Source organism: Perognathus longimembris, chromosome 11 (assembly GCF_023159225.1).
Source record: "Perognathus longimembris pacificus isolate PPM17 chromosome 11, ASM2315922v1, whole genome shotgun sequence".
Classification (NCBI taxonomy): Eukaryota; Metazoa; Chordata; class Mammalia; order Rodentia; family Heteromyidae; genus Perognathus; species Perognathus longimembris.
In genome coordinates, this window is record NC_063171.1 from 6982199 (window position 1) to 7126377 (window position 144179).

General features: G+C 41.5%; 2 protein-coding genes, 1 non-coding gene and 6 pseudogenes across 5 annotated transcripts; 3 read left to right on the forward strand and 6 right to left on the reverse strand.

Moving 5' to 3' along the window:
- The first annotated feature begins 21003 nt into the window (after window positions 1–21003).
- Nlrp3 (NLR family pyrin domain containing 3) lies at window positions 21004–61683 on the forward strand. 3 transcript variants are annotated; one of them, XM_048357613.1, is made up of 11 exons: window positions 21004–21054; window positions 23214–23515; window positions 23995–24356; window positions 29323–29436; window positions 31930–33685; window positions 38908–39078; window positions 45017–45187; window positions 47827–47997; window positions 57004–57174; window positions 57633–57803; window positions 61086–61683. In XM_048357613.1, the coding sequence occupies exons 3-11, from the start codon at window positions 24074–24076 to the stop codon at window positions 61183–61185; spliced, it is 3108 nt and encodes a 1035-aa protein (XP_048213570.1). In that variant the 5' UTR covers window positions 21004–21054; window positions 23214–23515; window positions 23995–24073; the 3' UTR covers window positions 61186–61683. The 3 variants fall into 3 exon arrangements, with proteins under 3 accessions (XP_048213570.1, XP_048213571.1, XP_048213572.1); XM_048357614.1 differs by having other exon boundaries at window positions 24036–24356; XM_048357615.1 differs by lacking the exons at window positions 21004–21054; window positions 23214–23515 and having other exon boundaries at window positions 23898–24356.
- A 5188-nt stretch (window positions 61684–66871) lies between these two features.
- LOC125360315 lies at window positions 66872–66978 on the forward strand. Its single transcript, XR_007212705.1, has one exon. It is a non-coding gene; the product is annotated as a U6 spliceosomal RNA (small nuclear RNA).
- Window positions 66979–67692: 714 nt separating this feature from the next.
- On the reverse strand, window positions 67693–118115 carry LOC125359901 (olfactory receptor 2B11). The gene is made up of 2 exons (XM_048357765.1): window positions 117999–118115; window positions 67693–68666 (listed from the first exon to the last, which is right to left on the reverse strand). Exon 2 carries the CDS (start codon window positions 68644–68646, stop codon window positions 67693–67695), a length of 954 nt encoding a protein of 317 aa, XP_048213722.1. The 5' UTR covers window positions 68647–68666; window positions 117999–118115.
- Window positions 74258–74820, reverse strand: LOC125359902 (annotated as a pseudogene).
- LOC125359798 lies at window positions 91520–92459 on the reverse strand (annotated as a pseudogene).
- LOC125359799 lies at window positions 106281–106940 on the forward strand (annotated as a pseudogene).
- Window positions 107477–107814, reverse strand: LOC125359803 (annotated as a pseudogene).
- On the reverse strand, window positions 116992–117876 carry LOC125359804 (annotated as a pseudogene).
- A 14899-nt stretch (window positions 118116–133014) lies between the features above and the next one.
- LOC125359805 lies at window positions 133015–133794 on the reverse strand (annotated as a pseudogene).
- Window positions 133795–144179: the final 10385 nt, after the last annotated feature.

Genomic DNA, 144179 nt, shown 5'->3' on the forward strand with positions numbered 1-144179 from the left:
CTGGATGCTCTATCACTTTTGTCCCAGGAGGACTGACTTTCCACTGGACTTGGACTCAGGGCCTGAGCGCTGTCCCCCAGCTCTTCAGCTCAAGGCTAGCACCCTACCACTTTGAGCTCCACACAACTCCGTTCCCAGCACTCTGCTGGCTGATTAGAGACAAGTCTCTCACAGGGACCTTTCTCTGCCCGGGCTGGCTTCAAACTGCAGATTTCAGATCAGTGAGTCTTACAAGAGGCCACTTTACTCCAATTAAAGCAACAAGGTGGTCCACACAGAAGTAGTTTTTAAGCTTGCTCTTACCTGGAACTTATTAAGAGCCAGTGTTAGATCTTGACAAACTTGTAGGAATCACCTGTGCTTCTTTGTGGGCCTGCTGGAAACTGTTACAAAAAACCTACAAAGAAGCTGGAATGGCAATTAAACATTTTGGTAGCCATAATTCTCCTTTTCTCACTTTGCAATAATTATTTAGGACAATTTTACTTCCAAATTTCTTATCTAGAAATGTATTCTTGATTTCCAAAGCCTTTTTACTAACCCAACACTTTAGCTTTTATCTGCATTGGAAAAACTGAAGCTCACAGGCATTCTGAAACCAGGTGCCGCCCTTTGCCTATGGGCTGCTTGTTTCAAAAGAGCCTCTTTTTTTTTTTTTTTTCTTCAGTCCCAGTTACTGCATGGCATGAAGACCTTTGAACTCAAATGACAATTTTTTAAAATTTAATTTATTTATTAATTGAACACAAATTTTTTGGACAGGGTGTTGTGCAAAAAGGGTACAGTTACATAGTAGAGGAGTGTGTACATTTCTTGTGATATCTTACGCCCTGCAAATGACAATTTTTCCTTAATGCAAGAATTACAATTAGAAATACTTATCTATTCAGCTTTCCAATATATTAGTGAGAAACATTGGCCCATTTTGCCATTTCTTCCTCCATACATAGAGTTAATGAGACTTTACTTCTATCCCCATTAGTTTAATATATATATATCCTTTTAAATCCAAATTTCTGACATTTAGCTCTGATTTTTTTAATTAAACATTTTTTAACTATAGTTCCTCTTTAAAACAATGCAATAATCTTTTAAAGCATTTGGTAATGCCCAAACTTGATGACCATTTGAATTTAAACTTAAACTCACTCAATTTTACATCATACTAATAGTCTTGAACATGTTCACACTCACACATGCACACACACATACATATTCAAAAGATCTTAAAGCGCGCAAAATAGGCATCGGCCGTACATTTTCCAGTGGCAAGAGATATTTTTGCCAATCTTACTCCTGCAACATGCAAATTTTAAGGCAAAACCTTTAATATATGATTTTAGCATTCTCCAGCCTCATTTTTCAGGGCTTGATAGTCTTAGTAAAACATTTTTAGTCTTAGTAAAACATCTTAGCACACCATCTTAGCACATCTTAGCACTTCTGCTTAAGAAGGCTGTGTGGGGGTCCCCCCAGAGTTCTTTTTGCAGACACTCACACTGATTGTGAACTGTCACCTGTACGTCTCATGCAGGTTTGACACAAAAGAGACTGTCAGACTTATAAACACAGAGATGACAGCGCTGCATGGTGTGGTCACTCTCTGCCACCTGCGGATGGCTTGGGCTGGCCCGGTGTCTGCCCCTGTTGGTGGCAGTTGCAGGTCAGGACTCAGGGCCGACGCCTCCGTGCCCTGGGCTGCCGGCGCCAGGACTGGTCGGGACCCTCCGGAGCGGAGGGCACAGCTGAAACATTTTAAGAAAGGCCAAACCCAAGCTGGAGTGTCCCTGTCAACTAGTTCTCTCCAGGTGTCTGAGCTATCTCCTTGACCTCCCTCCAGTGAGCTAGGGTCAAATCTCAGGGGCTAGATGGACGTCCCCAAGATAGAACATTACCCATAGCTCTGGTCAGATGTTTAGTTCAAAAGGCTACAAAAACCCCCCCCAAAAACAATACAACACACAGGCTTGAGAATAAGAAAAGTTATGAGTTGGAGATCTCCTAGATTGGCCCGCAAGCCTCTTCCTGCTAAGCAGCAGGAGCAGACCTAAGTTGGCCCAACCTCCCGCAAGGGTGCAGGAGGAGTGGACCCAGGTGGACTCAGGTAAGAGTGGAGAGTCTCCTAGGTTGGCCCACAAGCCTCCTCCTGCTAAGCAGCAGGAGCAGACCTAAGTTGGCCCAACCTCCTGCAAGGGTGCAGGAGGAGTGGACCCAAGTGGACTCAGAGTCTGGGGCGTCCCCCAGTCTCCCCGGGATTACCGAGTAAGCACGTCCGCTTCGACAACCCCTTAAAGAACCCCTTTAAGCAAAAGCAAAACAGACAGACAAACAGACAAATTACAGGACAAGACAAACAAATGAACAGTGTCGTTTCCTTACCTTCAAAGTCTGAGGTCTTGGGGGTCTCTGGGGTGATCCTTGATGAGCCCCCAAATGTTGTGCCAAGTCGCCAGATGACCACCAAGAAGGCCACCGAGACTCAGACATTCCAAAATGCAAAAGCAAGGCAAGGCTTTATTCAAGCGAGCTGCAACTCGGGCCACATCCTACCCACCGACACAGTGGAGGTTAGGAGGAAGCCTCGAGCTGTGATTACACAGGGCTTATAAAGGCAAAAAACAAAGTTACAACAATCAGGTGTTCAAGCAAGCAAGATTAGGACACAGGTACAAATCTGATTGGCTCAGGGCTCGAGGCACTCTGGGGGCAGTCAGAGTTAAGCATTCCCAGTGGTTGGAGTTCTAGACCGACTGGGCCCTAATGGGCTTGTCCTGGGTTTGCTCACTGGGCTTGCTTATCTCAGGTTCGTGTGGTAAAGTGGGGTTCGTGTGGTAAAGTGGGGCCTGACTTCAAAGTCTGGCACTTTACTATCTTTGCATAACTTTAAAGTCAGATCCCCTACCATTATCATACAAATACCCCTAACAGCCAAGGAGCTATGTGTGTGTCTCTCTCCCTTTGAGAGTGCCCACACACTTAAGAGTGTGCCCGTGTGTGTGTGTGTGTGTGTGTGTGTGTGTATGTATTTTGTTTTCTTGTCTTGGAGGTTCTGGGCACTGAAACAAGTCTTGGAGCAGACCTGGCCCAGCTCATAGAGTCACACACCCAGCCTACCTGAATGACGAGTTTTATTAAGGTCTGTGCCCTGATGCTGGTCAGAAGTGGAGCTGCCTGTGCAATATTGAAGGGAGTGGCTGGGGCAAATGGTAGAAACTACATGATCATAGGACTTGGGTCATTCTCCCGTAGCCCCTTGGTGCAATCGTTGGGCTGAAGCTTTCTTGGCCATCTTCTGACTGTAAGACTGGAGATTGCCCGTGAAATGCTCGAGTTCGGATCCCCAGAGACACCACCGGAGACACCACAAGAGACCAAGACCAACGCAAGCAGCAAAAAGGGCATTTATTTCGGGCTAGCTTGGTCCTCTGTGCACTCAGTAAGCTGGTTACTTAAGAGGCCCTGAACCTAGGGCTTCTAGCTGTTTTATACATTCTTTGGGGAAGGCAGGGACTTAGCATACATCATAGCATCTTTTAACAAATCAACACACACCACGGGAAAATTATAAAATATTTCGAAAGCATGTTTTGGGCATTTGGTGGTGGGAAGGAATCTGGAAAGGGTCCTTGGTTAGATCAAGGGACCCATGCATTTAAAATTGATTAGTTAAGCCATAGGGGTGTAGCAAGGGGGATATGTGCACAGCTGCAGGGTTTTAATTAGATACTGGAAACTACACCTGGGTGGGGGAGTTCTGGAGTAACTCCAAAACTTGTTTTTCTTTTCTGCTGTTCACTCTTATGGGTATTTATGGTTTTTCTGAGAGCTCTCTGTCCTAGGGCGTTTTATGGTCTTTACTGGAAAGCGAGGGGTGGGGGGTAGGGCTTACAGTAAGGTCAGTCAAGTACAGAATGGGGTCTTAGTACAATATGGAGTTACTCGAGCCCTTCACTCTGGCTCTTCAGTCCGGAGAACCCCAGGCGTGATGCATGGCCCCTGCCCCATAGCGCAGGGTATGCTCCAGCTCTGCAGGGGCTGTGGGCACCGCATCCATCATCGGGACATTGGGTGCAAGGGTGACTGTAGGGCCGACCTTTTCCTCCCAGAGGGGATAAATGGACCCCTGGTGCCAAGGATGGAGACTTTCCTATCAGTTTTACTCAGCTGTGACCAGCAGAGGGCAGCGAAGGCAAAGCCAAGCGGCTGAGGTTTCCAAGCCAGGCCCAGGGTCCAGCTAGAGCAGGGATTGGGGGGTGGGGGTGGGGGTTATGGCTGGGAGCAAGCGCATTCGATGGAGCTGAGGAGCTGCAGCCGATGGAGGGACTCAATGCACTTGCTCCAGTGTGAGGGTTATTCTTCCTGGAGATGCTCGTCCTGCACTCCAGAGCCCCTCACCCCGCAGCTCTGCCCTGGGCCATCTTTGCTTCCCCACTCGGTATCTTCCAGAGCTGGGTGGATGGAGACGCCAGGTGTGCGGAGCTGCACGCAGGCCTGTTTAAGTGGGCCAGACGGCCCTGAGCTCCTACACAGACGTCTGGACCCGAAAGCGCTGGGCCCACACCAGACTGCCTTCCTTCCTTTTTAAACTTAGCGCTATAGGGTTGGTTTCAGCCCAGCAAGATGGAGACATCTCTCCTGCGCCCAGAGCCCTCTTGTGGACTGTGTTCACTTTTACAGGTACTAAGGTGAAAGTGATTCAACTGTGAGCCTTCTTGAAGAGCAATGGAATGAGGAAGCCTCCTCCACTATGTTTCCTCGTTCCTTCTTTTTTCCTTCCTTCCCTTTGCCCTCCTTCCCTCCCCCACCCCATCTTGCACCTCTCCTTCCTTTCTTGTCTGGCATCTAAGAAGATATATTGACGGGTTACAGTTACATAAGGTAATTATGCCAGGTAAATAGTACTTTCTTTTTGGACACTCACCCCTTCCCTGCTCTCTCCCAGTATTTCCCTTCTGTCCCCACCCACAACCTCTTGCTTTCATTTTGCAAAAAATTTTATCCACCTTTTTTTATTTTTTTAATTTATTTTTATTTTTTGGCCAGTCCTGGGCCTTGGACTCAGGGCCTGAGCACCGTCCCTGGCTTCTTCCCGCTCAAGGCTAGCACTCTGCCACTTGAGCCACAGCGCCGCTTCTGGCCGTTTTCTGTATATGTGGTGCTGGGGAATCGAACCTAGGGCCTCGTGTATCCGAGGCAGGCACTCTTGCCACTAGGCTATATCCCCAGCCCCCCACCTTTATTTTTGTGTGTATGTGTGTGCTGGTCTTGGAGCTTGAACTAAGGGGTGGACGCTATCCCCGAACTTTTTTGCTTAAGACTAGAATACTACAACTTGAGCCACAGTTCCACTTCTGCTTTTTGGGTGACTTTAAATCTTGACCCTCAGATCTCATGTGAGCCACTAGCACCCGGCTTCAGTATTTCATTATGTTAGACTACTTAGGAGCAAATACATTTTCTTTTTTTTTTTTTTTTTTTGCCAGTCCTGCGGCTTAACTCAGGGCCTGAGCACTGTCCCTGGCTTCTTTTTTGCTCAAGGCTATCACTCTACCATTTGAGCCACAGCACCACTTCCAGCTTTTTCTGTGTATGTGGTGTTGAAGAATTGAACCCAAGGCTTCATGTATACAAGATGAGCACTTTACCACTAGGCCATATTCCCAGCCCTTCTTTTTTTATGTGTGCTGGTTCTGAGGCTTGAACCTGGGGCCTAGGTACAGTATTTGGGCTCTTTTTTGCTCAAGGTTAGTGCCCTACCACTTGAGCCATTGCTTTACTTCCAGCTTTTTGCTAGTTAATTGGAGAGAGGAGTCTCCTAGACTTTCCTACCTGGGCTGCCTTTGAACTGTGATCCTCAGATCTTTGGTACTCCTCTATAGCACTCCTCTGCAATCTTCTCTGGTCTTTGCCTTTCGGTTACTCTATCTGCTGTTGCTGGTGTAGGGCAGACCGCGATAACATCTTTGTACAGTAAAGGGCAGCAGAGAGCATCAAAAGTCACGACCAAAGTGGTAGGATCTCTGCTCAGTTCTGCAATGAGATCAGCACTTGGGGCAGCGAATCCTGTCAATCAGGTTGGGTTATGCTTAGAATCCTGGGAAAGGGGTATGGGGAGAGGAAAGAGAATTGGAGAGGAGAGACCTAAGAGTTGTTTGGATACCCAGATCTACATGTGATTAGAATAGCAGCAGCTGAAGCTGACTTAGGTTCCTGGAAGGAGAAGTGACAATAATACAGTCAGGAAAAACATTGTGACAGCAGATTCAAGCTACTTCCATTTTTTTTTTTTTTTGCAGGGGGTTGGGGGTGGGGGCTGAGGATCTTAGTGCATTAAAAAAAAAGAAGAAATGACAAAGCAGTGTTATAAAACTGAAGTTGAATCAATCTCCTTTTACTGAAAACTCAAAATCTAGTTTAGTAACACATTATATATATATATATATATATATATTTTCAAATCTTGGGGCTTGAACTCAGGGCCTGGGCATTGTTTCTGAGCTTCTTTTGCTCAAAGCTAGCACTGTACCACTTGAGCCAGAGTACAACTTGCAGGTTTTTCTGTGTATGTGGTACTGAGGAATCAAATCCAGGGCTTCATGCATACTAGGGAAGCACTCTACCACTAAGCCACATTCCCAGCCAGGAACACATTAATTTTTGTGCACACAGGAAAGGCAGTAATGGAGTTAGCTGAATGATACTGAAAAAACAATCTCAATTTGAGACTTTTGCTATTATTAGTGGAAGCTCACTAGTAGACTGAGTGCCAGCAGCTATTAAAGACCCTCATTGAGAAAGCAAAGATGACTTATTGCAGGAAAATTGCTGTGGAGGGTAGTGTAGTAGGGGAGAGGTAATGGGCTCATTGTGAATACAAATGAAGATTTATAGCCAATGGAGCAGATAGAAAATTCCACAGACAGAAAATTATTAAGAGGGAAACTAGGGGTGTTGCTCAACACACATAAAGACCTTGGTTCAGTTCTCAGTGTCTTTCTTCCAAATGATTTAGAGGAGACATCAAAGATTACAAAAATTCTTTGCTTAGCCAAACTTTATTTTAAAGTTTTTCTCTTTTTCCTTCACTTGTCTTTTTCTTTCTCCATTTCCTCCTTCCCCTCTTTACTCCCCTCCTTAATTTTTTTCTTCGTTGTTTTTTGATAGGATCAGTCTCCTTTTGTAGCCCAGGCTGGCCTCAAATTCATGATCTTCCTCCCTTGTCTTCCCAAGTGTTGAGATTATAAATGTGTGCCATCACTGCTCTCTTCTCCTTATGAAGTCACTAAGTGCAGCAGTGTCCTCACCTTCATAATCTTTTTATTGAAGTTTTTTTGTAATTTATTGATTAATTAAACAAATTTTTTTGACAAGGTGTTGGGCAAAAAGGGTACAGTTACATAGTAGGGCAGTGTGTACATTTCTTTTTTAATTTTTTAATTTAATTTATTTATTAATTGAACACAATTTTTTTTGACAAGGTGTTGTGCAAAAAGGGTACAGTTACATAGTAGGGCAGTGTGTAGCCACATGGCCTACGCCCAAGAAAATTCACCTAGGACTTTAAATGTAATGTCGACATTAGACAACATGTCGACAGTAGTCTTATATGAACGTACATACATAGCTTTTGAGCTATTGTATTCCACTGAGAGGTCAATTTTTGACCTTCATATGTTGAGTGGTTGTTTGGTTTTAGTTACATAATGTTGGGTTGCTGACCCAATCATGTGGGAAATACCATTTGACAAGCAGTTTTTGGTTTCACAGACCTGGTCTCTACTGTCTCTCCGTCACCCCTTCTTAACAGTCAGGGAGATCATGCCCCTTTGTTTTCTGTGTTCTAGGCTTGTCTCGCTCAACATTATTTGTTCAAGTTCTGACCATTTCCCTGTGAATAACAATATTTCACCATTCCTAATCGCTATGTAGTATTCCATTGTGTATAGGTACCATATTTTTTGGATCCATTCATCTGTGGAGGGGCATCTGGGTTGTTTCCATATTTTGGCTATTGTGAATTGTGCAGCGATAAACATGGAAGTACAAATGTCTTTTTGATATCTTGGGGCCTGCTGTTCTGGGTAGATGCCTAGGAGTGGAATGGCTGGGTCATAGGGTAGGTCTATATTGAGCTTTTTGAGAAACCTCCATACTGATCTCCAAAGTGGTTGTACTAATTTGCACTCTCACCAACAATGGAGAAGGGTTCCTCTTTCCCCGCACCCCCTCCAGCATTTGTTGTTGCCTGAGTCCAGGGTATAGGCCATTCTAACTGGAGTGAGGTGGTATCTCAAGGTTGTTTTTATTTGCATTTCCTTTACTACCAGGGATGTTGAACATTTCCTCATATGTTTCTTTGCCATTTTTATTTCTTCTCTTTTGAAGTCTCTCTTTAGCTCCTTTGCCCATTTCCTAATTGGTTTATTGGGCTTGGAGGGGCTTAGTTTTTTGAGTTCTCTGTAGATGACAGATATTAGGCCTTTGTCTGTTGCTGTGCTGGTAAAGATCCTTTCCCATATGGTTGGCTGTCTTTCTATTTTGGTGGCTATGTCCTTAGCTGTGCAGAAACTTTTTAATTTGTAGTAGTTCCATTTGTCGCGTCTCTCCCCTATTTGTTGTGCCCCTGGGACTATATTCAGGAAGTTCCTTCCTGTGCCTATAAGTTCTAGCATCTTTCCTACTCTGTCCTTCAGTAGTTTCAAGGATTCAGGTTTTTTTTAAAATTTAATTAATTTATTAATTGAACACAAATTTTTTTTGACAAGGTGTTATGCAAAAAGGGTACAGTTACATAGTAGGGCAGTGTATACATTTCTTGTAATATCTTATGCCCTGTTTTTCTTTCCCTTCTCTAGGTCAGGTAGACATATACACAATACACAATATATCAAGAACATATACAGTAGCTTGCTGTTTAGGATAGATGCCTAGGAGTGGTATGGTTGGGTCATAGGGTAGGTCTATATTGACTTTTTTGAGAAACCTCCATACTGTTCTACAAAGTGGTTGTACTAATTTGCACTCCCACCAACAATGGAGAAGGGCTCCTCTTTCCCCGCACCCCCTCCAGCATTTGTTGTTGCCTGAGTTCAGGGTATAGGCCATTCTAACTGGAGTGAGGTGATATATCAGGGTTGTTTTTATTTGCATTTCCTTTACTACCAGGGATGTTGAACATTTCCTCATATGTTTCTTTGCCATTTTTTTTTTTTTTTTTTGCCAGTCCTCGGCCTTGGACTCAGGGCCTGAGCACTGTCCCTGGCTTCTTTTTGCTCAAGGCTAGCACTCTGCCACTTGGGCCACAGTGCCGCTTCTGGCCGTTTTCTGTATATGTGGTGCTGGAGAATCAAACCTAGGGCCTCGTGTATCCGAGGCAGGCACTCTTGCCACTAGGCTATATCCCCAGCCTTCTTTGCCATTTTTATTTCTTCTCTTTTGAAGTCTCTCTTTAGCTCCTTTGCCCATTTCCTAATTGGTTTATTGGGCTTGGAGGGGCTTAGCTTTTTGAGTTCTTTGTAGATGACAGATATTAGGCCTTTGTCTGTTGCTGTGCTGGTAAAGATCCTTTCCCATATGGTTGGCTGTCTTTCTAGTTTGGTGGCTATGTCCTTAGCTGTGCAGAAACTTTTTAATTTGTAGTAGTCCCATTCGTCGAGTCTCTCCCCTATCTGCTGTGCCCCTGGGACTCTATTCAGGAAGTTCCTACCTGTGCATATAAGTTCTAGCGTCTCTCCTACTCTGTCCTTCAGTAGATTCAAGGATTCAAGTTTGATATTGAGGTCTTTGATCCATTTTGAGTTGATCTTGATGCATGGTGATAGGCTTGGGTCTACTTTGAGTTTTCTGCATATGGCTGCCCAGTTCTCCCAGCACCAGTAATCGAAGAGGCTATGTTTATTCCATTGTATGTCTTTAGCTCCTTTGTCGAATACCAGCTGACTGTAAGAGTGCGGTTTTATTTCTGGATCTTCAATTCTGATCCATTGGTCTTTCAGTCTGTTTTTATACCAATACCAGGCTGTTTTTGTTATGATGGCCCTATAGTAGAGCTTGAAGTCTGGTATTGTGATACCTCATACACTGCTGTTTTTGCCTAGAATTGCTTTGGCTATTCTAGGTCTTTTGCTGTTCCATATGAATTTATGGATTATTGCTTTCTCTATTTCAGTGAAGAATGTAACTGGGATTTTGATAGGGATTGCATTGAATTTGTATAACATTTTGGGCAATATGGCCATTTTCACTATATTGATTCTGCCTACCCATGAGCATGGGAGGTCTTTCCATCTCCTTGTGTCCTATTTGATTTCCCTTATTAGATTTTTATAGTTCTCATTAAATAGGTCAGTCACATCCTTGGTTAGGTTGATCCCTAGGTACTTTATTCTTTTTTTGGCTACTGTAAATGGAATTGTTTCCATAATTTCCTTTTCTGTTTGTCTATTGCTGGTGTACAGAAAAGCTGCTGACTTTTGTGGATTGATTTTTGTATCCTGCTACTTTGCCAAATTGGTTTATTAGGTGTAGGAGTTTGGGGACTGAGTTTTTTTTTTTTTTTTTGGCCAGTCCTGGGCCTTGGACTCAGGGCCTGAGCACTGTCCCTGGCTTCTTCCTGCTCAAGGCTAGCACTCCGCCACCTGAGCCACAGCGCCGCTTCTGGCCGTTTTCTGTATATGTGGTGCTGGGGAATCGAACCTAGGGCCTCGTGTATCCGAGGCAGGCACTCTTGCCACTAGGCTATATCCCCAGCCCGGGGACTGAGTTTTTTGGGTCCTTCAGATATAAGATCATGTCATCTGAGAATAGGGATAGTTTGATTTCTTCCTTGCCAATGTGGATTCCTTTGATGTCCTCCTCTTGCCTTATTGCTATGGCTAGGGATTCCAGCACTATGTTGAAAAGAAGTGGGGAGAATGGGCATCCTTGTCTTGTTCCTGAGTTTAGGGGTAATGATTTAAGTTTCTCTCCATTTAATATGATGTTAGCAGTTGGTCTGCTGTATATGGCTTTTATTTTTTTGAGGAATGTTCCATCTATTCCTGTTCTCTCCAGAGCTTTTAATAAGTATGGATGTTGTATTTTGTCAAAGGCTTTTTGGGCATCGACTGAGATAACCATGTAATTCTTGATTTTAGTTCTGTTTATGTGGTGAATTACATTGATTGATTTATGGAGGTTGAACCATCCTTGTGACTGTGGGATGAAGTCTACTTGGTCATGTTGTATAATTTTCTTGATCAGTTTCTGGATCCTGTTAACTAATATTTTATTGAGGAGCTTTGCGTTTGTGTTCATTAGTGATATTGGTCTGTAGTTCTCTTTTTTTGTTGGGTCTTTGCCTGGTTTGGGAATGAGTATGATATTAGCTTCATAGAACGAGTTTGGGATTTCTCCCTCTGTTTCTATTTCACGGAAGAGTTTGAGGAGTATTGGTATTAGTTCCTCACTAAAGGTTTTATAGAATTCGTTGGTGAATCCATCTGGTCCTGGGCTTTTCTTTGTTGGGAGATTCTTGATTAGCCCCTGTATCTCGCTGTAAGTTGTTGGTTTATTTAGTTGACTTATTTCTTCTTGGTTCAGTTTGGGCAGTTTGTACTTCTCTAAGAATTGATCCATTTCTGTAAAATTATTGTTTTTTAGGGAGTAGAGGTTCTGGAAATAGTTCCTTATGATTGTTTGAATATCGTGTGTACTTGTTGTAATTTTTCCGGTGGTGTCCTGATTTTACGTATATGAGTCTCTTCTCTTCTTTTTTTTTGTAAATCTTGCGAGGGGTCTGTCAATTTTATTTATTTTCTCAAAGAACCAGCTGTTAGTCTTATTTATTTGTTGAATGGTCTTTCTATTTTCAATCAGATTTATCTCTTCTTTAATCTTTGTGATCTCCTCCTAGTCATTTTAGGTTCGATCATTTTTTTGTTTCTCCAGTTGTTTTAGTTTCATCATGAGGTTATTCACCTGCTCTGCTTCCATTCTTTTAATGTAAGTTCTGAGGGCGATGATCTTGCCCCTCAGTACTGCCTTAGCTTTGTCCCATAGGTTTCTTTGTGATGTATTTTCATTGTTATTGTGGCTTATGAATTCCTTGATTTCATCTTTGATTTGGTCTGTGGCCCAAGTGTTGGATAACAGTGTGGGGTTTAGCCTCCAAGAATGTGTATAGCCTCTGTGGTAACCATTGTTATTGAGGGTTACCTTTAGTTCACTGTGGTCAGATATAATGCATGGGATGACGTCAATACTTTTGTATTTGCTGAGGTTCTTTTTGTGGGCTATGACATGGTCTTTTTTGGAGTATGATCCATGTGCTGCTGAGAAGAAGGTGTATTGGGTCTCTGTAGGGTGGAAGATTCTGTATAGATATGTCAGATCCATTAGGGATATGGTGTTACTTACGTCCTCAGCTCCCTTGGTAATCCTCTGGGTGTTGGATCTGTCTCTTGGAGAGAGTGGGGTATTAAAGTCACCCACTATGATTGTGTTTGGGTCTATCTTGTTCTGTAGTTCTGTGAGAATTTTCTTGACATATGTAGGGCCTCTTTTGTTCGGTGAGTATACATTTATCACCGTGATGTCTTGATCCTGGATTTTTCCTGGTATTAAAATGTAGTGACCTTCTTTGTCTTTTTGAGTTGATTTTATTGAGAAGTCCAGCTTGTCTGATATCAGGATGGCTACTCCTGCTGTTTTGGTAGGTGCATTTGCTTGGAAGATCTTGCTCCATCCTTTCATTCGGAGCCTGTTTTTATGCCTTGCTGTAAGGTGGGCCTCTTGTAGACAACAGATGGCAACTTTTTGTTTGCGGATCCATTCTGCCGGTCTGCTCCTCTTTATCGGAGAGTTTATACTGTTTATATTAAAGAAGATCAAGGATAAGAATGTTTTTTCTCCTTCCATTTTCTTGTTGGGCTGTTATTCCTCTTTTTTTTTTTTTTCTTGTCTTTAGTGAGCTGCTCTTTCTGTGGGGCTTTGGCTATTGTAGTTTCTTTCTGTTTCTGTCTGTGTGTCCTGTACGATTTCTGTTGGGTGGGATTCCCCTCTTAGAATTCGATGTAGGGCTGGTTTTTATTCATATCTTCCTTTAGATCCTCTTTGCTATGGAAAGATCTGGTTTTCCCCTCGAATATGAACTCCAGCTTCACTGGATGTTTTATTCTAGGTTGGCACTTGTTGGCCTGTAGAACTTGGATGGTGTTCTTCCATTTTCTTCGCGCATGGAAGATTTGGGTGGAGAGGTCTGCTGTTATTCAGATCCTCTTCCCATTGTAATAGATTTCTTTCTTCGCTTTGGCTGCATTCAAAATTTGTTCTTCGGGGGCTGGGAATATGGCCTAGTGGCAAAGAGCGCTTGTCTCTTACACATGAAGCTCTCGGTTCGATTCCCCAGCACCACATATATGGAAAACGGCCAGAAGGGGTGCTGTGACTCAGGTGGCAGAGTGCTAGCCTTGAGCAGGAAGAAGCCAGGGACAGTGCTCAGGCCCTGAGTCCAAGGCCCAGGACTGGCCAAAAAAAAAATTTGTTCTTCATTCCTGAGATCTGAAGTCTTGAATATTATGTGTCTTGGCGTGGCTTTTCTGAGGTTTGGTCTGCCAGGTGTTCTATAGGCTTCAGTTTCCTGGATGGGGTCCCTGGTGAGATTGGCGAAGTTTTCTGCAATAACTTTATTGAAAATATGTTGAAGCCCTCTGCTCTGGTATTCGGCTCCTTCTTCTATTCCAATTATGCACAGATTATATCTCTTGTCTTTGTCCACCAGCTCCTGGATTGGTCTGCGCTGGAGCTTTACCGTTTCTTGGAGTGTGGTAATTTTCTGGTTCTTATCGGCTGCATCATCGTCCAAGAGAGAGATTCTGGATTCAATATGGTCAATTTTTTGTGCTGTGGATTCAAGTGCGGAGTTTATAGATGTCAGAGAGCTATTTATGGTTACCAGATCAGCTCTGATTGTGGAAATTTCTTCCTTTAAAGAGTTGTATTTTAAATCTATTTTTTCATGCATTTCACTTCTCAGGATGTTAAGGTCTTCTTTAATGGAGGTTTGCACTGTATCCATTTTTGCTTCCATTTCTTTCTTGGCTTCCTGGATGTCCTTCGAGACTTCCACTCTAAACTCCTGGAATTGTTTTCTGATTTTGTTTCTGAGACTTTCCATCATTTCTGCTAACATGGCCTCAGTTGATTTTTTATTCTCCATCTTCCCTTCAGTCATCCTGCTTTTTGGAGCTGGCGAGTTCACTTGCCCTTTGATGAACTGTGTTATATTTCTTTGTGATTTGCGCATCTGGAAATTTATGGGTGGCTTTCCTGGTTTGGCTTTGTGCTGGTTCCTGCTGGTCTGTCAGTGGGAGATTTGTGTCCTGGCTCTGGGTTTGAGTTTGGTTGTTGAACCTTACTGCCCAATGGGTGAGCGTGACCTTCTCAGTTGTTGCTGGGGTGGTCACCCTCCCTGAACTTGGGGGTGGGTAGGTTCTGTGTCTTTCTCTGCAGGATAGTGTCCCACCGCTGTGTTGTGCTGTCCCTAGCATGCCCCTCGTGGGAGTTTCCTGGTCACTGATTCAGTATGGCGTGGAGGCTTTTCTCTTCTTTGGTTCTTTTTTCCCCACTCTGTATCTTGGTCAGAGGAGCTCACCTCTCAGGCAGTTCGTCCTCCTCCTGTGTGGATTGCTCTGGGGCCAGTGTTGTTGAGGGGCGGCCCACCCACTTATGCGAAATGCGCCAAACTGAGTGGGCGCTACCACTGGGGAGCTCTGCCCTCTGGTGCAGGTGTGCCTATCAGAGTGGGCCCCGGGTTGTTGGGATGTGCTTGTGCCCTCCTGCGAGTTTGCTGTGGGGGGCGGTATGTGTGAGCCCCAGTGGGATCAAGTGTCCGGGCATCGGTTAGCACCCACAGAATGCGCCTCTGCTGTGAGGGGGGCACGTGATCAGGCCCAGGTGTCCCTGCTGGGCTGGTATTGCCCACCCGCATGCCTGTGACTTTTGTTGAAAGAGCCCGAGAGGCCCAGGCACCTCAGGTGGGGCTTCCAATGCCTACTGGTCCCCGGGCCCCTGTTGGGAAGGGGGGCGGGGCTGGTGCGACCAGTTCAGACTCCTCTGCTGCCTTGGCGCTGCTCTGCCCCTCCCCTGCTAGCTCCTGTGTCTTCCCAGAGTCTGACGGGACCTTTTGCGGCCTGATTTGGGGGTTCTTTGTTCCCTCGGGGTGGGGAGGGGGAGGGAGGGAGTTCTAGCTTCTTTTTAGGGTTTAGGTCTCTGATAGCTGGTCTCCCTTTGGGGGAGGGGGTATTGGGGAACTTACTGGTCCTGGATTTTGTGTGTGTGTGTCCCGCACTGCTGTTGGCCTTTCAGTGGTGGGGTCCTGGGTGGTCGTTTGGTGGTAGCGGCCCGGCTCCCGCTCGATTTTCCCACCGCTCATGTCTGATCCTGGCCATGCGGTCCTGAACTTCCCGTCGCTGCTGCTGCCTGTCTTGATTGGTTCATGCTCCCCTGGGTTCCGTGGAGTCCTGCTGTTTGGACTCTGGGCTCCTGGCGTGACTATTTGGCAGTTGGTTTGCCGGTGCCGGGTCCCCTTTCCCAGCCTGGCCCTGTTTGGGCCAGGGTCGGTGGGTGAGGGGAGGGTACCCCGGGGATTTTCCGGCTCTGTGCAGGTTATAGGCTCTTCTTTTTTTTGTTCTTTTTCATTTCCTGCATTTCTCTATTGCTTCTGGCTGCTGGTTTTGCTGGGTTCTTGATGGGGTGTTGGGTGCTGGAGTTCCCAGCTCGCTATTCAATTGGAGCAAGTTGGGGTGCCTCCCTATTGTGGCAGCGCCATCTTCCTCCTCTCATAATCTTTTTTTTTCAGTTGATAGGTCATGGGTTCTGAACTCAGGGATTAGGTGTTGTTTCTGATCTTTTTTGCTCAAGGCTAGTGCTTCCCCACTTTGAGCCACAGCTCCACTTCTGGTTTTCTGGTAGTTAATTGGAGATAAGAGTCTAGGATACAGACATGAACTACCAGTGCCCTACTACTTTCTACAACTTTAAAAATATCTGACTGACAATTCGTCATTGCTAAAATATGGGACCAACCCAGATGCCCCTCAGTAGATGAGTGGATCAGAAAAATATGGTATGTATACACAATGGAATTCTATGCCTCTATCAGAAAGAATGACATTGCCCCATTCGTTAGGAAATGGAAGGACTTGGAAAAAATTATACTAAGTGAAGTGAGCCAGACCCAAAGAAACAAGGACTCTATGGTTTTCCTCCTAGGGAATAATTAGTACATGTTTAGGCTAGTCATAGCAGAAGATCACAATAGCCCTTATGAGCACATAAGATGATGCTAAGTGGAATGAACTCCATGTTATGGAACAAGTGTTATGTCATTGTAATTACTTTCTTTCTTTTTTTGCCAGTCCTGGGCCTTGGACTCAGGACCTGAGCACTGTCCCTGGCTTCCTTTTTGCTCAAGGCTAGCACTCTGCCACTTGAGCCACAGCGCCACTTCTGGCCGTTTTCTGTATATGTGGTGCTGGGGAAATCGAACCCAGGGCCTCATGTATACGAGGCAAGCTCTCTTGCCACTAGGCCATATCCCCAGCCCCATTGTAATTATTTTCAACATGCCATGTGAAACCGTACCTTTTTTTTTTTTTTTCTATTGTATTCCCTTCCCGTGGTATCACCCCCACTATCACTATATCTGATCTTAGTATCCTGGATACTGTATATACGTGTATTAGAACTAGGGAAGCTAAAGGGAATAACAGAATGGAGAGACAAAAGATATAAAGACAAACAATTCCAAAAGCAATACTTAAAAAATTGTTTGGTGTAAACCAACTGTACAACTCACGGGGGAGGGGAAAGGGAAAGGGGGAGGAGGAGGGGGAAAATGAGGGAGGAGGTAACAAGTTGAGCAATAAATGTACTCACTGCCTTACATATGAAACTGTAACCCTTCTGTAATTCACTTTGCCAATAAAGGGAAAAAATCTGACTGAACAATATTGTATTCTTTCAGGTGATAAGAGTGATCAGATCAGGAATGATTGCTGGGTTATTTTCCTGGTTATCCTCATGGCTCTAGCTATTTCCTACTTATGGGTAGTTCATCCTTAAAGTGTTCTGCATAAAACCGGAACTATTAGTTTAAATCAGTGAAATTTGAATCCCACATGTGGTGAGTGGCTCCCAATCTGGACAGGGTAGTGAAAAACAATGCTAATCTCTCAGGCCAAGGAAAGTTGTAGAGACAGAGGGAAGCCTCCTTCCCACAGCCCTGGATGGGAGTGATGAAGATATCACACTGTCCCAGGGGTCAGATATAGGAAGAGGGAGTGGGCCATGATTAGTGGTGCACTGCAGGGTCACTAGAACTCTCGACTGTTGACTAGACTGTCTCATGGTTCTAGTTCAGTTCCACTATATTTCATGGCTTGTGTCTATATTTTGGGGTTAGGGAAACTCAAGTGGCTTCACCCCACCCTGCCCTAACTGTGGAAATGGCTTCTCCCTCCCCTCATATGTCAACCCATTGCTATCATTGTAGCTTAGTCACTGGTTCTTCAGTGTGGACTTACTGTTCTTATTTGTCTGTTTCCTTTAGTTTATTCAAATAAAAATGTGGTAATTTAGGTTTGGAACTCAGCATTCAGGATTTCAGCTTGCTGTGTTCTACGGAAGTGAGTATTGGATGTCTTTGTGTGTGTGTGTGTGTGTGTGTGTGTGTGTGTGTGTGTGTGTTTGTGTATGTGTGAATACTGGGGCTTGAACTCAGGGCCTTGAGGTTTCCCCTTGCTCTTTCACTTAAGGCTGGAATTCTTCCTCTTGAGCCAAGCTCTGCCACTCCACTTTTGGCTTTTTTCTGGTTAATTGGAGATAAGAATCTCAGGGATTTTTATACCTGGGCTAGCTTTGGACCACAGATCTCAGACTCCTAAGAAATTAGGATTACTAGTGTAAGCCATCTGAAATTTCATTTAGTTTCACTGAAATGAAACTCTTGTCTTTTTTCCTTGGGAATTACCCCTGAATTGTTTCTTTGCTCAAGTCTAGCTTTCTACCACTTGAGCCACAGCTCCACTTTTGGATATATATATATATATTCACACACTTACACACTTACATACACACACACACAAACACACACATATATTTGCCAATCCTGGGGCTTGAACTCAGGGCCTGAGCACTGTCCCTGGCTTCTTTTTGCTCATGGCTAGCACTCTACCACTTGAGCCACAGTGCCTTTTCTGGCTTTTTCTATGAGGAATTGAACCCAGGGCTTCATGTATATGAGGCAAGTTCTCTACCACTAGGCCATATTCCCAGCCTTTGGCTATATTTTTGGTGGCTAATTGGAGACAAGAGTCTCAGGGATTTCCTGTCTAGCTGTCTTTGAATTTCAACCCTCAGATCTCAGCCTCCTTGGTAGCTTCAATTACAGGTGTTAGCCACTTGTTCCCAGCCCTTGTTCCACCACTGAGTTATGCTTTGGACTCATGTCCATATTTTTTTTGGTCAGTCATGGGGCTTGAACTCTGGGCCTGGGTGCTGTCCCTGAGCTTTTCAGCTCAAGGCTAGGGTTCTACCACTTTAAGCCACAGTGCTACTTCTGGTTTTCTGGTGGTTAATTGGAGATAAGAGTCCTGTGGACTTTCCTGCCTGGGCTGGCTTTGAACCTTGATCCTCAGATCTCAGCCTCCTGAGTAGTTAGGATTACAGGTGTGTGGGCTCTCTCTCTCTCTCTCTCTCTCTCTCTCTCTCTCTCTCTCGACTTCCCCTCGCTTGGGGGGGAAGGGGCTTGTCCGCCCCTTCCTGGGTGGCCCTTTATTGCTCTCACGTGGGAGCGATGGCCACAGGTAGCCTCGTCTCTCTCTCTCTCTCTCTCTCTCTCCTTCCCCTAGCTTGGGGGGGGGAAGGGGCTTGTCCGCCCCTTCCTGGGTGGTCCATTATCGCTCATGCGGGAGCGATGGCCATGGGTAGCCTCGGTGGTGTGTGGTCACAGGGTGCCCCAAAGCTGCCAAGAATGACACGGACGCGTGGGTCCCTGGAGAAAACCTCTAGGGCTTCTGTCTATTCAAATGAGGAGCCTCCCAGATATACCCCAAAGGCGGGCACAAAAGAGGGGCCCCTGATTGGTCCCAAGGGGCTGTCCCTCAAGTGATGTCAGACTTCCTTCTCTTCCGGTTAAAGACAGGAAGGGGAGGGACAGGCTGAGGTCAGCTGTGGCCCCTTAAAGGTGCAGCTGATCCCAACACCGGTGTGAGCCAGTAGTGCCTAGCTCTTGCTTGTGCTTTGTATACATCATCATCATTATCATCATCATATTAGCACATATTACTGTATAAGGAGGGGTTCCACGGTAACATTTTCACACATGTCTATGATGTAAATTATACCTCAGTTAACCTGATTTACAAAGTAGTTCTGAGGTCTGACTAGTGGGCTCCCATCTTTCTTACTGACCTGCTTTCTGTCTTGCTTCAGTATCTGAGGTCTGCACTGTTCCTGCCTTTGCCCCTAACATGCAATCATGATTCACTGAGCCTTTACTACAGGATAAGTAGGCATCTCTCTGTCAGAATATTCTGTATGTAATTCGATAACCATGGTAGCAGGAACAGGAATCAACGACCAATGCCAACAGCTTGGTGCCAGGTTATGTTCTATGGGCCTTCACATTACCTATTCTATCAGTGCTTCTGATAATTTGTTACGATAGTTACCATTATTGCTACCATTTTGAGATAAGAAAACTAAAGCCCAGAGACGATAATTTGCCAACTTTTCTTTGCTGAGCCACACTCATTCTTTTCCCTCTAGGCACCCTCATCTCACTTAAGATGCTGAGTGTGAGCCTCTAGCTCTGTGCCCTATGGAACTCCCACATTTGTCAGTCTGTGGCCCTTCAGCTACAGAGAGGAGAGGGAAACAGGTCTCCGTGTCTCTCTCTTCTCTAGCTCTGTGGGATAAGGCAGAATGCTTTCCAATATTGAGTTCTTGCCTGGGGTATAACAGGTACTTTGTGAATATTAGTCCAATAGATGAGTTAAAAAATCAGGAAGTATGCCAGGTGCTGCTGGCTTATTCATGTCATCCTAGGTACCCAAAAGACTGAGATCTGAGGATTATGGTTGGAAGCCAGCCCAGGCAGAAAAGCCTGTAAGCCTCTTATTTCCAATTAACCACCAAAAAAGCCAGAAGTGGCTGTGTCTCAAGTGGTAAAGCCTTGAGCAAAGAAGCTCAGGGATAGCACTCAGGCATGAGTTCAAGCTCCAGGACTGGCGTGTGTGTGCACACACATACACACACATACACGAATCAGGAGAGCTGGGAATGTAGCTTAGTGGTAGAGTGCTTGCCTAGCTTGCATGAAGCCCTGGGTTCGATTCCTCAGTACCACATAAACAGAAAAAGCAAAAAGTGGCACGGTGGCTCAAGTGGTAGAGTGCTAGCCTTGAGCAAAAAGAAGCTCTGGGACAGTGCCCAGGCCATCATAAGTTCAAGACCAAGGACTGGCAAAAAAATATCAGGAGTTTGGGCCTTCATAATAATATCTGATGTACTCAGATTCTGATGGAGACTCAGACTATAGTCATCCATTTGAAGAAAGGACATGGGATACAGGGTTGTACAGCCAGGTCCTGTTCTCAGCTCTCTACTGAGCAGCCCTGACCTTCTGCTTGGCCTCACTTCCCCCACAGTAGAGGTCATCCCAGCTCTCTCTAGCTGCTCAGTGTGGGAGGCCAGGTTGAACACTGTTTTTTCACTTTCTTGTTGCTTCTTAGGGCAGACTTAAAAGATAGAAAAAGAAAAGCTAGAAGAGCACCTCTAAGGTGCTTCTTAGAGCATGGATCTTACTGCCTAGCCTGGTCTCAAGCTGAGTAGTAAGAGTGATTCATTTTGGAAAATCCAGTCATGTGGGGGAACTATTAGCTTCTGCCTTTGCTTGTGATGCAAACTTGTTCGCTTCAGGCTGAGACCACATCCTTCCTGCCGCTGTTGGGGCTGTGACCACTATAAATTCATGCCATTTCCTCTCTGCCTGTCTCCAAAGCTGGCATCTAGGTGAGTTCAGCTCCGTGGTGCAGGGTAGACAAAATGCCTAGGGGAGGAATGGAGGGCAGCATTGATGGGGGGAAGGCTTTGTCCTGGTTAATGAATTAGCAATTTCTTCTTCTCGCCTTCAGTGGCAGACATTAGGATATTTTGGAATGTGCTATTCTGTTTATCATTACTTGGACTCCATGTGTACAGGTGCATATGTGTCTGGGGGAGGGAGGAGAGCAGGGACAGCAAACACAGCTTGCATGCAGGACTTCAGCAGATTTTCCTAGCATCTCCTCAGGGGGACAGAGGATGAATGTAGAAAAATGAACCTTACTTGAGGAAGCAAATCATAAAAAAATCCTGGGGAAGTTAACTAGAGGACAGAACTGTGTGATTGACTTGAAAGTCCTGGTGATGGGAGACTGAGGGGAAGTGTAGGAAGATCTGTAGAGCTGGGGAGAGCTGTCTGGAAAGCCCCTTAAGATGCATAAAGGAATAGACTTGGGGCTGGGGAATGAGGCAAGAGTTGGGAGATGAGAATGGAGATGGACTAGGAATGGAGGATGAGGTTGAGGTACCTTGAACATCAAATGGGGCATGTAGGTTCTGATTTTAAGTATCACTCCTTCCCATGCTCTCTCCTTCCCCTTAGTGTTATTTATCACTTTGAATTGATGTTATTTTTGTTTTTATTTATTTATATATTTTTGTTGGTCATGAGGCTTGAGACTGGTGAGTTGATGTTATCTTTTGCTGCATACAGTAAAATGAAGGGATCAATTCTAAATTGAACCAACTTGATCATCCATTCAAATGCTAGAAGATAAGGAAGATGCAAAGATATAAGATAAAGATAAAGATACAAGAGGATGATTCTTAGCTCTGTAGAATTTATAGTAATGTCAGGAAGACAACATCAGTATGGATTGAAATGAGAATCTTATGATAAATGCTGGAGGTGTGTTTGCCTTTAAACCACCCATTTTGTTTTATTGTTGTAGGCTTCTTCTTCTTTTTTTTTTTTGGCTCTGATGGGAACACCCAAATAAATGGGGGTGAAAGACCTGGTCCATATTACTGATCCTAATCTTGGCTGTGAACCACTGAGCAAGATGTTTATCCTTCCTTCCTTCCTTCCTTCCTTCCTTCCTTCCTCTCTCTCTCTCTCTCTCTGTCTTTCTTTCCTTCTTTTTATTTTATTTTCCAGTCGTGGGGCTTGGACTCAGGGCCTGAGCACTGTCCCCGGCTCCTTTTTTTTTTTTTCCCCTCAAGGCAAGCACTCTACCACTTGAGCCACAGCACCACTTCTGGCCATTTAATCCTACCTACTCAGTTTTTTTTTTGTCTTTCTTTCTCTTTTTTCTTTCTTTTAACCAGTCCTGGTGCTTGAACTCAGGGCCTGAACACTGTCCCTGGCTTCTTTTTGCTCAACGCTAGCTCTCTACCACTTGAGCCACAGCACCCCATCTGGCTTTTTCTATATACATGTGGTGCTGAGAAATCGAACCCAGGGTTTCATGTATATGAGGCAAGCATTCTACCACTAGGCCATATTCCCAGCCCAAGATGTTTAATCTTTCTAACAGCTGCTTCATAAGATAGTAGAAGGAGCCAGGCACAAATGGCTCAGATTAGCCACTCAAGAGGCTGAGGCTGGAGGACTGAGGTTCAAAGCCAACCCAGTCAGAAAAGTTCAGAGAATCTATCTCTAACCAGCAAAATGTCAGACTGGAGGCATGGCTCAAAGGATAGAATATCAGCTGTGAGCAAAAAGGCCAAGAGAGAGCCTGAGGTCCTGAGTTCAAGCCCCAATTACTAGCACACACATGTACAAAAGATGGCAGGAGGAATATACATACTGCATAGGATGTTGTGTGGTCTAGTTGAGAATAATTATCGCAGTACCCACCCTACAAGAAACTAAATGAGTCATATTTTTCATATTTGTACACTCTGCAGTGAGATGTTAATGTGATGCACATGTTTATTAAGCACTTACATGTACCCAAATTCTCTTACTTTACTTTTAGTTAATGACAGAGAGAGGGACAATTGGGAACCGACCTTTCTTCTGTGCATCCCCTGCAGCTCTCTTCTTGGTTCCTCCACCAACTGCTCTCCTATTAAGTAGTCACACATTTTTGAGCCTTCTCTTTCCTTTCTTCCTTTTCTTTCAGGTCAAAGTAGAAGCAAGAAACCATAACCTTTAGTGAGAAGGAACTGGAAGACAATCCCTTCTGCTTTCTGTTCATAAATGAGGAAGCCACAGTTGAGACATAGTGACTAGTTGTCCACCAAAGCCCCATCACCCAAAGTTCTCTTAGTGATATGTGAAGGAACTGTGTGTGCACTGTGATATAATTGTATTTACAGGTTTATTACTTATTTCTACAGGGAAACTTTTCATTCATGGCTCAGGACCTACTCATGGATCATGCCAACGGAGTACTTTCTGGTATACTTTTGAAAATTAAAGATGGTAATTCATTTTAGTCAAATGAAAATTTTTTGGTTTTCTTTTGCGTGTGTGTGTGTGTGTGTGTGTGTGTGTGTGTGTGTGTGTGTGTGTGTGTGTGTGTCGGTACTGGGGCTTGCACAGACTCTTAGCTTTTTCATCCAAGGCTGGAACTCTACCACTTGAGCCATACTTCTACTTGTGGCTTATTGGTGGTTAATTGGAGATGAGAGTCTTATAGTCTTTCCTGCCTGGGCTGGCTTAACCATGTTCCTTAAATCCCAGCCTCCTCAATAGCTAGGATTACCAGTGCCAAACTCTTAAAAAAAATTGATACATCAAATTGGCATGTACTTAGGGGTGTCTTGTGATGTCTTGAGCTCTTAAAAAAATGGATACATCAAACTTGCATGTACTTGGGGGGTGTCATGTGATGTTTTGATAAGTACATAATGTTTTCTGAGTTCCTGATACTTTGTTGTCTTTAACTGGGACTTTGAAAGACTCTCAGTAAAACATACTGTTTTACTGCCTGGCCTGCTAGTGTGGACCTGAGCCTAAGGACTCTAAAAAGGGCAGCCAATGAGGATGACGAGCACCCGCTGCAAGCTGGCTCACTATCTGGAAGACCTGGAGGATGCAGACCTTAAGAAATTCAAAATGCATTTAGAAGATTACCCTGTAGAGAAGGGCTGCATTGCACTCCCTAGGGGCCAGACAGAGAAGGCAGACCATGTGGATCTGGCCACACTCATGATCGACTTCAATGGGGAAGAGAAAGCCTGGGCCATGGCCGTGAGGATTTTTGCTGAAATCAACAGGAGAGACCTCCACGAGAAAGCTAAGCAAGATCAACTAGAGTGGGGTGAGTAAAAGGAAGATTATTTAACAAAACAAAAGCAAAAAAAAGCACAAAACCCAGCAAATGAGGTAAATATCATATAACATAAATGTAGGATATACTAGTAATTTTAAGTATATAATTCAGTAGTGAGTAAATTCAAATTATTGTGTAATTAATCTTTTTTTTTTTTTTTTTTTTTGCAAGTCCTGGGGCTTGAAATCAGGGCCTGAGCACTGTCCCTGGCTTTTTTTTGCTCCAGGCTAGCACTCTACCACTTGAGCCACAGCACCATTTCTGGCCTTTTTGTATATATGTGGTGCTGAGGAATCCAACCCAGGGCTTCATGTATGTGAGGCAAGCACTCTTGCCACTAGGCCATATTCCCAGCCCCAATGTAACTAGCTCTTTATCTTGCAAAACTGAAACTCCTTACCCATTAAACACAGCTAGCTGTCCATTACCCCACGCTCCCATGTTGTCTTCTGTTCACCCTCAATGGACTCCATTGTTCTGAGTTTCTTGTATGGCTGAAATCATAACACATTTGTCTTTTTGTGAATGGCTTATCTCACTTAGCATGTTGTTCCAAGTTTCCTCTGTATTATACCATGCCAGAACTACTTCCTTCCTTATTATTTTTTTTTAACTGATCCTGGGGCTTGAACTCAGGGCCTGGGTGCTATTCCTGACCTTTTGTTCTCAAGGTTAGTGCTCTACCACTTGAGCCACATCTTAATTTCCAGCTTTTTGGTAGTTAATTAGAAGTAAGTATCCTTACTTTCCTGCCCAGGTTGGCTTCAAACTACAGTCCTCAGATCTCAGCTTTCAGAGTAGCTAGAATTACAGGCATGAGTCCCCAGCCATCTGGCTTGGGTTTGCCTTTTTACCATCTATTTTATTTCATGGTCTTTGATTTTTCCCTTTGTCAGTCATGGTGTCTTGAACTCAGGGCATAGGCACTGCTCCAAGCTTTTTCACTCAAGGCTACTACTGCTCTACCACTTTGAGCCACAGTGCCATTTCCAGTTTTCTGGTGGTTAATTGGAGATGAGAGTCTCACCAACTGGGCTGTTTTCAAGCTGTGATTCTCAGATCTCAGCCTCCTGAGTAGCTAGGATTACAGTCATGAGCCACCAGTGTCCAGCCTTTGATTGTTTTTATTTCTGACTGAAACATCTAGTGGTGAAAGATGATACCAATGGTTTAATTCTTGACTGTGAGGCAAGGAGCCATGCTCAGTGTTTGTTGTGTGCCCTCACAAATGTGTTTGCTGTGTACCCAAATTTCACCTCATTTGAATTCTTTCATCTTTCCCAACACTAACCATTTCTTTAAGGTTACTAGTTCCATTTTTATATATGAACATTGAGTATTATGACCAATTTTTGAGTTAACATACATTTGTAGTTTGAGAGGTTTCCTTGTGATATTTCCATACATGCACATAGTGTTCTTTGCACAAATCTACCCCTTCCAACCATATTCCCATTGCTCCCCTTCTTCCTGTCTGTAGTTTTCAAAGTGTTTGGTGAGTTTCATTATTCTCTGAATATGTATAAATATAAATGTACATATATGTATATATATATATATATATAGACACACATATATACATACACACACACACACATATTCCTTGACCCTTTTTACTCCTCGGTATCTCCTCTTTATCCTTTCCACACTTGTTATTTTTGAGGTCTTGCCCCCTGCTCAAGTCCCTGCCCGGTTTCAAGGACTTCAGGTTGCCTGTTGTTGCTAGAATAACAAGCATTTACCTCCATGTCCAGCTTTTGGTTGAGAAGGATTCTCCTGAACTTTTCTGACTGGGCTGGCCTGGAACTACAATCTTCCCAATCCCAGCATCCCAATTAGCTAGGATTATAGGTGTGAGCTACCAGTGCTTAACTTTTTTCTTGTTTCTTGAGACAGGGTCTTGCTTTACAGCTTAGACTGGCCTCAAACTTGCTTTGTGGTCCAGGCTGACATCGAAGTTATGATTCCTTTACCTCAGTCTCCTGAATTTCTGGGATTATAGATATGTCACCAGCTAGAGTCAGTATGTTTAATGGAATCTGTTTTGTTTCCCCAGTTCTGGGCCTTGAACTCTGGGCCTGGGCACTGTCCCTGAGCTTCTTTTTGCTCAAGGCTAGAACTCTACAACTTGAGCCACAGTGCCACTTACAGCTTTTTCTGTTTATGTGGTACTGAGGAATCACATCCAGGGCTTCATGCATGCTAGGCAAGCACTCTACCTCCAAGCCACATTCCCAGCTCTAAGAAATCATTTCTTGTACCATCTTTCCACCATCTTCTTTCATGATAATGCAATGAGAAGATGGAGAAAAGCAGTTTGCTTTTTGTAACCACTTAAAAACCCAGGTTTATTTATGGTTGGAACCTGCGTTGATTAGGGATACTCTATCTGATTCTCTCAAGTGTCCAGACCTGCTTCTAGTTCTCTACCTAGCTCCTCATGATTTTGCTTCTCCAGTGTCTGCTTGCATGGCTCATAAGCCTGAGTTTGTCCTTGCGATGGCTCAAGAGAGAATCCCTGTTCTTTCAGAATCATGTAACTCGTAAAGTCTTTTTGGGGTGAGAAAACTGCGATGTCGGAGGGAGCTCAGCTAGTGCTCTGCAGCTCCTCTGCTGTATGCCTGGAAGTCCCTCTTGTAAAGTCTTTTTGATGGCCATGACTTTGGCAATTGGAATGATAAAAGAAATTCATTCTCTCTGTCTTTGTATTTCTCTATCTCTCTTCTCCTTTTGTTTCTCTTTGAGACAGGGTCTTGCTATGTATCCAAGGCTGGTGCGAGCTTATTATCCTCTGCTTCAGTCTCCAGAGTTCTGAGATTACAAGTGTGTGCTGTTATGCTCAGTCAATGAAATTCTCTTGTTGGTAGAGTAGTGGTAGAGTGCTTGCCTAGCATGCACAAAGCCCTGGATTTGATTCCTTAGCACCACATAAATAGAAAAAGCCAGAAGTGGCACTGTGGCTCAAGTGGTAGAGTGCTAGCCTTGAACAAAAGAAGCTCAGGGACAGTGCCCAGGCCCCAGTTCAAGCTCTAGGCCCTGGCAAAAAAAGTTCTCTTAATCCCTATGTACATGTTGGGGGAGAGCCTTGCTCTTTTTGCTTGATGTTCTCTAACAGGGATATATGCTAGGAAGGGCTCAGAACAATCCAGAATATCACAGGTGATGATGTTTAGCTGGTATGATGGAAAGGGAGAATAAAGATGCATCAAAGATAATGAGATACTTGGTAAGGTGGGGAAACAGGAAATGTGTGGGAGAAACACCAAGGTGATGTGGGTTTGAAGAGACAGAAGTATGAAGCAGGGGATGTTCTACAATGATTGCACATAATCATACAATTATAACAGTGCTTTCATACTCAGATTAAGGTATAACTATCCTAAACTGTATCACCAGCGCTTCATTTTGTTCATTCAGCAAATCCATGAAGTACTTACTGTGTCTTTCCTTCTTTCAAATGGGTGAATGTAACCTAGAAAAGGTACTGATTGCTCATATCTCGTTCTAGTCCAGCTGGACAAAATGCTAAGTGGACTTAACTGCTGGGCCAAGTTGACTTTTGTATCTGCATTTTGAGTAGAAAGAAACTTTAGTAGAAATTCTATTTTTCTGAGTTAGGAGACATTTTAGGTAAGAATTGATTCAGGTTTTGATTTGAGTTAATATTTAGATTTTGCTTTGTGACCAGATTGCTGGTAGTATTTGCTCCCAGAATAAGCTCTCACCTACTAGAAGTCATATTACTGTTTGACTCCTGCCTGCCAGGTTTTTGTGTTTTCCCAGTGATTAGCTTTTATTCTATCATGTCTAAATTTTTTCTATCAAACACTTTTTTTGGATATGTTATTAGTGGGTATTTAGATTGGTGATCCTCAACTATGGTTACATTTTGGAATTACCTGGAAACTTTTAATATGTCATAGTGCCTGGGCTTTCTTCTCAGATTGATCAGAAAAAATTTCTTGACTTGGGGGCAAAGTTGTGTAGTTAGCCATTTATTTATTTATTGCCAGTTATGGGGCTTGAAATCAGGGTTTGGACACTGTCCCTGAGCTTCTTTTGCTCAAGGCTAGCACTCTACCACTTGAGCCACAATGCCACTTCTGTTTTTTTCTGTTTATGTGGTACCGAGGAATCCAATCCAGGGATTCATGCATGCTAGGCAAGCAACATACCATTAAGTCACTTTCCCAGCTTCTTAGTTGAATCTAAAGTCAGTCAGGATTCTGAATTACTGAACTATACATAAATCTAATTGGTAGTTTATCTTATTATATTTATTTTATTTTTTAATGAGTACACCATTTAAATTTTTCTTACCTTTACTTGTAGAAAGGGTTTCAAACATGTCAGTTTACAAATACATCTTAAAAATTTTAAGTTGTTGTTATAAAGATGATGTACAGAGGGGTCACAGTTACGAAACAGTTGGTGATTTTGACCTAGAAATCTAGATGAGAGAGCACAAGATGTGAGTAGAAAGGGTTATAGTTAAGTGAAATCAGGGAAGGGGTTCACTTTTTGGTCCATGGCCAGCTTGAGGACACTGGAGATTTTTGGGAATGGTCTCAACATCAGGGGGCCAGGTACTGTCAGAGTAATAGATTAGATAGGTAGAATAGATTAGTAATAAGTTAGAGTAATAGAAACATTGCCTGCTGTACACGTTTGGTGACTTCTCAGCCTGGAAACAAAGTTTGAGATTGAATATTGTGAGTACAGAACACAAGGCGGGTAGCTGACCACCATTCTTTCAAGGTGAGGTATGCCAGAACACCCCCAAGTGTACTTCTGATACCACACCTATCCTGGGCAACCCTGGACTGTTTTACTAGGAGGTATCTAGGACATGAACATCTGACACAGGCCAAGTGCCAGACTGGGTCTCAATTACGTTCTTTATGTTAGGGGTTCTGAACTTTGACACTTCATATTTTTTCTTTTTTATGTTCAGATAATACACATGCTTCCAGTCTCAATGTGGTGTGCCAGGAAGACAGCATTGAAGAGGAGTGGATGGGTTTATTGGGGTTCCTTTCCAGAATCTCAGCTTGCAAGAAAAAGAAAGGTAAGTAACTGGGTTGCTGCTTCTAATTGTTTTCAGACCTATACCAGGAGGCACTGTGCAGGGGAGTTGCAGGGTGACTTGGTCCTTCTGCATGCTGCTGCTACTGGGGGTGTGAAGCAAGGCTAGTATTAGGAAACCCATGGGTAGCTGAAGCAAACTCATTTCCATTGCTACTTATAGTCCCAGAACTAAGGAGAAGTTTTTTTTTAAACATAATTTAATTGTTATTATTAATGTGTTGTAAGAGGAGTTATCATTTCATAAGTCAGGTAATGAGTACACTTCTCCTTTTTTTTTTTTTATTAATCTGTCGGCTTTGGAGTTTAAAATCAAGGCCTGGGCACTGTCCCTGAGCCTCTTTGTGCTCGAGGCTAGTGCTCTACTACTTGAGCCACAGTGCCACTTCTGGCTTTTTCTGTGCAGTTTACTGGAGATAAGAGTCTTACAGACTTTCCTGTCTGAGCTGGCTTCAAAGGGTGATCTAGATCTGAGCCTCCTGAGTAGCTAGGATTACAGGTATGAGCCACCAGCACCCTGGTAAAATGAGTACAGTTCTTTTTAGATAATGCTACCACTTCTTTTATTTTTCTCCATTTCCCCCCTCCTGCTCTTGCCTACAAGCTGCATAGTTCATTTTCCACATAGTGTATACCACAATTGCATTTGTTCACCCTTCCTCTATCCCTTTCTGCACTCCCCTGTCCTCCTCCCAAAGGGAGGGTTTTATGATTTTAAAGCCATGGGATTGATGGAGAGAAAGGGGAATGATAGAAAGAGTGACCCAATTAAGATATATTATACACAAAAATTTAAAGATAATAGAGTGGTTGGCAAAGGATGACTTCCAAGTATTCATATTCTATTAAAAAAATCAACCCAGAAAACAAAAATCAAAAAGATGGGGACCAATGGCTCACACTTGTAATCCTTGCTACTGAGGAAGTTGAGATCTGAGGATTGATGTTTGAAGCCAGCCTGGATGGGAAAGTCCATGAGATTCTTATCTCCTATAAACTACCAAAAAAGCAGAAAGTAGAATTATTGCTCAAGTGGTAGAGCACTAGTCTTGAGCAAAAGAAGCTCAGGAACAGCTTCTAGGCCCCAAGTTCAAGCCCCTGGGCCAGAACACATACACAAAAAGACAGGAGCTTCAGATTTGGCTGGGAATGTGGCTTAGTGGTAGAGTACTTGCCTAGCATGCATAAGGCCCTGGGTTAGATTCCTCAGTACCACATAAACAAACAAACAAACAAACAAAATACATGAGCTTCAGACTAAAAGTATAAGATTCAAACAAAGGGTTTCCTGGCTGATGGCTGCATGTACACTGGTCTTTTGGTCAGTTGTGTATATGAAACATTGAGCTTTAGTGTTTTGGGTGCCTTTCAGAGCCAAGAGGGTAGAAAACTTACACTTTCGGTTTCTCCCCCTAACTGCTATTTTCTCTTGGCTGCAAATCTGCTTCTTTCTTTTCTTTCTTTTCTTTTCTTTCTCCTTCCTTCCTTCCTTCCTTCCTTCCTTCCTTCCTTCCTTCCTTCCTTCCTTCCTTCCCTCTCTCTTTATCTCTCTTTCTTTTTTGTCTGAGACTGGTACTAGAACTCAGTATGTGACGCTTTTTTTTCATTGGCTGGTGCTCTACTGCCCTAGCCACATCTCCAACCCCTTATTTCCCTTCTTAAGAATAAAAATTTGGGGCTGGGATGTAGCTCAGTGGCAAATCACTTGCCTAGAAAGTGCAATGTCCTGGGTTTGATCCCCAGTGCTAAAAAAGAAAAGACAAAAAAAAAAAAAAAAAAGAACACAAATTTGCTTTATTTCTCTTCTCTTTTTTTCTTTGTTTTGTGCCAGTCCCGAGGCTTGAACTCTGGGCTTGAGCACTGTCCCTGGCTTCTTTTTGCTCAAGGCTAGCACTAAACCATTTTGAGTCATAGCACCACTTCAAGCTTTTTCTGTGTATATGGTATGGAAGAATGGAACCCAGGGCTTCATGTATGCTAGGCAAACACTCTACCATTAAGCCACATTTCCAGCCCTGCAAATTTTCTTTGGGTGTGTATCTAATGTTGGATCTATGCACATTTGCAAAACAGGAGTAACATATGTCTGCTTCTCTAGTTCAGTCAATGTTCATGTCAGTACTGGGCCTTGAACTCAGGGCCTTGCACTCTGGTATGGTGTTTTTGCTCAAGGCTGGTGCTCTACCACTTGAACTACCTTCACTTCCAGCTTTTGGAGATCACTTGGAGATAAGAGTCTTATGGACTTTTCTGCCTAACTTGGCTTCAAATCAGAATGCTCAGTTCTCAGCCTCCCAAATATAGCTAGCATTACAGGCATGAGCTACCAAAGCCTGGCTTTCAACACTCCTTCTCAGGGCACAGGATTATTAGTTATTATTTTTTTGAATATGTATTTTTTTCAGGCTTATTTGTTGCTCCTCTCAGGTATGTGTGTAGGCTACTTCTGGAGTTTAACTTTCTGTCTCTGTCATAGATTACTGTAAGAAGTACAGAAAACACGTGAGAAGCAGATTCCACTGTATTGAAGATAGGAATGCACGTCTAGGTGAGAGCGTGAATCTCAATAAACGGTACACACGGCTGCAGCTGGTCAAGGAGCATCCGAGCCAGCAGGAGAGGGAGCATGAGCTGCTGGCCATAGGCAGGAACAAGACATGGGACAGCGCCATGAGTCCCATTAAGCTGGAGTCACTGTTTGATCCTGATGACGAACACTCTGAGCCTGTTCATACTGTGGTGTTTCAGGGAGCAGCTGGCATTGGGAAGACAATATTGGCCAGGAAGATTATGCTGGACTGGGCATCAGGGAACCTCTTCCAAGATAAGTTTGATTATTTATTCTATATCCACTGTCGTGAGGTGAGCCTTGTGATGTCAAGGAGCCTGGGGGACCTGATGGTCAGCTGTTGCCCTGACCCAAACCCACCCATGCACAAGATTGTGCAGAAGCCCTCCAGGATCCTCTTCCTCATGGATGGTTTTGATGAGCTGCAAGGTGCTTTTGATGAGCACATAGGAGCACTCTGCACAGACTGGCAGAAGGCTGAGAGGGGAGACATTCTCCTGAGCAGCCTCATCAGAAAGAAGCTGCTGCCTGAGGCCTCTCTGCTCATCACTACCAGACCAGTGGCCCTGGAGAAGCTGCAGCACCTGCTGGACCACCCTCGTCACATAGAGATCCTGGGTTTCTCTGAAGCCAAAAGGAAGGAGTACTTTTTCAAGTATTTCTCAGATGAGGTACAGGCCGGTGAAGCCTTTAGGCTGATCCAGGAGAATGAAGTCCTCTTCACCATGTGCTTCATCCCCTTGGTTTGCTGGATTGTGTGTACAGGGATGAAGCAGCAGATGCAGAGTGGCAAGGGCCTTGCTCAGACCTCTAAGACCACCACCGCCGTCTATGTCTTTTTCCTGTCCAGTCTCTTGCAGTCCCGAGGAATGGGCCAAGAATCCCACCTCCATGCCAATCTCCGGGGGCTCTGCTCCTTGGCTGCTGATGGAATCTGGAACCAGAAAATCTTATTTGAGGAATGTGACCTCAGGAATCATGGTCTGCAGAAGGTAGATGTGTCCGCTTTCTTGAGGATGAACGTGTTCCAGAAGGAGGTAGACTGTGAGCAATTCTACAGCTTCATCCACATGACTTTCCAGGAGTTCTTTGCTGCTATGTACTATTTGCTGGAAGAGGAGGAAGACGAGGTGATGACAAGTAGCAGGTCCAGGAGTGGCTCAGAGCTTCCGGATCGAGATGTGGCGGTGCTCCTGGAGAACTATGGTAAATTCGAAAAGGGATATCTGATCTTTGTGGTCCGCTTCCTCTTTGGCCTTGTAAATCAGGAGAGGGCCTCTTACTTGGAGAAGAAATTAAGTTGTAAGATTTCTCAGCAAATCAGACTGGAGCTGCTGAAATGGATCGAAGAAAAAGCCAAGGCAAAGAAGCTGCAGATACAGCCCAGCCAGCTGGAGCTGTTTTACTGCCTCTATGAGATGCAGGAGGAGGACTTTGTGAGAAGGGCTATGGACCACTTCCCCAAAATTGAGGTCAATCTCTCCACCAGAATGGACCACATGGTTTCTTCATTTTGCATTGAGAACTGTCGCAGAGTCGAAACACTTTCCCTGGGCTTTCTCCGTAACTCCCCCAAGGAAGAAGAAGAGGAGGAGGAAGACAGGTCACACCTGGGCACAGACCACTGTGTTCTCTCAGGTCCTCATGCTGCCTGCTCTCACATGTAAGGAGCATTGACCTCAAGAAGGTGGTAGAACATAGCAGCTGCTTTCTGGCTACTTTTCTTGTTGCTTTCTTTTTTCTTTCTTTTCAACATTTTCTGACTATAACTGCCATCAGACTCCTTCATTGGTGGAGACTAAATTAGCTAGGTGAATAGACGGGATGTGCAAAATACTCCCAGAATATAACAAATGCACATTTGGGGAGAAATGCTAGTTCAGCACAATGAATGAGGATGTGGAATAGTGTGCAAATGTTTACTCTAGTTCATTCTTTTAGTTCATTTTGTATCGGTAAAACAGAATACTAGAGACTAGATAACTTCTAAGGAACATAGATCAATTTATTACAAGCTGGAAGCTGAGAAGGCCACAGTTGAGGAGCCAGACCTCCATGCTATGTCCTGGAGCAAGAAGTTCTTTTAAGTTCCCTTTTTATAAGGGCACTAATCTCACTTATGGAGCTCCATGACTTGATCACCCTCCAAAGACCCTGTTCCCTAATGCTATCACACAAGGGATGAGGATATCAATATGCATTTGTTTATTTATTTAGGCAGAGGAAAGATGAACATTCAGGTTACAGTAATGTGAGAGGATAACAAGAGAGGAAGACAGGAAAGAAAGAAGACATGCTCCTAAGAGAAAAGAGGAGAGAACAAGAGGCATGACCACGATCACCCACCTTTGAGGAAAATAGTGGCTTGCAGAGACTGGCTCAAGCTTCTGGTCAGAAGTGGGGTGTGCACACATCTTTCTAGGTGATAGTCACAGAAAAGGTAGATTGCCTTGGATTCTAAAACCATCTACCAGTGATGTGGTGATACTAGGTGCCCATTGTATTTGTAGAGTTGAAGACTTATGCAGTCAGACTCCACATTTAACATTTTTTTTGGCAATATGGGATTTGAACTCAGGACCTTGTACTAATAGGCAGGCACTCCATCATTTATGTCACAGCCCCAGCCCCCACTTTTGCACTATTTGTTTTTTTTATAGTATTCTACCATTTGGAGCCATAGCTCCATTTGCAGCTTTTTGTAGTTCATTGGAGATAAATGTCTCACAAATTTTCCCACCTGGCCTAGATTTGTATAGAGATACTCAGATCTCAGCCTTCTGAGTAGCTAGGGTTACAGGCACTAGCCACTGGCACCTGGCTTTGCACTGATTATTTTTGAGTTAAGGTCTTCCTTCCTCCGTTCCTTCCTTCCTAAGTTTGTACCTGGACCATGACCCACTCCCTATTTTTGACTTCCTGCAGTAGCTGAGATGACAGGCACATGCCACCACATCTGCATCTGCACTGAGAGGAGCTTCACAGACTTTTCTGTCCAGACTAGCCTAGAACAGTGATCCTTCCAAACTCAGTCTCCTAAGTAGCTGAGTCTGCTGGTGTGAGCCACCAGTTCCCAGCTCAAACCTCATTTTAACAAGAGCTTCAGGTGATTCAAATGTGAATTTCTGGAGATGGCTTAAAAATTAATATAGACTGCTCTCATCTTAGAGATTTTATTTCTATGAGCATAACCTGGTCTCAGGAGTTTTGAGAAGGTACTCTGCTGCTTTGCAGCTGGTGTGACAGACTCTTTGTTCTTTAAAAATAATTATTTTATTATCTTTGAGTAGTTGTACAAAGGAGTTACCATTAAAAAAGCAGTCTACAAATATAATGCACCTTGGTCAATGTCATCCCTTTCAACAAGTGAGAGCATGTTTCTAGAGCAGTTATTCCAGAGGGTTCAAGCTAGGACAGGTCAGCTGACTGCTGAGGGAGTGGTGGAGGATGCTTAGGGCTGGCCAAAGGTTCACAATTTTTTTTTTCATAAGGTAGAGAGAAATGTTCTTCAAAAGGCTCACTTGGCCCTTTCACATGAATATCCTTTGGATTTTTGATTCACTTTTTTTTCATAAATGAAATTTGAGGCATCAAGGTAATATATTAAAATTTTCACCAACAAAGTTGTGTTTAAAAATTTCAAGTTCTGGGCTGGGGATATAGCCTAGTGGCAAGAGTGCCTGCCTCAGATACACGAGGCCCTAGGTTCGATTCCCCAGCACCACATATACAGAAAACGGCCAGAAGTGGCGCTGTGGCTCAAGTGGCAGAGTGCTAGCCTTGAGCGGGAAGAAGCCAGGGACAGTGCTCAGGCCCTGAATCCAAGGCCCAGGACTGGCCAAAAAAAAAAATTAAAAAAAAAATTTCAAGTTCTGTCATTCAAGTTCATTAAGGGCACACTTATTACTTTTTTTCTTCAAGCTTGCAAAGAATACAATTTCTAGGAAAGAGGCATAAGACATTTCTGTAGGATTTCCTTTTTGTTTTCCTCCTCGTGTGATACTCATTCATCCCCTGATTCAATGGCTTGGCTTTATTCCCCCCATCCCCCCACCGTGAAAGTATGTAGACAGGGTTTTTTTTTTTTTTTAAGAATTACTAATTTATTGTCAAAGTGATGTACAGAGGGGTTACAGTGTCATACATTAGGCCATATAAAATGGAATGGGAGAATGAGGTGGATGTGGATTCTGACTGAGGGCAGTCCAGTATGCCCCCAGCACCCCACAGCAAAGAAGGCGGCACATTTCTTGTACTATTTGTTACCTCCTCCCTCCCTCCTCCCCCTTTCCCTCTCTCCCCATGAGTTGTTCAGTTGGTTTACACCAAACGGTTTTGCAAATATTGCTTTTGGAGCCATTTGTCTTTTTATCCTTTGTATCTCGATTTTGATATTCCCTTTCACTTCCCTAGTTCTAATACCAGTATATACAGTATCCAGGGTACTCAGATGAGATACAGTGATAGCACAGGTACAACCACAGGAAGGGATAGAAGAGGGTCATCAACAAAAGAAGCTATGGTTTCACATGGCATGTTGAAAGTAATTACAACAGTGATATAACACTCATTTCTATAACATGGAGTTCATTTCATTTAGCATCATCTTCTGTGTTTATAAGGGCATAGCTAGTGGGCTCTTGTGATCCTCTGCTGTGACTAGCCTAAACCTGTGCTAATTATTCCCTATGAGGGAAACCATAGAGTCCATGTTTCTTTGGGTCTGGCTCACTTCACTTAGTTATTTTTTCCAAGTTCTTCCATTTCCTTATGAATGGGGCGATGTCATTCTTTCTGATAGAGGCATAAAATTCCATTGTGTATATGTACCACATTTTCCTGATCCATTCTAGACAGGTTTTAAGCAGAGTTCATGATGGCATCAGGTTCTAAAGTGCCCAAGCACAGTGGCACTGTGTCAATAACCCCAAATCTACTTTGGCCTTTTCCATCAAGGCTTCTCATCCCCGAATTGGCCTTTCCAGTTTCCAGGCTCTGACGCCCTCCAGACCAGCCTGAGTGGGGGCTTGGGTGGGACGTCTTCAGTCTAACTATCTTCCCTCCCCTGGTGGCCAAAGCGTCTTTGGAGAGAAGGGACTCCTGCAGGACCCCCAGTGTCTGTGTGCCACCTTCTTTGCTGTGGGGTGCTGGGGGCATACTGGACTGCCCTCGGTCAGAATCCACATCCACCTCATTCTCCCATTCCATTTTATATGGTGGGGAGCTTTCTTGGAGAACTGTTCTGGCAAAAAGCGCCTGCCTCGAGGTTGTAAATTGAGCACAGTGGTCCTGGGGTCTGGGTTTGAGTCACTGCTGTTTCCATCTGCATTGGAAATAATATTTTTCTTTTGTAGCTTTTCTGGAAGCTTTGTGTTTTTAGGTAAAAATAAGTATCAGGATGTTGAAGTAGAAGCCCTGTGATTGTGATTCGAGCTGTTCTCTTTCCTAATGCTTTCTTGCAAGCCATGCTGGCGTCAGATGAGAATCTCCTTGGCTTGCCGCTCACATGTGTCAGTGGGCAGGTTGTGTCTGTTGTGTGACAAAGTACTCTGGAAGATTTGATATAGATTCCTTGATAAGATTTCTCAAATTTCATCCATTTCATGAGGTGTGAGCTTCCTTATTTTTTCTTCCTGGCAATCTTTTAGAGATACAAAGGAAGGGACAGTACTTATCCTGCGCATCTCTGCCATCTGGATGACATGCTTTATTTCAAACTTCTTATACAAAGACACAATGCTTGACTTAGGTTGGTTTTCCCTAAGATATTTGTCATCAAATTTCTTAAACTGCATTGTTTATTGCTGGTCCTAGGTTTTGAACTCATGACCTGGGCACTGCCTCTGTGCTGCTTTTTTCCTCAAAGCTGGTCCTCTACCACTTGAGCTGTAATAGGGGTTCGAGGTGTGGGGGGGGGATCCCGCATCCCTGCAGGAGTCTACCACTCAGAGACAACCTCAAGTAAAAAGATGGATTTATTGGGGAAGTTCCAGATGGACTGGTCCCAGGTTTCAGAAAAACATATAACACAAAACAGGTCAGCAGCACAGAGACTTCTGGAAGATTTCTAAGTACCAACAAACCAATTCAGCTCCAATGGTGAGCTGAATTGGGATGTCATTGGGATGAGATACACCAGACTGTAACATGGAGACATGTGGCATGGCATAATCTTGATTCACTTTTTTTTTTTTTTTTTGGCCAGTCCTGGGGCTTGGACTCAGGACCTGAGCACTGTCCCTTGCTTCTTTTTGTTCAAGGCTAGCACTCTGCCACTTGAGCCACAGCGCTACTTCTGGCCGTTTTCTGTATATGTGGTGCTGGGGAATTGAACCCAGGACCTCATGTATATGAGGCAAGCACTCTTGCCACTAGGCCATATCCCCAACCCCCTTGATTCACTTCTTAAGCCCCATGAGGCCTCCCCTATCCCTTCCTCCTCCTCCTCCTCCTCCTTCTCTTCCGCCTTTTTTTTTTTTTTTGCCAGTCCTGGGTCTTGAACTCAGGGCCTGAGCATTGTCCTTGGCTTCCTTTTTTTGCTCAAGGCTAGTACTCTGCCACTTGAGCCACAATGCCACTTCTGGCCGTTTTCTACATATGTGGTGCTGAGGACTTGAACCTAGGACTTCATGTATACGAGGCAAGCACTCTTGCCACTAGGCCATATTCCCAGCCAACCTCCTTCTTTTTTTGAGACAAGACTTGCTGTACAGCCCAGTTGGCTTTGACTTAGCCTCCTGATGATGAGATTGAAGGTGGGTGCCACCATGCCCTTCTCCTGGGAATCATTTGCATGAACTGATGCCAGCACCCTTGGCTGTCACTGTAATTTGTTCTTGTTAGAGATCAGTGTTCTTATCTGTTCTTCTGCCTTCTCATTTCTAGATTAGTGAACTGCTTTCTAACATCCAGCTTTTGTCGGGGCCTCTTCTCTGTTCTAAGCACCAACACGAATCTCACTGAGCTAGACCTCAGTGACAATGTGCTGGGGGACCCATGGATGAAGGTGTTGTGTGAAACTCTCCGGAATCCTGGCTGTAACATTCGGAGGCTGTGGTAAGTCTGTGTGTGTGTGTGTGTGTGTGTGTGTGTGTGAGAGAGAGAGAGAGAGAGAGAGAGAGAGAGAGAGAGAGAGAGACTGTTAGAGACATAGAGACAGAGACAAAGACAGAGCTACAGAACGAGACAGAGAGATGGGATGAAACCTTAGGGGCTGGGTCAGTGTTCTCTGAGCTGCTGTATCAATAGGCTGAACTGCTTCAGTGACATAAGTTTATCATCTTATGGTCCTGGAAGCTAGACCAAGGACCTAGCATCTAGTAGGGCTTCTCCTCCCCCACCCCCTCTCCCCTCCCCTCCCCCTCCCCCCTCCTCCTTTGTCAATTGTGGGGCTTTGTCAGGGCCTAGGTACTATTCCTGAGCTCTTTTGTTCAAGGCTAGTGCTCTACTACTTTGAGCCACAGCACCCCTTCTGGTTGTCTGGTGGTTAATTGGAGATAAGAGTCTCATACACTTTCCTGTCTGGGCTGGCTTTGAACTGTGATCTTTAGATCTCAGACTCCTGAATAGCTAGGATTAAGGGTGTAAGCCACCAGTGCCTGGCAGCAGGGTTGGTTTTTAGGAAGGACTCTTCTTTTGGCTTGCAGATAACCCTTTTCCTCTAATATCTTTACATAACCTTCTGGCAAGATGTGCTTTAGCTGCCTCTGCTTCTGCTTCTTCCCCTTCTCCTCCTTCTCCTTCCTCCCTTCTCCCTCCTCCTCCTCCTCTTCCTCGTATTGAGGCTTGAACATAAGAGACTTGAACCCTTTCTAGGCTTTTCTGTTCAAGTCTCATGACTATAGCTACAGCTACAGTTTCAGCTTATTTAATAGCTAATGGGAGATAAGAGTCTTATGGGCTTTCCTGCCCTGTTTGTTTCAAACTCTGATCCTCAGTTCTCAGCCTTCCCAGCAGCTAGGATTAAAAGTATGATGAGCTACCTGCATCTGGCTCTAATTTCTTACAAGGACAACAGTCACATACTAATAGCTCTTTATTTTATTTATTTATTTATTTATTTTTTTGCCAGTCCTGGGCCTTTGACTTGGGGCCTGAGCACTGTCCCTGGCTTTTTTTTTTTGCTCAAGGCTAGCACTCTACTACCTGAGCCATAGCGCCACTTCTGGCTTTTTCTGTTTATGTGGTACTGAGGAATCAAACCCGGGGTTTCATGCATGCAAGTCAAGCACTCTACCCCTAAGCTGTATTCCCAGACCTAATAGCTCATTTTAAATACAAGTTAAGTTTGAGGATTGTAGTTGTTATCTGTGGCCTTATGGGATAGGATTTCCACATAAGAACTTTCTTTTGTCAGTCCTGGGGCTTGAACTCAGGGCTTGGGAACTGTCCTTATGCTCTTTTTGCTCAAGACTACTACTTGAGCCACAGTGCCACTTCTGACTTTTTCTATGTGTTTGGTACTGGGGAATCAAGCCCAGGGCTTAATGCATGTTAGGCAAGTACTCTATCACTAGGCCAAACTCCTGGCCTTCCACATAAGAACTTTTGAGGGGCAAATTCTAGTCACTATAAGTGGGGAGACAGAATGTAGTGGAAGCCAGTCTGGGAAGTTTTTGTTTTTGTTTTGGTCAGTCGTGGGGCTTGAACTCTGGGCCTGGGCACTGTCCCTGAGTGCTTCAGCTCAAGGCTAGAGCTTTACCACTTGAGCCACAGTGCCACTTCCAGTTTTCTGTTGGTTAATTGGAGATAAGAGTCTCATGGACTTTCCTGCCATGGCTGGCTTTGAACTGAGATCCTCAGATCTCAGCCTCCTGAGTAGCTAGGATTATAGGCATAAGCCACCAGTGTCTCTGGCCAGTTTGGGATGTTTTGATGGGAAAGAATGAAGAGGAAGTGGAAAGAGTCATTTCTCAGTAGTTAAAGAAAAGGCTATGACTCTGAGTGCCTTTCATTTCCTCATGGTGTCTGCTCCTGCATGATAATTGGAGAGTTTCATCAGAGACCATCATGGGGTCCTGGGTTAGCCCACAGCACAATGCTTGTGTAGGTTGAAATATCACTCTCCTGTGGCGTGTGTGTGTGTGTGTGTGTGTGTGTGTGTGTGTGTGTGTGCTGGTATTGGGGTTTGAGCTACCATTTTAGCCACAGTACCACTTCCATTTTTTTCTGAGCAGTTTATTGGCAATAAAAGTCTCATGGACTTTCTTGCTTGGTTTGAACCATGATTCTTAGATCTCAGCCTCCTGAGTAGCTAGGATTACAGGTTTAAGCAGTGGCTGGCCACTTGTGGCTTTATTAATGCCCTCCTTACTCAACTGTTTTTTTTTTGCCAATCCTGGGTCTTGAACTCAAGGTCTGAGCACCGTCCCTGAGCCTCTCTGTGCTTTGGGCTAAAGCTTTTCCACTTAAGCCACACAGCACCACTTCTGTCTTTTTTTTTTTTTTTGTTGTTGAGGCACTGAGAATTGAACCCAGGGCTTCATGTACGCTAGGCAAGCACTCTACTACTAAGCCACATTCCCAGCCCACCACTCAACTTTTTTTTTCTTTCTAGTCCTGGGGCGTGAACTCAAAGCCTGAGCACATCCCTGGCTTCTTTTTGCTCAAGGCTAGCACTCTACCACTTGAGCTACAGCGCCACTTCTGATTTTTTCTATATATTTGGTGATGAGGAATTAAACCCAGGGCTTCATGTATATAAGGAAATCACTTTACCACCAGGCCATAGTCCCAGCCTCCATCACTCAACTTTTGTGAGTCAGATTCACATGCTGTGGAAGGAGCACACAGGGCCTGGGATGTGCCTCTGGTTCTGTTGTATTTTTGACAAGCTACACTGTAAATTATATATACATATATTTGTTAATTTACTTTAATATTATTATAAAAGTGATGTATGGAGGGATTTCAATTACAAGCAATGAGTACCTGTCCTTCATGCAGTGTCTTCTGTTCCCTCCTCTCACAGTCCCTCCTTATCTCTGCCCATGAGTTGTATAGTTCACTTTTACGATTGTCCGGTGCAATCCACTGCTACACTTTTTTACCCTTTCTCCTCGAGTTTTGTACCCTCCCTGCCTCCTGAAGATGTACACTTGAATACCATACATAAAGAAAAGAAGACAGAATCATCAAAAAATAAAAAAAGAGGTCTCTATTTTCTATATCTTGGAGTTCATTTTGGCATATATCTATCTATATATTATATAAATTATGAAGAAGCATGTAGGCATTGTGCCTTTGTGTTTCTCTTTGAAGAGTATCTCCTTTTGGTATCAATGCATGTGAGTATCTACAATCCTAAACAGCCAATATTAAAGCCTCTCACTGTGATGGCCAGGCTGTTCTCAAATTCCTGGGCTCAAGAGGCCCCCCAATCTTAGCTCCTGGGTGATACTACAGGTTCTAAGAGCTACCTCTAAAGAGCATCTTCATATCTTCTCTTACTCATCATATCCACTCATGACCAAGCTTCTCATTTCAACAAAGGCATCATCTACTGTTCTTATGCCCATTGGGACAGCTGAGGGACAGCACCTACTTACTATTACCTGCCTGGACACTGCTGTGGCCTTCTAGACCATCAACTTCTGAAGACGTGGTTCCTGTTTATTTGTCTTGACTTTTTCTTTGTGACATCTGACAGATATTTTGGTATTTATTTATTTATTTTGCCAGTCCTGGGCCTTGGACTCAGGACCTGAGCACTGTCCCTGGCTTCTTTTTGCTCAATGCCTGCACTCTGCCACTTGAGCCACAGCGCCGCTTCTGGCCTTTTCTATATATGTGGTACTGAGGAAGCGAACCCAGGGCTTCATGTATGGGAGGCAAGCACTCTTGCCACTAGGCCATATTCCCAGCCCCATATTTTGGTATTTAAAATAACACAATGAGTGATAATTGGCTGTTGGGATCCTGAGTCCTTCTTTGTCTCTCTTCTTTAGTCCATTCTCCACATAAAAGATAAAGGAATAGTTACAACATTCTATTTTATTATTATTATTATTATTATTATTATTATTCCTGGGCCTTGAACACTTGGGCTGGGCTTTTGTGCTCAAGGCTAGCATTCTACCACTTAAGTCATAGCTCCACTTCTGGCTTTTTGTAGTTGCCTGGAAATAAGAGTCGTACAGACTTTTAGAACCATGATCCTCAGATCTCAGCCTCCTGAGTAACTAGGATTATAGGAGTGAGCCACATGCCCAGCTTATTATTTTGGAAACTAGGTTTCTTTATATAGCCTAGTCTAGCCTGGAACTTAAGACCTGCCTTCTGAAGGCTGAGATGATAGGGGTATTCTTCCATGCAAAGGTAGAAAATTTTAATTTGTTTGTGTTGTTTAAGTGCTTTCTCTTCACTCTTCTGAATTACAAATGTTCCTCTTACCTTCAGACCTCGATTTTTGGTTTTGGCACTGAGCCTTGTGTCTCCCTGTAATATTATCACTCCTGTGTGCGCCACATGAGGTTGGAGAGTGAGACAAGGAGGCACAGAAGATAATGACATTCTTTACAGATGAGGAGAGATCCAGCATCCGTTTGCTGGTAGTTGGTATGAAGATGGGGACATAAAGGAAGTGGTCCAAAAGGCTCTAGGATGAACCATTGGCCTGGAAAGGAGTTAGAAAGTTTTTGCTTCCATGCCTGGTAGAAATTGCTAGTGCTAATGGTGTGTGGTATGTGTGTAGTTATAAAATATGTTAATCAGTTTTCTACTGCTGAGGTAAAATGCTTAAGGCTGTGTGCTTTAAAAAGTAAAGAGATTTCTTTAGCTTACAGTTTTAGAGTCCGAAAGTCCAGAGTGGTGGGAGCTCTGATGAGGGAATATGGTGGATTACTCACAAAGAAAAAGACAGTGGGGAGAGGTCAGTCTTGCTCTTCATATAATTAGTTGTTTATAGGAACTAATGGGATTCCATAAGAACTATTTTAATCTTCCTGCCCCAACCCCCCCTTTTTTTGCCAGTCCTGGAGCTTGAACTCAGGGCCTGAGCACTGTCTCTGGCTTTTAGTCAAAGCTAGCACTCTACTACTTGAGCCACAGTACCACTCTGGCCTTTTCTGTTTATATGGTACTGAGGAATCAAATTCAGGGCTTCATGTGTGTTAGGCAAGTACTCTACTGCTAAGCCACATTTTCAGTCCCCATTTTAATCCCTTTTGAGGGCAGAATCCAGATGACTTAATTACTTTGCATTTAACCCCACCTTTTAAAGGTTCTACCATCTCCCAACATCCCTACAAATCAAACTTCCTACGCATGAACCTTTGTAGAACAACTCATATGCAACAAATAAAAAAATCAGAGCTCCTGTTCTCTTTATTTCCCCAGCACAGATGAAATGTTGGGAATTAAGTCAGCTAGTAAAATAGAGGAACAATGTTGGCAAGGACAGGAAGTTTTGTGTCAGAAATGTCCTGTGATGGTATTTGAACTATTAGAAATACCAAAGAAATGGAACCCACAGACTTCTATTTGTGAACTAGGCACATGCCCTTGTGCATCTGTGGGTGGATAATGACATTCCTGGCATTATCTACAGTGCTCATCCATGAACAGTGTCCTCAGGCTGTGAGCCAGTGAGCCCAGGAATGCTGTGTCTTGGTCTATGTTCAGGTGCTCTCTTGTCAGAGAACCTGCCATGAACTTTGTTAAATGAGCACCTTCCTGGTGAAGAAACCAAGTACAGATGGGAAGGAGAAGGAGACAGTGGGAGTCAGCGCCATGAAACAAAAATCTGAGATAATCAATGTACAAAGAGAAGGTTTACTTTAGTTTATTTACATCATGGTGGAGAGAAAGGAGACCATGGTCCTAGTATTCCCTCCAAGGGTGCACCTCTAGTGACTTTGCTTCATTCACTAGATCCCACTTTTATAAGGTCCTACCACCTCCAGGTAGCCTCAGCACATGACCTTAATTAAAGTCTAACCTATGAGAGAGGTAAGAGGCCTCATTCTGACGCTCTACTTCTGTACTTGGCACAAAGGTTGGGGCGCTGTGGCCTTTCCCATCAGTGCTGTTTTGACATCTCCTCAGTCCTGAGCAGCAACCAGAAGCTGATAGAATTGGACCTGAGTAACAACTCCCTGGGAGACTTTGGAATCACACTCCTGTGTGTGGGGCTGAATCATCTACTATGCAATCTGAAGAAACTCTGGTGAGTTTGAGTTCAAGCCTCTCAGAAGCTCTGTGTGGAGAGCTCTGACTTCAGTGAGACCCAAGGTGCCGGTGTTCATGTGTGAGAACAGTCTCACAGATCTGCCCAAAGATTTCCTGTGCTTATCTCTGTTCATCAGTCATTTGGACAATCAGTGCCTGCCATGAGGAAAGCCACATATTAATGTCTAGAAAATGAGGGACACAAGCCAAAAAAAAAGGACAATTGCTGTTAAGATATGTATGATACAGCTGTGAAAATAAAACTACTGCAATCCATTACTTTAGGAAATAAACCCTCAGCCTTCTCATCATGCTGAGGTGATGGAGACACTGCTTTTGTCACTGAATGGTATGGGCGATCTGGGCTCTGAACAAGAGAAAAAAGTACTCAAAAGTGGCAGGGCTAGTTCTTATTACCACAGTGATTATAGAAGAAATAAACAACAATCACTAAAAAAATCCCTAGTGAAGCAGACTTGGCAAGAATATGGAGAAATTAGAGCTTTGTGCATTGATAGTGAGATACAAAACTGTGGAAAACAATGACATTCTCTTATTCTCTTATTTCTATTTGCATCAGAGATGGCATATCCAGATACATGTTTGTATGCAACATCCACAACAGTGTTAGCTCTAGTCAAAAGGCAGAGCAACTCAGGCTCTACTGAAAAATAAATGGATAAAAAAGTGGTACACATATGCACATGTTTAAAATGGAAAAAAAGTGGTACACATATGCACATGTTTAAAATGGAAAAAAAGTGGTACACATATGCACATGTTTAAAAGGAATTCAGAATAGAGGAGGTAAGACTGATTGGACAATATTGAAAATATGTGGAAATGTAACAAGGAGCCCTCCTCTGTGTAACTAATGTAAGCTAATAACAATAATGATAATAATAAAAGGAATTAAGATGTCTTCTATAACATGAATGAAATTTAAAGGCACTCCATAGTCACAAAGGACAAGTATTGTATGATTACATTTTTCTTATTTATTTATTTTGTTGAATTGGTATATGATTCCATTTTAAGTACTTAGTAATAGTCAAATTACTATAGAGGTAGATTACTAAATTACTAGAGGTAGAGGTAGAAAGATAGTTTCCAGGAACTGAACAGGTTAGAGATGGGGGTGGGGGCGGGGAACTATTTAATGGATGTGGAGTTTTAGGTTTGTGGGATGGAATGAGTTCTAGTGATGGATGATGGTGATGGTTGTACAGTAATGTGAATTTTGTTTCTTTGCCATTACTGGGTCTTGAACTCAGGGCCTGGCATTCTTGCTTAGTATTTTTGCTCAAGATTGGTGCTTGAGCCATACCTCCACTCTCAGCTTTTTGCTAATGAGTTGGAGTTAAGAGTATCTTAGATCTGTCTGCATAGATTGGCCTCAAACCATGATCCTCATATCTCAGCCTTTGGAGTAGCTAAGATTACAGGCACTAGCCACAAGTGTCTGGCCAAAGTGAATGTTCTAATGACCATAAAATTGTACTCTTAAAAATAATTAAGGGGACCAGCCCTGGTGGCACATGCCAGTAATCAACAAAGAGGTTGAGGTAGGAGGATCATAAGTTTGAGAGCAGCCTGGGCTACACCTTAAAAAAATGATTAAGGGGGCTGGGAATGTGGCCTAGCTGTAAAGTGCTTGCCTAGCATACATGAAGCCCTGGGTTCAATTCTTCAGAACCACATATACAGAAAAGTAGAGTGCTAGCCTTGAGCAAAAAGAAGTCAGGGACAGTGCTCAGGCCCTGAGTTCAAACCCCAGGATTGGCAAGAAAAAAAAAAAAGATTCAAAAGGTAATTTGTTTTGGTGCTCTTCCTAAGGCTTCAACTCAGGGCCTGGTATAGTTCCTGAGCTTTTGTGCTTAAGGCCAGTACTCTGCCCCTTGAGCCACAGCTCCACTTTTAGTTGATTTTGTGATTAATTGGAGATTGGAGACTCTCAGAGCCTCCTGAATAGCTAGGATTACTGGCATAAGCCACTGGCACCTGGTTCCATATATTTATTTGTAATAAATAAATTTATTTATTCATTACAATAAATAATATTTGGGCTGGGAATGTAGTATAGTGGTAAAGTGCTCGCCTCGTATACATGAAGCCCTAGATTGGATTCCTCAGCACCACATATATAGAAAAAGCCAGAAGTGGCGCAGTGGCTCAAGTAGTAGAGTGCTAGCCTTGAGCAAAAAGAAGCCAAGGACAGCGAGGGTCTCAGTTTAAAGACACCCTAGGTAGAAAAGTCCACAAGACTCATCTCCATTTAACCAGTAAAACAACCAGACTGGAGGAGGGACTCTAGTGGCAGAGCCTCAGCTGAGAACAAAAGTCAAATGAGAATGGCAAGGTCCTGACTTTAAGCCCCAGTACTGTCACATGGGCATGTGTATGTCCCCCCCAAGAATAGTAGGGGGCAGGGAAGATGGTACAGTGTTGGGGTCAGTTTGGAAGGTGCTTGCCTCTTATTACAACAAGCAAAAAGAAATCAAAGCTTCCATGGCTCTTGAACACACCCTCCTCCCATGTGTGAACTGAAGGGGTGGAGTGGCAGGGGAAGTGTCACCTAGTGCATAGTGGAGAGGGCCTGAGAGATGTTATTATGACTTTCTCTTGTCTGTATGGAAGGTTGGTCAGCTGCTGCCTCACATCAGCTTGTTGCCAGGATCTTGCATCAGTCCTCAGCACCAATCATTCCCTGACCAGACTCTATGTTGGAGAAAATGCCTTGGGAGATTCAGGAGTTGGAATTTTATGTGAAAAGGTGAAGCATCCACAATGTAACTTGCAGAAACTGGGGTAAGTCTTTGTATCTCAGAAGAAAAGAAAATTCTCCTCAAAGAGAAATTATTTGGACAATGTGGATGGGATATGTTGAAAAATGTTAACCATGTGGAGCTGAGGGTGGACAATAGTAATAACAAGATCAGAAAGGGTTTGAAGCATTAGATGTATGTTGTTGAATACAGCTAGCTTTCTGTATTTACAGGATCAGCACTGCAGATTAAGCTAACCATTGTGGATCAAAAATATTTGAAAAAATGTTATAATATACTGAAATATTTAGGCTTTCACCTTGTCATTATTCCTTAAATGGTACAGTGTAACAACTACGTAGAGTGTAACAACATGAATTGTGTTAGCTATTATAAGTAATTTAGAGATCATTTGAAGTATATGGAGGATGCGTATAGGTAATATGCAAATACTAAGCTATGTTATATAAGGGACTTGAGTACTTGTAGGTTTTGTTACCTGTGAGTCTTATAACCAATCCCCCAAACATACTGAGGGGCCACATGATTATTGCTAATAATTTATGCTAATTTAAGATGATAGAATTGAAGCTTCTTAGAATTGGAAGAAACCTTTTAGATTATGTATCCCATGGGGTGGAAACTTGTTTCCAAGACAGTCACATGAATAGCCACCCATTTTATGTCTGAATTCTTGTAAGCATGCAAGGTACTACTGCACTGAGAGAGCTCTTCTCCATGCAGCACTTTCCTGGTTTCTTCATCATTGGTTCTTGGGCTCTAAGAAGCAACTTTGACCTCATTCCCCAGATACAGTACTTACACTTTAGGTCTTCCTATCTTTTGTGCCTCTTGATCCTCAACCACAATGCAGATTAGCACCTCTACCTATTTAGTCATACTCTCCCAGGTAAGGGCTGGCTTGTTAGTATATATCTTTGTTATGTGGTGTACAGACCTTAAGATGTATGGTGCAATGTTTGCTTCCTGTGTCAGTAGCAAATTATAATTTCCTAACCTTTTGAAAGCTGCATCCAGTTTTTGATCTTGGAATTCTGTAGTAAATAAAGTTAGAAAATATCAGTTAGGTACCAGTGGTTCATGCCTGTAATCTTAGCACGAAGTTGAGATCTGAGGATCACAGTTCAAAGCTAGTTGGGGCAGGAGAGTTCATGAGACTTATCCAGAAAGCCAGAACTAGAGCTCAAGTGTTAGAGTGGCCAGACTTTAGTGAAAAAGCTGAGGCAGCATTCAAACCTGGAGTTCGAGTTTGAGTACTGTCCCTCCCCAATAGAAAATACCTCCGAATAATTCATACAATTACTATGTATCACCACTCTTCCATAATTACTTTGGTTGGCCTCACAAAGATGAAGCAATAGTGATTGTGAACTGTAGATCCCAAAAAGTTAGAAGAATTTTGAGTTTTTTTTTTTTTTTTCCCCAGTCCTGAGGCTTGGACTCAGGGCCTGAGCACTGTCTCTGCCTTCTTTTTACTCAATGCTAGCACTTTGCCACTTGAGCCACAGCCACACTTTTGGCTTTATATATATATATATATTGTGCTGAGGAATCAACCCAGGGCTTCATGTATATGAGGCAAGCACTCTTGCTACTAGGCCATATTCCCAGCCCCGATTTTTGAGTTTTTGCCATAAAGAAGTGATAAATGTTTGACTATTCGATCTTTTCTCTTGGAAGAATACTGCATGCAGCCCTATGATTTCTTCTGCTACTTTATTGTTCCTCCTCAGCATTTTGGGATCCACCACTTTTGGTTTGTTTAACAGACTCATTTGGCCACCATGCTATACAAGCTGGGCGCCCTCTTGTGGGCAATAATGGTAGAACTGAGGAAAACAAAACAGGCCCTGTTTTCACAAATTTTATTTTTTGCGGGTCCTGAGGCTTGAACTCACATTGCACCTGAGCTTTTGTGCTCAAGGTTAGCACTCTACCATTTGAACCATAGCTCAGGCTTTTTGTTTGTTAACTGAAGATAAAGGTCTCACAGACTTTCCTCCCTGGGCTATCTTCAAACCGTGATCCTCAGATCTCATCCCCCTAACTAGCTAGGATTACAGGTGTGAGCTACCAGTGCTCAGCTTTACGAACATTCTTAGAATGAGAGGTAATATTAGACAATAGAGAAAGCAGTATATAGCATGTAAAAGAACCACAAAAAATTAGAGCAACAGCAAGTGTGGCTTTTTTGCCCAGGTTCTGTGAATCCCTTTTGAGAAGGTAGCATTGGAGCTGGAAGAGATAAGGACAGGAGCTGTGCATCTGAGTAGATAAGCAGTGAATGAAACATAGCCAGGAGTCAGAAGGTATTCTGGGTAAAACAAACAGAAGCAAAAAGGCCACGAACACAGCTGCTCAGCTGACCCTCAGTGAGCCTGGCTCCTTCTCCTTTAAAACCTTCCCAGTCCTCATCTCAGTTGGAATCTGCTACTGCCTATATCTCCTTTCCTCTCCCCTCCCTTCCCCTCTTCTCTGCTCCCCCCTTCCCTTCCTCTCTCTTCTTGTTTTGCAACTTGAACTTGTAATGTTTGTACACACAGCCATCACACCTGGCTTATTGGTTGAGATAGAGTCTCAGTAATTTTTTTTTTGCCTGTGTTGACTTTGAACTGCAATCCTCTTGATCTCTGCCCCTAAAAGAGCTGATATTTAGTTTTTCTCGTTTTGTTTTTTAATCAGTCCTGGGGCTTGAACTCAGGGCCTGAGCACTGTCCCTGGCTTCTTTTTGCTCAAGACTAGCACTCTACCACTTGAGCCACAGTGCCACTTCCATATATATTTATGTGGTTCTGAGGAATCAAACCCAGGGCTTCATGTATGTAAGGCAAGCACTTTACCACTAGGCCATATTCCCAGACCTCGTTCTTTTTTTTTTTTTTAATTAAATGTTTCTACAGTCTCTGAAGTCTATTGTATATCCTTCAGTTTCAACAAGTCCCGAGACAAATGACTACCCAAACAGGGAATATGGCCTAGTGGCAAAAGTGCTTGCCTCGTATACATGAAGCCCTGGGTTCGATTCCCAAGCACCACATATATAGAAAACGGCCAGAAGTGGCACTGTGGTTCAAGTGGCAGAGTGCTAGTCTTGAGCAAAAGGAAGGCAGGGACAGTGCTCAGGCCCTGAGTCCAAGGCCCAGGACTGGAAAAAAGAAAAGATAAGAAAAAGCCAGAAATTGTTCTGTGGCTCACGTGGTAGAGTGCTAGCCTTGAGCAAAAAGAAGCTAGGGACAGTGCTCAGGCCCTGAGTTCACGCCCCAGGACAGGCACAAAAACAAAAGATAACTAACAAACAACCCCCCCCCTAAAAAAACAAACAGGTCTCATACCCAGATACCATTTATGAATTTTTTGTTTTGTTTTGTTTTTGTTGCCAGTCCTGGGGCGTGGACTCAGGGCCTGAGTACTGTCCTTGGCTTCTTTTTGCTCAAGGCTAGCACTCTACCTTTTGAGCCATAGCACCACTTCCTGCTTTTTTCTATATATGTGGTGCTGAGGAATCAAATCTAGGGCTTCATGTATATGAGGCGAGCACTTTACCACTAGGCCATATTCCCAGCCCCCAATTTATGAATTTTTGGTTATAAAAGAAATGCATGCTTAGTGTAAATGTAGTGAGTAATACAGATATAGGAAGTAAAAAGTAAAAAGATTCCTCTGTGAAGGAGAGGGCCATTTACAAGTCTTGCAACCAAATTTCTAGATACTTGGTTATACATGAACATTTATCCATCCATCCTTCTGTCCGTCCGTCTGTCCATCCACTAACCTATCAAACCATCCAACAATCCACCCATGCATTAATTTATTCAGCAATCTATCCAACCATCCATCTATCCATGTATCTACTCATCCATCTATCCTAATCCTTCCATCTATCCTAATATAGTCTATTTATTAGTTTGCTAGGGTGGCTATAACGAGGTATTCCAGGTACAGTGGCTTAAATAACAGATATTCATTGTCTCTCAATTCTGGAGGCAAGAGAGTTAGATTATGTTGTTAGGTTTGGTTTCTTCTGAGGGCCATGAGGAAGAATGTACTCATACTTTTCTTCCAGTCTCTGGGGGTTTGCTGACAGTTTTGATATATACCTTGGCTTGTAGATGGATGCCTCACCTTGATTGTTGTCTTCATCTCTCTGTGGAATGTTCTTGTGTCTGTGATTCTTTGTCCATAGTCTTCATTTTGGTAAGGTCAACTGTCTTATTAGATTGAGGACCACCAAGTGACTCCATTTTAAACTATAATACAGAGGGGTTAGAGTTACATAAGTCAGGTAATGAGTACATTGCTCGTCAGACAATATCATCCCTTCCCTCACATTCTTCCAGTTTTTTTTCCCCATTCCCACCCAGAAGTTGTATAATTCATTTTCAACGTAGTGTCTAGTGAGTACCACTGCTGCATTTATTGAAGCTGAAAGTTTTTTTTTGGTCAGTTGTGGGGCTTGAACTCTGGGCCTGTGCACTGTCCCCGAGCTCTTCAGCTCAAGGCTAGTACTCTACCACTTGAGCCACAGAATCACTTCCGGAATTCTATTGGTTAATTGGAGATAAGAGTCTCACAGACTTTCCTGCCTAGACTGACTTTGAAATGAGATCCTCAGTTCTCAGCCTCCTGAATAGTGAGGATTATAGGTGTGAGCTACCGGTGCCTGGCAAGACTAAAGTTTTTGAAAAAAACATTTCAACCTACAATATTCTATTTAGCTATTCAAATCAAACTATAATGGAAACATTTACTGTGATTTGTGTTTTTCATTTATCATGGATAAATTTTCATACTTGTACAAAAAGATCTATATAGATTGGGGCATATTATTCCATAGTCTGTATTACCATAATTTAGTCATTTATCAAAAAATGAATTTTTAGGTACGTTTCCAGTTTTTCTTTCTCTATTTCTTCTTTATTTGTTTATGCTTGTACTGAGGTTTGAACTCAGGGCCATCTTGCTTTTGCTTAGTTTTTTTTTTTTTTTGGTACAAGTTTGGCTCTCTACCACTTGATCCACACCTCTAATTCTGGCTTTTTGCTTGTTAATTGGAGGTAGGCGTCTCTTATATTTGAATGCTTGGGTTGGCTTCAAACTACAATCCTTACATTTGAGCGTCCTATTTAGTTTTTCACTGTTACCTATAACTCTGCATAATAACAACAACAATGCATACATGTATATGCATTTTAATGTATGTATATTTCTTTACAGAGGGATACCTTAATGTGGAAATAATGAATTAAATCTTTTAGGCATTTTGTATTTTATTAGGTAGTGTCAAATTTTTCTTTATTGAACTTTACAAAACTGTCACTGGTTGCATATTGTGTTCCATCCTATCTGTTCAATATTATATAAGTGTCATCACCAAATGAGCATTTATAAAAATTGGTTTAATTATTACAATATATCTCCTTTTACCCTCAGTTTGACTCACTCTTTTTTATTTTTTTAAATTAAATTTTATTGACAAGGTGATGTACAGAGGGGGTATACTTATATAATAAGGTAGTATGTACATTTCTTGTCTTATTTATTACATCTTCCCTCATTTTTCTTTCCCTTCCCTAGTTCAGATAAGCATATATACAATATCTGGTGTACCAAAATCATATACAGTGACCACGGGGGGTATGCTAAAGGAAATTCACCTAGTACATTAAACATAATGACAACAATAATCAGTTTGACTCACTCTTGTTCCTGCCCTCTTACTGGGAGCAGTGGAAATTTCCAGACGATTTTCCAGCATGTTGACAGAGAACAATACCAAATTTTCATTACTTTCAGTTCCCTCTTTTTATTTTCCGTTTTGTGCAATATTGGAGGAAACTGTTGTAGGCAAATTTGATAATATTGAATCTCTCAAAAATTTATTGGTTTTTGAAGTCGGAGTGAAATTGTTATATCTTAGATTTGCACATCAGCCATCCTTGACCCTGTCCTCTTTCCAGAGCTCCCTTTCCCTCTGAGTGATGCTTGCTCCCTCACTCTTTTTAATCCGTGTACTTTTCTCTTCCTTATGAATAGTTGGTTGTCCCACTCTCCTTTCTATTGGCAATCAGTGCCACTTGTGGTTTTCTGATTGTTAATTGGAGATAAGAGTTTCATGGACTTTCCTTCCTGGGTTGGCTTTGACCTGCAATCCTCAGATCTCAGCCTCTTGAGTAGCGAGGATTACAGGCATGAGCCACTGGAGCCTGGCTTCACTTTTGCTTTAAGCATTCTGTTTTCCTAATTTAAAAGTGGAAGTAAGGGTTGGGAATATGGCCTAGTGGCAAGAGTGCTTGCCTCCTATAAATGAAGCCCTGGGTTCGATTCCCCAGCACAACATATATAGAAAATGGCCAGAAGTGGTGCTGTGGCTCAAGTGGCAGAGTGCTAGCCTTGAGCAAAAAGAAGCCAGGGACAGTGCTCAGGCCCTGAGTCCAAGGCCCACAACTGGCAAAAAAAAAAAAAAAAAAAGTGGAAGTAAAAGTAACACTTCCATTAGGAGGTTGTAATAATTCAGTAAGGTAATCCTATCTAATGCCATTTTTCCACAGTCAAGCATTTAATAGATTCTCATTGTTAGAGTTTCTTTCATTTTTATTATAAAACAGTTTTGTGACAGGGAGAATATTAATAGAAAATTATAAATTGGGAAGTGGAGCTGTGGCTCAAAGTGGTAGAGTATTAGCTCAGGGACAGTGCCCAGGCCTTGAATTCAAGCCCCATGACTGACCAAAAAAAGAAAAAAAAGAAAGAAAGAAAATTGTAAGTTGAGAGTCTGGGAATATGGCCTAGTGGCAAGAGTGCTTGACTTGTATACATGATGACCTGGGTTCGATTTCCCAGCACTACATATATAGAAAACGGCCAGAAGTGGCGCTGTGGCTCAAGTGGCAGAGTGCTAGCCTTGAGCAAAAAGAAGCCAGGGACAGTGCTCAGGCCCTGAGTCCAAGGCCCAGGACTGGCCAAAAAAAAAAAAAAAAAAAAAAAAAAAAGAAAGAAAGAAAATTGTAAGTTGACTGATTACAATGTGTGGCAAGATGTCTGTGCTCAGGAAACAGAACTGAGCTGAAGCCAAGATATTGCCCAGGTTGCAGTTATCTAATGTTGTAGACTGTCTGTAATGACCTGATTTTTGAAACATTTTATTATTTGCTCATTACTCAGACTTAATGGTTACCAATATTCTAGCTTGACTATAATATTATCTTTGTGTGTGTGGTGTGTGTGTGTGTGTGTGTGTGTGTGTGTGTGTGTGTGTGTGTGTGTGTGTATGTGTATCCTGGGGCTTGAACTCAGGGCTTGGGCACTATCCCTGAGCATTGTTGCTCAAGGCTAGTGCTCTATCTCTTGAGCAACAGTTCCACTTCTGCCTTTTTTTTTTTCTTAGTTGGAGGTAAATGTCTCATGGACTTTCATGCCTGGGCTTACAGAACTATGATCCTCAGATCTCAGACTCCTGTGTAGTTAGGAGTGGCATGAGTCACTGGTTCTTGGCTATGACATTTTATTTAAAAATAAAAAAGTTAAAAAATACATTTTTTATGATACTGTGGATGGAGCCCAGGGTCCCATACCCAACTAAGCAAATGCTCTACTATTGATTCGCCCACAGTCCTGAATATGAAATTATCTTAACAGACTATTCCCATCTGTTTGTAACTGTTGCCACTTCTCTGTGCAACTAAAATATCTGGCGAATAATCCACCTATTCTTTCTCTGGAAATTGTTGTCAAGCTTGCTACTGCATAACTTCTAGAACATCCTTTCCTTTTTTTCTATGAAGATTGTCTCCAGACCTCTGGAATGTTGTCATTTTGCTTGGAGTCGTGCAAACCCCTTCTGTGTGTGGTGTACTGCCTACCACCCTACAAGCTTCTAAACAAGAAGGGCACAGCTAGCCATTTCAACACCCTCATGATCTTGTTGGTGATAGAATATACTCAACATGAAAAATCTTTTTTTTTTTTTTTTGCCAGTCCTGGGGCTTGAACTCACTTCTTTTTGCTCAAGGCTAACAATCTACCACTTGAGCTACTTGGCTCACTTGGCTTTTTTCTATATATGTGGTGCTGAGGACTTCATGTATATGAGGCAAGCACTCTACCACTAGGCCATGAGAAATCTTGTTCTGTTGATTTCAGTGTGTTATGCTTGGGGAAGCCCCTTACTGGGGAGAGGGACAGACAGATGGACAAAATGTGCATCAATGAGGAGATTTTGGAGAGGACTGTGATGTTGCCATACTTTTCTTGGCACGCAGGCTACCCCTGACCTTGCTATCTTTCTCACTGCATCCTCCACTGTATTGCAAGTCATAGTAAATTACCGGCAGGTGAAAGGCCTAAGTTTTAGTCTCTTCTTTACCCCATGCTTCTTTTTTGAGTTTGAGAGAAACATGTTATCTTGGGTCTCAGGTTTTTACTCTGCTAAAGGTAGAGCAGCTATGGCTGCACTGCCACTTTGCTAAGTTGATATCACAATCAAATGAGATAGATTTCTGCAATGCCAGGGTCATTACTACCTGGGAGTAACTTCGGGTGTCTTTCTGAAGAAGTGCTGAGGCACATCCACTGCCAGAGGAATCTGTGTAAGGAGGAGTGTATGGTGGGGAATCTGGATCTGTTTGCCTTTGCTCTTTCTGATGTATGAATCCCCACAAAGCATCTGTTCTGTGGAATTCAGAGACAGGGGTCATGTGTCACTCACGTTGAATTCAAGATGCTGACTTTTCAGAGCCTAGGCACTGTTCCTGAGCTTTTTTTTTGCTCAAGGATAGCACTCTACCATTTGAGCTACAGTGCTGCTTCCTGCTTTTTGTATGAGGTACTGAGGAATTGAACCCAGGGCTTCATGCATGCTAGGCAAACATTCTACCACTAAGCCACATTTCCAGGCCAAGATGCTGACTTCTGACTTTTAAGTTGCAGGATGTAGCAGGTTAGACTGCAAGTGTGGTTCCATGGTGAAGAATCTGCACAATGTCTGGGAGGGGCTGGTCATTGAAGACTCTTCTTTCTGTTCTCTCTGCAGGTTGGTGAATTCTGGCCTTACATCAATTTGTTGTTCAGCTCTATCTTCTGCACTCCAAACTAACCACAACCTGACACACCTTTACCTTCGAGGCAATGCTCTTGGAGACAGAGGGCTCAAGCTACTGTGTGAAGGGCTCTTGCACCCTGATTGCCAACTTCAGATGTTGGAGTGAGTCCATTGGGTTACTCATGATGGGGATATGTGGTGGAAAAGTGGAGGTCTGTGGGGGAGCAATCACGAGATAATTTCTAGCTGAGGTTACGGAATCCTAGGGTTTGGCTCATTCCAGGATCATGGTCTGAGGAGGAACTTGGTAGACAGGAAGTTGACTTCCTGTCACCATAATCCTCTGTACCACAAATAAGCAGGAGCGGTATGGCATGCACGTTTTTTGGGGAAGACAGCATTTGGGATAAGTCAGTTGCTAATTTCTGTTAGTTTGATCTGTGCAATCCAGTGCACTTGGAAAAGTCATTCCCATCTAGAGAGAAAAATATCTATTGGCCTAGATACCTGCTAGCTAATCTCTTTTTTTTTTTTTGGTGTTAGAAATAGTACAAGTTAAAATCTTAGGGTCTTGGGAAATGGCTAAGAGGGTGTTTTCTTGAAATCACTATTTCTTGCAGACTAGACAACTGCAGCCTCACTTCACACAGCTGCTGGGGTCTTTCTACAATTCTGACCTCCAATAAGAGCCTCCGAAAGCTGAGCCTAGGCAACAATGACCTTGGCGATCTGGGGATCATGATGCTCTGTGAGGTCCTGAAACAGCAGGGCTGCCTCCTGAAAAACCTTCAGTAAGTGAATTCTGTGGGTCCTGTGGTAGGGTAGGAGTTCAAGAAATTGGCAAGTTACAGCAGGATTTTTCTAGATTTATTTGCACTTAGGGTGAGGATGGACCGGAGCCAGCCGTTGCAAATTTTTAAAAATAGGGCAAAAGGGAAATGAAATGTATGTCCCACAGCATTCACATACTTAGTATAATCTATATTCAGCCATGTGCTGGTGGCACATGCCTGTAATTCTAACAGCTCAGGATCAGTAGCTGAGATCTGAGGATTTTGGTTTGAAGGTAGCATTGGACAAGAAAGTCTGTGAGAACTTTATCCTCAATTAATCACCAAAAAGCTGTAAGTGGAGGTGTGGCTCAAGTGGTAGAATGTCAACTTTGACTGGGAAAGCTAGGAGACAGTGTCCAGGCCCTGAGTTCAAGCCCCAGTATAATCACACACATACAAAAAAAAAAAAAAGATTCAATTGCCTGTGAAAAGACTTTCCATCTGTAGTCTAGAAAGAAACATTGTTGTATTTATGCTCTTTATAGAATGAATTTATGATTCACTTCAAAGGGCCTTACCTAATGGGAATATTGTTTTCATTTCTGAGGATTTCTAAATAGTAAAACAATGCTCTAGAAATGTAGTCTAGAAGTGACTGTTGGCTCTTTTCTGCCTTCAACTGTCCCATGGAGGCAGTCATTATTCCCTTGTAAGAAATTCCTTGTGAGTCTCATGGCTTCTGTCAGCCATGACTGTCACATTTCTCACAGAAGAAATTTCCATTGCTTGGCTGCATGGTCACTCTCCTTGGATATTATGTTTGCTCTTTCCACTGGAATGTTAAATGTGACTTCAAAACTTTATGTGTTCAAATCTAAACTCATGCTATTCCCTCCTGTGTAAAGCCCGCTGCTTCCTCATTTCAGATAATGGTAATTTACTCATAATTGCTCAGGGCAAAACCATCTTGGTTTTGCTTCAGACATCTCCTTTCCTTATCACACACACACAGGATCCATCAGCATGTCCTGTCAGCTCTGCTTTCACAGAGTTCTCACACTCTGTGTACTCGTGGGCTTCATGGCTCTCATCCTGGCTTGGCTACTCTCACGTCTTTGGATTGTAGTGGAAGCATCCTCACAGACCACCCAGCACTGAGGGTTCTTCCTGTAGTGGTTGAAACCTGAGTGAGGTCACATTCCTCCTGACAACATCCTCCAGTGACTTCCTATCACATTCAGAGCAAGAGCTTCAAACTTATGTTGGCTTCTAAGGTCCCTGGCTGAGGGTGATGATTCATCTGTTCCTCATTCTTATGTTTCTGCAATCATATTGATCTATGGAAAAACACAGTCATTTCTGGGCCATTACACTTGCTGTCTCTTCTGAACCTCTTTCTCCTTCAGTGTCCATTTGTCTTGCTCCCATATATCCCTAAGTCATCTGCTTACTAGTCTTCTCAGTGTGGCTGTTTTTCACTGATCTACAAAAGACATGAGTCCAGCACCTCCTTCTCCTCTTTTCTCATTTCCCCACAGATCATCATTATATGTTCGGTATCATTTTCTTATTTATTATCTATCTCTTCCTCTCAAACAGAAGTTCTATAGTCCAGGACTTTATGTCTATGACTAGATATATACCTGAACATCACTTATGAATACAGGTTTGAGTAAACAAGTTTGGATCACTATTGTCTTCTTGTGTGTAAAGAGAGACATGTTTGCTGTCTGCAAAGCCCACATTTACAGAGCAGAAAGAAATAGAGTGACAAAGTGAGAAAATAGTCATGATGAATCTAAAGTCACTGACTCATTAGCATTGAATGATGTTTATGATCTAACCTGGAGCTCAGGTTCACAATAGACAAGAGAATGGGTATAACCAACCTGTCTTAGTTTATCTCAACAAAACACTGCAGACTAGGTGGCTTAAACCACAGGAATTTACTTTCTCTTTGCTCTGGACACTGGAAAATCCCACTTGTTGGAGAGAGTACCTTTTCAATGTGTGCTCACATTGTCTGAGGTTGGGGAGGGATTAGGAGAGAACATGTCTGAGTCTCTCTTACAAGGATCTAATCCCGTCCTGATGCTCTACTCTGAGACTTCATCCAACTCTAATCACCTTCCAAAAGCCTCCTCTCCAGAGATCATCCCACTGAGGGATGCAGCCTTAACACAGGACAATCTTCAGTCCATAGCATAATCAAATAAAGATTGTTAGAAATGATTCACAACAAATGGTCTTAATTCCTTATTTAAATTCTTTTTTTAAATTAAATTTTATTTCTTTTGTACAGAGGAGTTCACATTTCATAAGACTTTTTTTTTGTTGTTGTTGTTGCCAGTCCTGGGCCTTGGACTCAGGGCCTGAGCACTGTCCCTGGCTTCTTTTTGTTCAAGGCTAGCACTCTGCCACTTGAGCCACAGCGCCACTTCTGGCCGTTTTCTATATATGTGGTGCCGGGGAATCGAACCCAAGGCTTCATGTATGCGAGCCAACACTTGCCACTAGGCCATATTCCCAACCCTTCCTTATTTAAATTCTAAGGGAAATTTTATTAAAGAGGAGGAAACATACACATCAGAATATTTGAGAGGTGTAACAAGCAATTGCAATGGGTAGATTTAAAGGGATCCCGATTAAACGAACATGTAAAATATTTTAAAGATAACTGAGGATTTTAAACATGGATTGGGCATTGATAATATTAACATCTTATTGTTAAAGTATTTTAGTGTGAGAGTGACGTTGTGGTTGTGTTTTAAAAGCCTTCTTCATTTAATGACATGCAGGGTTAGACATATACAGACACACACACACATATGAGAGAGATATATGAATGGTTGTGTTTAATAAAATTTGTTGATGTGAGGAGTGGCCAACTGATGAGGTGGCCCCTAATCAGATGGAGTACTCAATAGATGAAACATGTTTGACCATTGGGAATGGACACATGGGGATTCTTTACACCATCCTCTCTACTTTTACTTCCATTTGAGAAATTTTCCAACATAAAGATTTACAATATAACAAGCCAGGTATGGTGACACATTTGTAGTCAGCTATTCAGGATGCAGAGGCAAGATGATTGCTTGAGCCCAGGAGTTCAAAGCCATCATGAACAGCATAGTGAGACATCTATTTCCAAAGGAAAACATTCAAACATGACATTGACCATGCAGCTTGACTTTTCGGAGCACACAGATGAGCTAAGGGAAAAGAATAGGTCAGACTTTAAGGCCAATGGCTGTTTTCTGAAGCGTATAACCCAAGGATTTCTATTTGTTTTTACAGGTTGTGTGAAATGTATTTCAATTATGAGACAAAACGTGCCTTAGAAGCACTTCAGGAAGAAAAACCGGAGTTGACCATTGTTTTTGAGCCTTCTTGGTAGGGATGGATGGAGATAGGACTGCCAGTTGCTGGTGTGTCTTGAACCCTACACTGAGGTGGGGTGAACCCCCTCTAATTTTGAGCAATACCATAGCTCTGTGGTTCTCTTGGCCCAGGGTCACAACACAAAGGCTTACTGACGGTGCCTTACATGGGGACTTAAGGACTGCCTTGACCCCTGGATGAAGATACCAGGGATGGAAAATCACCTTGCAGATGGAAGGTTCTCATTCTTGGTGACCTCATGTAACTAACTTTTTCAACAAAATACCTTTTCCAATCTTTTCTCTTTGTACTCTCTTTTTCCTGTCTTTTCTCCTTTCTTTGCTTACATCACTCATTTTACTCTTCTTGTTGTCTATTAACTGACCGTAATACAGAGCTAGATGACTGTATGTTATATGGCAATTGTGTGGCAGCTACTTATTTATTTTTTAATTTTTGTAACAATTATATTTTATAATCAAAATCATGCTTACTTTAGCTACTTAAGATTTGAGAATATACAAAAATCTCTTGTATTTATTGAGTTTTTGCCATAAGTAAAAAAATGCTTACAAATCTTTTACATGATCTAAATTTCTAAAGATAGATTGCTTTATACATTTAGAAAATCTGAGAAATGATTCCATTGTGCTTAATGGGAGGAAACAAGTCATTTCCTCCTAACTCTGATGGGTAGAATTTCAGTAGCACGAGGGTCATAGTACTGAGGAGTAGGCTTTAGAGTAGCAGATCCTATGTCGCCCAAGAGAAGTATTCTGCAGAAAGTGAGTCTTGTCTTCAGTTGATAGCAATTTATCTTGGATTTGGATTCATCCCATACAAAGGAAAGTTTATGTGTCATACTCCATATATCATTAAATCACAAATAAAGATCAATTAATTGCTTTTGTACAAATGAATACTTTTGAATACATGGTTTCATTTAGGATGGATATTGCTTTCTCTGTCCAGTGAGCCATCTGAAGTTTTGCTGAAAAAGTTGAGCCATAAAGTGTTGATGCAATAAGAAGCATAAGCAAGAATGTAAGTCAAGGCCAGGAGTAGTAACTGGAAATTGGAATTCTAGTTACTCAGGAGACAGAGACTGGAAGGATGATAGTTTAAAGACAGTTTGCACAAAAAGTTAGCAAGATCCTATCTCTACCAATAAAGCTGGATATAGTTGTGTATGCATGTAAGGCATAAATAGAAGAATCATATTCCAGGATGGTCTGGGTAAAAATATGAGGTCCAAATTGAGAAAGAACTAAAGCAAAAAAAATTGAGTGTGTGACTCAAATTATAGAGTGCCTACCTAGTGATTGCTAGGCCCTGAGTTAAAATTCCAGCAAACACACACACGTACACACACACACACACACACACACACACACTTATGCACAGAGGAATCACACATCACTAAACATGTTTTTTTTTTTTTTTTGGCCAGTCCTGGGCCTTGAACTCAGGGCCTGAGCACTGTCCCTGGCTTCCTTTTGCTCAAGACTAGCACTCTGCCACTTGAGCCACAGCGCCACTTCTGGCCATTTTCTGTATATGTGGTGCTGGGGAGTTGAACCCAGGGCCTCATGTATACGAGGCAAGCTCTCTTGCCACTAGGCCATATCCCCAGCCCCACTAAACATGTTTTTTGGATAAGCTGACTTTTCTTAAATAGCCAGGCTCTCTCAAGGAGAACTTTGTAATTTATAGTTTAGTGTCCAGTCTAGTATGTGTGTGTGTGATGCTGAAGATTGACTCAAGGTCTCACATATGCCCGACATGCTCTTTGGCACCAATCATGGTTGAAGATTCGTGTGTGTGTGTGTGTGTGTGTGTGTGTGTGTGTGTGTGTGTGTGTTGGTTTTAGGGCTTGAACTTAGTGCCTTGTGCTCTCTCTCACTTGGCTTTTTTTTGTGTAAGGCTAGCATTTGAGATATATCTCTACTTCTGGCTTTTTGCTGGTTAGTTGGAGACAAAAGTCAAAGATTTTTCTGCCTGGATGTTGATTTTCAGATCTCAGCTTTCTGAGTAGGTAGAATTACAAGTGGGACTCGTACCTGGCTCTGAGAGATTCTCATTGGCAATTAACCATGAAAAGCTAGTAGTTCAAGTGGTAAAGTTAGTGGTTACTGAAACAGCTGAGTGAAAGCTTGAGGCCTTAAAAAAAAAAAGGAAATTAATGGGTTTCATTGTAACAGTTTTGTGCATGCATATACTGCTCTTTGGTCATATTACCCCCATTTTCCTCTCTTATCCTTCCTCCCACTCCTTTCTCTTTTCTGTTCCCAATAGTTGCCATTCCACTTGAGAGTGGACATGAATATCTCACATAATATTTTGAAAACGGCTTTTGCCTCATTGTTTCTCAAGGTGCAGATGAAGGGCTGAGAATGGATACACCACAGTACAGAAAAACCAGATGCAGGCAGCAACAATGCAAAGGAAGAGGAATTCCACCTCCTCCCTCCTCGGACAGGGTGCTCAGTGTTGTCCCTCCATGCTGTGTTAGCTAAGGGTGTGTGTGTGTGCCATGGGGGTGGAGGAACAAGGTAGAGAAGAGATACAAGTTTTATTTATGATCTGCCATTTGCTTTGAAGATAATGGGCCTAAAAGCATAAAAATATCCAAAGGATGAAGGGATATAATTGCTGTGTTTAACTGATCATATCTTAAAGAAGCACCTACTGGTTATTAATAAAGAAATCAAGAAAGAATATGACAAATCTTGAAAAAAACCCAGAGAATTGAAACATTTGATTATATTCATTGTATTGTCACCTTAATAGACCTCTGTCTCTGTTAAGTGATGAAAGCCAGAAAGAAGGACCACAGGAACTGACGATGGGTATTTTTTTTTTTTACGTTGTTTTGTATCTAATGGCCTGATATAATCTGTTAACCATGAGGATGTCTGAAAACTACTTATTGTGACAAAAACCTACACTGACCAAAACCAGACACTTCATGGGTGTCACAGTGACTACGTATATATTTATATGTATGTATATATATTTATTCATGTATACAGTTCTCTCTCTCTCTCTCTCTCTCTCTCTCTCTCTCTCTCTCTCTCTCTCTCTCTCTCTCTCTCTCTCTCTCTCATCTATCTATCTCTCTATTGGCAGTGGTCCTGGGACTTAAACTCAGGGCCTAGGTGCTATCTCTAAGCTTTGTTTCTGAAAACTGAAGCTCTACCAATTGAGCCACAGCTCTATTTCTGACTTAACTGTAGATAAGAGTCTCATGGACTTTTCTTATTGGCTGGCTTCAAACTCTGATCCTGGGCTGGGAATGTAGTGGGAGGATATATTGGAGGGGTCTGTGCATGCATAAGTACTCTACCACTGAACAAACCCCGCAGCTAGACAAGTTTATTTTGACTGGAGCATGAAATGAATGACTGTTAAGCATCATAGTTCTTCTCTCAAATGGCAACATTTAATACTCAAGATCACGAAAGTCCAAAGAAGCCTGACTATATTCACATTTCAGGCCGATATGTTTCTACAGTTTTCTTGGAGGAAAATAGTACATTAGAAGGACTACCCCAAGAACACACAGTCTAACATTTGTTGTCATCAGTGATTCTCTCAGTTTTTTGCAAGTAGTTATAAAAGCACAAATCACCAAAACCATACACAATGTTTGAAGTTTTGAATTTCATTATAAAATCTATCCACCTTTGTTCTATCTTCTACATATCAGTTTGTTAGGATGCAAACATGCTTTAACTTACTTGCCAGTTGAATTATGTAAATATATCCCCATGCAGCTTTGAGTGCTACTGAAGCTTCTGGGAATTTCATGGTGTTTTCCCTGTGGAATCACATAGCTTGGTGTTTAGTATTTTAAGTGATCCCCTTTTCTAGCTATCTTTGCCAGTTGGCAAATGACACCAACACCAAATAGGAATTGACCAAATTTTAGCTGGGCAATTCTTCTGTTCCTTGTCTTCTGAGGTCACTGGGTGGTATTAAATGGCAGATGACTAATCAGGAGAATCCAAGATAGCTCCATTTACATGTGGCAGAACTGGCTGAAAGCCTAGCTCATGATAAGCTGCAGGTGGAAGCTCCCAGATGTGGCCTCCTTCACTGTCAGTCTTTGGTTGACAGATTTCTTGGTGACTCAGGTATTTCAGACACAGTGTAATCAAGCAACTCACTATTTCCTACGTTTCACTTCAAGAAATGAGAATTTGAGACCATCTCTAAATGAGCATATATATTTGGAGAATCAGTTCTCAATACTCTCAAATGTGCCCTAGAATTATATCATAACATGTTATTGATGTATGTATAGATCACCTTTCTCTAGGCTTCGTGATGTTTTGCTTCGATTTGAATTGTGGCTTGGATCTGTGCCAGAGCTTTAAACCACTGTGCAGTGATTGCTGCATGGAAGCCCATTGGGAAAAATTTTCCATGTTCTTGGTATCTTATTGTTCTTACTGTTTTTCATATTTCTTAAATTAGATCTTACAGAAGCTTTGTTATATGTATGCATATGCATGTAATCTATGTATACATATAATATTTTACTTTTGCCTTTACTGTGAGAAAGTCTTTTTTAATTCTCATATACTTGTCATTTTATGGGTTTGGTTATACTGATATTTGGCCTATAGAAGGCAGCAGAATGAAACCACTTAAACTAAGTGCAAATGGATCTTCAACATGGAAAAACAAAATGCCAATATATGGTGCTAGTGACCAAGTGCCTTTCCACTAAAGGAGGTGGGCTCCCTGAATAATCCATGTTCATACCACATTGGGTGGTAACTGGGCAATACTGTGACCTCTAGTAATCCAGTTCTCACATGAAAATGGGAAAAGCAATCACATCACAGGATTGAGTATTAAATAAATTGGTGCCAATAAACATTAGCATATTGTCTGTATCTTGGAAGAATTCTACAAATGTTAATGATAATAATTACTTTGAACTTTTTTCATGTGGTTCTGTGGCTTAATCCAAGGTCCTCGAGCATGCTAAGCAAGTGCTGTGCCACAGAGTCACATCTACAGGCTTTCAAACTTTTATTTAAAATTTTGTTGTCCAAGCCAGGCACCGATGGCTCATGCCTGTAACCAGAGCTACTCAGGAGGCTGAGATCTGATGATGGTGATTTGAAGCCAGCTTGGGAAGAAAAGTCTTCAGACTTTTATCTCCCATTAACCACCCCAAAAGCCAGAAGAGCAGTGGTTCAAGTGGTAGAGTGCTAACCTCGAGCAAAGAAGCAAAGGGACAATGCCCAGGTTCTGAGTTCAAGCCCCAGTACCTGCACACACATACATAAAAGTTTTATTGTCAATATTGATTGTGTTTATAATTTGTGTTCTTAACTGGAATATATCATTTTTATAAGATAAAAGATTATGCTATGTTTATTTTTTACCCATGGAACCTAATATGCATTCCTGCATAACCATGGTAGGTGTATTTATATTAATACCCAGTCAGTGGTGAGAAAAATTTCTATAGGAAGAAACTTGAATTATAGGAGAAAAAAGTCATTTATGATCATAAAAGTGAAAGAAAAATCTACTTATTCTTACAATATTTTGAAAATGTCATATTAAATTCAGGGAGCGTTTAAATCTACGGAGAAAATTTATGTAAGACTGGGTTTCAGTTTCACATTACACATACCTAGGAGTAATTGAAAAGGAAGAAAGCAGCTTAAAGCCCAGTGCTGGTGCTCGCTTCGGCAGCACATATACTAAAATTGGAACGATACAGAAAAGATTAGCATGGGCCCTGCACAAGGATGATACTCAAATTCATGAAGTATTCCATATTTTTGAGAAAAATGTGGGAGGAGGTAACAAGTTTGACAAGAAATGTACCACTGCCTTACCTATGTAACTGTAACCCCTCTGTACATCATCTTGACAAAACAAACAAACAAACAAACTAGCCCCATTGTAAAAAACAACAACTGGGAACTTGTGGCTCACGTCTGAGATCCGAGAATCACAGTTCAAAGCCAGCCTGGGCAGGAAAGTCTGTGAGACTCTTATTTCCAATTAACTACCAGAAAACTGGAAGTCGTGTTGTGGCTCAACTGGTAAAGTGCTGGTCTTGAGCTGAAGAGTACAGGGACAGTGCCCAGGCCCAGAGTTCAAGCTCTACCAGTGACAGAAAAAAAAAAAAGCAAGAGAGAGAAAGCATCTTAAAAAGAGAAAAATGGTGGGAGATGAAGAAAAAAGTAAAAGAAGAATAGGCAGAAAAGTAGAAAAGAAATAATTCAATAAACAGAGTGATTTAAATCTATGAAAATATATGGCTTCTTAGAATTACATGTTTATAACCAGTTTAACTTCAAATGTGAACTCTCAGGCACTATGAGCACATGAAAGGTAAGATGTTTTGGGATAGAGGATTTTTGAGGTTCTCAAATCTCTCAAAATACTTACTGCTTAGTTGCTAATTCATTAAATGTAAGATTCTCTGAGGAAACAATACACTTGCATATTGTTCTTGAATAGGTGGCCATAGCCACATCTCAGATCTTCACTATCTGCAGAGCCTCCAGATCCTTGCTAGGAGTCTTCTGAGAGCTCCTTTCACATCCTTATTCCTCAGGGTATAGATGAAAGGGTTCAGCGTCGGGGTGATTATGGAATAGAAAAGAGAGATAAACTTGCCCTGTTCCTGGGAATATCTGGATGGGGGCTGCAGGTACATGTAGATGGCAGGTAGATAGAAGAGAGAGACCACTACCAGGTGGGAAGAACAAGTCCCAAAGGCCTTATGCCTTCCCTTAGAGGACTGGATCCTGAGCACAGCACGAGCAATGAAGCCATAGGAGAGAAGGATGAGAGCTAGGGGCACAAGCACAAAGAAGGCCACCAGCACCGCTAATGTGGCATCGTTCACAGTGGTGTCGGCACAGGACAACTTGATCATGGCTGGCACCTCACAAAAGAAGTTGTTTAGCACCTTCTGCCCACAGAAAGGCAACTGCACAGTTAGGACCACTTGAACAAGAGAGTTTCCAAAGCCACTGAGCCAGGCCACAGCTACCAGCTGCTGGCAGAGAGAGCGGTGCATGATAATGGCATACCGGAGGGGCTCACAGATGGCCACATAGCGATCCAGGGCCATAGCGGCCAAGACAATGCATTCAGTGCACCCCAACCAGTGGAAAATTGCATACTGCACTGTGCAGCCTCCATAGCTGATGGTCTTCTTGGAGCTGCCCATGTTGAACAGCATCTGGGGGACGGTGGTGGTGGTGTAGCAGAGGTCCAGGAAGGACAGGTGGCTGAGGAAGATGTACATGGGGCTGTGGAGTTGGGGGTCCAGGCGGGACACCAGCATGATGGAAATGTTTCCCAACATTGCCAGAACATAGGACACCAGGAGGACCACAAAGAGAGGGAGTTCCAGCCATGGTTGTTCAGAAACACCCAGAAGAATGAAATCTGTAATGGGATCCCCCAAGGAGCTCTGGTTGTCACTTCTCATGCTGAGGCATCTTCTGGTAGCTGTCAAGAAAGTGCAAATAAATAACTCCTGAGGTAAAGAGTGAAATCATTTTCGGATGCCAAAGTCTTCCTTTTCTTATTTCCAACCCTGTCTCACCTTCTTTACCTCTGTCAAGACACTGGGATGTGGAGGAGTTAGAAGCAAAAGTCAGTATAGCAGACGCAATTCTTCATTTCCCCTTTCCTTCTGTGATTTCTACTAAACCTTTTAATCTCTCAAAATGTCACTTTCTGCACCTGTTAAAATGATGAAAACAAAATTTACTTCAATTTCAGAATCTTGGGGATGATAAAGGTCTTTATGTGATGCATCTCGTATGAATGTTAATTTTAAATATTTCATTCCCTGAGTTGACCCTTCCACAACCCTTCCCCCATGACCTTCTACCTTATTTTCTTCTTTCCATTAGTTTTTATTAGCTTACATTACTTATATATGGGGAATTTCATTGTTATATTTCCACACACATTTATACTTTAATCCAATCAATCTCTTGGTATCACTCTCTTTGCCCCCTTCCCTCTTCCCTAAACAATTCCAGCAGGTTTTAATGTTCCATTTTCATAGTTGTAAATAATCTATTTTGACAGTATTCAACTTCCTTTATCCTTCTTGTTAGCACAATGTCTTCCTATATTACCCATTCATGGGCAGAATTTATTTTTCTTTGTTTGACCCACCTCTTTTTAATCACTTGCTGTCATTGAGTTTCTTTATGTGCTATTTTCATATATACTTGCAATATGCTACACAATCACCCTCTTTCTTTTTTCTCTCTCTTCCCCATCTCCTCTCTGTTTGCTTATCCTCTATGTTTATATAAATAAGTATGTATTTATATTAAACACACACACATTCCATTTCACTCATTAGAATGGCAGCCATGAGGAAAACAAACAACAACAAATGCTCATGAAGAAGCAGAGAAATAGGAAGCTTCATACACTCTTGGTGGGAATTGCAGCCAGTTTGGAAATCAATATAGGTTTTTCCAAAGACTAAAAGCAGAACTTGGGGCTGGGAATATGGCCTAGTGGTAAAGTGCTCGTCTCGTATACATGAAGCCCTGGGTTTGATTCCTCAGCACCACATATATAGAAAAAGCCAGAAGTGGTGCTGTGGCTCAAGTGGAAGATTGCTAGCCTTGAGCAAAACGAAGCCAGGGACAGTGCTCAGGCCCTGAGTTCAACCCCCAGGACTGGCAAAAAAACAAAACCAACCAAACAAATAAAAGCAGATCTCTTTTATGATCCTATCATACCTGTATTGAACATATATCAAAAGGAATGTAAACCTATATACCAGAAAGATACCTGTGTACTCATGTTTATTGCTATGTTGTTCACAGTAACCAAACAATGCAATCAACCGAGGCACTTTAAACAGATGAATAAAGAGATTATATGTGTGTCCACACATACATATTATGAACTATTATACAACTATAAAGAAAACATATTGAGTGAGACAAGCCAAGTTCAAAAAACAAAACTTTGTATGTTTTTACTCATATGCGTAAGCTAGGCCTAAAAGACATATCTGTTTATAAGCATAGAATTTTGAACAAAGAAGAGAGCTCTTGTACAGTATGGGAAATAACCCTTGGGGTTTAATAAAAAATAAGATGGCCTTAGAGATGAGTCTAGTGCTAACAACTCTCTCATACTGATTCCAGGTAGACTTTTTACAAAGCAGCTGTTATCTCTTAGGGATAGGAAACACAGTGAATTTAATGTGTGGGCACCACTGCCATCAAGAAACAATGGCACTGCCACTGCTGATTTGTGGCTTTTCTATGGATCTCCATTAGCTTCCCACCTCCTACTCTTAATCTCTGGGAGTTCTAGTGGGAGTACTACATTCATTGATAAACCTGAAAATAAATCCTTCATACAAGCAATTTATGGAACTTTTTCCCCCTCTCAAAATTATTGATTTGGTGCTTTCCCCAAAGACTGTAAAATTTATAGAGATCTATTTAATTTAGAGATCGCAACAAGCCAACTCCCATCAGTTGATATCCTAAGTACTCATTTCTCATTTGAAAGTAACTCCAATCCTAAACTTTAAGTGGTTAAATGCAAATTTCTCTTTTTCTTCAGTAGTGTGAAAGTGCATACTGTTTGCTGTAATGTTCCCAATATTCTTGTGAATATTTCCCCCACTGTTCTATTAAGCGTACTTAAAGAGATTAGTTTTGCAAATGGAATTTTGTCTCTGACTATTCAAAATTTGTTTTAACACATTCAAGCTGCAAAATGAGGCTTAGCACTTATTAAAATTACTTAATTATTTTATCTTTTGTGGTGGCCCTGGGGCTTGAACTCAGGGACTTGTACTGTCCTTTTACTATTCCTTTTCAAGTCTGGTGTTCTACCTCTTGAGCCACAGCTCCATTTCTGGTTTTTTTTGGTGTTTAATTGGAGATGAGTCTCATGACTTTCCAGCCTGGGCTGGCCTTCAAATGGCTATCCTCAGATCTCTGTCTGGGCTAGATGAAAAAACTTTCACATTCAAATTTTAGCTTCTACCCATAATATTATATGAAAGAAAATAGTGCAAAAACAAAATGCAATAGCCTTACGTATGAAACTGTAACCCCTCTGTACATCACTTTGACAATAAATAATTATTAAAAAAACCCTCCCCCCAAAAAAACTGAAATGCAAGTCCCACTACTCCATAATGAAGATTTTTGTTTGTCCAGAGCCAAGGATATCCATTGAGGATTTCTCTTGATGCACCTCTGGTTTCTACAGAGGACTCAGCTTAGAGATGGAACAGCCTGAGGTCGGTCTGTTGGAAGATGGAATCATTACCCTTGTGGAGCATGTTAGGAAAATGCCACTTGTTGGTGCTCTGATGAGGCTATTGGGACTTTGCCCTTACCTGACCTTGGAAGGTGTAGAGAACTCATTCTAGAAGTTGAGTTGAATTTCCTTGCTGCAGTTCTTCTGGGAAGCCTCAGGGATTTCTGGGTTTTCCTGGGGCCTCAGGTCTGCAGATTTTTTCTACCTGGTGCGGTAGACACTTGGAGATGGTGGAGCAAATAGACACATTTATATAGTAGAGCTGACTTCTGAGGAACACAATAAGCCATTCAATGACCTGCTTCCTACCCATTTCAAAACTGTCCTCAGGTTAAGCTTGACCTTATCTTCTCCACTGTTTCTAGGAGAACTCTGTTCTTTTTCCCCAGACACTGAGAGTAAAAGCTTGTTCTCCACTGGCTGGGATGTTATCCCGGATGTTTTATTTAATTAGTGTCTAAGGGGTTGTCTGATAATTGAGGCACTATGTGAACTTGAACTACTTGTAATTAATGGGTAGATCCTACAAGACCAGAGGAAATGGAGACATAAAAAAGCATGAGACTTTTTATTTTATATTTTACCTGTTAAGGTTGAGGAAGGAAGCACTGTTAACTCATAGTGGAGTTTCAGTGTGTGGTTCAGTTAGTACTTGAGGCCTGAACTGACTTCCAGTATCCAAGTTTATCACTGCAGAATTTGTGAGCCTCTGGGAAGGTCACCTAACTTCTCCAAACCTCACTTATATCATCTGCAAAATATAAGAAGAATTTCTATATTTTTGTGTGTACCAGCACTGGGTTTGAAATCAGAGCTTTGCATTCTTGTTTAGCTTTTTCTTTCAAAACGGGCCCTTTAAGCTCATGTCTGTAAGCTCATGTCAGGAGGCTACTACGTCCTGGGACTCACAGTTTGAAGTAAGCCTGGGCATTCCCTGTGAGACTCTTATGTCCAATTAACTGCCCCTGTCCCTCCATCCTGCCCCCTTCCCCTGAAATCGAAAAGCTCAGGGTCAGTTCCAAGGGCCTGAGTTCAAGCCCAGGATCAATGTGCATGTGAGTGTGCACGTGTGCACGCATGCGTGCACACACACACTCACACACACATGCTGGTGCTCTATTTGAACCACATGTCCAATTACAGCTTTTTTTTTTTTTTAGTTAATTGGATATAAGAATCTTACAACTCTTTTGGCCTGGGCTGTAATCCTCAGATTTGAGTTTCCCGAGTAGATAGAATTACAGGTGTGAGCCACCAGTGCCTGGCAAGAATTACTATTGCCCTCCAAATCTGGCACTGGGGAGGAATGAATTGATGTTTGCAAAGCAATCAGAATATTGATGGGTGCAGAGAAGACCAACTTCAGCTGCCCGTTCCACTGGTTACATAGAAAGAGAAAAACAGTTATGGGCAGAGACCAGGCATAAAGATGTACAAGTTGTAATTCATGGGTGGTCATTCCTGTGAATAAAACCAGAAGTAGAAGCATCAGAAACAGAAACATTTCAGATGGTTCTTTTCTCTCCAGGCTTTAACTTGATCACCTCCTGCTTCTGGCTATAGATGTCAGCATAGTCATGATGGTGCAGTGGGGTAGGGCTCCATTTGACTTCCCTGAACCTTTTTTTCCCCCCCATCCTGGGCCTTGAACTTAGAGCCTGAGCACTGTCTCTAGCTTCTTTTTGCTCAAGGGTAGCACTCTGCCACTTGAGTCACAGACACACTTCTGGCCAGTTTCTATATATGTGGTGCTGGGGAATCGAACCCAGGGCTTCATGTGTATGAGTCAAGCACTCTTGTCACTAGTCCATATTCCCAGCACCCCTCCCCCACCGAGGGTTTTTTTTTTTACTTGAAGGCACATTTAATTTAATATCAAGAGTGCAATACAAAAGGGTCAAGTACAATGAAGGAACACATTCCCCCATTAACACCAACAACAATGCTCTTTCAACATGTGCCTGTTGGATGGGATGAGGGTTTAAGTTCACCACCAAAAAAAATAATGCAGTGAATCTCATCACAGCCATATAATCTAGTTGTGAAATGAATGTTTATAATGCTTCAAACAGTTGAAAGCTCAAGTTTGATACCACACCTTGTTTGTACATTCCTCTGTTAAGATTATCTACAGTTTTTGAAACCATTAAGCGAACAAACCATTGATTGAAACCACATGGATTTAAGGCTCCATTGAGGAATTCCGAATCCTAAGCTAATAAATCAAATATATGCACTACTTGTACTGACATCTATTACTTGATTCTCTGATGGCTATTCAAAGTTGGTTCTTAGCAAGTAAAACCTTTAAAAGCAAAATTCACCTAATTTTTTTTAACCCAGTAGTAGTTCAACAGCAAATGAATTCCACAGTCTTATCAGTAAAACTGACATACAGTGTCTCTAAGTCACTGTGCTCAAGGTTAAGAGCGATGAATATTCCAGTTTTTACATTTTACAGGAATTTTACATGTTCAATTCAGGATTTAAAAATCTCTAGGTTTTCAATCCTCCAAATTGTCTGAAAACACACTGTGCCACAGACTTAAGACTTCTTTTTCTCCCTCTATTTTCTTCAAACAGAAACATTTCTCAAGTGTCTACGTGTTCTAGAAAGGGAATTTTTCGGAGGTGGCCTCTTCTTTGGAATAGTCTGATGGCATATCGGGCCTCTTAAGCAAGGGGAAGGGGAAGAGAAAAAAGCTGAAACACAAGGTTCATCTGGTAAGTCTTACATTAACCATTACAAACTGGACAGTCTAGGAATGTGGCTTTTTTTGGCTCAAAAAGCCTGAGTCTTGGTGTGGAAACGAGTACTTGGCTGACCCACCACAGCTTTCTCGCAGTGGCACTGTCAGGGAAGTCTTGACTGGGGAGTATGATTTGTTTACCTATCAGGCGTAAACTTCCAGGCACTCAGTTCATTTTGGGTTTGTTCCAGTTTGTCTTTAGTCTGTTCCAGTTCACCTTTCATTTTGAGGAAAAACAAGTTGATCGCTGGGTCGACCATTGTAGATCTCAGTTGGGCAACACTCTGCTGTTGGACTTGCTTGAGGTACTGAATTTGAGTAGTACACTCTTGCATCTCCTTTTCCTTGGTTGCTAGTCGCATTACAAGGATGTTTTCTCTTCATGCAGACTCCTGCTATTGCTGCTTTAGTTTTTCTTCAGACTCCCTTAAGCCAGTTACATCGTTTGAGTTAAGATCTGTCTACTTGCCCTCCAAAGCTTGGACATATGCTTCATACTGTTTCCATTTTAGGATTAACTCATCTCGTGCCATAACTTTGAAGTCTGTTTCACTCAGATGAACCTTTGTAGGAAGAGGTTCTTCATTGGTCATCTTTTTTTTTTCTTTTTTTTTTATTAACTGAACACAAATTTTTTTTGCAAGGTGTTGTGCAAAAAGGGTACAGTTACATAGTAGGGCAGTGTGTACATTTCTTGTGCTATCTTACGTCCTGTTTCTCTATCCCTTCTCTAGGTCAGGTAGATATATATACAATATACAATGTATCAAGAACATATATAGTATTCACAGACTTGGTCTCTACTGTCTCTCCATCTCCCTTTGTTAACAGTCATATATCAGGGAGATCATGCCCCTTTGTTTTCTGTGTTCTAGGCTTGTCTTGCTCAACATTATTTGTTCGAGTTCTGACCATTTCCCTGTGAATAACAATATTTCACCATTCCTAATGGCTATGTAGTATTCCATTGTGTATAAGTACCATATTTTTTGGATCCATTCGTCTGTGGAGGGGCATCTGGGTTGTTTCCATATTTTGGCCATTGTGAATTGTGCCGTGATAAACATGGAAGTACAAATGTCTTTTTGATATCTTAGGTTTTGCTGTTTAGGATAGATGCCTAGGAGTGGAATGGCTGGGTCATAGGGTAGGTCTATATTGAGCTTTTTGAGAAACCTCCATACTGTTCTCCAAAGTGGTTGTACTAATTTGCACTCCCACCAACAATGGAGAAGGGTTCCTCTTTCCCCGCACCCCCTCCAGCATTTGTTGTTTCCTGAGTTCAGAGTATAGGCCATTCTAACTGGGGTGAGGTGGTATCTCAGGGTTGTTTTTATTTGCATTTCCTTTACTACCAGGGATGTTGAGCATTTCCTCATGTGTTTCTTTGCCATTTTTATTTCTTCTCTTGTGAAGTCTCTCTTTAGCTCTTTTGCCCATTTCCTAATAGGTTTATTGGGCTTGGAGGGGCTTAGTTTTTTGAGTTCTCTGTAGATGACAGATATCAGGCCTTTGTCTGTTGCTGTGCTGGAAAAGATCCTTTCCCATTTCGTTGGGTGTCTTTCTATTTTGGTGGCTATGTCCTTAGCTGTGAAGAAACTTTTTAATTTGTAGTAGTCCCATTTGTCGAGTCTTTCCCCTATTTGTTGTGCCCCTGGGACTCTATTCAGGAAGTTCCTTCCTGTGCCTATAAGTTCTAGTGTCTTTCCTACTCTGTCCTTCAGTAGTTTCAAGGATTCAGGTCTGATATTGAGGTCCTTGATCCATTTTGAGTTGATCTTGGTGCATGGTGATAGGCTTGGGTCTACTTTGAGTTTTCTGCATATGGCTGCCCAGTTCTCCCAGCACCAGTAGTTGAAGAGGCTATGTTTATTCCATTGTATGTCTTTCGCTCCTTTGTCGAATATCAGTTGGCTGTAAGAGTGCGGTTTTATTTCTGGATCTTCAATTCTGATCCATTGGTCTTCCGGTTTGTTTTTATACCAATACCATGCTGTTTTTGTTATGATGGTCTTGTAGTAGAGCTTGAAGTCAGGTATTGTGATACCTCCTGCACTGCTTTTTTTGCCTAGAATTGCTTTGGCTATTCTAGTTTTTTTGCTGTTCCATATGAATTTATGGATTGGTTTCTCTATTTCAGTGAAGAATGTGGCTGGGATTTTGATAGGTATTGCATTGAATTTGTATAACAATTTGGGCAATATGGCCATTTTCACTATATTGATTCTGCCTACCCATGAGCATGGGAGGTCTTTCCATCTCCTTGTGTCTTCTTTGATTTCCCTTATTAGATTTTTGTAGTTTTCATTAAATAGGTCCGTCACGTCCTTGGTTAAGTTGATCCCTAGGTACTTTATTCTTTTTTTGGCTACTGTAAATGGAATTGTTTCCATAATTTCCTTTTCTGTTTGTCTATTGCTGGTGTACAGAAAAGCTGCTGACTTTTGTGGATTGATTTTGTATCCTGCTACTTTGCCAAATTGGTTTATTAGGTGTAGGAGTTTGGGTACTGAGTTTTTTGGGTCCTTCAGATATAAGATCATGTCGTCTGTGAATAGGGATAACTTGATTTCTTCCTTGCTGATGTGGATCCCTTTGATGTCCTCCTCTTGCCTTATTGCTATGGCTAGGGATTCCAGCACTATGTTGAACAGAAGTGGGGAGAGTGGGCATCCTTGTCTTGTTCCTGAGTTTAGGGGGAATGATTTAAGTTTCTCTCCATTTAATGTGATATTAGCAGTTGGTCTGTTGTATATGGCTTTTATTGTTTTGAGGAATGTTCCATCTATTCCTGTTCTCTTCAAGGCTTTTAATAGGTATGGAAGTTGTATTTTGTCAAAGGCTTTTTGGGCATCGACTGAGATAACCATGTAATTCTTAATTTTAGATCTGTTTATGTGGTGAATTATGTTGATTGATTTACGGATGTTGAACCATCCTTGTGACTGTGGGATGAAGCCTACTTGGTCATGATGTATGATTTTCTTGATCAGTTTCTGGATCCTGTTAGCTAATATTTTATTGAGGAGCTTTGCCTTCTGTGTTCATTAGTGATATTGGTCTGTAGTTCTCTTTTTTTGTTGGGTCTTTGCCTGGTTTGGGAATGAGTATGATATTAGCTTCATAGAATGAGTTTGGGATTTCTCCCTCTGTTTCTATTTTGCGGAAGAGTTTGAGGAGTATTGGTATTAGCTCCTCACTAAAGGTTTTGTAGAATTCGTTGGTGAATCCATCTAGGCCTGGGCTTTTCTTAGTAGGGGGGTTCTTGATTACCTCCTGTATCTCACCGTAAGTTATTGGTTTATTTAGTTGATTTATTTCTTCTTGGTTCAGTTTGGGCAGTTTCTACTTCTCTAAGAATTGATCCATTTCTGTAAAATTATTGTTTTTTGCTGAGTAGAGGTTTTGGAAATAGCTCCTTATGATTGTTTGAATATCGTGTGTACTTGTTGTAATTTTTCCGGTGGAGTCCTTGATTTTACGTATATGAGTCTCTTCTCTTCTATTTTTGGAAATCTTGCAAGGGGTCTGTCAATTTTGTTTATTTTTTCAAAGAACCAGCTTTTAGTCTTATTTATTTGTTGAATGGTCTTTCTATTTTCAATCAGATTTATCTCTTCTTTAATCTTTGTGATCTCTCCCCTCCTAGTCGGTTTAGATTCTGTCATTTCTTGTTTCTCCAGTTGTTTTAGTTTCATTGTGAGGTTATTCACCTGCTCTGCTTCCATTCTTTTAATGTGAGTGCTAAGGGAAATGATCTTGCCCCTCAGTACTGCCTTAGCTGTGTCCCATAGGTTTCTTTGTGATGTGTTTTCATTGTCATTGTGGCTTATGAATTCATTGATTTCATCTTTAATTTGGTCTGTGGCCCAAGTGTTGGATAGCCGCATGGGGTTTAGCCTCCCAGTGTGTATAGCCTCTGTAGTATCCTTTGTTGTTAAGGGTTACCTTTAATCCACTGTGATCAGATATAATACATGGGATGACATCAATACTTTTGTATTTGTTGAGTTTCTTTGTGTGGGCTATGACGTGGTCTATTTTGGAATATGATCCATGGGCTGCTGAAAAGAAGGTGTGTTGGGTCTCTGTAAGGTGGAAGGTTCTATATAGGTCTGTTAGATCCATTTGGGAAATGGTGTTATTTAGGTCCTCAGCTCCCTTATTAATCCTCTGGGTGTTGGATCTGTCTCTTGGGGAGAGAGGGGTATTAAAGTCACCCACTATGATTGTGTTTGCGTCTATCTTGTTCTGTAATTCTGTGAGAGTTTTCTTGACATATGTAGGGCCTGTTTTGTTCGGTGAGTATACATTTATCACCGTGATTTCTTGATTCTGGATTTTTCCTTGTATTAATATGTAGTGTCCTTCTTTGTCTTTTTTTTTTTTTTTTGGCCAGTCCTGGGGCTTGGACTCAGGGCCTGAGCGCTGTCCCTGGCTTCTTTTTGCTCAAGGCTAGCACTCTGCCACTTGAGCCACAGCGCCCCTTCTGGCCATTTTCTGTATATGTGGTGCTGGGGAATCGAACCCAGGGCCTCATGCATATGAGGCAGTCACTCTTGCCACTAGGCCATACCCCCAGCCCCTTCTTTGTCTTTTTGAGTTGACTTTAATGAGAAGTCCAGCTTGTCTGAGATCAGAATGGCTACACCTGCCATTTTGGTGGGTGCATTTGCTTGGTAGATCTTGCTCCATCCTTTCATTCGAAGCCTGTTTTTGTCCCTTGCTGTAAGGTGGGTCTCTTGTAGACAGCAGATGTCAACCTTTTGTTTGAGAATCCATTCTGCCAGTCTGCTCCTCTTTATCGGGGAGTTTAAACCATTTATATTTAAAGAGATCAAGAATAAGGGTGTTTTTTCTCCTTCCATTTTCTTGTTGGGCTGTTTTTTCCTATTTTTTTTTTCTTGTCTTTAGTGAGCTGGTCTTTCTGCTGGACTTTGGCTATTGAAGTTTCTTTCTGATTCTGTCCATGTGTCTTTTACAATCTCTGTTGGGTGGGGTTCCCCTCTTAAAATTTGCTGTAGGGCTGGTTTTTTATTCACATACTCCTTTAGCTCCTCTTTGGTGTGGAAAGATCTGGTTTTCCCTTCGAATGTGAACTCCAATTTCGCTGGATATTTGATCCGAGGTTGTCAATTGTTATTCTGAAGTACTTGGATGGTGTTCTTCCACTCACTTCGAGCTTGGTAAGTTTGTGTGGATAATTCGGATGTTATTCGAATCCTCTTCCCATTGAAGAAAGTGTCTTTCTTCGCTTTGGCTGAATTCAGAATTTACTCTTTAATCTTGAGGTCTGAAGTCTTGAATATTATGTGCCTTGGGGTGGCTTTCCTGGGGTTTGGCCTGCCAGGTGTCCTATAGGCTTCGGTTAACTGGATGGGGTCCCCTGTGAGATTGGGGAAGTTTTCTGCAATAACTTTATTGAGAACATGATTAAGCCCTCTGTTCTGGTATTTGGCTCCTTCTTCTATTCCAGTTATGCGCAGATTATATCTCTTGTCTTTGTCCATTAGTTCCTGGATTAGTCTGCCCTGAAGCTTCACCTTTTCTTGGAGTGTGGTCATTTTCTGGTTGTTGTCAGCTGCTTCATCGTCCAGGCGAGAGAGTCTGGATTCTATATGGTCCACTCTTTGTGTTATGGTTTCAATTGCGGAGTTTATGGATGTCAGAGAGCTACTTATGGTTGTCATATCAGCTCTGATCGTGGAAATTTCTTCCTTTAAAGAGTTGTATTTTAAATCTATTTTTTCATGCATTTCAATTCTCAGGATGTGGAGATTTTCTTTAAAGCAGGCTTGCATTGTATCCATTTTTGCTTCCATTTCTTTCTTGGCTTCCTGGGTGTCCTTCCAGATTTCCGCTCTAAACTCCTGGAATTGTTTTCTGATTTCATTTCTGATGCTTTCGATCATTCCTGTTAACATGGCCTCATTTGCTTTTTTAGTCTCCATCTCCTCTTCAGTCGTGCTGCTTTTTGGAGCTGGCAAGTTGGCTTGCCCTTTGATGAACTGAGTTATGTTTCTTTGTGATTTGCGCATCTGGAGATCTGTGTAGGTCTTCCCTCCCTTCTGTGTAGGTGTGTCTATGGCAGCAGGTGCTGTCGATGTGGCCCCGCCCACCAGTGCAGGGTACGCCTACCAGAGAGGGTGCTGTCGCCGGGGGCCCCGCTCTCCTATGCGCTGTGCGACCACTACAACAGGCACTTTAGTGGGATATGCCTCCCAGAGGGAGCCCTGGGTTGTTGGGTTGTGCTTGCACCCTCCCGCGAGTCCGTTGGGGGGGGGCGGTATGTGTGGGGCCCAGTGGGATCGACTGTCCGGGTGTGGCTTGGCACCCTCAGACTTCGCCTCCGCTGCGAGGTGGGGACGTGATCAGGTCCCAGGTGTCCCTGCTGGGCTGGTATTGCCCACCAACGCCTGTGATTTTAGTTGTAAGAGTCTGCGAGGTCCAGGCACCTCGGGTGGGGCTTGCACTGCCGGCCGTCCTCCGGCCCCTGTTGGGAAGGGGGCGGGGCTGGTTCTGCCAGTTCAGGAACCTGTGGGGCCTTGGGGCTGCTCTGCCCTTCCCCTGCTAAACTGACTTCCCAGCGCCTGATGGGAGCTCCCCGCCTGATTTGGGGGTTCTTTGTTCCCTCGGGGTGGGGAGGGGGAGGGAGGGAGATGTAGCTTCTTTGTAGGGCTTGGTTCTCTGATAGCTGGTCTCCCGTTGGGGGAGGGGATAACGGGGGACTCACAGTTGCTGCTTTGTGTGTGTGTCTCGCGCAGCCGTTGGCCCTTCAGGGGGTGGCGAAGTGTCGTGGTGGCTTCCCCGGTTCCCTCTTTCTGCCGCGCTGGGTTCCCTTGTCTGAACCCGGTGTGGACCTGAACTTCTCGTCGCTGCCAGTGTGTGTCTTGGTCTGCACCCTGCCTTGTGTCTGTGGGGTCTCCCGCTATCTGAATTCTGCCCTCCTGGCAGCCTGTCTGCCGATCGCCGGGTTCCCCTTTCCCAGCCTGGCCCTGTTTGGGCCAGGGTCGGCTGGTGGGGGGAGGGTGCCCCGGAGATTCTCCGGCTCCATGTAGGTTTTCGGTTCTTCTTTTTTGCTCCTTTTTGTTTTCCTGTGTTTCTCCACTGCTTCTGGCTGCTGGTTTTGCTGGGTTCTCGATGGGGTGTTGGGTGTTGGAGTTCCCAGCTCACTATTCAGTTGGAGCGAGTCGGGGTGCCTCCCTATTCTGTCGGCGCCATCTTTCTCCCTTTCCCCCCCTGAGGTTTTAAGAAGCATTTTGTGTGAGGTTTAGAGGGAGGAGGGAGCATGAAACTTTCTGGGAGTATATGCTTGGTGACACATGGGAACATTTCCTGAATTTTGCTCTTTCCCACAAAAAACCATATGAGGGACATGAAAAACACACACTAAGAATGATGGAGTATTTACAATATGGCTAGGGTGACGCATGAAGTGGTAGACCAGTAGTTCCAGGACTTTGAAACCTCAGTCAGAGGATTGAGAATCTGAGGACAATGTGGGGGGTGGGGGAGGAAGGAAGGTATGGGGGGGAGGAGAAGAGAGAGAGAGAGAAAGAGAGAGAGACATGCAGAAGATATAGATGAGAGAGAGTGAGAGAGAGAGGAAAGACATAGATGGGTAGATAAGAGAGAGACCCAGAGAAAGAGTCAGAGACACAGGAAAAGAAACACAGACAGAGAGAGGAAGAGAGAAAAAGAGAAAGGATTGGAACAAGTTACTCTCTTCAGGATCAATTCCTCAGGACATTATTTTGGGGAATAGTCTTTAGCACATGAGTTTTGGGGAGCCAGTTAACATCCAGAAGCATAACATTTGTCTTAAAGAAAAGAGCCAGGTACTTTATGGTCATAGCGATGCCTTTGACTTCCAGTTTCTTTGACATCAAAGTATTAAGTTACCATTTTCTTTTCTTTTCTTTTCTTTTTTTGTCTTAGAAAGCTGAAACTGGATGCAATAGTTTAAATGGGATTATTTGTATCCTCAAGGAACCTGAGAGTGGTGGAATGTTCCACAGCTTGGTTACTCAAGCTCATCAAACTGTGTTAGCATGGACAATTTTGTTTTATCTATGTAAACTATACAGAAATAAAAACATGACAAGTATTTGAGATTGTATGGAGCTATCAGATTGATGGAGAAAGGTCAGTAAGGAAATCACTCCATAGTCATAGAAATATAATCATGAGAAGGGTAGTGCAAAAAAAGAATAATTAGAATGTTTAGAAAAGGAGCCAGACGTGGCTGGAAGGCTGGATGGCAAGGACCAGTTCTTGTTAGATGTGATTATCCACCCTCTCATCACTGTCATGGTCAAGAGCCAATCCCTTCTGGGATACCCCTTGGTAAAAAATAATCAGGATGAATGCAGTCACAGCTCTGGGCTGTGTCTGTCTTAATGCTCATATATTATCTTTCTATGTCTGCTTTCACAATGTCCTATAAATCCATCCATGTGTGACAAATGACTATTACTTTCAAATGACTGGAAATTCCATTTTGTGCTTTTATATTTATATTTCTATCCATTCATTTTTCAAAAAACATGGGTTGTTTCTATATTTTGGATATTGTAAATACTAATGCAATGAGCATATGAATCATTTTTTTCATAACTTTGTTTTATTATTTTTTATTAGGAATATTCAAAGAAGAGAGATTTATGGTCATGGCTATTCTACTTTTTTTTTTTTTTTTTTGCCAGTCCTGGGGCTTAAACTCAGGTCTGAACACTGTCCTTGACTTTTTTTCCTCAATGCTAGCACTGTTTTCCATAGAGGCTGCACTAATCTAGATCCCTACCAAGAACTCATACTAATGGATATACAACTTGAAGTATTTTTTTTTGGGTTGACTGATAAAATTGTGTATTCATATGCAATGTGATATTTTGAAGTATGTATGTATATACATATATATATGCATATATAGTGTAATAGTAAAAGCTGGCTAATTAACCAATGCACCATCCCACACAGTTATTGATTTTATGATGACAATACTCAATAGTCACTCGACATTTTTTAACAGTACAATATGTAATCCTTACCTACAGTCTCCATCTTACATATATATATATCTTGAGCTTATTCCCCCTAACTCATGGTTGTTTTGATTTATATTTCCCTAATGATTAACAATATTGAACGCCTTTCTTATTGCCCAATTGCCTCTGGGCAATAAATATCTACTCAGGTCTTGTGCTAATTGTTAATTAAAATTTAAGATTTTCTGCTATTGAATTATATGAATTCTTTCTAAATTTTGGATATTACCTATTATCAGACATTTGATATGAAAATATGTCTTCCTAATCTATAAGCTGCCTTTGAATTTTGTTCAATGATTTCTGTCCCATGAAGAATCATTTTAGTTTGTTGTGGCTCCATTTTCTTTTCTTTCTTTTTTTTTTTCTTCTGAATAATTATTTATTGTCAAAGTGATGTACAGAGGGGTTACAGTTTCATATGTAAGGCAGTGGGTACATTTCTTGTACAATTTGTTACCTCCTCCCTCATTTCCCCCCTCCCCCTTCCCCTCTCTCCCCACGAGTTGTTCAGTTGGTTTACACCAAATGGTTTTATAAGTATTGCTTTTGGAGCCATTTGTCTTTTTATCCTTTGTCTCTCGATTTTGATATTCCCTTTCCCTTCCCTAGTTCTAATACCAATATATACAGTATCCAGGGTACTCAGATGAGATATAGTGATAGCATGGGGGCAACCACAGGCCCGGGATGCAAGAGGATCATCAACAACAACAACAAAAGGCAACGGTTTCCCATGATGTTGAAAGTAATTACAACAGTGATATAACACTCGTTTCTATAACATGGAGTTCATTTCACTTACCATCATCATATGCATTCATAAGGGCATAGCTATTGGGCTCTTGTGATCCTCTGCTGTGACTAGCCTAAACCTGTACTAATTATTCTCTATGAGGGAAACCATAGAGTCCCTGTTTCTTTGGTTCTGGCTTACTTCACTTAGTATAATTTTTTTCCAACTCCTTCCATTTCCTTATGAATGAAGCAATGTCTTTCTTTCTGATAGACACATAAAATTCCATTGAGTATATGTACCACATTTTCCTGATCCATTCATCTACTGAGGGGCATATTTTAGCAATGACAAATTGTGCTGCAATGAACATTGTTGTGCTGGTGATTTTGGTGTGTTCTTGTTTATAGTCTTTTGGGTAGATGCCCAAGAGTAGGGCTGCTGGGTTGTAGGGGAGCACTATGTTTAGCCTTCTGAGGAATCTCCATACCACTTTCCAGAGTGACTGAACAAGTTTACATTCCCACTAACAATGTAGTAGGGTTCCCTTTTGGCCACATCCCTACCAGCATCTGTTATTGTTAGTTTTCCTGATAATGGACATTCTTACTGGGGTGAGGTGGAATCGCAGTGTTGTTTTGATTTGCATTTCTTTTATGGTCACTGATGTAGAGCACTTCTTCATTTGTCTCTTGGCCATTCTCATTTCCTCTTCAGAGAAGTCTCTTTTTAGGTTTTTAGCCCAGTTGTTGAGGGGTCTGTTGGTTCTTTGAGGTTTGTTTTAGAGGAATTTAATTTTTTTTAGTTCTGTATATATTTTAGATATGAGGCCTTTGTCTGTTGTATGGCTGGTAAAGATCTTCTCCCTATTTGTGGGCTTTCTGTTTATCTTGTAAGCTATGTCCTTTGCCCTGCAGAAGCTCTGCAGTTTGATGCAGTCCCATTTGTCCAACCTTTCTTTGATTTGTTACATTTCTGCGGTTGTGGCTCCATTTTCTTAAGGAAATGATTTTTTTTTTTCACCTCTGCTGTGAAGTGAACTCAGAGCTTTGCATTTGCCTGGCTGACTGGTTCTCCACCACTTGAGCCATGCCTATAGGGAGGTGGAGACTTGCAGACTTTTCCTGCTTGGCCTGGCTTTGAACTGCTATCCTTGGGATCTCAGCTTTATATAAAAATAAAATTACAGATGTGAGCTTCTAGTGCTCAGCTGGAAGGTTTTTGTTTGTTTGTTTGTTTGTGGGACTTGAACTCAGGGCCTGGGAACTGTCCCTAACAGTTTTCACTCAAGGGTTTTGCTCTAGCACTTTGAGCCACAGCTCTACTGCTGGTTTTTTGGTGGTTAATTGGACATAAGAATCTTTTTTTTTTTTTTGCCAGTCTGTACTTGAGCACTGTTCCTGGCTTCTTTTTGCTCAAGACTTGAGCCACAGCTCCACTTCTGGATTTTTATGATTACGTTGTGCTAAGGAATCAAACACAAGGCTTCATGCATGCTAGGCAAGCATTCTACTGCTAAGCCATATTCCCAGCTCTGGACATAAAAATATTATGGACTTTCCTACCTGGGCTGGCTTTGAACTGTGATCCTCAGATCTCAACCTCTTGATTATCTCAGATTACAGGCATGAGCTACCAGTGACAGACTCACCTGGAAGTTTTATTTTTAGTAGTGTCCTAGTGCCACAGTGTTCATGAACTAATACTTGCAGAGATGATAGTTGGGAAACTGATGAGAGATGCTGTCCAGGTGTTGAAAGAGTTTGGAGCAGAACCAGGAAGACTCCTGTTTTCTAGATTTATCTCTAGGCTCCATTCCTCCAGGACATTCTGCTCTCAAGTTTAAACTCATATATACAATAGTGTACTTTTTATTACATTGGTGCTTGAAGTCAGCACTTCATAACCCTTGAACGATACCACCAGTTCTTTAGGTTATCTTTGATATAAGGTTTTGAGCTTCTTGCCTTTGCTGGTCTTGGACTAATTTTTATTGTGTCCTGGCAGCATCCCAAAGTATGGATGTCCTAAAGTTGTTGCTCCTGCCATTTTGTTTTCAGTCAGTTCCAGCATCTGAAAGTCCTGCCCAGTGATCTGTTGCCTCTCAGAGATATGCTCCTATGCCACTGCTGGTACTCCCTTCTGATCACACCCACCCAGACCCACTGGGATGTGAAGACAGGTGCCTTGGGCATGAAGAGGATTATAACAATGATCAGCAGTGCTCACCACTCTGACTCACTGAGTCATTATGTTGCAGGCTTCCTGGGTGGGGGTGTGTTATGGAAATATTCAGCAGCCCTTTCCCTTACTCTAGTGGAGCTTGGCAGGAAGTTACTTGCCTTTGTGGAAGCTGGCACCAGTCTCTTATCTAGTTTTCTTCTCATGTGGCTACTTCAGCGTGGAGTGAACTTCTTGGTGACCTCAGGATATGGCTGCCACAGCATGTTATCTGAGCTATCAGTCTGTGAATTATTTTCCTAAGATGGACTGGCAATTTTCCTTAGGGTTGAACTGTTTTGCCAATGGGTTAGATATGTAGGTACCACCAGGAGACCAAAAAGAAAAAAAAAAAACCCAAAACAAGACCAAAAAGAAAACAAAACAAAAAACAAACAAAAAAGGAAAAAATAAACAAGCATAAAAGGGATCTGGGTATTGAGTCTCATCTCTACAGGTGCTGCCACTCCTGTTGCATCTGAGCTGTATTTAAGTATGTTTTCTATTTTTTGACATCCTCACCTAAGCTGGCTTTCCCTTGTTAGCTCTGTGTCTCCTGTTGGGCCAAGGAGACACTGATTGTGGCTGCCAGCAATGCACCGTTTTTTCTCTTTAATATGTATAGCTTAAAATATTTTATATAAATATTAAAAATAAACTTAAAACTTTTCAAAATAACAAGTAAATAAAAATAACCTCTATAAACATGACTGCAATATGTATATCTTAACAAATTCTGTAGTTAATATCAAGCACTGTGAAGTTTAGGAAATAGAATATTAAATATTTATGTCCGACTTCATCTCCATTCTGTGACAAATAGGTTGAAGCTCAAGAAGAAAAGATACCCTCTCAGAAAGGATGAATGCAGCTGGAGAAATGAGGCTCTCACTGGATGACAAGGCCTGTCTAGATGCTTCTCCTTCTTGGTTTTGAACCCAGGTAGACAATGGTCATTTTCCACTTCCATGATATATAGGGCATTAATTTCACTGGCTCTCTGATGTAGGGATTTTTACTCTTTTAATTTCCCAATTAATTCTTTTCCATATGACTGAGCCTTCTGTGGGTTTTATAAAAGCAGAACATAAACACTGAAAATAAAGAAGTTGTGAACACAGAATTGTGTTCCTATCAGGATTCTCCAACAGTCATTGTCAATCAAGGATTGTTGCCACAAAAGTTTCTGTGGCAGAATAAAAGCTCCATGTTTGTCAGAGGTCTCTGTGGAGTGCCCTCTGTGACCTTGTGCTCAAAGACTTTCAATACTATTTTTTTCTTTTGGAGAATAAGTTAGCATTGATAATATGACAAAGAAGCTAGCTAATAAGATTTTTCTGTGTCATTTCCACACACAATGATACAATTGTTAGATATAATGTATTGTACTTTCACAAATTCTGGGAAAATTATTCTTTTTTTGATTCTGTAATTATCAATGTAAAAGGAAAGCTGATTCTGTGAGATTTCAATTTCCAGAGCTAACAGAGCTCTGACTTGATACCATCCTGGATGGCTCATGCTGTCCTAGGAAGGTTAGAGAGGAATGACAGTGTAGGCCCATAGGTACTTGGGAGAAAAAAATCTCACCGTGAGCAAAGTAGTTTTTCCATCTTTAAAATGTTGGTCTGGAGAGTCAACCTCTGCTTAGATGGACTATGAAAGCCAATAAACAAAGCAGAGGCCCAAATCTACTGTTTATGTTGGGGTTTCAACCCAGGGCCTTATATTTTAGCTTAGTCTTTGCACTTAAGTTTGGCACTCTACTACTTGAGTTGCTGCTCTGTGTGTGGCTTTTTGGTGGTTAATTGAACATATGAGCCAGTCCAGATTGTGGGTACATGGAACTTGCATACAATATTGATGAGAATGTAGGTAGTAAGCACAATGGAAGTTTCTTTTTTTTTTTTGGCCAGTCCTGGGTCTTGGACTCAGGGCCTGAGCACTGTCCCTGGCTTCTTCCCGCTCAAGGCTAGCTCTGCCACTTGAGCCACAGCGCCGCTTCTGGCCGTTTTCTGTATATGAGGTGCTGGGGAATCGAACCTAGGGCCTCGTGTATCCGAGGCAGGCACTCTTGCCACTAGGCTATATCCCCAGCCCAATGGAGGTTTCTTAAACAACTGAAAACAGAAGTATTTTATGATTCTACCATATTCTTGGCATTTATCAGTAGGAGAGTAAGTCCATATACAAGAGAAACATCTACCTATTCATAAGTGTTTGCTCTAGCTTTATATTTTATTAGTTCTCAAATAGCAATACAACACTTAAAATACCAAGAGAGTGATGAACACAAAATTTAGCCTGATAATTATATTTCAGGAGAGAAGAAAGGGGAAAATACAATTTGATAGTTACTAAAGAAAATACTTGTACATATAAATACATGTGTATAATACTTTGTACAACACACATGTTCATATTTATTGCAGCTCTGTTCATAACAGCTAAGTGGAGGAATCAGCTAAAAAACCCAACAACTGATAAATGGGAAAAGAGACTATTATATGTATATAACATGGAATATTGTTGATCCATAAGAAAAATGAAATTGTGTCATTTTTAGGTAAGTAGGGGGAGCTGGAGATCATGATGAGCAAGATAAATAAAGGTAAAAAGCCATGTTCTTGGGCTGGTAATATGGCCTAGTGATATAGTGAAGCCCTGGGTTCTATTCCTCAGTACCACATATATAGAAAAAGCCAGAGTGGAGTTGTGGCTTAAGCACTAGAGTGCTGGCCTTGAGCAAAAAGAATCCAGGGACAGTGCTCAGGTCCTGAGTTCAAGCCCCAGGACTGGCCAAAAAAAAAAAAAAAAGAAGGGAAAAATCCATGTTCTTTTCTCATCTGCAAGATCTAGACTTAAAGCTTCAAACACACACACACACACACACACACTCACAAATGGAAAGACACAATAGCCAATTAACACATGTTCAAAGGATCTTAGTATATCCTTCTCAAAAGAAGAAGTACAGCCAGGTGCCTGTAATCTTAGCTGCTCAGGAGCCTGAGATCTGAGAATCGCAGTTCAAAACTAGCCTGGGCAGGAAAAGTCTGTGAGACTCTTATCTCCAACTAACCACCAGAAAACCAGAAATGGCACCATGCTCAATTGATAGAATGCTATCCTTGAGCTGAAGAGTTCAGGGACAGTGCCCAGGCCTAGAGTTCAAGCCCTACAACCAAAAAATAAAAGAAGTACAAAAGGCTAATGAATACATGGAGAAATGTTCAACATCTCTGGCCAAAAGAAAATGCAAATCAAAATAACATTGATATTCTATCTTACTCAAATTAAAATGGCCATATTTAAGAACACAACAACAAATGCTAGCAAGGATATAGAACTCTTGTACACTGCTGGTGAAAATAAGCAATAATGCAATCAGTATTGCAATTATGCAACCAATTCCACAGAGCATTCAATATGAAAGGCAGTATAGAGGGTTCTCCAAAAACTGAAAACAGAGCTACCCTACTGTCCAGTGATACCACTCTTGGCCATTAATCTGAAGGAATGTAAGTCAGTATATAACAAAGGCACTGGTGTCAATGAACACTATGTTAATTGTAGAACTGTTGACAATACCCAAGCTGTGGAAACAGCCCAGATGCCATACAACTTACCAATGGATCAAGGAAAAATGGCATACATACACAATATATTATTATTCAACCATGAAATGAAAACTGTCATTTGCAGGAAAGTGGATAGGCCTGGAAATAATCACATTAAGTGAAGAAAGCCAGAAAGACAAAGGTTACATGTTTTTTCTCATATGTAAAAGGTAGACCTGAGAGAGGATATGCATATACACATACCAGACACACACACACACACACACACACACACACACACACACACTCACTCACACACATAGCTAACCTGATTAAAATGTGAAGTATGCATGTGTGAGACAGTACAGTAAAGCCCCTTTGGACAATTAATACACATTTTAGCAAAAATCAATATTAGGAAGTTGAAACATGCTGGTCTGGGTTATAGGTAGTAGTGGGAAGCTATCCATGAAGAGAGTGGGTGAAAGAGAGTGAATATGGTATACTGGTATTAGAAGTAGGAAATTGAAAGGGAATACCAAAATTGAGAGACACAGGGTAAAAAAAAGACAAACAACTACAAAAGCAATACTTGCAAAACTGTTTGGTGAAAGTGAACTGAACACCTCAGGGGGGGAAAGGGAAAGGGGGAGGAGGGAGGGGGCTATGAGGGACAGGGTAACAAACAGTACAGGAAATGTATCCAATGCCTAACATATGAAACTGTAACCTCTCTGTATATCAGTTTGATAATAAAATTTTGAAAAAAAAAGAGAGTGAATATGGTCAAAATATTTATGTACGTGTGCATCAAAATAAAATAATGAAAGTTGGTAAAACTGGTTTGGGAAGGATGAATGGGAAGAATGATGATGGGGGTGACTATGCTTAAGATTCATTGCATGCATTAAAGGATATGTTAAAATGAAGTCCTTTTGTACAATGAACTGATGATTATATATAAATATAAGGATAGATGTCCATATATATGGATATATGTATATAGAAATATATAATCTCCCTGCCTCCCTCCCTCTCTCTTGCTAAGACCTAAGACAGAGAGAGAGAGAAAGAAAGAGAGAGAGGATAAAGAGAGGAAAGGAGGATAATAGAGGACATGAAGGTACCTGTAGTTTTGTTTTAGAGATGAGGGGATGGGATGAAGACAGGAAAAGAAAAGAATGAAGAAGAAATAATATTGAAATGCATTGTGGCCCTGTATATGATTGTGGGACAAAGAACCTCACTGACAACTATTGATGATAGGAGGGTAAGGGGTACTGAGAATCAAAGAGAATTAGATGAAACTAATCTGACTACAGTATAATATATGCATTATGAATTACCATGGAAAAACTCCTTGTATAAATAAAATATGCTCAAAGAAAAACTCAGAAAACTAAAAAAAAATGCTGTGTTTAGAGGTGGATAGCAATAGGAGAGGGAGGTCTAGTGGATAAGATGTGTGAGGATGAAGAGGGCTGAAGTACTTAATAAGCATGTATGAAAAAAGAACAATGACAATCATTCAAATTGGTTTTAAGAAATAGAGATATAAAAAATGGAGCTCTTACAATATAGAATATTCTAGGAGAAAGTGTTTCTTTAGACATCATGGTGGTTAGGCTAAGCTAATGGACATTCATTTGGAGATGCAGACCTCCCAGCATGAACTGAAGTGTGCATGGGGCTGTTGTGTGTTATGTGGTTGTTTCAGGACACAGGCAGATCATCTGGCTTTGAAAGGCTTCCTCCTGTCCTGGAGTTGTAGGATCCTCTTCCATGCTGCCTTTACATCCTTGTTTCTCAGCGTGTAGATGAGTGGGTTGAGCAGTGGCGTGATGATACAGTAGAAGAAGGACATGAACTTGGCCTGAGTGCTGCTGGCAGGAGGCTGGAGGTACATGTAGATCAAAGTACATGGTGACAACCACCAAGTGAGAGCTGCAGGTGCTGAGTGCTTTGTGTCTTCCCTTAGCTGAAGGTAACTTCAGAACAGCTCTTGCAATGAGGGTGTAGGAGATGAGAACCAGCAAGGGAGCTATCAGTGCAAAAGGGATGGCACCCAACGTTAAGGAGAGGCCATTAGCAGTAGTGTCACCACAGGCCAGCTCTATTAGAGTAGGCACCTCACAGAAGAAGTGGTCGAGGGTATGATGCCCACAGAGGGGAAGCTGGAGGGTGAGTGTGGCCTGAAGCAAGGAATTGGCCAGGCCACTGGACCATGATACAGCTGTCAGCCACACACATGCCCAGGGATGCATGATGAGACTGTATCTGAGAGGATGGCAGATTGCCACATAGCGATCAAAGGCCATCACTGCTAACAGGGCACATTCAGTACAACCTGTTCAGTGGAAGAGGTAGGCCTGTGTGATGCATCCCCAGGAGGAAATTGTCTTCTCTGGACCCCAGAGATTGACCAGTAGCTGTGGCACAATGGTACATGTGACACACAGGTCCAGCAGAGAGAGATTATCCAGGAAGAAGTACATGGGTGTCTGGAGCCTGAGCTCCATTATAGAAAGGAGGATGATGGAGCTGCTGCCTGTGAGGGTGAGGGTGTAGGAGACCAGGACCACTGCAAAAAGGAGGATCTGCAGCCATGGATACTCTGAGAAGCCCAACAGGATAAATGTATTGGGGAAACTCACATTTTCTCCTGCCATGGTTTTTAAGGAAAGAGAACCTGTGAAGATAAAACATGACTTTTTCATTTCTAAAACTCCATGGTAGCATTCCAGAGTCACATGGTTTAGTAATATTACCACCATGACTTTTTAAAATTTTTTTTTTCAAATTTGTATTATCAAACTGATGTACAGAGAGGTTATAGTTTCATATGTTAGGCATTGGATACATTTCTTGTACTGTTTGTTACCTCGTCCCTCATTGCGGGGCTAGATCTCCGGCAGGAGGTAAGCGTGAACGACGCGCACAGGAACACACGCCGGGAGGACAAGCTTGAAGCAGGTCTCCTTTATTGTTGTGCAGATCAGGGATTATATAGCCCCTAGCAACCTCCACCTCCTGAGTCCTCTCTGGCCAATCACCTAGCAGGGAGTTGATGTAAGGCACTAGTGGCGGGCACCAATTGGTCCCCCGGGGGAGTGTAGGGAGCTTGGACAAATCATGGCCGGCACTCCGGGCAGACGTGCCTGTGGGCTACGTATCCAAGAGCAGGAAGTGTTCTCAGAACCAAATTAATGAAGTAAAGAAGTCCATACAGGACCTAAAAGAAAATTATAGCAAAGACATGGAAACCATCAAGAAACACCGGTCAGAAGGAAGGGAGATTCGAAATCAAGTAGCTAGCCTACAGAGCAGACTCAATGAAGCAGAGGATCGAATCTCAGGGACTGAAGATTCTCTAGAATCCATGGAGAAAGAACAAAAAACAATACAAAACCAATCCAATCGGCAAAACAAATCACTCCAGGAGCTCCAAGGTACAATCAGGAAGCTCAATTTAAGGTTAACAGGGGTTGAGAAAAACCTACAGAAAGTCAATGGAATAGGCAACCTATTAAACAGAATATTAGCTGAGCACTTCCCAAATATCCAGAAGGATAGGCCCATCCAGATACAAGAAGCATTTAGAACCCCACATGGACCAGACTAGAAAAGGACATCTCAATGACACATTGCAATCAAAACAGGATCAATAGAGTTCAAGGAAAGAATCCTTAAAGATGCTAGGGAGAAGAAAATAATCACATATAAAGGAAAACCAATCAGAATTACCCCAGACTTTTCAGCAGAGATGATGAAAGCAAGGAAAGCCTGGAATGAGGTATACCACACCCTAAATAAAAATAACTATCAACCAAGAATAGTATCCAGCTAAACTCTCATTCATAGCCGAAGATCAAATAAAAGTCTTCCACAGTAAGGAAAAACTGAAACAATATATCTCCACCAAACCAGTTTTACAGAAAATCCTCAAGGATGTACTACACGCGGAAAATAATCAAGATCACAATACAGACAGAGAAATGAACCCTAAATAGAAAACCAGAATATTAGATCAAGAATTGGGAAGACACAGCTTTTAACAAGATAGCTATAATGAAAGGAACAAATGATTGTAGAGAGCTGCGAGCAGCTGCGCCCTGATGGCGCCGGCTTCCGCCCTCCGCCCTCCCAACGGCGAGTGCTCTCTGTGATAAACAACTCCTAATATGGCTAAAGCTTGGACTCTGGCTTGCTTCCGCGTACCTGGACCTATTGGTAATCCCCACGTAGCTTACCGGGATTGGCTACCCAGTTGGCACTTAAGGCCAAGCGGGAAGCTCCCCGGGGGGGGGGAAGCCCCCAAGAGAGAGAGAGAGAGAAGACTGCTTCAAGGTTCTGGAATAAACTGCTTAGAGAAGAATCCGGCGTTGAGTCTTCCTTGCTGGTCGAGGCGGATGTGACAAATGATCATCTCACAATCCTAACTCTCAACATTAATGAACTTAATTCTCCAATTAAACGACATAGGCTCATAAGTTGGATCAAAAATCAAGATCCAGCTTTCTGCTGCCTCCAAGAGATACATCTATCCAGCAAAAACAAACATCTTCTAAAAGTGAAAGGCTGGAATAAAATCTACCAAGCAAGCAGCCCCCATAAGCAGGCTGGAGTTCAATCCTAGTATCAGATAAAATTGACTTCAAATTAAAAATGGTAAGAAGAGACAAAGAAGGGTACTACATACTCATAAAGGGTCTCTCCTACAGGAGGATTTAACCATCCTAAATATCTACACCCCAAATACAGGAGCACCCAACTTCATCAAACAAACACTACTGACTTTAAAAACACTCATAGACCCAAACACATTGATAGATGGAGACTTTAACACTCCATTGTCACCTCTGGACAGATCAACATGCCAAAAACTGAGCAAAGAAACCACAGAACTAAACAACTGCATAGGCAAACTAGACTTAACTGACATCTACAGAATATTCCATCCAGCAACACATTCTTTTCAGCAGCATTCTTTTCAGCAGTGCATGTAACATTCTCCAAAATAGGTCACATCTTAGGACACAAAGAAAATCTGTTCAAATTCCGAAGTATCAAAACCATTCCCTGCATTTTTTTCAGACCACAATGGAATAAAATTAGAGGTCAACTCAAACAGCCACCACGGAAAATCCTACAATTCATGGAGACTAAACACACTGCTGAACCATCAGTGGGTCATTGAAGAAATTAGAACAGAAATTCAAATGTTTATGGAATTAAACCAAGATGAGCACACAAAGTACCAGATCCTTTGAGACACAGCAAAGGCAGAATTCAGAGGAAAATTTATATCTCTGAGTGCCTACATCAACAAACTGGAGAAGGAGCAATTCAACAACTGATGGAAGCACCTTAAGCTCCTCGAAAGAGAACAACAAGCCAAACCCCAAGCCAATAGAAACAGGCAATAGAAATAGAAACGGCAATAAGAGATCTCCCATCCAAGAGAAGCCTGGGAGCAGACAGATTCACAGCAGAATTCTACAAGGCATTCAAAACAGAACTCACATCAGTATTTCTCAAACTCTTCAATGAACTTGAAAGTGAAAGTTTGCTACCAAACACATTCTATGATGCCAGTATAACCCTCATCCCCAAACCAGTCAGGGACTCATCACGGAAAGAGAACTATAGACTGATTTCCCTGATGAACATTGATGCAAAAATTCTGGACAAAATTCTGGCCAATCAACTTCAACAAGTCATCAAAAAAAATCATACACCATGATCAAACCGGATTCATCCCATGGATGCAAAGTTGTTCAATATCTGCAAGTAATTAATGTAATCCACCACATCAACTGGAGCAAGGTAAAGAATCACATGGTTATATCTCTAGATGTGTAAAAGGCGTTCGATAAAATTTAGCACCTATTTATGATAAAAGTCCTGGAAAAACTGGGATTCCAGGGAACATTCCTGAATATAATAAAAGCAGTCTATGACAAAGCAACAGCAAGCATAATTCTAAATGGTGAAAAGCTAAAGCCATTCCCTTTAAAATCAGGAGCAAGACAGGGATGTCTGCTCTCTCCTCTCCGCTTCAACACAGTACTAGAATTCCTAGCCAGAGCAATTAGGCAAGAAGAAAACATAAAGGGGATCCAAATAAGAAAAGATGAAGTTAAGTTTTCTCTCTTCGCAGATGAGATGACCCTATACCTAAAGAACCCCATGGACTCTACTCCCAAGCTACTAGAGCTGATGCAAAACTTTGGCAAAGTAGCAGGATATAAAATAAACTCTCAAAAATCAATGATCATTCTATATGCCAATGACCCGAAGACCAAGGCCAAAACCAGGAAAGCAACTCCTTTTGCAATAGCCTAAAATAACATGAAATACCTAGGAATAACCTTAACCAAAGAAGTGAAAGACCTCTATGATGAGAACTTTAAAAACATGAAAAACAAAATTAAGGCAGAACTAAGGAAATGGAAAAACCTCCCATGCTCCTGGATTGGGAGGATTAATATAGTCAAAATGGCAATATTACCAAAGGCTATCTACAATTTCAATGCAATACCCACTAATATCCCAACACCATTTTTTAATGAAATAGAGGAAGCAATCCAGAAATTCATATGGAACAATAAAAGACCCCGAACAGCAAAAATAATCCTAAGCATAAAAATCAGTGCTCAAGGAATTACAATACCAAACTTCAAGCTATATTATAAAGCTATAGTAATGAAAACAGCTTGGTATTGGCACAGGAACAGGCCTGAAGATCAATGGAACAGATCTGAAGACCCAGAAATCAACTCGCAGAACTATGCCTACTTAATCTTTAATAAAGGAGCCAAAAAAATAGGATGGAAGAAAGATAGCCTCTTTAACAAATGGTGCTGGCAAAACTGGTTCAACACATGCAACAAACTAAAACTAGATCCTTATATATTACCCTGCACCAAAATCAATTCCAGATGGATCAAAGACCTTGAAATAAAAACAGATACTCTGAAAACACTACAAGAAGAAGTAGGACAAACACTTGGGCTCCTTGGCACAGGATGAAACTTCCTTAATAAAGGCCCAGAAATGCTACAAATCAAAGAAAGGATGGACAAATGGCACTGCATCAAATTGCAGAGCTTCTGCAGGGCAAAGGACATAGCTTGCAAGATAAACAGAAAGCCCACAGATTGGGAAAAGATCTTTACCGGTCATACAACGGACAAAGGTCTCATATCTAAAATATATGCAGAACTAAAAAAATTAAATTCCTCCCAAACAAATCCTCAAAGAACCAATGGTCCCCTCAACAAGTGGGCTAAAGACTTAAAAAGAGACTTCTCTGATGAGGAAACTAGAATGGCCAAGAGACACATGAAGAATTGCTCAACATCACTGGCCATAAAAAAATGCAAATCAAACAACATTGAGACTCCACCTTACCCTAGTAAGAATGTCATATATCAAGAAAACTAACAATAACAAATGTTGGAGGGGATGTGGCCAAAAGGGAACCCTACTTCATTGTTGGTGGGAATATGAACTGGTTCAGCCACTCTGGAAAACGTTATGGAGATTCCTCAGAAGGCTAAACATAGAGCTCCCCTATGGTTCAGCAGCCCCACGTTTCGGCATCTACCCAAAAGACTACAAACAAGAACACATTAAAGCCACCAGCACAACAATGTTCATTGCAGCACAATTTGTCATGGCTAAAATATGGAACCAACCCAGATGCCCCTCAGTTGATGAGTGGATCAGGAAAATGAGGTACATACACACAATGGAATTTTATGCCTCTATCAGGAAGAATGACAGTGCCCCATTTGTAAAGAAATGGAAGAACTTGGAAAAAATTATACTAAATGAAGTGAGCCAGACCCAAAGAAACATGGACTCTATGGTCTCCCTCATAGGGAACAATTAGTACAGGTTTAGGCTAGTCACAGCAGAGGATCACAAGAGCCCAATAGCTATGCCCTTATGAACACATAAGATTATGCTAAGTAAAATGAACTCCATGTTATAGAAATGAGTGTTATATCCCTGTTGTAATTACTTTCAGCATGTCATGTGAAACAGTAGCTTCGTTTGTTGATGATCCTCTTGTATCCCCTTCCTGTGGTAGTACCCGCGCTGTCTATCTCATCTGAGTACTCTGGATACTGTATATATTGGTATTAGAACTAGGGAAGTGAAAGGGAGTATCAAAATCGAGAGACAAGGGATTAAAAAGACAAAGGACTCTAAAAGCAATACTTACAAAACCATTTGGTATAAATCATCTGAACAACTCATGGGGGGAGAGGGAAAGGGGGAGGGGGGAGAGGGGAATGAGGGAGGAGGTAACAAATAGTACAAGAAATGTACCCATGGCCTAATGTATGAAACTGTAAAAAAATTAAAAAATTAAAAATTAAAAAAAAATAACAGAGGCAGAGTGAACCACTAAAAAATAAAAAAAAAAAAAAGGAAAGTAATTGAGATGTTCTGTGTTGCCTGGATTTTGAAGTTCTTAGCAGAGGCAATAGTATGACATCCATGAAATATTGTATTTTACAATATTATTATTCTTTATATATATTTTAATTTTATTTTATTGTGAAGGCGATGTACATTGTGATTAGTTATATATGTAAGGTAGTGATTACATTTCTTGTCAAACTTGTACAATACTACTATTCTTGAAATGCACTTTTCTCCACATTGCAAATCTAAATCATTTGCAGTCCTTCTGAGACAGAGAAATGAAGAAGCAAGGAAGAGGAAAAAGAAAACAAGTAAAATGTTCAAAAAGACTTTTCACATATGACCCTGAAGAGGATCATAAATAGCCCTTTGGAAACAGCCTTATGGACCTGGAAGAAAATGTGTTAGAGTGCCATTTACAATATCTAATATGTCTCTGAAGAATAACAGTCAAAATTAGATGCCCTGTAATTATTGACCCTTTGAGGTGACATAGTATAAGGGCTGGTCATAGGAGTAGAGTCAAATAAGTATACGATTAGTTAGTAAAATAGCAACCAACATAGGTAAGAATATCACTAATGTAGGCCATTGTCTCTCTCTCTCCTTCTCCCTCTGAGAATACTCACACCCTGCTAGAGTGTGCCCTTGCCATTCTGCTAGTCTGTTTGGTTTTCGTCTGTCTGCTTGCCTGCTTATTTACTTACTCAATAAAGCTGCACCAAGTTTTTTTTTTTTAATAATTACTTACTTATTGTCAAAGTTATGTACATAGAGGTTGCAGTTTCCTGTGTAAGGCAGTGGGTACATTTCTTGTACAGTTTGTTACCTCCTCCCTCATTTTCCCTCTCTTCCTCCCCCTTTCCCTCTCCTCCTGTGAGCTGTTCAGTTGGTTTACATCAAATGGTTTTGTAAGTATTGCTTTTGGAGTAATTTGTCTTTTTGTCCTTTATCTCTCTATTTTGATATTCTCTTTCCTTTCCCTAGTTCTAATACCAGTATATACAGTATCCAGAGTACTCAGATGAGACACAGTGATAGCACAGAGACAACCACAGGAAGGGGATACAAGAAGATCATCATCAACAACAACAAAAGGCTACGGTTTCCCACGGTATGTTGAAAGTAATTACAACAGTGATATAACACTCGTTTCTATATCATGGAGTTCATTTTACTTATGTGTTCATAAGGGCATAGCTATTGGGCTCTTGTGATCCTCTGCTGTGACTAGCCTAAACCTGTACTAATTATTCTCTATGAGGGAAACCATAGAGTCCTTGTTTCTTTGGGTCTGGCTCACCTCATTTAGTATAATTTTTTCAAAGTCCTTCCATTTCCTTACGAGTTGCACCAAGTTTTCTTTAAAAAAAAGTGTAGGGAAACACAGATGCATGTCTCTCTAAAATACATTCTGTAGAGGCTGGAGCTCTCTTACTTGACTTATACTCCACTTCTGGCTTTTTTTTTTTTTTTTGGCTGGTTAATGGGAGAGAATTCTCATAGACTTTTGTGCCTGGGATAGATTTGAACCATGATTTTCAGATCACCATTCCTGATGTGGAAAAGATGTAACACTCAACTAGCTATTCAAAAACACAGTGAGTGGGACTGGGAATATGACCCAGTGGTAAAGTGCTCGCCTTGTATAGATGAAGCCCTGGATTCGATTCCTCAGCAACACATATATAGAAAAATACAGAAGTGGCACTGTGGCTCAAGTGGTAGAGTAGTAGCCTTGAGCCAAAAGAAGCCAGGGACAGTGCTCAGGCCCTGAGTTCAAACCCCAGGACTGTCAGGAAAACAAAACAAAACACTACGGTGAGGTAGTTCATCTCTCAAGGTCTCTGAATATAAAACACTGGACTGTCACCATGAGGCCCTCAGAGAAGGGACTGTGACAGTTCTTGACATCACTGCAGAAAGCATTTAAGAACAAGTTAGATATTAGATTTAAGTATATTCATTCATAACTAAGAAAAGTGCATGCTCAAAAAGGTAGGATGAGGTCTGAGAATGTGGTTTAGTGGTAGAGTGCTTTCCTAGCATGCATGAAGCCCTGGGTCTGATTCCTTAGTACCACAGAAAAAACTTGAAGTGGCACTGCAGTTCAAGTGGTGGAGTGTTAGCCTCGAGCAAAAGCAATTCAGGGACAGTGCCAAGGCCCTGAGTTCAAGCCCCAGGACTGGCAAAAGAAAAAAAAAAGATAGAATGAGTCATATGCTAGTGGTACATGCCTGAAAATCATAACTACTCAGAAGGCTAAGTTCTGGTGCTCTACCACTTGAGCCACAGCTCCACTTCTGTTAATTTTGTAGTTATAGAAATAAAAGTCTCACAGAAGTAGCTTTGAACTGTAATCATTAGATGTCAGCTTTCAGAGAAGCTAGGATTATAGGTATGAACTACTGTCATTGAGCTTACTTTAATGTTTTTTGGTGATACTGGGGCTTAAACCTTTGCTTCGCTGGCTAGCACTCTATTATAGGTGTGACGCCTCCATTCCAGCCTTTTGCTGATCAATTGGAGGTAGAGGCTCAGACTTTTCTGCCTGTGCTGGTTTTGAAACTTGATTGTCTGTTTCTCAGCCTCCAAAATAGAATTGAAAGTATGAGCCATCAGTACCCAGTTGATTTCAATTGGTGATTGTACACCTGGGTGGAATTGCTGTCTCCTCTAGGGTATGTATGTATGTATGTATGTATGTACGTATGTATGCATGCATGCATGCATGCATGTATGTGTGTATGTATATATGTTTGCATGCAATTCATTTTTATTTATGTTGCATTCCAGGGGAGCTTTATTATTTTTGATTCCTACCAAGTGGTTCCTGCCTATCCGTATAAGACTTAACGTCTCTCCTATTTTCTCTTGCAGTAGTTTCAGAGTTTGGGGTCTGAGGTCTTTGATCCACTTGGAATTGATATTAGTACATGGTGACAAGCAAGGGTGTACTTTTAGTTTTCTGCATTTGTCTGCCCAGTTTCCCCAGAACTAATTGTTGAAGAGGCTATGTTTTTTCCACTGTATTTCTTTGGTTCTATTGTCAAATAGATGACTATACGTATGTGATTTTATTTCTGGGTCTTCTGATCTGTTCCATTGGTCTTCAGGTCTATTTTTGTGCCAGTACCAAGCTGTTTTTGTTATTATGGCTCTGTAATAGAGTCTGAGGTCTGATATGTTAAAAGCATTTATGGTAAAAGCTTTGGAGAAACTAGGACTATAAGGAACATTCCTTAAAACAATAAAGGCTATATACCACAGACTAACAGCTATACTGAATGGAGAAAAACTAAAAGCATTTCCCCCCAAATCAGAAACAAGGCAAGAATGCCTACTATCTCCACTCCTCTTCAATATAGTTCTGGAATTCTTACCCAGAGCAATAAAGCAAAAAAAAAAAAAAAAAAAAGGACATAAAAGGTATTCATATAGGGAAAGAAGAAATTAAACTATCCTTAGTTGCAGATGACATGGCCTTATATCTAAAGGACCCAAAAAACTCTACCCTCAAATTGCTAGAACTGATCAATCACTTTGGGAAAGTATCAGAATGCAAAATTAAAATCAGTAGCCTTTCTGTATGTCAACAATGTACAACCAGAAAGGGAAGTCATGAAAACACCTCCATTTTCAATAGCCTAAAAAATGCCTAGGAAATAACATATGAAACTGTAACCTCTCTGTAAATCACTTTGACAAATAAATCTAAAAATAAAATAAAATAAAATGCCTAGGAATTAACCTAACCAAAGATGTAAAAGAGGCTAGGTGCCAGTGGCTCACACCTGTAATCCTAGCTACTCGGAGGCTGAGATCTGATGATCATGGTGATCATGGTTTGAAGTCAGCCCAGGCAGGAAACTCAGTGAGACCTTTTATTTTTTTTTTTCTTCAATCCTGGGCTTGGATTCTGGGCCTGGGCTCTGTCCCCGAGCTTATTTTGCTCAAGACTAGTACTCTACTACTTGAACCACAGCACCACTTCTGGCTTTTTCTGAGTAATTTATTGGAGATAAGGGTCTCATGTACTTCCTGTCTGGGCTGGCTTTAAACTGTGATCCTCAGATCTCAGCCTCCTGAGTAGCTAGGATTACAAACATATGCTTCCAGTGTCTGGTTTCTCAGTGAGACTACAATAAACTCAAAAAAGCCAGAAGTGGCACTGTGGTTCAAGTAGTAGAGCACTTGCCTTGAGCAAAAGAAGCTCAGGGACAGCTCTAAGGCCCAGAGTTCAAGCTCCCAAGCTGACAAAAAAAAATAGATCTTTATAGCAAAAACTGTAAAAAAATTGAAGAAATAATCATAGAGGACACCAGGAAATATAAATATCTTCCCTGTTCATGGATAGGTAGAATTAATATTGTGAAAATGGTCATACTGTCAAAAAGGATATATAAATTCAATGCAATCCTCATAAAAATCCCAATCATGTTTTTTACTGGGACAGATAAAACAATACAAAAATTCATATGGAACAACAAAAGACATAGAATAGACAAAGTAATTCTAGGCAAAAAAGTAATTTATTTTAATATATGTATGTATATTTGTTATTGTAAAGGTGATATACAGAGGGATTATAGTTATGTAAGTCAGGCAATGAGTACATTTCTTTTCCTTTTCTTTTTTTAATTTGCCAGTCCTGAGGTTTGAACTCAGGGCCTGAGCACTCCCTGGCTTCTTTTTGCTCAAGGCTAGCACTCTACTACTTGAGCCACAGCACCACTTCTGGTTTTTTCTATATATATGTGGTGCTGAGGAATCGAACCCAGGCCTTCATGTCTGCGAGGCAAGCATTTTACCATTGGGCCATACTTTCAGGTCCAGTACATTTCTTTTTATTTATTTATTTATTTATTAATTGAACACAATTTTTTTTGACAAGGTGTTGTGCAAAACAGTACATTTCTTTTTGAACATTATCACCTCTGCCCTTTATCTCTTTCAGTTTTTCCCTGTAGTCCCCACAGACTAGTTGTATATTTCATTTCCAACAGTGTCTACAGAGTATCACTGCTGCATTTGTTCACCTTTTGTCCCACCCTTTCTGTCCTCCCCAGATACATTTACAAGCAAGACAAAAGGTAAAGAAAACAAAAACAGCTACCAAGAAAAAACAAACCCTCTTGCTTGAATTTCTTGGAGTTAATTTCAATAAATATTATTTTATATGTTCATGTGCGCATAGTTATTGAGCCTTGGTGATCTCTCCTAAGAACATCCTCCTTTGATCTCAAAGGAGGTCTCAAGCCTCATGACTGGAATGTCTAGATACCTGTATAATCCATCATGTTCCATCGTATTTTTTTAACCATCCAATGTGTTTTATTGTAAATTTATTTATTTATTTTGGTCAGTTGTGGGGCTTGAACTCAGGGCATGGGTGCTGTCCCTGAGCTCTTTTGTGCAAGGCCAATGCTCTACCACTTTGAGTCACAGTTCTACTTCTGTTTTTTGAAAGTGGTTAATTGGAGGTCAGAGTCTCATGGGGACTTTTCTGCCCAGGCTGGCTTTGAACTGTGATCCTCAGAACTCAGTGTCCTGAGTACTCAGCTAGGATCTCAGAGGTGAGCTACTGTTGCCTAGCTACTTGTAGATTTACCACAAATGAGAGAAATAAATCCTATGTTTTTGTGTCTGGTTTACTGTGCTTAATATAATTTTTCCACTTGTTTCTATTTCCTTATGATTGGTACAATATCATTCTTTCTGGTGGAAGAGTAGAATTCCATGGTGGTGTATACCACATTTCTTCCAATGTGCTCTCTACACATTTCTCCCTTCCCTCCCAGGGAACAGTCAATTCTATGTTTTTTCTGGTTGCTGGTGCTTACAGTTCCTTGTTTCATTTCCTGAAATATATTTTCTTGGTGATTTCTATTACCTCATGTTTCAATTTGTTGATTTTTATCATGGTCTGCCTTTGGATTTCTCTAGTAGAAATTTAACAACCATTAAGGTACATCTTATTTTCATATATCTTTTTTGTTTGATTTTATGTTTTTTGCTTCTTTATTGCTATTTCCATTGTATTCAGATAGTCACTCCTTTATCTCACATTTCTTTTTCCATAATTTAAGTCACCTGGACTCTACTGTGCTCTAGATCCCCCTCCCTCCCTCTCTCCGTCCCTCCCTCTCTCCGTCCCTCCCTCCCTTCCTCCCCCCTCCCTCCCTTCCTCCCTCTCTCCCTTTTCTTCCTCTCTCTCCTTTTCTTTCCTCTGTCTCTCCCTCCCCTATCTCCCTTTCAGCCTTCTGAGTAGTTAAGATTACATGTAGGGCCAATAAAATGACAGCATTGTTAATTTGGCTTTTTATAAACCATCATGGGGAATATATCTGTCACATATACACATTATCATATTTTATATTAGCATAAATTGCACAAAGGATTTTTATTGTGATAGTCACAATTTGTACCTAATGTACTTTGATTAAATCCATTCCATCTATGTCACTGTGTCCCTTTTTAACAGTTTTTTTCCTCCGTCTCATTGTACTATTTCCATACATATATGTAATATAATATTCATTCCTTGCCACCCTCTATTTTCCCAATGTATTTTATTTAAAAAATTGCTAGCATGTATTAATTGTACAAATGCTTTTCATTGTGATTATCTATACATGCATATAATGTACTTTGAATAAATTCACCCCTCTGTGACCCTTTCATAAACCTCCTGCTCTTCTATAAAGACAGTTTTTAGTGGCTTCTTTTATGCTAGTGTGTATATATGTATATCTAAATAAACAGATATGTATACCTAATTTCAAATTATAGCCCAGAGCCATAGTAACACAATTATCATGGGATAGAAATAAATACATCGATAAACAGAGTAGAGCACTAAGAAATTAGCTCATGAGACTATGGACATCTTCATTTGGATGAAGCAGTCATAAATATATACAAAGACAGCCTATTCAACAAATAGCACTTGGCAAACTGAATATCAATATGTAGAAGACTGAAACTAGACCTCCTATGTCTCACCCTGTTCAAAAATTAACTAAAAAATGCATCAGGGTTCTTAATGTAATATCTGAAACCTTGAAATCACTAAGGGAAATAAGAGAATGCAATGTAAGATAGGTGTCGAAACAACTTTATGAATAAGACTCCAATTGCTAAAGACAAAAAACAAGAACTGACAAATGAGATTGCATCCAATTAAAAAACTGTACATAATAGGAAACAATAACAAGAATAAAGATACAACCCAGAATGGGAGCAAATCTTTATAAGATATTTATTGGACAACAGGTTAAAAAGAGCAAATAAACGCAAAACATTGAACTGGTACCTTCCAAAGAAGCAAAAAAAAAAAAAATAAATAAATAAAATAGGCCAAACAGCAGAGAGGATGGAACAGTACTAGGGCTCTGGGTTCTGGCTGCCGTGGTCATGGCCACTAGCTGGGGCCTGCCATGTGAGTTAAGCAGGAATTGGGAAGACAAGCCACTCTGCCATTAATAAATGAGTTTAATCTTCTCGAACCAGAGGATGCCATGTACAGGGATGTGTTCTGAGAAGAAATTGTGTCCTACAGAAAGCATCACCAAGTGATTCTGAGTCATAGTAATGTTACCACCAGCTTCATGTGGGGATGACATTTCAGCAAAACTTCTGAACTGTTGCCAGGCATGGGGGTCTTCACCCTGGAGAAGGAAGATATGGACAGTGAGAACATCCCCCAGGAGCAACTCCCCATCCTGGGCTACTCCCAGAGTTCACAAAGGAAAAAGCAGAAGGGCAAAAGGAATGACAAAGACTTTGTGATCCTCTGAAGGCCTCAATGCAATCAACAGATCTGTCCAGGTGTTTCATGGGACTAGCTTCCTGATGAAATGCTCCTGGGCATCTTTTAACTATGACTCCTTGAGCTGTTGAGTGTCTTGGGTTTGTAAGAGATGCTATTGCCTCCTGTTTGATGAATCTCTCGGCAGTCTTTAAATCTCACAGGTAGAAATCTTCACCCAGATGTCACTGCTTGGTTTCTGTCTCAAGGGGTGTTTGCTTTCCATTGTCAACAGACATTTATGGAGCAACCATTGGTTTAACATTTCAACTCTTTCCATGTTTGGTACATGGATCTGTTGAACGTGGCTATGAATTTGTCAGGCCTTCATGGTATTCTGAGTGCTTCATGTTACAGAATTTAATCCTGGAAAGCCTGCAGCTTTCAGATCCCATTGTCAATCAGCTTGCACAGAACTCAAATTTAGTGAGATGAAAACTCTGTGGGTAATTAGGATCCCCTGAAGCTGCCCTGAAGACTTTGCTATGAAGTTATTGCAGATTGGATGAGCTGAACTTCTCCTGGTACTTTGAGTTTACTGAAAGGCATGTGCCAAGTGGCTGTCACCACATGTGTCAGAGACAATCACCCAGCTGAATCTTACTGGCTACCAAAAGAACCTCCAGAAATCAGATATCTGACTAGAAGATACCCCAACCTTGTCTACCTAGACTTAAGTGATACCATGCTGAAGACTGGCTGCTTTGCATTTTTCCATCTCAACTACCTTCAACACTTCTTACTCATTAAGAATACTACACTGGGTGAGAATTATGTCCATTTCACTATCATCTCCAGGCCAACTAATGCTAGCCAAAAGAACCAGGATATATGGGGCATCAAGTGCCAACTGGCCCTGAGAAAGTCTGTGCTTATTGTAGGTTGTCTGTGCTTATTGTAGGTTAGTGCCTCATACTCCTTTGGAATGGAGAACACAGGCAGAAAGCCCATTTCTGGAGCATTCAGCTAGTTTTGTTAGTTTTTTATTTAGCCTTCCTCCTGAAGGTGTTTAAGGAACAACTATAACATGTTACTTTTTTGTCATGAGGCTTTGAACTCTGGGCCTAGCTGCTGTCAAGGCTAGTGCTCTACCACTTGAGCCACAGCGCCACTTCTGGTTTTCTGGTGGTTAACTGGAGATAAGAGTCTCAAAGACTTTCCTGCCCAAGCTGCTTTGAACCCTGATCCTCAGATCTCAGCCTCCTGCATAGCTAGGATTACAGGCGTGAGCTACTGGAACCTGGCTTGGGTTAATTTTTAAGATGATATTATCCTAATCAGTATCTAGTTTTCAAGTTGAACAGAAGATTCTGAATTCATATTGTCTGCTATTTTCTTTAAAGTTTTTGTATTATTCTGGAATTAGTATATATATATGTATATGTATTTTTTTTTTTTTTTTACATAAAAAGGCTTTATTTGCAGGGAAGCAGGAATTTAATCAGCCGAATCCATGTCAACATCCGACTCCTTGGATTCTTCTTTCTTCTCATCTTTCTTCTCTTCTGCAGCAGGGGCAGAACCAGCAGCAAGAGCTTCAGAGCCAAGTGCAACAGAAGCAACTACAGTATCACTAGCAGGTACACTGGCAAGCTGGCCAACACTTTGGGCAATGACATCTTCAATGTTCTTCTCATTCAGCTCACCGATTACCTTGTTAAGCCAATCATCGTCCACTTCGATGCCTATGCTGTCCAGGATCTTCTTAATGTCTTTGGTGCTGGGGGAGAGTTGTCCCCAAGAAGGGACAGAAGGTAGGAGGTGACGTGGTACATGCTGGTGGGCCATGAGCCTGCGACCTCAGCAGTGTCAGGAAGTGAAAGGAACACACCAGTATTTTAAATTTGTTTTTTCATGATTTTTCATGGTAATTGTTTGAAACTACTTACAAGGTTACTGGGCCTAAAGTTCCTAAGAACTTCATGTTCTTTACATCAGAACTGCACAATAGAGACAGTTACATGTTTTGCCCAGTTCCTGAGCATTTGGCACTACTTGCACCTACAATAAGATTTTTTTTCCTACATAAGATTTTAAGGCTTAGGTGTTGAACTGTTCAGCAGCATGGATTTCCTTTTTTCTTTTATTTTCTTCTTCTTCTATTCTTAAATAAATCTAGTCCAGTAGCACATGATCAATTATGCTTTTTGAAAATTATAAAACTAGTTTTAAGTCATTGATCTCATATATTCTAATGCCAAAACATATCATTTCTATTAACTTTTTAAAAATCAATTTTAAGTTTCAAACAATAGTATGAGATGCCCTTATTTGCTTATATTTAAAGAAAAAATTAAAAGTTACAGCAAACGATTATGAGTCTATTCGTAGTTATAAAATGCTAAATACTTGAAATTATTGTTAGTGAGAAGCCCAGGTGGACTCCTAACTTTCAGGTGCTCTGGAACATATGGTACATGTATTTCTAAACTCAAGTCTAATAATAAGCTATTTTACCAATACATTGGAGTAACTGGTATTTTTATATGTGATTTCAACTTTTAGACATTTAAATAAAACACATTTTTATAAAAAATGGAAAATATAGACATAACTGGGGATGGGAGGGAAACTAGAGAGAGCAAGCGGTGACATGGTTGAAAAGAAATGCAGAGAGAGAAGCTGCCACCTGGATAAGGTGCAGACGCCATGTAGCTCCCTCTCCCGTGGGAATTATGGCCCCACTAATAAACCTCCTTATGAACCTCCTCCCAAAAATGCACTCCTTACCTGACTTATGTAACCCCTCTGTATATAATAAAAAATAAGACTTTAGGAAATAGTGAACATATATCAGAAGAACCATAAGTGAGTAGAGATAGAGATACTTGCACATTTATAGCAGCACTAGTCACTTAACCCAGCCACAGAAGCAGCAGATAAAATGTAGTATACACACACTATTGGATATTGTTCATAAAGAAGAATGAAATTATGTTTGCCAGAAAATGAATGAAACATGGTGTGTGTTGTGTGTGTGTGTGTGTGTGTGTGTGTGTGTGCTGATGTTGAAATTCTGGGACTTTTACTCTGAGCCTTTCACTCTGGCTTGGCTTTTTTTTTTTTTTTTAAATAGCTGGTGCTCTACAACATAGCAATACTTCCAGTTTAACTTTTTGCTGGTTCATTACAGATATTTGGGCAAACATTGAACTGTGATACTCAGGTCTTATGCCCATAAGTGCATGAGCCACAGGTACCTAACAGGAAATAATTTTGGTCATGATAAATCAAATTCAAAAAGCTAGCTATGCATGTTTCACTCATATGTGAAATCTAAAAATAATTAGCAGCACTAGAACCTGATTGTTTAAGCAATCATTAAGCAATGAATGAATGTTCCCTGGTAAAGGAACTGTTTTGGGCAGGATTTGAAGTGAGGTCGACAGTGTCTGGAGCCAAGGGCATTGTTGAGGGAGATGTGGTCCCTGGGGCCGGAGGGCTGCTGGCATTGCCCTTGTTGCCACAGCTGTAGGGTGTTGCTGCTTCTGCCTGGACACTGGCAATGAGGTGGCCATATCTGAAGGCTTGGGGCCTCATTTCTCTCTCCTTACCCTTGTGTGGCCATGGCTTGCAACCTCATCAGAACATGTGGCCCAGGCCTAGTTTGACCCCATGGTGGTCCCGTGGGGCTTAGTGTACTTATATACACCATGGTCTTTGCCACAGCTATCTGCAGTAGCAGCTTCTCCACAAGCTCCAGTATGTCAATGGCCCTTGCTAAATCCTTTGGATGCCCTGCTATCTCCTCTAACCTCTTTGAGTCTGAGTGTGGACATCCCATGGGACTATTCATGTGTTTTGGGATGAGGTCTGCAGTGCTAGGGCAGAGGCTGCTTGCTGACTATGTCACCATAATCACCAAAGCAAGCATCTTGATGTAGATGCCAGGAAGCTAGGAGTCTCAGTCTGAAACTTTTATTTGCAGCACTATGTCTCCTCATTCTCCTGTGAGGCTAGTAGAGGATGATGCTTGTGACTTCAACATACCTTGTCTCGAAAACACTGGTGACAGCCAGCATTCTTTGAAGCTGAGGGCTGCTTGGGTCATCACTGTTGGTACAGCAAAGTCCCTAAGGCCTCTTCTGCCAGGGTGGTGCTGTGTAAAACCTTGGTGTGCCCCTCTCTGCACTCCTGGCTCCACTGTGGGGCACGGAGAGGCCTTTGTGTGGCCTCTTCAGTGCTTGGGTCCCAATACTGCAGCCACAAGGCTCCAGGCCCTTAAGCTTGCTCACTGCCTGTGACAACATTGTTGTGAGGATGTTGGTCAGGGTACCTGTCTCAAGGTACCCCTCAGGAAAGCTTGGGCACCTTTCCTTCTCTTTGGGGCTCTCCTAGAAGCTCGAAGGTGCCATCCCTTGTGAACTTGACTCCCATTGTCATGCAGTTGGACCTTGGGACTGCCGGTTGCTTCCATCACTGTGGTGGCTGATGTCCCTACTTCCACTGATGCTGGTGCTATGGCCGCTGCTGCCAATACCGTCACCTGCATATGGCTGCTGCTGTTGGTATGGCCATCATAGTCAACATGGCCGCTGAGCTCTGTATGGTTACTGCCATTATTATGGCTCTGGCCTCTGGTGGCGTTGCAGCTCCTACTATCCTACTATCGGTGTCACCATGGATGCTGTCGAAACCTTGGCAGTGGCCATTGCCACAACATTTCAGGGACTGCTGGCCACCATTGTGAGGCCACTGGGGTCTGGGTACTGGTCTCACAGTGTCCCTGTCAGGAAAGTCTGGTCCCTCTCTCCATGCTGTCCTGAGGCTCAAAGGTGCCATCCCATATGAACTTGTTTATTCTAAGTAACCCTTATTCTAAGTAAGCCCTTGGGGCTGCAGGTTGCTTCCATGACTGTGGCAGCTGACTGCTACAGCTACTAATAATATGGCCACCGTGGTTGCTATGGCCACAGCTGCCAATAGGGCCACTGCTGTTCCTGTGGTCATGGTACCCAACATGGCCAACACCAGTACAGCTGCCCCTAATATGGCCAACGTTGCTAGGAAGGCCTTGCTCTGGTCTCCGCCATTTTATGGCCGCCTTTGCTGATGTGGCAGCGTCACCCTCAGTGTCACCACAGCCGCTGTCTGCGCTGCTGACCACCACGGCTGCAGAGAAGCTTCGTTGGCCGCTGCCATTGGCGCCGTCGCTGAGGCCTCCTGTCACAGTGCTGTGGTTGCTGTTCATGTGCCTGCTGGTGCTACCACCGCACCAGAACCTCAGGTCGAGGACTGGTGGCTGCGCCCTAGTCTGGAGGGGCTGCGATCACCACGGTCATCTCCATAACGGCCCTCATACCGGCACCCGCGAGCCAGGACATGGAAACCCGTGGTGACATGGCTGCTGCTGGAGCTCAGGCCTGGAGTGACCGCCTGGGGCCCTGGGGCTGCGGGGTGAGTGTGACCTATTGATGCCATAGCAACTGCCCTGGGCTGCTGATTTTGGGGAGCCAGCCTCTTGGTGGCAGTGTAGGAAACACTTGTGCTTCCCGCTCTGGTGTCTCTGCACCTGTGTGAGGCTTGGAGCGGCCATTGCAGGTGACACCTGAGCACTAGGTGGAGGCCAGGGGCTACTGTGCCCTGGTGCTATGGGGATGCAGGCTGCCAATATGAGGACACTGCTGTCGGGCGCTTGCCTCATGAAGGCCCTATCTGAAAATTTGGGGTGTCTCTCCCTTGTCCTGACTACCTCAAGGCTCTTGGTGGCTATTGTGTGCAACCTTGTTGGGCCTGCTGCTGAAATCAACTGGGAAATGTCCTCTGGTTTGGCTTGCTTCCATCCCCTTGGTTGCTAAAGTCCCAGGGGCTGCTGCTCTAGCTCATGCCACAGCTCCTACCTAGTGCAAGAGGAGTGCACAGATTAATTTTGTAAAGAATACTTTTTTCCCCCCAGGAAAAAGAATAAACACAACTAGAGCTCAGCTGGCTCTTTACATCTGTGAACCTAATTCCTAAGGAGGCAGTGAAGGATACTGGTTAGAGCTAGAAGGATTACCAGAGTTTATAAGACCCCATGTAGGAAATCAGCAGTGTCAAACAGTAGAAAAGCAGAGTGCTGTTGGACCTTACCTGAATTCCTAGCAACTCAGCATCACCTTTGCAAGGCAGCCCAAGCAGTAAAGACCATAAGACTCTTCTAGTTAACAAGTAAAAGAGCCAGAAGTGGTGATGTGGCTGAAGTGGTAGAGAGCTAGCCTTGGGCACAAGAGCTTAGGGACTGTCTAGGCCCTGATTTGAAGCCTCAGTATCATAATAAAAATATGAAATAAGTGGTGGCTGGGAATATGGCCCAGTGCTCGCCTCATATACATGAAGCCCTGGGTTCGATTCCTTAGCACCACATATATAGAAAAAGCCAGAAGTAGTGCTGTGGCTCAAGTGGTAGAGTGCTAGCCTTGAGCAAAAAGAAGCTAGGGACAGTGCTCAGGCCCTGAGTTCAAGCCCAGGACTGACTAAAAAGAAAACAAAACAAAGAAAAAAATGAAATAAAACCAGAAATAGAGTGGAACTATTACAAGTCTATTATTGCCAAAGGGAGTCAAATAAAATGCCAAGAAAGAACATTATTTGAATTGCTCCAGGGTATATATTCATATATGCCTCTGACCAGAGACATAATGTAAAATGGAAGATTCCTCTTTCTCTATTTTGCTTCCTTTCTTTTTCCCTTTCTTCTCTCTCTCTCTCTCTCTCTCTCTCTCTCTCTCTTCCTTTCCTTCTTTCTCCCTTTTTATTGGTCAGAGATCAGCACTCAAACTCTGTATCTGAGGTTTGTTTTTGAGGTGGCTGGTGTTCTAGGAACTCAGGCAACCGTCCAAGCCCTTGTCCCTTGTTCAGTGTGTCACTGGCCTCTTGAATCTTTGCTTTCTTTCTGGGAGGCCACATGATCCTGTTGCCTTCTAAGGATCCATCAGCTGGAAGCGTCTTGAGAGGTGAGGGCTAACTAGAACTCCAGTCAAAAACAATTTCCTCACATGGCTTTGTTTACTCAAGCTATATACTCAATCCTACATACACAGGGGGCTGAGTTGTGAGGATGGTGGTTTGAAGGCAGAATGGGAAAAATAGAAAAGAAGGTCATCATGCATGATCCTGTACATAAAGAATCCCATAGACTCTACCCCCAAGCTACTAGAGCTGATCCAAAACTTTGGCAAAGTTGCAGGATATAAAATAAACCTTCAAAAATCAACGGCCTTTTTCTATGCTAACAACCCGAAGACAGAGGCTGAAATCAGGAAAGCAACTCCTTTTGCAATAGCCCCCCAAAACATAAAATACCTAGGAATAACCTTAACCAAAGAAGTGAAAGACCTCTTTGAGGAGAACTTTAAAACCTTGGAAAATGAAATTAAGTCAGAACTAAGGAAATGGAAAAACCTCCCATGCTCCTGGATTGGGAGGATTAATATAATCAAAATGGCAATATTGCCAAAGGCTATCTACAAATTCAATGCAATACCCATTAATATCCCAACACCATTCTTTAATGAAATAGAGGAAGCAATCCAGAAAATCATATGGAACAATAAAAGACCTAGAATAGCAAAAACACTCCTAAGCAGAAAGACAGTGCTGGAGGAATTACAATACCCAACTTCAAGCTGTATTATAAAGCTATAGTAATAAAAACAGCTTGGTATTGGCACCGGAACAGGCCTGAAGACCAATGGAACAGAATTGAAAACCCAGAAATGAACCCACAGAACTACGCCTACTTAATCTTTGATAAAGGAGCTAAAACAATAGTATGGAAGAAAGATAGCCTCTTTAACAAATGGTGCTGGCAAAACTGGCTCAACACATGCAACAAACTAAAACTAGATCCTTATATATCACCCTGCACCAAAATCAATTCCAAATGGATTAAAGACCTTGAAATCAAAACAGACACCCTGAAAACACTAAAGGAAGGAGTAGGAGAAACACTTGGGCTCCTTGGCGCAGGATGGAACTTCCTTAACAAAGATCCAGAAAGGCTACAAATCAAAGAAAGGTTGGACAAATGGGAATGCATCAAACTGCAGAGCTTCTGCATGGCAAAGGACATAGCTCACAAGATAAACAGAAAGCCCACAGACTGGGAGAAGATCTTTACCGGACATTCAACAGACAAAGGCCTCATCTCTAAAATATATGCAGAACTAAAAAAATTACCTTCCTCCAAAACCAAACCGCAAAGAACCAATAGCCCCCTCATCAAGTGGGCTAAAGACTTACAAAGAGACTTTTCTGATGAGGAAATGAGAATGGCCAAGAGACATATGAAAAAATGCTCTACATCACTGGCCATAAAAGAAATGCAAATCAAAACAACATTGAAATTCCATCTCACCCCAGTAAGAATGTCATATATCAAGAAAACTAACAATAACAATTGTTGGAGGGGATGTGGCCAAAAGGGAACCCTACTTCATTGTTGGTGGGAATGTAAACTGGTTCAGCCACTCTGGCAAGCAGTATGGAGATTCCTCAGAAGGCTAAATATAGAACTGCCCTATGACCCAGCAGCCCCACTTTTGGGTATCTATCCAAAAGACCACAAACAAAATCACAGTAATGCCACCAGTACAACAATGTTCATCGCAGCACAATTTGTCATAGCGAGAATCTGGAACCAACCCAGATGCCCCTCAGTAGACGAATGGATCAGGAAAATGTGGTACATATACACAATGGAATTTTATGCCTCTATCAGAAAGAATGACATTGCCCCATTTGTAAGGAAATGGAAGGACTTGGAAAAAATTATACTAAGTGAAATGACCCAAAGAAACATGGACTCTATGGTCTCCCTTATTTGGAATAATTAGTACAGGTTTAGGCAAGTCATAGCAGAGCATCACAAGGCCCAATAGCTATACCCTTATGAACACGTAAGATGATGCTAAGTGAAATGAACTCCATGTTATAGAAATGATTGTTATATCACAGTTGTAACTACTTTCAACGTCCTATGTGTATCTGTAGCTTCTATTATTGATGATGTTCTTGTATCACCTTCCTGTGGTTGTACCTACACTATCGCTGTAATGTTATCTGAGTATATTGGAAACCATGTATACTGGTATTGGAACTAGGAAATTGAAAGGGAATACCAAAATTGAGAGACACAGGGTAAAAAAAGACAAACAACTACAAAAGCAATACTTGCAAAACTGTTTGTTGTAAGTGAACTGAACACCTCCGGGGTGGGGGGGAGGAAGGGAAAGGGGGAGGAGGAAGGGGGGTATGAGGGACAGGGTAACAAACAGTACAAGAAATGTATCCATTGCCTAACGTATAAAACTGTAACCTCTCTGTACATCAGTTTGATAATAAAAATTTGAAAAAAAAAAAGGTCATCATGGTAAACTTAGAGAAAGATTACAATGACATAAATGTAAGCTTGACTAGAAGCCTTCAGGTCCTCCAGACTGCCCAAATAGCAGCTTGGCTTGGATACGTCCTCTATTTATCTTGAGTGCCCCCTTGGCTGTAACCCAGTCTTTAACCTCTCAGTGTGCTACTCTCACCCTGAACCCTGGAAGGCTCAGGGCAACCATCACTAGCGACGCCTATAGCATATGGAGCTAAGTATTATGTCACTATTTCAGTTATTATTATTTTTTTGCTGATCCTGGTGCTTGAACTCAGGCCTGGGCACTGTCATTGATCCCTTTATGCTCAAAGCTAGTGCTCTACCATTTGAGCTACACCTTCACTTCCAGCTTTTTTTTTTTTTTTGGCCAGTCCTGGGGCTTGGACTCAGGGCCTGAGCACTGTCCCTGGCTTCTTTTTGCTCAAGGCTAGCACTCTGCCACTTGAGCCACAGCTCCCCGTCTGGCCATTTTCTGTATATGTGGTGCTGGGGAATTGAACCCAGGGCCTCATGTATAGGAGGCAAGCACTCTTGCCACTAGGCCATATCCCCAGCCCAACTTCCAGCTTTTTTTGAGTAGCTTATTGTAGATAAGAATCTCACGGGGACTTTACTGCCTGGGCTGGTTTTGATCTGTGACCCTCAGATTGCAGCCTCCTGAGTAGCTATGATTATAGGTGTGAGCCACCAGTGTCATACAATTATTGTACTTTTAAAATATTTCTACAATTTTCATTTGCTTTTATGTTTTATCTCTTTGCTAATATATCCAATTTACTCACGTATAAGTTCCCTTTTACCCCCGGTTGCGTTTTTCACAATTTCTTTACTCTGGTGTCTACTGCAGTGCAGATATAGTAAATGGAACATTCTAGAAATATGCAGTTCATAAATTGGCATGCTATTATGGTTGTCCTAAAAATCATTGGTGGCTGTTGTTATTCCCTTACTGTACCTGATTTCTATGCTCAAATCTGTAATGGGTATGTTTGAATAGAGGAGAACATAGGCAAATATATTTCCACTAATTAGTTCTCAGTCAGTGGAAAGCGAACCTTCTACAGGAAGAAACTTGAATTACAGGAGAAAAAAGTCATCTATAATCTCAAAAGAGGAAAAGAATCCATTTATTCATATAGTATTGTGAAAACAAACTCAGGGAAAGGTTAAATCTATGGAAAAATGTGTAAGACTGTCTTTCAGTTTCATATTAGTCATTTGTAGGAGTAATTGAAAAGGAAGAAAGTAGCTTATAAAGAGACAAATTGAGGGAGGAGAGAAGAACAAGTTGGAAGAAGATAAAGAAGATTCAGAAAATTAGAAATGAAATAATTCAATAAACAGAGTTATTTCAATCTCTAAAAATATATGACCTATTAGAATTACATGCTCACAATTAGCTTAATTTGCGAATCACTGGCACTATGAGCGTATGGGAGGTGAGCTGTTTTGGGGATTTTCCAGGTTCTCAAATCTCAAAATACTTACTGCTTACCTACTAATTCTGTAAGTGTAAGATTCTCTGAGCAAACAGTACACTTGCCAAGTGTTATTGAATAGGTGGTGATAGCCTCATCTCAGATCTTCACTATCTGCAGGACTTCCAGATCCTTGCTAGGAGTCTTCTGAGAGCTCCTTTCACATCCTTATTCCTCAGGGTATAGATGAAAGGATTCAGGGTGGGGGTGATTATGGAATAGAAAAGAGAGATAAACTTGCCCTGCTCTGGGGAGTATCTGGATGGGGGCTGCAGGTACATGTAGATGGCAGATAGGTAGAAGAGAGAGACTACCACTAGGTGGGAAGAACAAGTCCCAAAGGCCTTATGCTTTCCTTTAGAGGACTGGATCCTGAGCACAGCACGAGCAATGAAGCCATAGGAGAGAAGGATGAGAGCTAGGGGCACAAGCACAAAGAAGCCCACCCAAAAGAAGTTGTTTAGCACCTTCTGCCCACAGAAAGGCAACTGCACAGTCAGGACCACTTGAACAAGAGAGTTTCCAAAGCCACTGAGCCAGGCCACAGCTACCAGCTGCTGGCAGAGAGAGCGGTGCATGATAATGGCATACCGGAGGGGCTCACAGATGGCCACATAGCGATCTAGGGCCATGGTGGCCAAGACAATGCATTCAGTGCACCCCAACCAGTGGAAAATTGCATACTACACTGTGCGGCCTCCATAGCTGATGGTCTTCTTGGAGCTGCCCATGTTGAATAGTATCTGGGGGATGGTGGTGGTGGTGTAGCAGAGGTCCAGGAAGGACAGGTGGCTGAGGAAGATGTACATGGGGCTGTGGAGTTGGGGGTCCAGGCGGGACACCAGCATGATGGAAATGTTTCCCAACATTGCCAGAACATAGGACACCAGGAGTACCATAAAAAGAGGGAGCTCAAGCCATGGCCAGTCAGAAACACCCACAAGAATGAAGTCTGTCAGGGTGTCCCACAAGGAGCTCTGGTTGTCACTTCTCATGCTGAAGCATCTTCTGGTAGCTGTGAAGAAGTTCAAACAACTCACTCAGAGAAATAGTGAAATCATTTTCTGATGCCAAACTCTTCTCTTTCTTATTTCAAACCTTGTCTCATCATCTTTACCTCTGTGGAAACACTAGGATGTAGAGGAGTAAGAAACAAAGTCAGGACAGCAGTATGCAATTCTGGTTTCTCCTTTCTCTTTGTGATCTTAACTAAACCATGCAGTCTCTCAAAACTTCACTTTCTGCTTCTGTTAAAATGAGGAAAACAGTTGCTTCAATGTCAGAATCTTGAAGATGGTAAAAGTTTTATATGATGCATAATGTATGAATAACAACTTTAAATAGCATTTTAGCTCTTTTTTTTAAATATCTTTATCTTTATTTATTTATTTATTTATTTATTTATTTATTTATTTGTTTGTGCCAGTCCTGGGCCTTGGACTCAGGGCCTGAGCACTGTCCCTGGCTTCTTCTTGCTCAAGGCTAGCACTCTGCCACTTGAGCCACAGCGCCACTTCTGGCCGTTTTCTGTATATGTGGTGCTGGGGAATCGAACCCAGGGCCTCATGTATACAAAGGCTTCGTGTATATGAGGCAAGCACTCTTGCCACTAGGCCATATCCCCAGCCCCTTTATTTATTTATTTTTGCCAGTTCTGGGGCTTGGACTCAGGGCCTAAGCACTGTCCCTGGCTTCTTTTTGCTCAAGGCTAGCACTCTGCCACTTGAGCCACAGCGCCACTTCTGGCCATTTTTCTGTATATGTGGTGCTGGGGAATCGAACCCAGGGCTCATGTGTACGAGGCAAGCACTCTTGCCACTAGGCCATATCCTCAGTCCCAGCATTTCAGCTCTTGACTGACCCCACCCCTAATTACCTTCGACTCTGGAGCATAGACTTTTCCTTCCTTCCTTCCTTCCTTCCTTCCTTCCTTCCTTCCTTCCTTCCTTCCTGCCTGCCTGCCTGCCTGCCTTCCCGCATTCCTGCCTTCCTTTCTTTCTTGTTTTTTTTTTTTTTTTTTTTTTTTTGGGTGCTGGTGCTTGGGCTTCAATTTAGAACCTGGATGCTGTACTTTAGCTTTTTCACTGAGGGCTGGCACTCTAGCATTTGAGCCACATGTATATTTCTGGCTTTCTGGTGGTAATTGGAGATAAGAGTCTCACAGACTTTCCTTCCTAGACTGGCTCCAAGTTTGAACCTCCTGAATAGCTAGGATAACAGGCCTAAACCTGGCTTAGGCTTATTTTCTTATGTGTTTTCCTTTCCCTTCCTTCCTTCCTTCCTTCCTTCCTTCCTTCCTTCCTTCCTTCCTTCCTTCCTTCCTTCCTTCCTCCTTCCCTTCCTCCTTCCCTTCCTCCTTCCCTCCCTCCTTCCCTCTTTCCCTCCCTTCCTTCCTTCTTTCTTTCCTAGTTTTCTTCTTTCCACTATTTTTATTTATTTATTTATTTATTTATTTATTTATTTATTTGTTGGTTCTGGGACTTGAATTCTGGGCCTGGGTACTGTCATTTTCACATATACTTGAAATGTGTTGCTCTTTCTCATGCTCGTTTTTTTCTCTCCCTTCCCGTTCCCCTCTTAATTTGATTTATGTTCTATATTTCCATATACATACATATATGTATATATATAAACATAAATATATAATCTCATTCATTAGTGTAGGGAGCCAACAGTGAAGTTCATCCTGACTTCTGGCTATGTTGTTATCTCAAGGACATGTAAGGACATGGCTTACTTGAAGGACAGCACTAATCAGAGATGTTTTATTATATCCACAAGAGTCTGTTTTATGTTAACCATTCAACCTTGTTTTACTGCCTCTTGTTATTAACTTCAGGGCCTTCTTGTTTTCTTAAACTTTAGTTAACCTATGCCATTCCCTGGTTCCTAAACTGTATATACGCTGGAAGTTAAGAATAAATGGGGCTGCAGTCTTGAGCTGCAGTCTTGAGCTACAGTCTTGAGCTACAGTCTTGAGCTGCAGTCTTGAGCTACAGTCTTGAGCTGCAGACCTCCCGAACCCCATCCTTTGTCTTTTGTCTTGTATCTTTCTTTTTCTTTAATCCTTGCCCCCTCAATCAGGATTTCCTTTCGCTGCCGGCTGGCTCCGGCACATTAGAATGACAGTCAACAAGAAAGCAACCCACATCATATGCTCATGAAGAGGCAGAGAAACAAGAAACTTCATACACCCTTGGTGGAAGTGCAGCCAATTTGGAAATCAGTTTAGAGGTTCTTCAAAAGATTAAAAGTAGGGGCTGGAAATGTGGCTTAGTGATAGATTGCTTGTCTAGCATGCATGAAGCCTTGGGTTCGATTCCTCAGCACCACATAAACAGAAAAAGTTGGAAGTGGCACTGTGGCTCAAGTGGTAGAATACTAGCCTTGAGCAAAAGGAAGCCAGGGAGAATGCTCAAGCCCTGAGTACAAGCCCCAGGACTGGGAAAAAAAAGACTAAAAGTAGACATTTCTTATACCACTATTGAGCATATATCCAAATGAGTATAAATTCATATACCAGAAAGGCACCAGTCTACCCATGTTTATTGCTGTGCTGTTCATAATAGCAAAACAATGCAATCAACGGAGGCACCCAAAACAGATAAATTCATAAAGATTATGTGTATATATACACACATATGTATATAGTAAATATGCCTTATTCATATAGTATATAACATATACTATATATACTATGAAACATTACACAATCACAAAGAAAAAAATGAAATTGTTTCATTTGCAGCAAAATGGATTAATTTGGAGAACATTATATTGAATGAGACAAGCAAGTTCAAAAATCAAAATATTGTATGTTTTCAATTATATGTGGAAGGTAGGCTTAAAAGGCACATAGATTTAAGCATAGCATTTTGAACAAAGGAAAAAAATCTCTTGTGCAGTGTAGGAAATAACCCTTGGGATTTAATAAAAAATAAGATGGCCTTAGAGGTTAGTGTAGTGCTAACAACTGTCTCACACTGGAGTCATATTTAAATTCCAGGTAGACTTTTTACAAAGCAGCTGTTATCCTTTAGTGATAAGAAACACAGTGAATTTAATGTGTGGGTGCTATTGCTATCAAGAAACAATGGCAGGGCTGGGAATAAGGCCTAGTGGCAAGAGTGCTTGCTTCTTATACATGAAGCCCTGGGTTCGATTCCCCAGCACCACATATATGGAAAACGGCCAGAAGTGGCGCTGTGGCTCAAGTGGCAGAGTGCTAGCCTTGAGCAAAAAGAAGCCAGGGACAGTGCTCAGGCCCTGAGTCCAAGCCCAGGACTGGCAAAAAAAAAAAAAAAAAAAAAAAAAAGAAAGAAACAATGGCATTGCTATCTGCTGATTTGTGACTTTTTGACAGCTCTCCTTTAGCTTCCAACCTTCTATTCTCAAGCCCTACTTCTTTATTTTTAAATTAAATTTTATTGACAAGGTGTTGTGTGCAAAGGGGGTACAGTTATATAAGGCAGTGAACACATTTCTTGTCATATCTTACACCCTCACCCTGCCAGTTCTAATGGGAGTGCTGCACTCATTGGTAAACCTGAAAATAAATCTTACATGCAAGTAATTTATGGAGCCTCCCCCTCCTCTAATTGTTGGTTTGGTGCTTTCTCTACAGTTTGTAAAATATACAGAGATCTGTTTCACTTAGAGGTTGCAAAAAACAGACTTCCATCAGTTGATATATTGAAGAACTCAGTAGTTATTTAAAAATAACTCCAATCCTAAAGCTTAAATAGTAAAGTGTAAATTTCCCTTTTCCTTTAGTAGTGTGAAAGTACATATGGTTTTCTGTAATATTCCCAATATTCTTGTGAAACAATCATGATACTTTCCTCCACTATTTTATTGAGAGTACTTGAAGAGATTAGTTTTACAAATGGAATTTTGTCTCTAATCAAAATCCGTTTTGGGGCTGGGGATATAGCCTAGTGGCAAGAGTGCCTGCCTCGGATACACGAGGCCCTAGGTTCGATTCCCCAGCACCACATATACAGAAAACGGCCAGAAGCGGCGCTGTGGCTCAAGTGGCAGAGTGCTAGCCTTGAGCGGGAAGAAGCCAGGGACAGTGCTCAGGCCCAGAGTCCAAGGCCCAGGACTGGCCAAAAAAAAAAAAAAAAAATCCGTTTTAACACTGCAAGCTGTGACAGGGCACAGTCAGGCTTAGCACTTTAAAATTAATCAATTAACTTGTTTATATTTGTGGTGGCCCTGGGTTTTGAACTTAGGGCCTGGTACTGTTTCTTAGCTTTTATTCCTCAAGGTTGATGCTCCTCTGCTTGAGCCACAGCCCTACTTCTGACTTTTTGGTAGTTAGTTGAAGATAAGTGTCTCATGCACTTTCCTGCGGGGGATGGCTTCAAATCTCAATCCTCAGAACTGCCAGAGTAGCTAGGATTATAGGTGTGAGGCAGTGGCACTTGGCTAGTAAGGCTACTTTTTATGGCATATATTAGGGCATATGTCTGCACTTGCCTGCATTCATGACCGTGATGGTGATATGAGACTATAGTCTCAATGTGTGTCCTAGGTAGACAGAATGAGGTGGGTCTCTGGGCTGACTGGTTGTTGCTAACTGCAGCTTCTCAGGGGCAAGTTGCAGCCTTTCCCTTACTGTCTGGCTTCACTCACTGACCTCCCTGGGGCCTACCATAGAATGTCTTTGATTTGTTTTTATTAACATACTAATACTAATATCAATGGGGTATATTTTCACACATGTATTGATCAAATCTCACACTCCTGTTCTACCTTTCCATCAAATCTCCTTTTTTTTTTTTTTTTTTTTTTTTTTTGCCAGTCCTGGGCCTTGGACTCAGGGCCTAAGCACTGTCCCTGGCTTCTTCCGGCTCAAGGCTAGCACTCTGCCACTTGAGCCACAGCGCCGCTTCTGGCCGTTTTCTGTATATGTGGTGCTGGGGAATCAAACCTAGGGCCTCGGGTATACCGGGGCAGGCACTCTTGCCACTAGGCTATATCCCCAGCCCCTCAAATCTCCTTTTAATCCCTATCTTATGATTCTATGATTCATGATTCTGATGGATCTTTTTAATTTCATCTTTTGAGGGACATCTGTGCTGATTCCATATGTTGACTGTAATAAACATAGTTGTGTTGGTGGCTTTACTGGTACTTGCACCATGCTGTCAGGATAGGCTATGGACATATATATCACGTTCTTGTGATATATGTCCTCCTCTGTGTCATATACAATCCTTTTGACAGATATAACACATCTCTACTATCTACCTATTTATGTATTTGTCTATTCACATTTACAAGTGAAATTCCTTTGGGCCTTGATAAAACATTCCACCTATTCTGCAACATGAGAAAGAAAATTTAACTTATAACACTATATGGATTTTTTTTTTGGAGTGGCACATGAGTGGAAACATAGCTGGTAGGTTTTTATTGCTTTATGGAAGACTTCTAAGCATCTTTTTTTTAAATCAATCTGAAATTAAATTTAAGATTCTTTTCATCTAACAAACCAGATGAAGGCCCCGGGCACCTGCCAAGGCCATACCTAGATTATATCACAAGAGATTGAATCCTAGGGAGGAAGCTTATAGGTGCCAGAATTTTCCTTAACTGACGCCAAAAGGTTCTTCCTCATCCCAACAGCAGTGGGAAATTACAGGCTTGTATTTGCTGTCCTTTACCAATAGCTCACTTTTTTTCTTGGAGGTTCTGATTAAAATAAAGCAAAAATTAGATGACAAAATGAGAGAGTCTAACAGTGCAATCTCAATGCTTGTCTTCAGCACTAGTCTGACAAAATAAAGCAAAAAAAATTTTTTTTTTGCCTGTCTTGGTGCTTGAACTCAAGGCTTAGGTGCTGTCCCTGAAATTTTGTATTCAAAGTTAGTACTCTCTTATTTGAGCCACAGCTATACTTTTTGCCTTTTTGTAAAAAGTCATTTGGAGATCATAGTGTCACAGACTTTCCTTCCTGGGCTGTCTGCAAAAGCTTTTTATACTACAATTTTAGTTCCTATCTATTACACTTTTTGAAAGCAAATACTTCAAAAACTAAACACAAAGCCTGTTACTCCATAGCACAGATTTTTTGTTTGTGCAGGGTCAAGAGCATCCATAAAGCAGTTCCCTTGATGGATGAATGGCTTCTGTAGAGGACTCAGTGTAGAGATGGAGCAGCCTGAGTTGTGTCTGCTGGGAAGATGCACTCCCTGCACAGGTGCACAGATATTAGGAAAATGCCACTTGTTGGTGCTCTGATGACGATACTGAGACCTTGTCCTTACCTGACCTTGGCAGGTATGGAGAACGCATTCTAACAGTTAAGTCTCCTCACTGCAGGCCTGCTGAGAAGACTCAGGGCTTTCTGGGTTTTCCTGGGGCCACAGGTCTGCAGATTTTCTCTAAGTTGGAGATGGTGGAGCAAGCAAACACACTTAAAAAATGGAGTTGACTTCTGAGGAACCCAACAAACCATTCAATGATCTGCTTCCTGACATTTCAAAACTATCCCAAGGTTAAACTTGACCTTATCTTCTCTACTATTTTCTAGGAGAGTTCTGTTCATTTTCCCCAGACACAGAGTAGAGGCTTGTTCTCCGCTGGTTGGGATGTTTTCCCTTATGTTTTGTTTAATTGATGTCTAGGGGTTGGCTGATAATTGAAGTATTGTGTGAGCTTGAAGTACTCATAATTAATGAGTAAACCCTAGAAGAGCAGAGGACCAGAGGAAATGGAATAATAAGAGAATATGAGATGTTTATTCTACTTTTTAATCTTTAGCATTGAGGAGGGAATCACTGTAAATTCAGAGTGGAGGTTTAATGTGTTGTTCAATTAGTGCTTGAGGCCTGCACTGACTTCAGCACTGTAGTCTATTACTCTGCAGAGTTTGTGAGCCTCTAGGCAAGTCACTCCACTTCTCTGAGCCTCATTTACATCTGCAAAACATAGGAATTGTTGTATTTTTGTGTGTGTCTGTACTGGGCATTGAATTCTTGGAGGTTTGCATAAACTGGTGCTCTAAATTGTATGCTAGTGGCTCATGCATATAATCCTACCTCCTCTTGAGGCTGAAATCTGGGGGTTGTAGTTTGAAGTCAGCTCCAGCTTTCTCTCTGAGAGTTTTATTTCCAATTAACTAACTCCTGCCACCCCCTCCTCCCAAAAAGGTCAAAAGTGAAACTGTGGCTCAAATAGTAGACAAGTAGCCTTGAGCAAAAGGCTCAGGGCCATTCCTCAGACCAAGGGTTCAAGTCCCAGAACTGGTACTCGTGCTCGCGTGCACTCTCTCTCTCTCTCTCTCTCTCTCTCTCTCTCACACACACACACACACACACACACACACACACACACACACAGGTACTCTACCCCTTGAGCCACATCTCCACTTCCAGCTTTTTTCTGGTTAATTGAAAATAAGAATCTTACAGACTTTTCTGCCCAGTATGGCTTTGAACTGTGATCCTAGAACTCAGCCTCCTATGTAGCTAGGATAAGAGGCATCAGCCATCAGCACCAGGCAAGAACTACTATTGCCTCCCAAATCTGGCACTGGGGAGGAATGAGTTGATGTTTTAGAGTACTCAGAATGTTGATGGGTACAGAGAACACCACCTTCAGCTGCCTGTTCCATTTGTTGCATAGAAGGGGAAAAAATCTTTGGGCACAGATCAGTCATAAAGAAGTGCAAATCCTAATTCACCAATGGTTATTCCCGTGAATAAAGAGTAATAGAAGCATCACAAATAGAAACATTTCAGATGGTTGCTTCCTCTCTAGGCTTTGACTTGGTCACCTCCTGTCTCTAGCTCTAGAGGTCAGGATGATCATGATGGTACAGTGGGGTAGGACTCCATTTGACTTCCCTGAAGGGTTTTTTTTTTTTTCTAGTCCTGGGACTTAAATCAGGGACTGGGCACTGTCCCTGAGCTTCTTTTGCTCAAGGTTGGTACTCTATCACTTGAGCCACAGCACCACTTCTGGCTTTTTCTATTTATGTGGTACTGAAGAATTGAACCCAGGGCTTCATGCATGCTAGGCAAGCATTCTACCACTAAGCCACATTCCCAGCCCCTTCCTTGAAGTTTTAAGAAGCATTTTGTGGGACTGGGAATATGGCCCAGTGGTAGAGTACTTGCTTCCCATGCATGAAGCCCTTGGTTCCATTCCTCAGAGCCACATATATAGAAAAAGCCGGAAGTGGTACTGTGGCTCAAGTGTTAGAGTGCTAGCCTTGAGCAAAAAGAAGCCAGGGACAGTGCTCAGGCCCGGAGTTCAAGCCCCACAACTGGCCAAAAAAACCCAAAAAGCATTTTGTTTGAGGTTCAGAGGGAGGAAAGAGGATGAAACTTTCTAGGAGTATGTGCTTGGTGAGACATGGGAAAATGTCCTGGGTTGTGCTCCTTCTCACAAAAATCCATACAAGGGTCATGAAAAACACACACTAAGAATGATGGAGTATTCAGAAGGCTTCTATGGTGCTGGTTGAGGTGGCATAAACCTGTAGTTTCAGGATTTCCTGAGGCAGAGGATTAAGATTTTGAGAACAATGAGAGAGAGAGAGAGAGAGAGAGAGAGAGACAGAGACAGAGACAGAGAGACAGACAGACAGTGAGACAGAGAGAGACAGACAGACAGTGAGACAGAGAGAGACAGACAGAGAGAGACAGAGAGAGACAGACAGAGAGAGAGACAGAGAGAGACAGAGATGGAGAGACAGAGAGACAGAGAGGAGAGAGTGGCCCAGAGATAGAGTCAGAGACACAGGAAAAGAAACACAGAGAGAGGAAGAGAGAAAAAGAGAAAGGATTAGGAAAATGTTATGCCCTTCAGGGCCAATTCCTCAGAACAGCATTTTGGGGAACAGTCTTTAGCACACGAGCTTTGGGGAGCCAGTTAACATCCAAAAACATAAATCTGTCTTAAAGAAAGGATCCAGGAACTTAATGGTCATTAAGATGCTGAGCTGCCTTTGACCTCCAGTTTCTTTGACATCAAGGTATTGTTACCATTTTCTTTGGTCTTGTGTTTTAGAAAGCTGAAGCCAGTTGGAATACTGGGATTATTTGTGCCCCCAAGGAACCTGAAGTGGTGGAATTTTCCATAATTTGGTTATGATAGTAGTCACATGACAGCTTACATTTATCCTAACCCATCAAACTTTTTTTTTTCAAATTTTTATTATCAAACTGATGTACAGAGAGGTTACAGTTTCATACTATAGGCATTGGATACATTTCTTGTACTGTTTGTTACCTTGTCCCTCATACCCCCCTCCCTCCTCCCCCTTTCCCTTCCCCAACCCCCCCGGAGGTGTTCAGTTCACTTACACCAAACAGTTTTGCAAGTATTGCTTTTGTAGTTGTTTGTCTTTTTTTTTTTACCCTGTGTCTCTCAATTTTGGTATTCCCTTTCAATTTCCTGCATCCAATACCAGTATACACGGTTTCCAATATACTCAGATAAGATTACAGAGATAGTGTAGGTACAACCACAGGAAGGTCATACAAGAACATCATCAGTAATAGAAGCTACATATACACATGGGACGTTGCAAGTAGTTACAACTGTGATATAACAATCGTTTCCATAACATGGAGTTCATTTCACTTAGCATCATCTTATGTGTTCATAAGGGTATAGCTATTGGGCCTTGTGATGCTCTGCTATGACTTGCCTAAACCTGTACTAATTATTCCCAATAAGGGAGACCATAGAGTCCATGTTTCTTTGGGTCTGGCTCACTTCACTTAGTATAACTTTTTCCAAGTCCTTCCATTTCCTTACAAATGAGACAATGTCATTCTTTCTGATAGAGGCATAAAATTCCATTGTGTATATGTACCACATTTTCCTGATCCATTTGTCTACTGAGGGGCATCTGCGTTGGTTCCAGATTCTCACTATGACCCATCAAACTTTTTAACATGTGTGAATTTGTTGTATGTATGTAAACTATACCTAAATAAAGGCACAACAAATATTTGAGACCATATATGGCTATCAGAATGATGAAGAGTCAGTAAGCAAATCATTGCAGTCATAGAAATATAATTATGAGAAGGCTAGTGAAAAAGAAAAAAGAAGAGTGCTTAGAGCTGGGTGCCTGTGGCTCACATCTGTAATCCTAGCTACTCAGGAGGCTGAGATATGAGGATTACAATTAAAAAAAAACCAGCTGGTCCAGGAAAGGCCCTGAGACTCTTGCCTCCATTTAACTACCAAAAAACCCAGTAGTGGTGCTGTGCCTCAAAGTAGTATAGAACTAGCCTTGAGGGAAAGTGCTGTGGGACAGTGCCCAAACCCTGAGTTCAAGCCCCATGACCGACAAAACAACAACAACAACAACAACAACAACAACAACAACAACAATAAAGAGTGCTCAGGATGGGAGCATGTAACTGGGAGGGTGGATGGCAAGGGATGGTTCCTTCTGGATGTGATTTTCAACCTTCTCATCATTATCATTGGCAAGGATAATGCCTTCTTGATCTCCCTTAGTAAATAATCAGGATGAATTCAGTCATGGCTCAGGGCTGTGTTTGTCTTGATGCCCATATTATTTTTCTGTGTCTCCTTTATTTTGCTCTCCTAATGCCCTGTAAGTCCATCTATGTGTGACAAATGACAGAATTCCCCCTTTCAAATGACAGAACATTCCATTTTGTGTTTTTATATTTGCATTTCATTTCATTTATTTTTTTCTTTATTGTCAAAGTGAAGTACAGAGGGGTTACAGTTTCATATGTTAGGCAAGTACATTTCATATCCAACTTGTCTCCTCCTCCCTCATTTTTCCCCTGTCTCCCCCCCTCCCCAGTTCCCTCCCCCCATGAGTTGTATGGTTAGTTTACACCAATTAGTTTTGTAAGTGTTGCTCTTGCAATGGTTTGTCTTTTTATCCTTTGTCTCTCAATTTTGGTGTTCCCTTTCCCTTCCCGGATTCCAATACATGTCTATACAGTATCCGGGGTACTAAGATCAGTTACAGTAATAGCGGGGTAAAACCACAGGAAGGGAATAAGAGTGAAATGAACTCCATGTAATGGAAATAAGTGGCATGTCATTGTTGTAGTTAATTTCAACATACCATGTGAAACCATACCTTTTTTTCCCCTCTCATATTCCTTTCCTGTAGTTTTACATTTCATTTTTAAAATCCATTCATCTTTCAAAAGACAGTCTTGTTTTTATATCTTGGATATTGCAAATACTGCTTTAATGAGCATAGGACTGTAAATATTTTTTCATGACTTTGTTTCATTAGTTTTTGTTTGTAATATACCAAGAAAAGGATTTGGGGTCATGGCTATTCTACTTTTAATTGCTTTAGGAACTTCTGTACTGTTTTCCATAGTGGCTTCACTAACCTAGATCCCCACCAACAGCTCATACTAATAGTATACAATTTGGAGTATTCTTTTACATTGACTGTGTGTGTCATATGTGACATGTTTTAAAGCATATATATATATTATATATATATATATATAGTGTAATAGCAAAATCTTGCTAATTAACCAATGCACAATCTCATAGAGTTCTTGATTTTGTGGTGAAAACACATAACATTGACTCTGCTTTTTTATTGTTGTAGTTGTCAGTTGTTGGGCTAGAAGTTGGGGTCTCTGCCTGTGCCTGAGCTCTTTTGCTACTTCTGATTTTCTGGTGGCTAATTGGAGATAAGAATCTCACGAGTCCTGCTGGGGATGGCTTTGAACTGTGATCCTCACATCTCAGCCTACTGAGTAGCTAGGATTACAAGCATGAGCCAACAGTATCTGGCTCTCTGCATTTTTATAGTACAATATGTCATCATTGTCTATTGTCACCATACTACAGATATATCTGTTAAGCTTCCCCCCCCCCACTCTGATGGTGGTTTTGATGTTTCCCTGATGATTAACTGTGTTGAGCACTTTTCTTATTTTCTACTAGCCTTCAGGCAATAAATATCTACTCAAGTCCTTTGGTAGTTATAATTGAATTGTGAGTTTTATTTCTTGCTATTAAATTATGTAAGTTTTTCATAGATTTTGGATATTAATCTCTTATGAGATACTTGATATGCAAATGTATCTTCTCATTCTATAGGCTGCCTTTTAATTTTGTTCAATATTTTTTGTCCCATGACGAAGCCTTTCAGTTTGTTGTAGTTCCATTTTCTTAAGGATGAATTTTTGACTTCGGCTGTGATTTGAACTCAGAGCTTTTCATTTGCTTGGCTTGTTGGTGCTCTACCACTTGAGCCATGCCTCTACCCAAATCTTTTGGAGATGGAGTCTTGCAGATTATTTTTGCTTGGAAAGGCTTTGAACTGCTAGCTTCTGGATGTCAGCTTTCTATGTTAGTGAAACTACATATGTGAGCCTCTAGCCCTCAGGTGGATGGATGTTTTATGTATGTATGTATGTATGTATGTATGTATGTATGTATGTGTATGTGTCTTCGGAAATGGCTTCCAAAACATGTTATCTGAGCTATCATTCTTTAAATTGTTTTCCTCAGTGGGACTGGCATTTTTCTATAGAGTTGATCTGTTTTGATAATGTGTTGGATGTGTAGGTACCACTAGGAGAATAAAGAGAAGAGAACAAATACTGAAACCAAACCAAAACCAAAACCAAAACCAAATAAACAAAAGGATAAAAAAGAAACACATATACAAAGGATCTGGGTATTGAGTTTCATCACTAGAGCTGCTGCCACTTCTGCTGCTTCTGAGCTCTATTTACATTAACTTTTTCAATTTGCAGAATTTGTAAAAACAAATAACAAAAGAAAATTCTAGGATGGGGCTGCAATATACAATAAACTCTGTATGTAATATGAAGCACTATAGAGTTTAGGAGCTAGAATATTAAATATTTATATTTGAATTTATCCCCCTTATGTGGCAGGTAGATTGAAAATATGATTTTTTAGTCACCAAAGAAAATACATATACATACACATATATACATATATATGCATGTATATATAACTTTGTATGACACACATATTCATATTTATTGCAGCTCTGTTCAGAACAGCCAAGTGGAGGAATCAGCTAAAAAAGCTTAACAATTGAAGAATTGATAAAGAGAATATGATACATATATACCATGCAATGTTACTGATCCATAAGAAAGTGAAATTGTGTCATTTTCAGGTAATTATATGGAGCTGGAAATCATGTTGAGAAAGATAAATCAAGATAAAGGAAAATGTGTCATGATTTTTGCTTATTTGCAGGATCTAGACTTAAAGACTTAAAAATACAAATATGCATACACAACCTCTTAAAGAGTCAATAGCCCATTAGCAAATGGTCAAAGGAGTTTAGTATAACTTCAAAAGAAGTACAAATAGCTAATAATACATGAAGAAATGTTCAATGTTTTTGGCCAAGAGGAATGCAAATCAAAATAACATTGAGACACATTTCATTCCAATTAGAATAGCCATTTTCACAAACAACAACAAATGCTGACAATAATGTGGAACAATTGTACACTATTGGTGAAAATACACTAGTGCAACCAGCATTGCAATACACAATCACTTTCATAGCATATTCACTATGGAATTCATTACAGAAATTCCTCCTCAAACTGAAAACAAAGCTACCCTACCATCAGTGATACCATTCTTGAGCATTAATTTGAAGGAATGTAAGTCAGTATGTAACAGAGATACCAGCATCAAGAAACACTATGTTAATTGTAGCACTATCGACAATACTGAAGCCAGCTCAAAGTTTAGATGTACATATTTACCCAGTTGAGTGTTTTTAGAATAACTATTTCACAAATTGACATTAGATCTCTCTCTCTGTCTCTCTCTCTCTCTTGTGTTCCTTTTCTTTTTCTCTTCTTCATCCTTACCCTCTCTTCCCTCTCTTCCCTTCTCCTCTCCCACTCCTCCCAACCCAAACTCATGAAAAGATGCTATATACTGAAAAAGCTCCAGGCTGAAGGGAGCAGACTGACTTGATTGACGGGGAAGGGGTTGGAGTAGGAGCTGTAGCTCCAACTGTGGCCCACGGGTGGCTGAGTGACCTGCATGGTGGGCGAGAGCATTTTGCACAGTTTTTGTTTTCCTGTATTGCACTTACAGATATGGCCTACAGAGTAGCACAGAAATCATTTGCTGTTTTCCCTTAAAAATTGCTTTTGTTTAAAATTTGATTGCCTTAAGTACCGTAAACATAGCCTATTTTTTTTGAGCTTCAGACACAGAATGGAAAACTCCATTGTGTGTTGCTGGACTGTTTTGGAAATATTTGGTCAAGAATGTGTTATTTGGATAAAAAGACAAATGACTCCAAAAGCAATACTTGGAAAACCATCTGGTGTAAACCAACTGAACAACTCATGAGGGGAGAGGGAAAGGGGGAAGACAGTGGGGAGAATGAGGGAGGAGGTAACAGATAGTACAAGATATGTGCCCACTGCCTTATGCATGAAACTGTAACCCCTCTGTACATCACTTTGACAATAAATAAGTAATTATTAAAAAAAGAATGTGTTAATTTGGCTGTGATGGCATTTAAAGCCAACAAAGTGGTAAAAATAGCCTTGATACATTATCTTTAGTTACCTGGAGTTTTGAGTTTAAAAAAAATACAGTTTATGTTAAAATAATTTTATTAATTTAGAGAAGACAATGTCTGTGAGAAAGCAGACTTCCTTTGATTTTTTTTGCAGCCATTATGAGTGATTCTTTTTCCTGTACTTAGGTTCATATTCTTCCTTTGTTCTAAAACTTAGACTGACATCTAGCCTTGACAATCATAGTATGTTTTATTTTCCTGAGGGAGGAATAACTTATAGTGCTGTTTAGTTCTGTACTATTGGTGTGTTGGTGAATTTTTAGACTGTGTGCTAACTGCAATAAATTATATGAACTGACAGAAAAATGTGGAGCTCTTACTATAGAATATTCCAGAAGAAAGTGTTTCTTTAGTCATCATGGTAGTTAGCCTAAAGGCTAATGGACACTCATTTGGAGCTGCAGACCTGCCAGCATGAACTGAAGTGTTCATGTGGTTGTTATATATGTATGTGTAGTTCTTTCAGGACACAGGCAGATCGTCTGGCTTTGAAAGGCTTCCTCTCACCCTGAAGTTGTAAGATCTTCTTCCATGCTACCTTCATGTTTTCTCATGGTTGGATGAGTGGGTTGAGTATCAAAGTGATGATACAATGAAGATGGACATGAACTTGGCCTAAGTGCTGCTGGCAGGAAGCTTGAGGTACACGTAGATGGCTGGCCCAAAATACATGGTGACAACCACCAAGTGAGAGCTGTAGGTTCTGAGTGTCTTGTGTTTTTCCTTAGCTGTTGGTAACTTCAGCACCACCCTAGCAATAAGGGTATAGAGGATGAGCACCAGAGTGGAGGCATCAGTACAAAAGGGATCGTACCCAAGGTCGGGGAGAGGTCATTAGCAGTAGTGTTACCACAAGGCAGCTGTATTAGAACAGGCACCTCACAGAAGAAGTGGTCCACAGGTGATGCCTACAGGGGGAAAGCTGGAGGGTGAGTGTGGCCTGAAGCAGGAAATTAGCCAAGCCACTGGACCAGAATACAGCTGCCAGCCACACACATGCCCAGCGATGCATGATGAGACTGTTTCTGAGAGGATGGAAGATTGCCACCTAGCGATTAAAAGCCATTACTGCTAACAGGACACATTCAGTACAACCTGTCCAATGGAAGAGGTAGGCCTGTGTGATGCATCCCCAGGAGGAAATTGTCTTCTCTGGACCCCAGAGATTGACCAGTAGCTGTGGCACACTGGTACATGTGACACACAGGTCTAGCAGACAGAGATTGTCCAGGAAGAAGCACATGGGTGTCTGGAGCCTGGGCTCCATCGTAGAAAGGAGGATGATGGAGCTGTTGCCTGTGAGGGTGAGGATGTGGGAGACCAGGACCATTGCAAAGAGAGGAATCTGCAGCTATGGATATTCTGAGAAGCCCAACAGGATAAACGTATTGGGGAAACTCACATTTTCTCCTGCCATCGCCTTTTCCTTTCTCTACCACTTACTTTATGTGACCTCTATCCCAATTTCTACTTTGCTCAGTGTTCCTTCAACAAAGACTTGAAGTTTACTTACAAGTAATAGCTGCTGTATGGTTTATAAATTCGGAGTAACTCATTATGATGTAATATATCCCCCTCCCCTCAATGAGTTAACACTCTCCAACCTATTCTTTGTTTCTGTGAAGTTTATCAGGATGGGTTACAATAAGGAAGCATCAGATAACAACTGTTGGTATGTCACAGTTTTATTGATTCTTGTTAGATTGATGGTCTTCTATTTTATTTTATTTACTTTTTTAGTCATGAAAAGTAAAGGTGGTTGAAATAGTCATCATTGTGTTTGTTTGTAAATAGGCTAAACAGGCTGGCTGGCAAGGGGATACAATCCTGAGAAGGTCCACAAGATTCCTTTCTCATGTCAAAAACAGATGACGGCTCCTTGTTATCCTATGAACATTTTTTTTTTTTTTTTGGCCAGTCCTGGGCCTTGGACTCAGGGCCTGAGCACTGTCCCTGGCTTCTTCCCGCTCAAGGCTAGCACTCTGCCACTTGATCCACAGCACCGCTTCTGGCCGTTTTCTGTATATGTGGTGCTGGGGAATCAAACCTAGGGCCTCGTGTATCTGAGGCAGGCACTCTTGCCACTAGGCTATATCCCCAGCCCTCCTATGAACATTTGATGTAGTCTCAGCCTCAGGATCAACAGAAGAATCTCCTAAGAATCTGGAGACTTCAGTATCATTAGACCAGAATCAATTCCAAATGGATCAAAGAACCTGAGATAAAAGCAGAAAACATTACTGGAAGAAATAGGAGAAAAACTAGGGTTCCTTGGCACAGGTCAAAACTTTTTTAATAAAGATCCAGAAACACAACAAATCAAAGAAAGGTTGGACAAATGGGATTACTTGAAATTTCAGAGCTTCTGCATGGCAAAGGACATAGCTAGCAAGATAAATAGAAAGCCCACAGATTGGGAGAAACTCTTCACTGGCCATACAACAGACAAGGGCCTCACATCTAAAATATACTTAAAACAAAAAATTAAGCCCCTCCAAAACAAACCCTCAAAGAAACAACTGCCCCATTAATAAGTGGGCTAAAGACTTAAAAAGAGACTCTCTGAAGAGGAAATAAGAATGGCCATAGACACATGAAGAAATGCTCAACATCTCTGGCCATAAAAAATTCAAATCAAAACAACAATGAGATCCTACCTCACCCCAATAAAAATGGCCATTATCAAGAAAACTATTAACAACAGGGACTGGTGGGGATGTGGCCAAAAAGAAACCCCATTGCACTGTTGTTGGGAATGTTGGGAATGTAAACTTCTTCAACCACTCTGGAAAGCAGTATGGAGGTTCCTCAAAAGGCTAAAATAGAACTCCCTTGTGACTCAGCAACCCCATTTCTGGGCAATTTACCCAAAGTATCACAAACAAGGCCAGCCATATTTACTGCATCACTATTTACCATAGCTAAACTATGGAACCAACCTAGATGCCCCTCAGTAGATGAATGGATCAAGAAAATGCATATATATATATATATATATATATATATATATATATATATATATGTTCTATGCTTTTATCAGAAAGCATAGCATTGTTTCCATTCATGGGAAGACTTAGGAAAAAAAAAACTATACTAAGTGAAGTGAGCCAGACCCAAAGAAACATAGACTCTATGTTTTTCCTCATTGCTAATACTTAGTATATGTCTAGGATGGTCCTAGCAGAGGATCACAATAGCTCAATGACTATATACATATGATCATACAAGATGATGCTAAGTGAAATGATCTCCAAGATATGGAAACAAATGTTTTTTTATTGTTGTTATTTTTAATATACTAGGTGAAATTCTTTCTTTCCTTTTTCTTTGTTGTGGGGCTTGAACCGTGGGCCTAGGCACCATCCCTGAACTTTTCAACTCAAGGCTACTGCTCTACCACTTGAGCCACAGTGCCACTTTCAAATTATTTCTATTTTCTTGCATTTTTTATCCCCATGGTTTGGCCCCTATTGTCGCTATATTTGATTTGGGTACCCTGGGTATTGTATATAGGTTTATCTGAATTAAGGAAGGGGGGACATCAAAATGGTGAGACAAAAGATAAAAGGTGAACCAATGCAACAGCGATAGTTATAAGACAATATGTTAGAAATTAAATGTATAACTTGGGGGTGGGTGTGAGTTGGGAAAGTGGGAAGGTGGGACAAAATGAGGGAGGAGATAACAAGTTTGACAAGAAATGTACTCACTACCTTACATATGTAATTGTAACCGCTCTGTACATCACCTTGACAATAAAGTTAAATTTCAAAAATGTTGAAGTTGCTATTTGATAATAGCATGATTGTCCTAATGGCATGTTATTCTCTGCATCACCCTGGTTTCTAAATGGTGAAAACACCCAAGTGGTAGACTGAGTTCATCTAAAAACTTCATCATTATTTGTTGTACAAAACTCATAAATTGAGGCCCTAATTTCAAAGTAACTCCTCTGGAGATGGGGTTTTATCAGGTGTTTGGTGATAATGAAGGTCACACAATGAAGTACCAGTGTCATAGGCCAGGCACCAGAGAAAAGGAAAATCTCTGTTTTTTTTTTCCTCCCATCTGTGTGTGAGGATCCAGAGAAAATGTGACTTTTCCAACTAAGGTAAGAGTTCCCATCAGAAAGAAAAATCTTAGTATAAGACTTTTCATACTCCAGAACTTCAGCAAATGTAATTTTTTTTATTATACCATGTAATTTGTGGGTATATAGTATGAAAGTTCCACACTACTGACCATCATCTTTATTATCTTGTATCTCCCTTATTTAGTGTTCTATAATTTACATTAAATTTTTTTCTTTATTGTCCAAGTGTGATACAGAGGGGTTACAGGTTCATATGAAAGGCAGTGAGTACATTTCTTGTTCTACTTGTTACCTCCTCCCTCATTTCCCCCCTCCCTCTTTCCCCCCAAGAGTTGTGAAGTTGGTTACACCAAATGGTTTTTAAGTATTGCTTTTTGAATGGTTTGTCTTTTTGTTCTTTGTCTCTCGATTTTGGTATTCCCTCTCCCTTCCTCAGTTCTATTACCCATATAGACAATATCCAGGGTACTCGGATGTGGTAACGAGGGTACAGCCACAGGAACGGACTACAAGAGAAACAAAACTAGACAAACCACTCAGTCAAACAAACAGACAAGGAAAAAGAGAAAAAAAGTAGTGCAAGTTCATATGGCATATTGAGAATAATTACAACAGTGGTATAACTCTTTTTTTCATAACATGGAGTTCATTTCACTTGGCATCTTCTTATGTGGTCATATGAGTGTAGCTATTGGGATATTTTGGTCTTCTACCATGACTATTCCTATTCCTGTACTAGCTATTCCCTATGAGGGACACCATAGGGTCTATGTTTCTTTGGGTCTGGCTCACTTCACTTAGTATGTTTTTTTCCAAGTGCTTCCATTTCCTTACCAATGGGGCAGTTTCATTCCTTCGGATGGAGGCATAGATTTCCATTGTGTATATGTACCACATTTTCCTGATCCACTTGTCTACTGAGGGGCATCTAGGTTGGTTCCATCTTTTAGTGATGACAAGTTGTGTTGCGATGAACATAGTTGTGCTGGTGGCTTTCGTGTGGTCTTGCTTGTAGTCTTTTGGGTAGATGCCCAAAAGTGGGGCTGCTGGGTCATATGGGAGCTCTATGTTTAGCCTTCTTAGGTACCTCCACACTGCTTTCCGGAGGGGTTGAACAAATTTGCATTCCCACCATCTATGTAGTTGAGTTCCCTTTTGGCCACATCCTCTCCAACATTTGTTATTATTATATTTCCTGATAATAGACATTCTTACTGGGGTGAGGTGGTATCTCAGTGTTGTTTTGATTTGCATTTCTTTTATGGTCAGTGATGTACAGCACTTTTTCATGTGACTTTTGGCCATTCTCATTTCCTCTTCAGAGAAGTCTCTTTTTAGGTTTTTAGCCCATTTGTTGAGAGAGCTGTTGGTCCTTTGATTGTTTGTTTTGGAGGAATTTAACTTTTTGAGTTCTGTGTATATTTTAGATATCAGGCCTTTGTCTGTTGTATGGCTGGAGAAGATCTTTTTCCAATCTTTGGGCTTTCTATTTATCTTGGAATCTATGTCCTTTTCCCTGCAGAAGCTCTGCAGTTTGATACAGTCCCACTTGTCCAGCCTTTCTTTGATTTGTTGGATTTCTGGGCCTTTGTTGAGGATGTTTCTTCCAGTGCCAAAGAGTCCTAGAGTTTCTCCTATTTCTTCTTGTAGAGTTTTCAGGGTGTCTGATTTTGTTTCCAGGTCTTTGATCCATTTGGAGTTGATTTTGGTGCAGAGTGATAAGGGTCTAGTTTTAGTTTGTTACAGGTGTTGACCCAGTTTTGCCAGCACCACTTGTTGAAGAGGCTGTCTTTGTTCCAACCTATATTTTTACCTTCTTTGTCAACGATTAGGTAGCTGTAGGTCTGTGGGTTCATTTCTGGGTCTTCAGTTCTGTTCCATTGGTCCTCAGGCCTGTTCTTGTGCCAGCACAAAGCTGTTTTTATTACTATAGCTTTGTAGTACAATTTAAAGTTCGGTATTGGTATTCCTCCTGCACTGTTCTTTCTACGTAGGATTGTTTGTGCTATTCGGGTTTTTTTTTTTTTTTATTGCTCCATATGAATTTCTGAATTGCTGCCTCTATTTCACTGAAGAATGATGTTGGGATATTCTTATGAAAAGATAACTACTCAGCAAAGAGAGATTAGAGACAGCACCCAGAACCAAATTAATGAAATAAGGAAGTCCATACAGGACCTAAGAGAGAGTTACAGCAGAGACAGGGAAGCCATCAACAAATATCAATCTGAAGGTAAGGAGATAAGAAACTAGTTGTAAGTTTGGGGAGTAGACTGGATGATGCGGAAGGTTGAATCTCAGGAATTGAGGACAGCTTAGACATTATGGAGAAAAAACAATACAAAATCAATACAAAAAGCAAGACAGATCACTTCAGGAGCTTCAAGACACAACCAGGAAGCCCAATATAAGGCTAATAGGTATTGAAGAAAACCTGGAGAAAGAAGTCAATGGAATAGGCAATTTATTTAACAGACTATTAGCTGAGAACATCCCAAACATCCAGAAGGACAGGCCTGTGGGAGAATGATTCTCTGACCTGTGCTGACCTTATTAGCACACTAAAAGGCCAATGGGGGCCCACCTCCATGAAGGAATTTCCTGTGTTTGATGTTTGAAAGAAACCCTTTGGTCATGAGACTTTCCTCCCCTGATTAGAGAATTTCTGGGGAGTCTTGTTTACCTAACTGCTCTGGGAAGGGTTTTTACAGTATGTAGCAAAGTTTATTGTTAAGATAGTTAGCATAAGGGTAAACAGTAGCTAGGGGATAGTTGTAGCCTTGCTTTGACCAGTCTGATCCTTTGATGTATTGGTAAATGTAGCCATGCTTTGATATGTACATCTTTCTGTTTGAACTTTACTCTTGAAGTGATAAACTGATGCCTTATGACCCACACTGATGTCTTATGACCCTATTCCTAAAACAGTATATAAGTCCTGGCCCTTCTGAAAATAAATGTGCATTGGTTCATTCTCCTTTGCATCACCTGTGTCCTGATTTTTGTCATTTCAGTTCCTGGGTTCAAGCCCCCACGAGGGCTGCAACACAGGCCCATCCAGATACAAGAAGCGTTTAGGACCCCAGATAGACCAGACCAGAGCAGGACTTCCCATCAACATATTGTAATTAAAACATGATCAATAGAGGCCAAAGAATCCTTAAAGCTGCTAGGGAAAAGAGAACAATCATATATAAAGGAAAACCAATCAGAATTACCCCAGATTTCTCAGCGGAGACCATGAAAGCAAGGAGCATTTGCTATATCCTAAAGAAAAATAACTTCCAAGCAAGAATTCTGTATCTAGCTAAACTCTCATTCATAGCCGAAGGTCAAATAAAGGTCTTCCATAGCAAGGAAAAATTGAACCAATGTATCTCCACCAAACCAGCATTACATAATGTCCTCAAAGATGTCCTCCACATTGAAAACCACCAAGACAAGAATCCAGACAGGAAAAGCATCCCTAAATAAAGCTCCAGATTAGTAAAGCAAAAAGGGAAGACACAGGGAGAGAGCCCAGGACCCCAATGCCCCCGCAAAAGGCATGACAATTATGTGCCAATAAGTTTGGCAATAACTTCTTAGATGAAATCATTTAACTCCTTGAACCTTAATTGGCCAAGTGTTATAAAGGGCTGAAGACTTGATGGTTAAAAGAAGAGTAAACAGTGGTGATGAATATACTCAAGTAAAATTACTTGACAGTGTTCATTTGAATAAGCTTAAATTCAAGCCATTATAATTACTTTCAAATTTAAATATTAGTTGTCTTGCTTTAAAAAAAAAACAAAACAAAAAACCAGAGCTGGATGCTGGTGGCTCACATCTGTAATCCTAGCTACTTAGGATGCTGAGATCTGAGCATTGTGATTCAAAGCCAGCCTGGGCAGACTTCATTTCCAATTAACCACCAGAAAACTGGAAGTGGAGCTGTGGCTCAAAGTGGTAGAGTAAAAGCCTTAAGCAAAAGTGCTCAGGGACAGTGCACAGGCCCTGAGTTCAAGCCCCACCCCACCAAAACAACAACAACAACAACAATAAACAGAATTCCACCCATAAAAGCAAAAGCACTCATGTCTTAAAAGTCTCACTTCCCAGAACTGTTACAACACAATTTAATTTCTACATCAGCTTTGGAGGGGATAAACTCTCAAACCATATCAGTAAGCATCCCAAGGAAGTTTTACTATAAAAACATTATAAGACACACACCCTATATCACCCACGTTTGTGGATCATAAACTTATTTTGCTAATATTTGAGTTTCTGGAAAAGTGACTCTGGGTAAATGAACCATCAGGAAATGCTTGGACTTTTTAAAAAAAGAAAATAAAAACAAAATTAGAGTATTGTAATCATTTCCCTTTCTTTCTTTCTTTCTTTCTTTCTTTCTTTCTTTCTTTCTTTCTTTCTTTCTTTCTTTCTTTCTCTTTCTTTTTCTTTCTCTCTCTCTTTCTCTCTTTCTTTCTCTCTTTCTTTTTCTCTTTCTTTCTTATCACTTGAACTACAGCTCTACTTTCAGATTTTTGTGATTCATTAGAGATAAGAGTCTGTTTGAGGTAGCTTTGAACCATGATCCTCAGATTTCAGCTTTCTGAGTAGCTAGGATTGTAGGTGTGTGAGACACTAGCCCCCAGCTTGTCATTCTGTTTTTAAGGGACACTATCAAGGTGGCTTAAATTAATTCTTAGGTTTATTTGTTGGGATTTTTAATTCAGGTTTGCTTGACTTAAAGAAAACTACATTGTCAAAATTTGAAAAATGAACAATTTTCTGAGTTCACAAATTGTTAAGAAAACATTGAAATACATTTTGGGTTTCAAAGACTATTTGAGATTCTGTTGTAACAGGGCAAGATCAATCCTTTTCTCTTCCTTTCCCCCTCTTGCACTACATAAGCATTCAAGACACCATCTTGGAGCTAGAATGACCAAACCTCTATGCCTTGGTGTCTCAATATCCCAGCCAACAGAACTGGAAGCCAATACATTTCTGTCCATTATAAATTACCTAAACTGTGATGTTTTGATATGGCCACCAAAACATACTAAGACACTTCCTTAGAGCCTGTGACTCTTGGCTTTTGCAACAATATGGTTAAGTTTCTCCTTATCTGCTTTAGCATTCCATAAGAGACTTGACATAACATAGAGTTTACAGGTATGTATACATAGGTGTAGGTCAAATTGTGGTCGTGCGGTTGTGTTTTGGCCAGCTAGAGACATAGTTTAATCTCGTGGGAGTCTCCTCCTATGGAAGGGGGGGGCAGGTGCCTACCACATAGAACTGTAGAGAGAATGATGAGGCTGTGAATTCTGGACCTTGTATGTAATAAGCAAGATGGTAATCACCGAGTGGAGAGCTGGAAGAAGCAGCCACTCTGATTCTAACAGTAAGTCCTGACTATTTTTAGCCACATAGCGAGAAGATACCATCTGCTTAGGTAATCTGTTCTAGAATTTTCATTGGATCTATCAAGTAGTCTTAATTTGTAAAATTTATCTTTTAGCCCATTCTGAAAATCTGGGTATTAGCCAGTCTCTCCAATTTTCCAGAATTCCCTAATTCCTAAATTTCTGGAATACCACCAGAAATCACCCATTTGCAATTGCCCGTCATTCCATTAGTTCTGGTAAGAAGTTGTCATTAGCCCAAAAACCTAGTACTAAAGTGACAGAATGATATCTAATTCTTTCCTCTATTCAAGTCTTTGCTCTTCTCTCTGGTCTGGGCTCATCTCAGATAATTTCCCTTCATGAACAACCTCACATTGAGTAGGCTAACTTTCAGCTTTGAATGTTACAATCCTTTCCTTGCTTTTATTCTAAGCTCTCTCCCAGAAAAAAAATATTATTTTTGATGCTCTTAGCATATTTCATGGTTTTCTTCTAAGCATCTTGATAGTCTACTGACAAGCTGGCTCAATTATACTTGAGTTTGATATTGCACACTTCTCTTGAACATGCTTATTTTTTCAGAAGCTTAACTCATTCAGGAGCTGACTTCCTATGCAGCCACATAGGATTCTCTTTTATTTTTATTTTAGTTTTACTTTTTGCTGTGCTGGCGATGGAACCCTGGGCCTCACACAAGTTAAACAGGTGCTCTACTCTACCACGTGTGCTGTACCTTCAGCCCTTTGGCTCTTGCTTTCGGTTTGGAGAAAGTTGTTACCTTTAATTGAGCTCACAATACTCATTCCTTTGCTGCTTGAACAACTGGGATTGTAGGAATGCCCTACAATGCCCAACTTACACAGGGTTCTTTAGAGGCCTCTTCCTTTTCACATTAATTTAGCTTTGATTATGGTATAAGAATTTTAATACTGGAATACCAAAATTGAGAGACACAGCGTAAAAAAAGACAAACAACTACAAAAGCAATACTTGCAAACTGTTTGGTGTAAGTGAACTGAACACCTCAGGGGGGGGAAGGGAAAGGGGGAGGAGGGAGGGGGGTATGAGGGACAAGGTAACAAACAGTACAAGAAATGTATCCAATGCCTAATGTATGAAACTGTAACCTCTCTGTACATCAGTTTGATAATAAAAATTTGAAAAAAAGAGAATTAAAAAAAAAAAAAAAGGGAAGACACAGCCCCTACAAAGAAAGATACGATGAAAGGAACAAGCAATCACCTCTTAATCCTAACTTGCAATATTAATAGACTTAACTCTCCAATTAAATGATATAGATTGACAAATTTACATTTTATTAATAAAATTTCATTAACATTTTATTAACTAAACCATGAAATATAATGTTTGAATAGATAATACTTACCTTCCTATATCGACATGTTTTTTGTATGTGTGTTAAGGGCTTGAACTCAGAGCCTTGGCACTGTCTCTGAGCTTTTTGTCTGCTCAAGACTATTGCTCAACCACCTGAGCCACAGTTCCACTTCTAGTTTTTGGCAGGTTCATTAGAGGTAAGAATCTCAGGACTTTCCTGCCCAGCTGGCTTCAAAGAGTGATCCTCAGATCTAAGCCTCTTGAGTAGCTAGGATTACAGGTGTGAGCCCCCAACACTTGGTGTGATCTACATTTTGGAGGACATATTATCTAACAAATGTGAAGGATATACATTAACTCTTCCCACGCCATCCCCCTTTTTTCTGATCCTGAGGCTTGAATGTAGGACCTGAGTTTTGTTCCTTGCTCAAGGCTAGCACACAACCACTTGAGCCACAGTTCCACATCATGAGGGTTCAGTTGATACAAATAGACACTCATTTGGAGAAGCAGACTTGCCAGAATGAACTGAAATGTGCATAGGATTGTTAATTTACATGTGAAATGAAATTGTGTCATTTTTAGGTAAGTGGATGGAACTGGAGATCATGTTCAGCAAGATAAATCTAGGTAAAAAGCCAAATATGGAATGTTTTAGCTCATTTGCAGTATCTAGGCCCAAAGACTTAAAGATAAACATATACATACACAACTCTCAAACAATCAATAGCCAATTAACAATGGTCAAAGGAGCTTAGTATATACTTAGTATATCAGAAGTACAAATGGTTAATAAATACATGAAGAAATGCTCAATATGTCTGGCCAAAAAGAAATGCAAATCACAATTACATTGAGATTCCATCTCACTCCAAGTAAAAAGGC

Excerpts from the sequence above, each read along its gene's own strand:
- LOC125359901 (XM_048357765.1), bottom strand. The coding sequence starts at position 68,646 with ATGAGAAGTGACAACCAGAGCTCCTTGGGGGATCCCATTACAGATTTC.
- Nlrp3 (XM_048357613.1), top strand. The coding sequence starts at position 24,074 with ATGAGGATGACGAGCACCCGCTGCAAGCTGGCTCACTATCTGGAAGAC. Across the intron at positions 24,357-29,322 it reads GCAAGATCAACTAGAGTGGG|ATAATACACATGCTTCCAGT; the intron begins GTGAGTAAAAGG and ends TTTTATGTTCAG. Across the intron at positions 57,175-57,632 it reads TGCCAACTTCAGATGTTGGA|ACTAGACAACTGCAGCCTCA; the intron begins GTGAGTCCATTG and ends TATTTCTTGCAG.